The 135,504-nt window shown below is 38.6% G+C and overlaps 6 protein-coding genes and 2 pseudogenes across 6 annotated transcripts in view; 5 read left to right on the top strand and 3 right to left on the bottom strand.

Annotated features, from left to right (window-relative positions):
• LOC105048263 (3-methyl-2-oxobutanoate hydroxymethyltransferase 1, mitochondrial) overlaps window positions 1-2,466 on the bottom strand; it is a 5,588-nt gene extending 3,122 nt beyond the window's left edge. Inside the window, 4 exon segments of the mRNA XM_010927526.3 lie at window positions 1,551-1,697; window positions 1,778-1,984; window positions 2,099-2,121; window positions 2,124-2,466. Coding sequence (XP_010925828.3) covers window positions 1,551-1,697; window positions 1,778-1,984; window positions 2,099-2,121; window positions 2,124-2,466 — 720 coding nt within the window.
• Window positions 2,467-8,894: 6,428 nt separating this feature from the next.
• Window positions 8,895-17,120, top strand: LOC105048262 (uncharacterized). The gene is given in 11 exon segments (XM_010927524.4): window positions 8,895-9,229; window positions 10,428-10,564; window positions 10,661-10,834; window positions 12,982-13,105; window positions 13,108-13,217; window positions 13,304-13,404; window positions 13,494-13,566; window positions 13,773-13,841; window positions 13,970-14,077; window positions 16,181-16,306; window positions 16,696-17,120. Coding segments are annotated over 11 exon segments (1,527 nt in total). The 5' UTR covers window positions 8,895-8,919; the 3' UTR covers window positions 16,891-17,120.
• A 3,508-nt stretch (window positions 17,121-20,628) lies between these two features.
• LOC140859376 (uncharacterized) lies at window positions 20,629-21,225 on the bottom strand. Its single transcript, XM_073261023.1, has one exon. The coding sequence runs from the start codon at window positions 21,223-21,225 to the stop codon at window positions 20,629-20,631; it is 597 nt and encodes a 198-aa protein (XP_073117124.1).
• Window positions 21,226-33,571: 12,346 nt separating this feature from the next.
• LOC105048261 (protein SGT1 homolog) lies at window positions 33,572-46,050 on the top strand. Its single transcript, XM_010927522.3, has 10 exons — window positions 33,572-33,923; window positions 36,460-36,529; window positions 38,246-38,370; window positions 38,744-38,900; window positions 40,976-41,072; window positions 41,197-41,262; window positions 42,902-43,040; window positions 44,426-44,508; window positions 44,711-44,815; window positions 45,720-46,050. The coding sequence occupies exons 1-10, from the start codon at window positions 33,764-33,766 to the stop codon at window positions 45,825-45,827; spliced, it is 1,110 nt and encodes a 369-aa protein (XP_010925824.2). The 5' UTR covers window positions 33,572-33,763; the 3' UTR covers window positions 45,828-46,050.
• Window positions 46,051-61,432: 15,382 nt separating this feature from the next.
• On the top strand, window positions 61,433-63,271 carry LOC105048260 (uncharacterized). Its single transcript, XM_010927521.3, is given in 4 exon segments — window positions 61,433-61,693; window positions 61,696-62,692; window positions 62,695-62,910; window positions 62,913-63,271. Coding segments are annotated over 4 exon segments (1,527 nt in total). The 5' UTR covers window positions 61,433-61,561; the 3' UTR covers window positions 63,095-63,271.
• A 7,580-nt stretch (window positions 63,272-70,851) lies between these two features.
• Window positions 70,852-89,809, bottom strand: LOC105048387 (serine/threonine-protein phosphatase PP1-like; annotated as a pseudogene).
• Window positions 89,810-93,566: 3,757 nt separating this feature from the next.
• On the top strand, window positions 93,567-100,399 carry LOC140859061 (uncharacterized; annotated as a pseudogene).
• A 1,485-nt stretch (window positions 100,400-101,884) lies between these two features.
• Window positions 101,885-114,433, top strand: LOC140859060 (uncharacterized). The gene is given in 8 exon segments (XM_073260360.1): window positions 101,885-103,020; window positions 104,411-104,752; window positions 104,896-105,051; window positions 108,758-109,074; window positions 109,158-109,986; window positions 113,678-113,770; window positions 113,773-114,036; window positions 114,039-114,433. Coding segments are annotated over 8 exon segments (2,346 nt in total). The 5' UTR covers window positions 101,885-102,854; the 3' UTR covers window positions 114,218-114,433.
• Window positions 114,434-135,504: the final 21,071 nt, after the last annotated feature.

The following is a 135,504-nucleotide window of genomic DNA, read 5'->3' on the forward strand; positions in this document are numbered from 1 at the left end:
ACCCTCCCCTATAAATACACCCTTTAGCAATCCAGCAACAGACTAGCCCTTTTTTTATTCTTTAAGATTCTTCCCTGCTAGAACTACTTGAACATATCTATCATACGCTGCATATGGCAAAATAATCAAGCAAGCTCCTCATTAATGTTGCAACTCTTACATGACTTTAACATACTCATTTCCCAGGAAAATATTATACTGATTTCATCAAGCAGCCATCCAAAAATATTTTGACTAAGCAGCACTACCATAGTCAAGTTTTCTTCTCTCTTTTAATTAAAAAAAAGTATCTAATCAAATGCTTCAAGCTATGTAACACCGATTACTAGCCTTACAATAGCTGTTCTCCATACAATGATGATCTAGGAGGGTTATCAAACTCGATATAGACCATTTTGACTATTATAAAAAGGGTTGAACAGGATTTAGGAGTAAGATTTGCCACATTAGAAAGTTGAATTGCGAGCCAAACATCCGCATGCCATAACTTATTCATACAACATCTAATTAAGAAGTTTTTTTTTTTAGAAAAACAATTGGATAACTTTTGAAGATCTAGCATGTGACTCCATCCTTTAAATAGGGTCGCGCAATTAGCAATTAGATCTAAATTATATCATTTAACCTCCAAAATGGGCCAAAAATTTTCTTTTCAAGAAAAACTTTAATCAAACATATCTCTCAATCTAGAAAATTACATAGAGTAACAAATGGAAAAGTTTGATGTAGGAGTCAAAATCTACCTCAAGTAGAATATTAGCTTTTTGGTATTTATTTCTACCAATCTTGTCTATTTCTGAAAAGGTAGTCCTATTCGAAATAGGAGAGTAATCCAACTCAAATTATGCAATAGCAGACCTTACTATTATAGGTAGGAGCTATGTACCTTAGTTTTTGAGAATCATTAATGAAATAAAAGGGGGTGCAAATCCTATTTTTGTCAATCTTTTTCACTTTTCCATAATTCTTGAGAGATTCAAGTTAAACAGGTTAAGAGAATTCTTTCTTCTTCTCGATTAGATCAAACTATTAGACAACTCTTTTATTAGATCTCAATTTTTCTCTGCCTTGACCAGGCTGCACTTTTACTGGAAACTTCCTCGCTAATAATTCCTAATTCTCTTTGTCCCTAGTCAAATAAACATGACAATTTTTGACTCCCTGGCACCACAGGCAATACAACTTTAATACCACTTAGTTAATGGAAAATATCGAACAGAAAAAGCATAATTGTCTTTCGCATTCATCAAATGGATTAGGCAAGTCTTATCAAGCCATTCCACAAGCAACTAAAGAATCTATACTTAACAAAAGGAAATATCAGGATCCATCACTGGATTCTAAACATCTGGATCTTACAACATCATAAATATATAACAGTGCCCCAGTCGTAACATGCTTGATTGTTTTGGACTTATCAATGTTGAGAAGCCATAAAGGGATAAATGCTTCTCCTGTTCTTTTGCTTAATTTGGTATATACGGAACAAAATTAAAAGGATTTCTTGTAACACCGAAGGTGAGAAACTTGGGGGCTGCAGATGAACAAACCTGACCACCGCAGAAAGGCCCGGCCCCGATGCCAATGGTTGGAATCTGGAGGGCAGAAGTAGTTGCCGCCGCCACCGGTGCTGGCACACACTCCAAGACAACCGAGAAGCATCCGGCCTCCTGTAAGGCGAGCGCAGTCTCCACAACCTGCGCCACAGCCTTCCAGTTACCTATCAAATCCAACAAAGATAGACCATTTAACCATCAAAATGGCAAAAAGGAGAGACCTTGACGGCACTGGCCACCGTCTTGCCCTGGGGCCTGAAGCCGCCAAGCACGCTGATGGCCTGCGGAGTTAGACCGACGTGCCCCATGACCGCAATCCCAGCCTCGACGATCGCCTTGGCCACCGTGATTCTAGAGGGGGCGCCCCCTTCCAGCTTGATGGCGTCCATCCCCCCTTCCTTGAGGAACCTCACCGCGGTGTCAACCGCCTGCCCTGCCATCAATCTAAGAAAGATTAACAAAAACTGAAATTAAACAAGGGCTTTTTTTTTTTTCTCTCTCTCTTTTTTCGCCCTCTCCGAAAGCGGGGAAGAGGTGAAGACCTGGGAGGGAAAGGACTCATAGAGCCGAAAGGAAGGTCGCCGACGAGGAGTGGGCGGGAGGCCCCGCGGGCGACGGCGCGGCAGTGAACGAGCATCTCGTCGACGGAGATGGGGAGGGTGGTGTCGTGGCCGTGAACGACCATGGCGGCGGAGTCGCCGACGAGGCAGACGTCGATGCCGGCGGAGTCGATGTGGACGGCCGAGGGGTAGTCGTAGGCGGTCACCACGGTGATGGCGTCGCCACGCCGGTGCTTCTGCCGGAGGTGGTTGACCGTCACGCGCTGACTGGGGCTCTGCGGCTTCGGCCCGCCGTACACCGTGTTCTCCGGCATGTTGCTCATCAGCCGCCTCGCCAGCCGCCGCAGCATTTTTTTTCTTCGGACCTCTTTTCTTTTCTTTTTCTTTCTTTTTTTTTTTTTTTTTTTTTTTTTTTTTTTTTTTTTTTTTAATGGTTTTAGCTTGCGCTTCTTCCTCCCCCAACTGCTCTCGCCGGAGACCGCGAAAGTATCTTGTCCTAGCATTTGGCGTGTTGAGACCTCGGACTTTAAAGCAAGGAAAAATTATTGGATAAAACAGTTCTATCACATTTATTTTAGGACGTTTAGAAATAAATTTTCAATTTTATTTTTAATTTAAAAATAAATTTTTAAATAAATTTTATATAAAAATAATTATTTATTTTAATATAAATTAAATAATAATTATTTATTTTAATTAAAATTATTTTATATTTTTTAAAATTTACAATATCACATTATCATAATACAATATTTTTTTACAATAAGATAATATTATGTTATATTAGAACAGTATTCGTTTATAATAATATAGCATTGCTTTATTATATTACATTAGTGTAGTATTCATTTATAATAAAATAATATTATATTATATTAGTATAATATTTTTTTATAATAATATAGTGTTGCTTTATTGTGTTATATTAGTATAGTATTTTTTTACAATAAGATAGTATTATATTATTATAGTATAATATTTTTTTATTATAGTATTACTCTACAATAATGTAGTATTGCTTTATAATAGTGCAGTATTATTTTATAATAATATTGTGTTGTTTTTATTATAGTGCAGCATTGTTTTATAATAATATAGTATTACTTTATAATAATATAGTGTTGCTTTATAACTGCCAGGGTAATTGGATCATTTCATCCCATTTGGGTAGTTGTTTTTGAGTTATGTTTCAAATGGAGAAGATTTTTTACTTGGTAACTACTTTTAAGTTTAAACTGAATGAGATATTTCTCATTAGTTTTACTTTTATCTTATACCATTCAATAACAAATCAATGCATTATCAAAAAATATATATATTTTTCATTCAAAATAGTAAACTTTATCAGCTAGCTAATCATAATTAATACTATATTTTTTTATTTAAAATTTTCAATCAAATTTGATAACAGTGTACCATTTTTCAATAATAAATGATATACTAATTTGTTATTGTATGGTGTAAGATACACAATACAAGAACCATTCTAATCAACAATTTATTTTAAGTAGGGATAGCAATGGGTAGGATTTGAGTCGGATATTGTACTATCCATCTCCAAATCCAAACTTAATATCCTATATTCAAATGCTATCCGATATCCGATCAGATAAGAAAAGAGATACCCATCCTCATACCCAATGGGTTCGGGGATACCCACGGATAATCTATTTTTTCATACCCAACTCATACTTGCCCCATACATATCTCATATCCAAAAAAAATAAATAATCAAAATAATTTTATATATATTATCAATCAAAATAAAATTACTAATTCAATATAGAACATAATTTATAAGTCCAGATTTATAGAAATCAAACATAAAAATAGAATTACAATTCAACATAGAATATATAAATAATCAAAATAATTTTATGCATATTATCAATTAAAATAGAATTATCAAAATAGAATTATAAACATATATATTCGGATATGGGTTCGGGTATTATCCATACCCGTAGGTTCGAGTCGGATTCGGATTCGGTTCGGGTAGAAAATAGCACTACCCATACCCCACCCATCTCCGTGCTACAGTTTTCGGGTTTTACCCAAACCCGAACTCAAACTCGGTTAAACCCTATTTTTTGGGTTTGATCGGGTTAGAAATAGGATTTAACCGAGTTAGGATCGGGTGCATACTTATCGGATCGGATCGATTTTGCCATCCCTAATTTTAAGCAAGAGAGATAGATGAAAAATAAATATTATTTATAAATAATTAGTGCAGAGTAAGTCCAATTTTGAAATAAAAATGAGAATGAACGACTTCTATTTTACTATTTGATCGGAAGAAGATTCATTTCTATTCTGATTTTGAAGAAAATGAAAATGTCTTAACTTCTCAAAATTTAATTTTTACTCTTCTTTAATATTTATCTAATATTTAAATCTTATTTGGATTTTGATTCTAATTACAGTCATGAAATAGATGTTTCGAAGGATATGATCCTTTTGATTCTTATTTCAATCCATTTCGATTTTGATTCTAATCCCAATTCTAATTGCAAACCAAATACAATCTATAATGTCTTATATAAAAAAGTATATCTTTTCTCCTAAACTATCCCTACAATTTTATTCTTATGGATGTCGAATTCTGGTTTGAACATTCCTGACAAAGTCACGCTAAAGTACTTTTCTTGAAAACTCACAGATCTCATGATCCTAATTAGTCTCATTTATCTCTTAAAGATTACAAAATTATATAAGACTATATCATCAAAGTTTCTTATTCTCGATGGCCACATTGGATCTAAAGAATGTCCTCATGGTCTTGTGTGGGCACCTTTTCTCTCTGCTGTCCATGTCATTTGTTATTAGCTTATGCTCGCCAATAACAGACTTCTCACAAACAGAAGTCATATGACCCTCTCTCTCTCACTCTCCCCCTTTCTTGCCACAATCACGCTACAAAGACTCCATTACATTACTCCATCTCACCCTTAATCTCTTTTTTCCACCGTGTATCATGTGCACATATATGATGGATGGCTGCTATTTGATTGGTAGCCAGCACAGAACAATCGTAAGCACATGAAAACTACTCTAGCATCTAACATAAAATCTCGATTACAAGGAAGGGCCCTCTATCTTTGGTGTCCAACATTTTGAGAAAAAAAAACATGATGTGATATGATATGATATATTGTGCCTTAATTTGTATATATTTCTTATTTTATGGATACATATCTATTTTCTTCTGCTAAGTCATATCTTTGTCTTTTATATGTATTGCTAGTTTGCTTATAAATGTGCATGTATCTTAATTAATTTTACCTATGTCTCGAGGTAATGGTACTCTAGGGATTAGTAAAATTTTGGATTTGGCAATTCTAGTAGTCTACGTTCTATGATGTCCTACTGATAGGAGTGTGATTCTCTTGATGGATCTTTGGCACATGTGGAGACTGGAAAAGGAAACAGATCAGAAAACCTGGGTGAAATTTGTTGCAAATGACTTGAGAAACTATATTAACTGAGGACTTCGTAATGTTATGGTCAGCATATGATGCATCATCTCTTTCCATGAGTTTGTTGAGTATTTTAAGTCTCTCAAGTGATGGAGAAGTCTTGAATTAAATAAGTATCAATACTACATTAACGGAAGCGCCAGATGACTAATGTGTTCCAACATTGGGCTTGTTTTAATGAAAACACTTATATTAGTGTTTTTTTTTTGGTCATTAAAACACTTATATTAGTTGTTCTATAGTATTTTTGCTGGTTCTATGCCTGCATTTTACCACTTAATGATAAGATAGTTTCATGATTCAACTTTGTATCTCAAGCAGATTGCTGTTGCTGCTGTTTACCATGGATACATGTAAGCTGACTTCAATCTTGCAGTAGAAACAGCATCTGATATTGTAGGGATCAGGCTTTCAATAACCAACGAATATATCCATTTGAAGCCTGTGATAGTGGGGCTCAAGTTTCTGATGAGTCTAGGGGAATGCTGCAACTAAAGAAATCTTGGCTTTGATTGTGTATCACAATCTTCAGATGACACCTACCATTTTATTTAATAATCACCGTGAAACAAACTGTGGTTCATTTGCAACAAATTTATTCTTGCAGATGTTGTTAGCAAGGGTAGATGTCATCATGTCATGAGGATATTCTGAAATTAGATGGTCATTGACAGCATCTTCCTGGGACCATACCTAGATTCATCAAGATGAGTTTTGTCTTTCAGGTTGTTTGTCAGGGTATATTTAACTAGGCTAAACTGCTATTGTCATCAAAATGCCCATGGCCTGGCCCAGTGGTCTTATTCAGTGTACATGCCTGTGGTTCTTCCTGCTAGCTGAAATATTTGCATGCACATAGGTAACTCTCTAATAACAAGAGGCAAGCTTAGAACCCTAAAAGTTTTACTGATAAGCATTGTAATGAGGCCATTTATCTGGATTGACAAGCAGAAATTCATTGAGTGTACCTAAGAGGAGACTGACAACTCCAACCAATCATGACTGCTCTTTGGAGCAACACTCTGGAATCTATGTATCCTCGACACCCTTAAAATGGCACACTTTTGCAGTGAATTCCTATGAAAGTTTCATTGGTCTTTCTGTACCTCCTAGGGGATAAATAGATCACTGTAACCAAGATGAAACACACACAACAGCCAATACTTTGGAGATATCTGAAGGATTGCCCACATACGGGCAAACCGCATAGAGATGCAATATCAAAAATATTCATGGTATACCAAATCATGTTCACAGGCCAAGATCCCATTGGTGGCATATTTGGATAACTCATTAGTTTATGTTTCCGAAGTAGGACCTATTTCAAAGGATAACATAAAAATATCAGCAGAGTAGAATCAACAACCAGTTCAGCATAGTTTGATATAACCTAAAACAACTTGCAAGTGTTTGAGCATACTCAAAACTTAGAAAGGAGAAATGATCTCCTTATCAGCCATCACAAAATCACCCTTCTGAATCCAAATCTTATTTTAGTGAAATATTTCTGCTTCTATTGGTTCAAACAAGGCAAGCACTTGATATTATAGTTCCCTGAGTGAGGGAGCGAAAACTCTACTTGCAAAATTACCTGGTACAAGTTATTGAGCAAGCATATTCCAAAAAAAATCATTAAGATCACTTCAAGCCTAGGAGGGGTGCAACGACCGGAGCAGTATCCAATTCACACAATATGCATGCATTTAAAAATTTAAATGCTTCTTATTTTCCCTCAATGAACAAAATATAACTGGTGTAAAGGAACAGAAAAGGGTTTGGAGCTTGGATGGTTGGTGATAACCACTTTCCACATTGCTAGTATATCGATCATGAATCCTAGCAAGGTGTCAATAAATCTTGGCCTTTTCTTCCTGACAATATCACACAGAAATCTACAACACAATGGTTTTATTGAAAAGGCAAGTAGACATAAAGAAGTGTATCACAAGAAAAAAAAAATATATGTTCGCAGTCTTTAAGCTAAGTCGGAATTTTTTAAGTAGTCCCTAAACTATAAAATTTCAAACTTAAATCCATCAACTATCTGAATTCCTTTAATGTTGCCTCCGGGTGGATTCCGGCCGTTTTCTCTTACCAAAAATCTGATGTGGTAAAATCCAGTACTGATATAGCAAAATCCGATACAGGCATAATCAAAAATAATATTTTTTTTTTTTTTTATTCTTCTTCTTTTTCTGTCCTCGCCCCCGCCTCCCACCACCGGCCCACCACCCGCACACCCCCCCACCGGCCCACCCCTCCGGCCCCCCTATCTGGCGCCCAAGGCTTTTGCCCCACCCCAGCACACCATCGTCCGCTTCGGCACCGGTGGATTATGCGCTAGCCCCTCCCGACCCAGTCCCGCCCCATCCCGCCTCCAAATCGGCCACCCCTCACCCTCCATCGTCACTCCCCTTTCTCCCTCCCTCACCTCCCGCTGAGCCCCCTTCCCGCCATCGTCAACATCCCCGATCGACAGAGACCCTCCAACCCTCGCCCCCTCGATCGTGCGTCTCTTTTCCCCCCTGCTGCCCATCCCTGCTCTCCTCGCCATCACTTTCCATCGGTCTGTGCTGTCACCTTCCTCTCCATTGTCACTGGCATCGGTCTTCTCCTCCGACTTCTCTTAGACGCTTTCCTTTCATAGATCTCTGAAAACGAAAAAGAAATGAAAAAAAAAAAAGAAAATATCTAACACAAAACCTCAGCGATCGTCTGAGCTTTCCTGTTCCGTCGCTCCAAGCCTCCCATCCCATTGAGCTGGTAGGGGTGGGGGGCGTAGAACCCACCGACAATGACGAGGCAGGATGTGTCGGGGAGTGGAACTGCAGAGGCACACTTGGCGGGGTGGGGTGGGGCGAGGCCGGGGGGCACCAACGCAACCCATCAGCGCAGGGGCGGGTGGGGGTGCGGTAGGAAGGGGTGTGGCATGACAGGCATCGGGGCAGGTAAGGGTTGCGTCGGGGCGAGCGGGGGTGCAGCTGGAGGGATTGGTCGGAAAAAAAGAGAGGGCAGAGAAAGAAAAAAAAATAAAAAAATAAAAAAATAATAAAATATTATTTTTTATCGATTTTGTCCACATCAGCATCGAATTTTATCACATCAAAATTTCGAGGAGAAAAAATGGCAAGAATCCATCCAGAGTCAATATTGAAAAAATTCAGATGGTTGGAGATTTAAATTTGAAATTTTGTAATTGAGGAATCAATTAAAAAAATTAGACTTGATTTAGGACCATCAACGGAAAAACTTATCAATGCCCCAGACCAATAATTCCGCGCAACGTGTCGGTTTCGTTGTGCGCGGTGACAACCGGGTGATATCACGATGCGCGCGCTAGCGACCCAGACGGTCCTTTTCTCGACGGCGCTAGCGAGAACTCCTGCCCTACTACGGTTCCCATTCCGACCGCCGCGCCCTCTCCGTGACCTCAGCCTCCACCGTTCCGCGCCGCCCCGCCGCTGGAGAACGGCCATGGCGGCCGCCACGTCGGAGCTCCACACTGCTGGGGACTGGTACTCGGTGCCGGATCTGAGCCTCCGTGACCATCGCTTCACCGTCCCCCTCGACTACTCCGCCACCGATGCCGCCTCCTCCGCCGCAAAGATCACCGTCTTCGCCCGCGAGGTCGTCGCCGGTGAGAATCTCCGCCCACCATCTCTTTTCTCATCGTGAATTCTACACGGTATCTAGTATTCCGTTTTCAAGAATCGATTGTGTACCTATTCTCTTTAGTTATTTCTTGTGAAATAATCAATGGTGATCGAAGATTGAATTTTTCTTCTCCTTTTATGCATTTATAGACGTTGGAATTGTTCTTGCCTAGCTGTATTAGTGGTACAAATGGAGTAGAGGTCAAGAGAGTCTCGTTTGCCATTCAATTTATTGTCTGCAATTCCTATAATTATGATTTTTTTAAGCTAGTTAGATGGCTATATCAGTTCCAATGAGTTCAAAACGAAGTAGTTGGTGATATGGTGCGTGATATCTTAGATAAATACTTTGCCCATTTGCTAGAAATTGAGAGACCAACATCAATTGGTGTGATCTCGTCTCTTAATGTAGTGTGAACTGTTAACTAAGAGTTGGTTTAAGTCAATTGTAGGAGGGGTTTTGGGAGAGGAAACGTTCTTGGAAAGTGGAATGCTTGATCCACTCAGCGTTTGAGGGTGAGAGTGTTTACCTCTTTCTTGCCTGGTTGCCGTGTAATGCCAATTTATGGTGAGGCCTGCATGGAGTAGTAGTTGTCCTAGACATGATTCAGATGGAGGATGTACGACATTTGTTTGACATCATGGTTTTGTTTCCTCATTGCAGGACAGGTACTTGTGCATATTAGAGAGATTGCCTCTCTCAGAGATGGAAATGGTGAAATTTTCTCTAAAATGGTGTATTCAGAAGTATTTCTGGATATTGCACTTATTGGCTATGCACATGATATGATAAATTTTTTTTGAGTGATGTATCTCCATGGTTTTCATAAAAGCAAGGGTTTGATTCTTTTTGTGAGTGGAGGGGGTTTACAATCACCAATGAAAACTGTATTTAAAAATCCATGAATATTTCAAAGCTTATCTGGTTCCTGTAATTATCTTTTGCCAAAGTAATTTGATTTTTCCTAAAGGTATGCAGTTGTTGCTATGTTCAAAAGGAACTTACCTGGATTGTCCAAAGAAGTGTCTGATTAATAATTTTCCACTGCTAATATTTCTCATAAGATGTGTTAATTATATTCACTTATGCCCTGGTCCAACTTAAAAATATTCAGTATCAGAAAAAGTACATAATTTACTGGCTTCATCATTCGTTTAATCTTTTGATTATACTTGTCATAGTTGGGAAGGAAGCACATCCATTGCCTTATTTGTTATACCTACAAGGTGGGCCTGGATTTGAGAGCCCTCGCCCAATAGATGCTAGTGGATGGCTGAAGAAAGCATGTGAAGAATATCGAGTTATCTTGCTAGATCAGGCATGATCTAGACTTCCAGAATGATTGTTTGTTAGAATATGCAGTTTGATTAACTCATCTCAATTTATTCATTCTTAAAAAGTTTCTGTTTGACAGCGGGGAACAGGTTTATCAACTCCTTTAACAGTCTCATCTCTTTCACAAGTGACTTCTGCGGTGAAGCTGGTTGACTGCTTGAAACATTTTCGAGCAGATAATATAGTGAATGATGCTGAGCTTATCCGCAAGCATCTTGTCCCAGATTCTGGACCTTGGACAGTTTTAGGGCAGGTATTAGTTCTTGCATGGTCTTTATTTTGAAATGTGAATGTGATGAGTCTTAATGATCGGCATATGACAACAGACTTTATATGTCACATGGTGGGGTATGATGATGATATCAGAGACTATTCATTGTTTGGACTGGTAGCGGATATGACAGGATATTCTTGGACAGAGGAAAGCTTATTTTCAAACAAAATTAATGTTTATGGAAATAAAATTCTGAGATGAACAATGTATTTAGCTTGTAATCAGGACTTGCAAATGCATACAAGCAGTGTTCAGCTCTTTTATTAAATTGTTGACTACATCCTTTTTTTTATTAATGAGAATAGGAAGGAGTAAGCCCCCTGCCCACCCAAAAAAAAAAAGATGTTGACACATCAACATCTACGACATTGCATTTTGTTTATTCTGCAATCCAATGTTGTTAGGTAGATATGAAATGGAGTTTCTCCTACTAATCCTGTCATTACTTTGTTGTGGTGCTTCTTTTCATTGGTAATCTGGGGTCATTTTAGTCACCTTAGTTTTGGTTAAATTTTTGTACCTGCACTTTTTTTAAGGCTGGGGTGGTTTTTGTTCTGTTTGATGTTTGGGGTGACCAGGGGGTGGTAGAAATGTTCTATGCCTGCCTCCTTTGACAGTGCTGATATAGTTTGAACTTTGAACCATGATTATGCGATGATTAGCTGAAGAGACTCTGGAGAAAACCACCTTGATGTATGGAGAATTTTAGCATCTGGAGAAATTAAGGGGTATCATCATGGAAATCCATGAAGGGTTACAAGGATAAAGAAGAAAGCTCAAATAATGGAAGGAGATGGACATTGAAGTTGTTGAAACTACAACTTAAAAGAGGATTTCACCAAATTAATGAGGAGTCTGTTGCTTCCTTAGGCTCTGACAGGCTTTTGGGTAAAAACAAAAGCAAAGGTATGATAATATAGACATTACTTCCATTTAAATTGTGGGAGCCATTGCAATTGTGGAAATTCTCTGGTCAATTTATTTTGACTCCAGTTATCGCTTGAAATATAAGTTTCCCATTTGCTGCCCCTTTTTGTTGGTTTCTTGTCTCTATAGTTTCCCTAAGTTAGTAGTGCTATGAAGATTAAAGACTTCATTTGCCCTATTTCGCTTATAGTCATGTAATGAGTCTTTGAATTTAGAGCAAGAATAGGGGGTAGTTATTGTGATCATGCAGTATATATGGTTTCTCAGTAACTCTAGAAAAATCCATTGGCATATAACCTTCTAAAAAACCAATTTGACTTTACCACATTGATATTTTTGAGCATCTTTACTGTCCTAGTAATTATTGGTTTCTTTTGTGAAAATGACTCTTAGCAGCTGATCCAATGATACTTAGATGAGCCATAACCAAAGAGTTACATTAACAGTAGAGATTGTTAGCTAGTGATTTGGCACATTACACAAAGCCTTTGAAAGTGGGGCAGCTAAAAGGCTGACAATGAATAGAATTGTCTAGCTGTAACATAGGATAAATATAACATGCAATTGCAAAGGGAAGGTGGTAAAGAATCATTCTCATCTTAACATTATACTATTATGTAGAATTCCGAAGTGTAATCGTGCGCATATCTCTGTTCAGTGAAGACTTGAGGCTTACAACATAGCTGGTGATATTTTAGAATTGCTGAATTTGGTAGATATCTATGAAGAGCTGAAGCCTGATATTTTTTTTCAGTTGAATCAGGTCTATCAATGATCATTTAAATTGTATACAGGGAGAAAGAAAGGTGCTTTATGTGAACCATAGTGTAGAACACCAGCTTAAGGAATCAACCACCATTTATCATATGAAATGTGATGAATGTTAAGCCTGTGAAACAATTTACCCCGAAGGGGAGTTTTCCAAAGAATGAAGTGGTTGTCAAATAATGTATTGACCTTTTTAACTTCTCATGTCTGATGTGTTATTCTGACCTACAACCTGTATGACCCTTTTAACTGAAATTTTAAGTATTTCTAGTCACAATACATCTTTTATTTTAAAAAATAAATATGCTTACACAGCCGGATATCACATTTCTGCAGGAATAATATGTTCTCAGCTTCCTTTGTATGCTGTGCTTTGTCATGCCTGTTAAATACTTCTGCAAAGTTACTCTAGTATTCTTTTTCTGGTGCAGAGCTACGGTGGATTTTGTGCAGTTACCTATTTGAGTTTTGCTCCAGAAGGCCTGAAGTCTGTTCTGTTAACTGGTGGGATTCCGCCAATTGGAAAAGGCTGCACTGCAGATACTGTATATAGAGCTTGCTTGAACAGGTTATTCATCAAAATGACAAGTACTACAGGAGGTTTCCTCAGGACATTGCAATTGTTGGTGAAGTTGTAAAGTATTTGATTGAAGTTGAAGGTGGAGGGGTAAGTCATTTCTGTTTATCTTGGACTTCTGCATTTTTTTATTGTGCGTGAACTGTAACATCTAGCAATATGTATTATCTGCACAGGTGCCACTTCCATCTGGTGGTATTTTGACACCAAAAGGGTTGCAAACTCTTGGATTAGCAGGTTTAGGTTCTGGGGGTGGTTTTGAACGTTTGCACTATCTGTAAGGGGATATTATCTTTGAGAAAATTTTCCTTTTTTTTTTTGCGTCTTACCTTTTTTCGGCAATGACCTAATGGTATGTTACCACAGGTTTGAAAGAGTCTGGGATCCTCCACTAGTTCCTGGTGCACGGAAGTGTATAAGTTACTACTTCTTGAAGGCTGTAAGTACCATTCTTTTCCTTTCATCATAATAGGCTCATTTCACTGCATTCAGTGCACAATCTTATGTATTGATAGGTGTACACATGGGTATGAGCCATTGAATGCTGCTGTCCTATATGGTCTCCCATGATTCAATTTTATATTATGAGCATTATTTGGTTTTCTCCCCCATTTTCCTCTTAGTGATTTCAATTTTGTTGTCCAGTTTGAGAGCTGGATAGAGTTTGATACGAATCCACTTTATGCTCTTATGCATGAATCAATATACTGTCAGGTAATCATTCTTCCTCTATGTCTAGTTTCTCTTGTAAGTGTTTATGCAAACAAATGTATTAACTAAATGATGCTGTTTGTTCCATCATCATCATCATCATCTAACTAATGTGCTGCTTTGGACTGAAGGGTGCTTCTTCTCGATGGTCAGCTCATAAAATAAGGGGTGAATATGAGAGCATGTTTGATCCTATCAAAGCTGCTAAAGAAGGCCACCCTGTATATTTTACTGGAGAGGTAAGTTTAGGCATACAAAAATGGAAAAACAGTAATAAGCTTATACTAGACAAATGTAATCTGGCTCTTTTTATACATAAATACTGCAATTCGTGTCAGCAGAGTCAAGTTTGTCTGGCATATAAACAATTTCCAGGATAGATTTGGTTGAGTAGTTATCCACATCATACAGACCATAGGCAGAAAACATTTCTAACCTGTGGAACTTGCAAGGCACCTTATTTTGAACTTTGAAGTGATCCGCAGTAGACAAGTACCAAGCATACTCAACATGCATGAACTTATGCATGCATGTTCTTGCTACTGCTCCCATCTATTTTTCTACCTCATGCAACTAAGAGACCATGGTAACAAACTGAGGAAGCCAAGTAACATCAATGAATACCAATGACTAATTTTGGAACTAGCAATGCCTATTTTTCATCATGCTTGGCAGATGGAACTTCTTTATGTATGGATTGAGTTGGATTTTGGAATTCTTGTTAATGCATTGGATGTCAAGCATTTTCTCCAACCATGCTTAACACAATATCTAAATATTGTCGTCTGACCAAGCTTAATGCAAAATCTAGGGATCTTGAAATTGTCTCACTTCACAAAACCCTCGTTTCCCATGTATGGAGGTTAACTAACAAAGTAGATTGGTCTGCACGACAGCTGGAGACACCTGTCCGTGTGTGCCTGTGTAAGTTATTATTGTTGGTTCATTCCTTAATAAGTGCAGTTTCATTAAGGCTTATCCAGAAAAAATAGCAACACTTTCAATAATTTTATCAAATAATCTATTCAAGTCATTGTATTGTAAGTTTACAAGATCTAATATTTACAATAAATGGTAGGAGTTACGCCTGAATCCAACTCCCCACTGTCCAATGTGTGTGTGCGCTTGCCCACAGCATATCTATAGAAAAGGGAGGTTCTAATTCTGTGTGTCAAGTTTGGGCCTCATAAGCGAATGTTTTCAGAGAAGCACACAGTAACAGAAGTTCAGATATAGCTTTTATAAGAATTCAAACTTTCCCAGTTTGGTTTTGGATGGCTTACGAGGGGAGGATAACCTTAATCATCAGTATCCACCACGTAACCAGTTAACCATGGCACTGAAAAATTGTCATTTAGTTGCGGCTCACTTGATGGACCATTTTTGCTGACGTGTAAGAATATTGTTTGGTTGAAAAAGGTATGGGTTAGCTGGTTAAGTGCCACTTATTGGGTTACATGGAAAAAAAAAAGGCAACATTAAAGGAAGGTAAAAGGTGAGGGAAGAATGGTGAAATGGAGAGAAAAATGATAGTAGGGGACTTAACTGGGTGGTTGAAGTTTTTTCTCCTTTCCCCGTGAAATGTCTTTAACCAAGTTAAGTGGGCAAGTGGATGTTGACTGGTGAACGTGGTGGTGTTAGGCAGGTTAACTGAATAACCATCAGCTAACTGGGAGTTATCCAATAACCAAACTGGACCTTTATGAACCTTGGCTGAATACAATGTGGTGGTAAACAGATGGTAAACTAGTTAAGTATGTTGATAAGCATATCAAGCTTCTAAAATGGAAGGAATGTTTTGTTCTTATCATGATTGGTAAATATAATAGTTCCTTCCCTTCTTTAAATTACAGGAAGGGGAAACAGATTTACCTGGTACTTAGTTTCCATGATATGGGTAGCCATCTGAGTTAATGGGCTCTACCTGCATCTGTATAATTTTTTCTTGGCCTTTGGAAGTGTCATAATTTCTGGGCACCTTGTATCTAGACTGGTGAACTATTTTCTTGCCTGCCTGTTTAAGAATCTCTCCTATGAAGAAATACTTCTGCTATGTTAGCCTTGTATCTTAGTCTGATTACATCTCTTTTGTTCTTATGAGTTAGTTTAATTGGAATGTGTCATGTATGATATATATAATTATGAGACATCTAATTCGTCAAATGAAATTGGCAGAACTTCAAACTGTTAAGTAACTAGTTTGTCAAAGCAATTCTGGGTGTATGTTATGGCCATGGTTTATATTTTTTATTTGTAGTCCCCGATCGAGGTCTTTGATCACAAGTTTTCCTGTGCTTTGTATCAGAAAGCTCTTAACATCTGCATTCATTTTGGTCATATAGATGATATTTCCATGGATGTTCGATGAGATTCATGCTCTAAGACAGTTTAAGGAAGCTGCTCATTTGTTGGCTGAGAAGGATGACTGGCCTTCATTATATGATGTGACTAGACTAAATAATAATCAGGTGTGCTACCTTTTACATGCTTGAATTTCATAGCATATTTTTATCAATTACTCCATGGTTATTCTCTTTTCATTTCTTGTGTGATGGTCATGGGATATCATGATGCATTACTATAAAGGTGTTCATGTGCCGAAGTATGTGGGTACTCCTTGAGTAATGAGTGAGGCCTTACTAGGTAAATAAGCACCAAAACTACATTGATGAATGCACAGCATGGCTATGCATGTGCTATTATTGTTAATTGCACAGCTCTTCTATACTGGGCCTTTGCTTGCTTTGGTGAAAACAATTAAAATTAGCTCCTATCTAGTTTCTGTTGCTTGTTTTATCTTGCAATTTGCCACCTAATCTCGGGATGGTTTCATGATTCAACTTCAAACCTCATGCAGGTTCCAGTTGCTGCTGCTGTTTACTACGAAGACATGTATGTTAACTTCAATCTTGCAATGGAAACCGCTTCTGAGATTGCAGGGATAAGACTATGGGTAACTAATGAATATATGCATTCTGGGCTCCGTGATGGTGGCTCACAAGTCTTTGATCAGTTGATGGGAATGCTGCAAGGAAAAAAGCCTTGGTTTTGATTGTCGATCCCAACCTACTGGTGATGTCAATCATTTTATTTGCCAATGACCAAATGATCTCTTCTTGTTCATATTCCAAACTGAAATCTTATACGTGGTGCTAATGCGCATAGATTTCATTTGCATAATGGTGATAATTTCAGATTGGAATGATCTTAGGCTGCAACTTTGATGTATCATACCTAGATCCATGGAGCTGGCTGTAATAAATCTGAGCTACCTTGTCTGGATCTGGACTATTACTAATATCTGCTGATGATGGTTGGTAACCTTTTCTTCTTGCCTTTACCTTCCACCCCAACCCAACCGAACAATCATTTTTGTATCCTTTTTCACAACTTTTATTCAGGTTTTTGTGCAATTTCTCTTTTGATGTAATCAAACTCCTCTCCCTGCAGTCGCAATGTCCCCTTCAACTTTCCCTGCACGTGTGTACCCTGAGTTTTTAATGTGCGTAGTTTAAATATGCTTCTGTCACGCTTATGAAAGTTGACATCCAAAAATTTTTGCGAAATATTCTACAGATTTAAAACGTCTGTTTTATGACATGATATGTCACAAGCCCTCAGGCGCGCAGACAAAAGGACATCATATATGCGAACGGCGTGGAGACGCCATATCAAAGTATTCGCAGTTAAATTCTATTCACAGTTCAGAATCCTATCAGTAGTCACACATCTAGAATACAAAGCAGCATTTGCAAACGAGAACCTATTTTAAACCTTCTTATTGAAATAAAACAAGGGTCTAAAATAAAAATTTCAGCGGTGTATTCAGTCTACTGATATTTCAGCTGTAAGTGTTCCAAATTTTTAGCTTTCAGTTTTAGGTTGTGTTTGATATCGTCAGATAATTTTAGAAGATAATTTAAATTATTTTAAAAATAAATTATTATTATTAAATTATCAATAATATTGATTATTATGTTTGATATATATAGATAATGTTATAGTAAAATATTAAAAATTTATAATAAAATATTAAAAATTTTGATTGACATATTTAGTATGACAATCAGATTATCGATAATATAAAATTAAATTTTTAATTTTTTTAATTTTATAATAATAATAATAATAATAATAATAATAATAATAAATAATAATAGTAGTAGTATAATATAATATATTATTATATATAATGATATTTATATATAATATATTATACTATATTATTAAATATAATAATATTATATTATATATTATGTTATATTAATAAAAGATATTATTATAATATATTATAATATTAATATATTACAATATATTATAATATAATAGTATAAAAATATAATTAATATATTATTATATAGAATAAAATTTATATAATATATATTACAATATATTAATATAATATATAATATTATATGATAACATAATAATAAATTATTATAATATAATATACTATATTATTATATATAATAATATTATATTATATACTATATTATATTATTATAAGATTTTTAATATAATATTATATACTATTATAATATATTATAATAATATATAATAATATATAGTAATATAATATATAATAATATAATATAATAATATAATATAATTTATTATTATATAATAGGATTTATATAACATATATTATAATATATTATCATATACTATATTATTATAATTTAATATAGTTATTGTAAAAATATAATAATGATATAATAATAGTATATTATATTATAATATATTATATCATATTATTATATATAATAAGGGGAGAGTGAGAGCCGTCGAGGGAGGGGGACAGAGAAATGGGTTTTGTCATTTTATGTGATTTATTTTTGAGGGATAATTTTGTCCAAATTTTTTTTTGCAATATTATCAAATAAGTGATAATCTGGATAGCCACCTCTCCCCAAAGCAATCCAGATTACCTCTTGAGAGATAATTTGGATTGCCAAGACAATCTGGATTGCCATCCAAAAAACATACCAAATACAGTAATCTGGTGGTCCACTTTAAATTGCCAACAATCTGAATAGATTACTAGCTACCAAATGCAACCTCAGTGCATGTCAGGTTGGGGTGTGTTGGATCCTGAAATGGAAATAAGAATGAGCTGTTTGATAGTGTTTGATAGGGATGAATTTTATTTTTGTTCCGATTCTAGGAAGAAATAGGGATGTCCTAATCATCTAGAATTCAATCTTTATTCTTTTTGTGGTATTCAAATCCCATTTTGATTTCAATTTTAGCCATAAACCAAATATGTTGGAGGATAGATTAGTTTGTTTCAATCCATTTCAATTTCGAGCGCAAATCAAACAAACTCTTAACAAAGCCGCCCTCCCCTGCGCTCACCTCCATGAAAAATCTAGATTTTTCATTTTTTCGTAAAAGTTGAAGCTTTATTGCAAGAAAGAAAGCATACATAGCAGGTGTTGTTCTTCCAAAACACCATATGAACGGATTACAGACAACACGTGGAAGATCAAAACCAGAAAATAAAGTACAGGCAAGTAAATATACATGAATACAAACAGTAGCGTTTGGATATGTTGGAGCTTGGACATATGTTGAAGGCAAACATAATACACAAGAAAGCTGATCCGCTGGATTAGGATGATGTAGTTGAAGGTAATCAGGAACACTGAAAAGAAGTGAACTACAGTTGATGTAGCATCAGTGTAGAATCTAAGGACTGCACCCCCTATGGTAACTGTCATGGGGCAATTTTCAGCTTCCAAAATTGCTTCCGTGACGGCGCTAACTCCCTTAGCCAGCCAACACCCCAAGGTATGAGACACAAGTGTTTACAGAGAAAAATCCCCTACCTTTTTTTACTTTTCTTCTCAAAAGTACAAAGGACACACCTGCCTCATGCAAGAGGTCTCTCACTCTCTCACCTTGATGTACAAAGCACTCAAAACCCTCCCAGGTTACACAGAATGCTTTCTCACAGCCTATGAAAACACCCTTCCTTGGCTGATTTTCCCTCTCTTGGCTGCCTCCTTCAGCCTGGGCCGACAGGCCTATATAGCATCTCTGGCCGTGGGCCACTCGTCCACTTTTCCTGGCAGCGCGCGCCCACTCCTTGGTAGCGCACCCACTTTGCTGGGTAGTTGGCCGAACCGCCCAACCACCAGCAACTATGAGTCCCGGTCAGCCACGCCCCGAAATTGCAAGGAACCGCCAGCAACCGCAGCCTGGCATGCGCGCATGCCGACCGCGCGCACTTCCGACTTGCGGGCGCACGCCTCCGCTTTCTGCGCGCGCACGTCTCCTGCGCACGTCGCCCGCACCGTGCCGCAGCTGGACTCCGCTATTTTCGCGCGCACTCCTCCGCTTTCTGCGCGCATGGCTCCTACGCACGTGCCCCCACGCTGAGCTGTGCCCTGCCCGAGCAATCACATCCGCGTCTGCGTCCATGCAGTGCCGCGCCTGTGCCCGAGCTGTGCCACGCCCATGCCCGAGCTGTACTGCGCCCATGCCCGCAGACAGAGCCGAGTCCTTCTGGCCGAACCCAGGCCGAGGTGCGCCTAGCCTGCGCGCCCGTGCCGCGCATCATCACCATGTTGTGCGCTCCTTCGGTGTGCCGTCCCGAAGATGTGCGCCCTCCCTACGCACAATGCTGCGCCGAGCCCCCCTGCGCAGCAAGGCATGGCACGGTGCCGCCTGCGCCCGTGCCAAGCCCGTGTCCAAGACTTCAGCCCTGTGACAAACCTCCCCCACTTGATGAAGCCAACATCCCTGTTGGCCGGGAAGCTAAAAACTCATGTACCTACTGCTCGAATTGTCAGAGGGAAGTCTCCTTCTCCCAGTTGGTTTCATTGTCTGGAACTCCGCTCCACTTCACCAAGTACTCCACCCTCCTGTTCTTCTTGCTTTGCCCTAAGACCCGGCGATCAAGTATTTTCTCCATTTTGCGTGTGTACTCCGTTCTGACTGTCGGAGGGGCACGCTTCATCTGTCGCCGTGAAGGCACTCCTTCACCACCGTCTTGGTAAAATGGCTTCAAGAAGCTCACATGGAAAGTCGGATGGATCTTTAATCTGGCGGGCAGCTGTAACCGGTATGCCACTGCACCAACCTTCTTGACGATCTCAAATGGCCCATCGTACTTGGGAACTAGACCCCGATGCATCATCTTGCTACTGATTTTCTTCCAAATCTGGGGAGTCAGCTTCAGCAATACCTGATCCCCAACCTGGAACTCCCGACCACGCCTTCCTCGATCCGCATATTTCTTCATGCGCCGAGTTGCCTTGTGAAGACTGTCTTGCGCTGCTTCGAAAAGCTCCTGCTTCGATTGCGCATATCGGTAGGCTGCTGGGCACCTACCCTGTGATCGGCTCCTGGCAACTTCATGAGGAGTTAAGGGCTGATGCCCCATTGCTAACTCAAAAGGACTCATACCTGTGGCCGAAGATTTGTGCAGGTTGTAGCAAAACTACGCCGAGTCCATCAATTCCAGCCAATTCTTTTGGTTGGCTGTGACAAAGTGCCGCAGATACTCCTCAAGTAGGCCGTTGACCCTCTCCGTCTGGCCATCCGTTTGAGGATGATTGGCGGTGGAAAACTTCAGATTGGTCCCCATCAAGCTGAAGAGTGCCGTCCAAAATCGCCCTGTGAAGCACGCATCACGGTCGCTCACAATGTCCTCCGACAAGCCGAAGTACTTGACCACCTGTTTGTAGAAGAGCTCTGCAGCCACCTCTGCTGAGCATGCTTTTGGGGCTGGGATGAACACCCCATATTTGGAGAATCGGTCCACCACAACCATGACCGATGCCATTCCATCCACCAAAGGAAAACCGCTGATGAAGTCCATACTGACTGACACCCACGGCTTCTCTGGAACGGGCAGTGGCTGAAGCAATCCTGCTGCACGCCGCCTCTCCACCTTGTCTTGTTGGCACACAAGACATGTCTTGACATATGCCTCGACATCCTGCTCCATGTGCGGCCAATAATAACTGCGCTCCACCAAAGCCAGCATCCGTTCGCGACCCGGATGACCAGCCCACTTGCTGTCGTGGCATTCCTTCAAGATTTCCTCCCGTAATCCTGCACCAAGAGGGACATATAATCTGTTACTTCTAGAGTGCAGCAGATCTGATTCCAACCAATAACGCCGCACCAAGCCATCCCGGACTTGCTGTACCAAGCATTGATATTCTAGATCAGATGGCGCTTGCTCCTTGACTCGCTGCAGTAGATCTCCCTGGATCTGCACCATTGCTGCAGCAGTCACCTCTTCGGTTTGGCGTTGACTCAATGCATCGGCCACCTGGTTTTGCCTACCAGACCGATGCTCCCAAGCAAAGTCATACTCCGCCAGCAGCTCTTGCCAGCGCACCTGCCTGGCAGAAAGTTTGCGTTGCGTCTGGAAGAAAGTGTTGGCGACATTGTCGGTCTTCACGATGAAGTGGCTGCCCAGCAGGTACACTCGCCATACCCGCAAGCAATGGACAACCGCCAGCATTTCCTTCTCGTGTCCAGAGTATCTTCCTTCAGCTTCTTTGAGTTTTCTGCTCTCAAAGGCCACTGGATGTCCATCTTGGATTAGCACTCCTCCTAGTGCTCGGTCACTTGCATCCGTGACTACTTCGAAGGGCTTCTCGAAGTTAGGCAGCAACAAAATTGGGTCGGACGACATAGCCTTCTTCACTTTGTCAAAGGCTTTTTGGCATGCATGCGTCCATGCCCAAGGCCTATCCTTCTTCAATAGATCTGTCAAAGGGGCTGTCTTCTTGGCATATCCCTACACAAATTTGCGATAATAGTTAGCCAAACTAAGGAAGGACCTTAGTTCGGTTGCCTTGGTAGGTGCCGGCCACTCCACAACCGTACGCACCTTGGCCTCATCCATGCGCACTTGACCATGTCCAATCTTGTGCCCAAGGAAGCTTATCTCTTGCTTGGCAAACTCGCACTTCTCACGTTTGACATAGAGTTGGTGCTGTCTCAACCGTGAAAGTGCCTTCTCCAAGTGAATCAAATGATCCTCCAATGACTCACTGTAAATGACAATATCGTCAAGATAAACGACCACAAACTCATCAAGGTACTCATAAAAAATCTCATTCATAAGGTTGCAGAAAGTGGCTGGCGCATTCGTCAGTCCGAAGGACATTACAAGGAACTCAAAAGCTCCATAACGAGTTACACAGGTGGTCTTCCCTTCATCTCCTTCCGTGATGCGAACCTGCCAATATCCGGAGCACAGGTCCAGCTTGGTGACGAATGTTGCCTTGGCCAATCTGTCAAAGAGGTCAGCCACAAGGAGAATTGGGTACTTATTCTTCACCGTTACCTTGTTCAGGGCCCTGTAATCTATGCACATGCGTAGCGAACCATCCTTCTTCCTTTGAAACAGCACCGGGGCTCCATAAGGTGCTTTGGAAGGCTGGATCATGCCGGCATCCAGCAGCTCAGTCAATTGCTTGCGCAGCTCCCCCAGCTCCAAGGGACTCATGCGATAGGGCGCTTGGGCTGGTGCCTTCGCTCCCGGCACCAACTCAATCTTATGGTCAGTTGTTCTCCTTGGTGGAAGTTCCTTTGGCAGTTTGGCTGGCATGAGGTCCGCATACTTCTGCAGCAGGTCAGCCACTTCATTGGGAACTTCCGCCATGACTCCTTCCTTCATTTTCACCAAGGCCACCAGGAAGGTAGCTTCACCTCGTCTCAGCCCATGCTTTACCTGCAAGGCTGACAACATCGCACCAGATGTTCCTCCATTCTTTGCTGGAGGGTTATCCACACTCGAGATGAAGCAAGGGTATTCTTCGTGCAACAACATGAGCCCACCCAGATGCGGCAGCAAAGCTGCCTTTGCTTGCACAAAGAACTCGAGACCCAGGATGATATCAAAATCATCCAATGTAACAATGGTGAAACCGAGGATACCAGTCCAAGACCCAAGGGATACCTGGACGCCAGCAGCTATCCCAGCAACATCACGAGCCGCAGAGTTCACAGCTTTGATCTTGCTGCTGCTCTTGGTCACCTTCAGCCCGAGTACATGTGCAGTCTGCTCGATCATGAAGTTGTGTGTTGCGCCTGTGTCCGCCATGGCCAACATCTCCTTTCCGCCCAGCCTGACCTTCATGTACATCAGGCCGGATGGTATGCTCCTCTCTGCTCGCATGGCGTTGACGAGTTGGAGTGGATTGACACGTGAGGGGCTGGCTTCATCACCTCGGCCACCCTCCTCTACCACGGCATTGAGTCTTTCCTTCTTCGGGCAGTCCTTTGCCCTGTGCGGTCCACTACATATGAAACAACCAGAGAGAGTACTGGTTTTACCTTTTTCTTGTGCGCTAGCCTTGCCAACGCTTTGGCCATTCTCTCGGCCTTTGGATTTCTTCTGGGCAGCTGGCTTCCTGCCTTTGGACTTGGGCTTGCTAGTCCCTTCTGCACCCTCTACAGGCCGACTGATGCGAAAATCAACCAAGCCATCCGCTGCAGCCATGGCCAAGGGCAAGTCTTTCACGCCTTGCCTCCGGAGTTCCATCTGCGCCTACAGTTGCAAGTCGGACAGGAAATTAAATAGCCTGTCCTCGTCCGACATGTTGCGGATGTTCAGCATCAACGAGCTGAATTCTTTGACATAGCCCCTCACCGAGCCCACGTGTCGCAGCTTTTTCAAGGATTCCCGTGCCAACCATGAAGTATTGCAGGGTAGGAACTGGTCCTTCAGTTCTTTCTTAAGGGTCTCCCAAGCCTCGATCCTCGGTCTGCCCGCACTAGCATCATCGTCTAACCTGGTGCGCCACCATAACTTTGCATCTTTAGTTAGATACATGCTAGTAAGAGTTACCTTCTCTTTATCAGGGACTCTTGCAGCGACGAAGTACTGCTCCATGTCCCATAGAAAATTCTCGATGGCCTTAGCATCGCGCTCCCCCTCGAAGGCCTTTGGCTTCGGCACCTTCATTGAGCGGGATGGTTCTGCAGCAATGGCACCCGGGCTGTAGAACGCTGTCTTGAGCACTCCCATTTCGCTCTCTACAATGCTAACACGAGAGGCTAGAACGGCACTTACTTCTTCAAACCGAGATTGAAGTGCGCTCAGCCTTTCCTCGAGCTCATCCAATTTGGATATCACCGGGCGTTCCAACTCCTTTGGGACTTCACCGAGTACCTGCTCGATGATTGTTACCCGCTCTCGAATAGCATCCAAACCGGATCCACCAGCCATTGTTCAGGCAACCTGCTCTGATACCAACTGTCACGGGGCAATTTTCAGCTTCCAAAATTGCTTCCGTGATGGCGCTAACTCCCTTAGCCAGCCAACACCCCAAGGTATGAGACACAAGTGTTTACAGAAAAAAACCCCCAACCTTTTCTTACTTTTCTTCTCAAAAGTACAAAGGACACACCTGCCTCATGCAAGAGTCTCTCACCCTCTCACCTTGGTGTACAAAGCACTCAAAACCCTCCCAGATTACACAGAATGCTCTCTCACAGCCTATGGAAACACCCTTCCTTGGCTGATTTTCCCTCTCTCGGCTGCCTCCCTCAGCCTTGGCCGACAGGCCTATATAGTATCTCTGGCCGTGGGCCACTCGCCCACTTTTCCTGGCAGCGCGCGCCCACTCCCTGGTAGCGCGCCCACTTTGCTGGGTAGTTGGCCGAACCGCCCAACCACCAACAACTGCGAGTCCCGGTCAGCCACGCCCCGGAATTGCAAGGAACCGCCAGCAACCGCAGCCTGGCGTGCGCGCGTGCCGACCGCGCGCACCTCCGACTTGCGGGCGCACGTCTCCGCTTTCTGCGCGCGCACGTCTCCTGCGCACGTCGCCAGCGCCGTGCCGCAGCTGGACTCCGCTATTTCCGCACGCACTCCTCCGCTTTCTGCGCACATGGCTCCTGCGCACGTGCCCCTGCGCTGAGCTGTGCCCTGCCCGAGCAATCACATCCGCGCCCGCAAGCAGTGCCGCGCCTGCGTCCATGCAGTGCCGTGCCTGTGCCCGAGCTGTGCCACGCCCATGCCCGAGCTGTGCTGCGCCCATGCCCGCAGACAGAGCCGAGTCCTTCTGGCCGAACCCAGGCCGAGGTGCGCCTAGCCTGCGTGCTCGTGTCGCACCCCCCCCCCGCAGCAAGGCATGGCACGGTGCCGCCTGCGCCCGTGTCCAAGGCTTCAGCCCTGTGACAGTAACCACATAGATTGCAGCACTGGCCTCTGTAATAATTGATATAAACCTTCGACCATATATTGTCTGAATAACATCTGAATTGAGCATAATGATAAGCAACTGAATCTCTATCACATAGCTGTCAGTTAACATCAAAGAAAAGGAAGAAGGTGCCGTTGACTGTATCAGCAGAATATGAGGTCCATGAACAAAGACTTGCTCCATAATTAGAAAGAGTGTCCAAATGAAGTATGGAGAAGGAACCAATAAACCACGGTCACCACGTCCATCCTCCCAGTAATGAAACGTTGGATACTTGGCATTAGTAACCCTCAGATAATATGTAAAGTATAACCACTTCTGACTAACTAGTAACTGCTGCATCCATGAAGAAGATACATAAGAAAGAAGAAATATTTGGATTAGTATACGAATGATCTTTCTCATAATCCTACAAAACAAGAAATAACCCATGTAAGTAAAATAATATTTTTCTTTCTTTTTTGACTTTTTTTCTGCTTTTGTTTCCTTTTTTTCCTTTCTTTCTGATATTGCTATTTCTATACTTCTTTTTCCATCTGTTACCCTTTTGCTTTTGTTTTTCCCTCAATATGATACATATGGGAGATATCTGATAAATGTGAAATAGTATACCCACACATAACACCATTAGATCCAATTGCAAAAGTTGCCCTATATGAACCATGACTTTATAACATGTAGAATAAGTATAGAATATTGTCAGCCTCCAATAGAAATGCGAATGAGCATGTTTAGTCAGTGAAACATCAGCAAAGTAGTTCTCCCAGGAAAAATCCATTGTATTTTTGAACCTTTGGTATGTGGTAAAGCATTGAAGACTCTCACTTTGTGCCAATTTGTGCATCCATGCCCAAAATATCATTATGCAGACCTCAATATGAATAGAGTGGTCCTTTGATACTATGTGCTATAAGCAAATGAATGTAACAAAATGTTGTAGAAGCTTAAGTAAATGTAGTATCTTTTTCTGAACCCTGCACATCAAAAGAAAACCAATGCTAGTAAAATAACTTTTTTTCTTTTTTTTTGCTCTTTTTTTTTTTTTGTTTTTTCTTATTTTTCCTTTCTTTATGTTTTTGCTTTTTCATTTTTTTTTCAAATTTTTTTTTTGTTTTGTTTTGTTTTTCCAGCAATATGATACATTTGTCAGATAGCTGCACTCCACTCGAGGCAAAAGCGGAATATATCCTATCTGACCCACTAAGTCATAGGAGCCAACTATATCATGGTATACCTTCCACCGCCAACAGAAGGAGTTATAAGTTCTAGTGAGTAAGACACCAGAATAGGACCGATGATACTGCTGTTGAACCCTGACAATAATGCATCTTGTGAAGTTTACATTAATTATAAACAACCGAGTTGACCAGGTGACTGTAGAAGCTTTATGAAGATTGTCATAAAAAATCATATGGAGGTATTTGGTTGGAAGAAGTGGTGGTCTGGAATCGGAATGGGTGACTCTCATCTCCCAGTCTCATTCTGATTCTGATTCCAGGATGGAATGGAAATGGCTCAATATATATAGAACTCAATCCCTACTCTTCTCTATGGATTCAAATTTTCATTCCAATTTCGATTCCGATTTCGATTCCGGTCACGAACCAAACGCTTCGGAGGATTTGACCATTCCGATTTCGATTCCAAGTCATTCCGATTTTCATTCCCATTTCGATTTTGATTACGAATCAAACCCCCCTATATGACAACTGCTGTTCCTTCTTCGGATAAACTCCCTTCTGCGGACATCAAAGAGGCGTTTGATTGGGGAGAGTGAGGGTCTAGAATCGAAATTGGAATGGATAACTCCCATTCCAACTATTTAGTTAGAAGAAGTCTTATTCCGATTCCGATTTCGATTCCGGAGTGGAATGGGAATGGCTCAATCTATATAGAACTCAATCCCTACTCTTCTATATAGATTCAAATTTTCATTCCGATTTCGATTTTGATTTCGGTCATGAACCAAACGCTTAGAAGGATTTAACCATTCTGATTCTGATTCTAAGCCATTTCGATTCCCATTCACATTCTGATTTCGGTTGCGAACTAAACACTCCCCAAATACATTTGAGCCAATAGACAATCAAAGTTGATAATATCAGGTCCATCTCTTATTCTTTGAATAAGTTGACCAAATAATTCTCTTGTTTAACATGATGCTCCCCATGTGTATTTTTCCTTTGCTTTTTTTTTCCCCACTAATTCTTTCAGCTCTCTTATTTTTATTGATGATTATACAAAATCCTCTCCATCCATTGATAATCCACCACAAGAATGCAGCGTACGTAGGATTACGAAAACTACTAGCAACTGGTGATGTAAGAATGTGGCACCCCAAGACTTTGTTGATGTTCCTGCACAACCAGTAAATTAGTATCAACAAAGTATACCCACCCAACTTAAAAGCTATCAAATTAATGTTCCATGGAGGAGGGAATTTGTGTAGTATTATATGCATATCCTCCAGCTGCTTTGCAATTTCACCCTGAGCGTTGATGAAGAACTCCATAGCTATCTACATTAAGAAGATATAAACAATGTAAGTTGACCTCATTCAGATCATTCCATTGAAAATCATCCAATCTGGCCTAGTAGCCAAATAGTCTGCCACTTGATTTTCTTCCCTATATTTGTGCGCTAGTCGAAACTCAAGTAAAAATCCCCAAAGTGCTAAGGTTGGTGGTGCTCCTCATATGGATAATTCAGGATGGTCAATGCCGAAGAAGCCTGCCAGGAGATCCCCTACACGGGATCAAGGATTGGCTACTACTAACATATCCTTAACTTCATCCAAATTTACTCTACTGATGAATCAAAATTCTGAGAAGCCTGGAAAACATCAACTTATGGAAGATGTACAGCCGATGAGTTTTGTAGCCCAGCCCATGGGTGATGACGATAAAAAAGGTAAAAGGAAGAGATCCCCTACAAAGCCAAAGTATTCTCTACCTTCTCCAGCTTCCAGCTCTCCACCAAAGGCCAAAATATTAGTTGAACTTTCGGCATCCTCGCCAAACTCAAACTTGGGGAGTCCATCAGTTATTCATCCTAAATAAAAAATTTAGACTATTAAAGTATGGAAATTGGTGGATACTCGTACAAACAAATTTGAGACTGCAAATACTACTGTAGGTGGGCATAATGTTGATTTGCAGGTACCTGAGATGCATAATCAAAAATATGGAGAGGTGGTTCAGCAGCTTCAACTGACTCTTCTTTCGCATCATGATGCATCTTTGACAGAGGACGGTAAGCAAAATTTGAATGTTAAGGGATATGTGGGGATGGGAACGGAGGGTTTAGATAGGTCTTCTCCTTCTAATCCTTTGCAATGAAGATAATTGTATGGAATTGTAGAGGAGCTGCAAAGCCTTCCTTTGCAAATCATATTAAAATGCTCCTTAGAATGGAAAGACCCGATATTATATGTTCTCTTTAAATCCGTTTACAGAGTGATGCTTTTTCAAGAATAAGTAGATTTTTGGGTCAACAATGGGGTGTTTACTTGATTCCAGCTGTTGGTTTGTCGGGGGTATAGTGGTAGCTTGGCATAAGTCCTTAGGAGAATTTTTTTTTATGCATGTTGAAAGACAGATTATTTTTGGTGTCATTCCTCTCCCCAACGAGTCAACCTGGATTTTAGGGTTAGTCTATACTAATACTTCGTATATTGAGCATCGGAGTTTGTGGAATTAGGTTCAGTCTATGGTATCTATGGGAGTTCCTTTGTTATTAGTCGATGATTTTAATTATATTTTAAACTTAGAGGATAAAAGGAGTGGTCGACATTTTAAGGTTGATTGTGAAGTCAGGGAATTTAGAGCTTATTTGCGTCAAATTGGGCTAATCGATTTAGCATTCAAAGGTCCTAAACATACTTGGTGTAATAATCGTTTGGGTTTAGCCAGGGTCTGGAAAAAGATAGATAGAGCTTTTGTATCTTCAAAATGGTTGAATTTGTATGCTGAATCTACCGTCACACATCTTACTAAGTTTGCTTCTGATCATTGCTCTCCATCTATTATGGTGTCTAATTTTATCAGGAGAGGCCCTACGCCTTTTAGATTTGAAAAGTTTTGATTATTTTATAACTCTTTGACTGACATTGTATAGCAAGCTTGGCAGTATGATAAAACCACTACTCCAGATGTGCGACTCAATAAACTTCTATAGAATGTTCGTGTAGCCTTAAGAATTGAAAAATAAGGTTAGATAATTTATTTCGAAAAGGTAAGTTTCTGTATTCACAGATTTATGATTTGCAAATAATGGAAGCTAATTTGGGGGGTTTTTCTCCCATACTTCATCATCGTTTGCTTAAGTTGCTGGCGGATTATAATGCTAATTTGAATCATCAAGAACTTCTTTGGAGGCAAAAGTCTAGGCAAACTTGGTTGCAAGAAGGTAATGCAAATACTCAATATTTTTATTTATCCACTATTATGCGAAGGAGGAAAAATAGAATCACGAATCTAATAGATCTTCATGGTAATTATGTAACTAAGCAGGAGGGCATTAATAGGTTGTTACTTGATCATTTCATGCGACATTGGCAACAAGATGACAATATCTCGCAATTAGATTATCCTTTACTAACTCCTGTAATTTCTTCTGCATAGAACATGACTTTAACTAGACAGGTGTCCGATGCAGAGATTGAAGAGGCTATTCACAATATGCAATTTGATAAAGTTCCAGGACTAGATAGATTTTCTGTGTTATTCTATCAGCATTTTTGGTCAGTAATAAAAAATGATGTAACATTAGCAGTCAAACATTTTTTCGACACAGATATGTTGTCATTTTCATGGATTCAAATGCTTATTGTTTTTTTGCCAAAAAAAATCTAATCTTCAAACATCAAATGATTATAGGCCAATTAATTTATGCAATACTATATATAAAATATTGACAAAAATTTTGGTCAATCATCTTAGGTCTATACTTCCTTCTTTGATATCTAAGGAGTAAGGAGCTTTTATTCCTGGTAGAAATATTTTTATCAATATTCTCATTGCCCAGGAGTTAGTGTATTCTTTAAATAGCGCTTCCAGATCATGTGGACAAATGATGATTAAATTGGATATAGAAAAGACGTATGATAGAGTAAATTGGAGCTTTTTGTTTCTAATCATGCACATGTGTGGATTTCACCAAAATTTCACTTCTTGGATCAAAGCTCGCATACAATTCTCTCATTTTGCTTTGCTCATTAATAGATCACCAACACAATGGTTTGTCGGCACTCGAGGTATTAGACAAGGAGGCCCTCTTTCTCCTTATCTTTTTATCATTGTGGCTCAAATTTTTTCCAATCTTTTAACTATGGTAGTCCAGAATCAATTATTACATGTTTATCAGCCTAGAGGTGGACTGCATCTTTCTTATATTTTTTTATGCTAATGATTGTTTGCTTTGTGCTTAGGCAACGACTAAAAATACTATTGTTCTTGCTGCTATCATTAATGTCTATTGTCAATTTTCTGATCAATGAGTTAATCATAATAAATCCTTCATTTGTTTTTCACCATTTGTTTCCTCTGCTGCGAACGATTTCATTTTATATCTTTTGCATTTCTTTGTTCGTCCTTTGCCTTGGACTTATTTAGGTGTCCCTCAGTCCCCAAAGGCCTTAAGAATCTCTCAATGTAAATATTTTGTTAATAAGGTATCCTCAAAAATTATTGCTTGGAAATGGCGCACGTTATTCTTTGTTGGTAGAGCTACGCTTGTTCAATCTGTGTTATTAGCTTTGCCAACTTATGCTCTAAGTGCTGTGCATCTTCTATTTACAATGTTAAATCAAATGAAAAAAGAATTTAGAGATTTTTTATGGGGACATTCAACCGACTCTAGAGGATTTCACCGTATTGCTAGGGACAAGATATGTTTGCCAAAATCACATGGAGGGCTTGGTTTTACATCTTTATTTCATTGCAAAAAATAATATATTAGGAAGTTGGCTGCTTATCTTACCTTATATTCTAATTCACTGTGGACAAGACTAATTAAGGCTAAATCTCATTTTTCTGGTTCTTGGATAACATATTGTCTATCAAAATCTAGTTCAGTTATCTGAAAAAAAAATTATACGGAAGGGATCAACGTCCAATTCTATCTGGGCATAATATTAATGTTTACATGGATCTTTGGATTTTTAGTTGTCCTTTACAATGGTGGTCAATATTAGTTAACATAGACGTTGAAATTTATCAGAAAAAGCTTTCAGATTGTTGTGGCCAATCTCCTCGTTATCCGATCATCGATATCGCACACCTGCAAGAAAAATCCTCACTGACCGAAGATACCTTCGGTGGAGATCCTCCGACGATCAAGTCAGAGAAGAGACTAGACAACAGTGAAAAATCAAGGACTCAGTGGGAGAGAGAGAAAGAGAGCTCAAGAGCTTAGAGGCGCTTCTCGAAACTTAGGTCTTAAAACTTACCAATACTGTTGCCTTATCCCGTTTTATAATAGAATGCGGTATGGTCCCATCATTAATGATGTAGACAATCGGAGAGTTGTCAAATCGCTGAGGCTGTCAAATCGCCGTGGACTGTCAAGTCACCGTGGGCTGTCAAGTCACTGAGATCAATCCATGTCCTTTGCAGGACAATGCCCCAGGACGGCCATGCCGCATGTTCTTGACAGGATAACTGCCCATAGCGGTCGTACGGTGTTTGGATAGGCTGGCCGACTATATGTCGGTATTCAGTTGTCGGGACATCGGGTGATGATCCGGAGACACCGTCGGTTGGTCTGGTACCTTGCGAAAGTCGGACGTCGGCTGCCACCCCCGACAGTGAGTCGGTGATTTGAGTTCGGCCGCTTGACTAGTTAGGAACAGTATGGATCTGTTCGGCCGACATACCTTCGGTCGGATATTGTCGGCAGCTATTGTCGGCGGTCATTGTCGGAGTCGTCGGTTGGTAGAGTCATCGGTCGGTAGAGTCGAGCATCGGTCGGACAGATCCGAGAGTAAGTCGGCGTACAGAGATCGATCGATATATTCCAACATAAATTATATTGGCTACTTTCGTTGGTGGTTAAATAAAAATTTGCCTCAAATTTTTTCCACTGATCTTGCACAGCAGATTTTTTAGTCATTCTAGATTTTTACTTGAGTAGATTACTTCTGCCCAATGCAAATAGTGGAAAGAGAAGCACCGGCAGAAGGAACATTCGAAGTGGAGAACATGAAGCACATGACGGAAAGGAGGAGATAGAAAACGAATAATATATATATATATACACTGACCTTTATGACACAATTCAATTGTAGAATAGATTAATGATGTGACCGATTAATACTCAGAATAGGACCATTTTCTCCGATCCCACCCATGTTGGCCTGCCATCAACCCGAGCCAAATAGTAATCCCACCCATGCGAGACCCCGTCAAGTCCTGCTCCGACCACGGTCGGCATGATCCCACCCACCCGCACCAACATCGGAAAGAAATGTCGGGCCTCGCCCGCCTTATCCAAGCCTTCGACCCTTCTCGTGTCCGGTCGATCCTTTTTAAACCATGAGCTCCAAGCGGCAATGGGTCCCGACTCCATAGCCGTCGGTTCGGAAGAGAAGCGTCTAGAACCCTGTAGCCCCCGCGATCCTTCCCTCTCTTTTCTTCCCCGACTTTTCTCCGGTGTTCGTCTCCTCCTCGCCTTTTGGGTCTCCTTTTACTTGTTCCCTCGTTGTTTCTCCCCCTCTTTCTCTCGTTCCGGTGCTTCTCTCTTCCTCCTCGAATGGCGACGGATCTCGAGGCGAGGGCGAAGGAAGCCTTCGTCGACGATAACTTCGATCTAGCCGTCGATCTCTACACACAGGCCCTCGACATGGACCCCAAGAACGCCGATCTCTACGCCGACCGCGCCCAGGCCAATATCAAGCTCGAAAACTTCACTGGTAGGCATTCGCTGATAAAAAATCCTCTTATCCATTTGTACTGGTAAATCTTTCTAGGTTTTCAGCTTTTATTTGCTCTTTCATGGGAGTCCATTTGCCTGATTTGTTGTTACCTGGGGTGAAAACTTTGTGTGGTTCATGATTCTTTGTTGCCGTGGATTTATGTATAAGTTGTAGCACGTTAATTGACTGATTTATTGATGAGTACTCTTTTCTTTATTTTGCGATCCCTTGTTTTTCTTATTTTCTCTTTTCCATAGCTCGTTTAGATCGCTGATTCGATTTGTTAGACTTGTCATATTTATTATGGTTTTTCTCGCACATTTTGAAATATTGCGGCTTCCTGGGACCAGTCCTTGTGTAATAGCGAGTTATAATTAGGCATATAATGACTTTTTACGGGAGTTCCCCTTGCAAAAGATTTTCAGTGCTAAACGTGGAGTGATATTACTTCTCTTGTTTTCAGTATACTATTTTTCAGTATATTGATTTATTAAGGGTGCGTTTGGTTAGCCATTAAATAAGTACTTTTTTTGCTTTTTGATTTTTAAAAAGCAAAAATCAAAAAGCAATGTTTGGTAACATCTTGAAAAGCAAAAAAGCAAAAATCAAAAAAATCAAAATAATTGCTTTTATATGCAAAGCAAAAATTTTTTGCTCTCCAAAACTTACGTTTCTATTTTTTTTTTTTTTTTTTTTTTTTTTGCTTCCCCACGTCTAAAATGCCAAATCAAGAAGTAAAAAGCCCGAATCCTTCTCCCTCGTCGAGCTCTTCACCTCTCCATCCCCTTTTCCCTCTCTTCCTGAACCCTTCTCCCTCGTTGAGCTCTTCAACTGCCATCTGCCATCCTCAAACGTTGCTTTTTGCTTTATAGCAATATAGTTACCAAAAATACTTTTTGCTTTTTTTTTGCTTTTACTCAATAGCAAAAATAAAAAAATAAAAAATATTTTTTAAAAAACAAAAATCAAAAAGTATTACCAAACGCACCCTAAGATTGTTGTGACAACAAATCAAGCGGTTTAATTACATTAGTAATCCATAACGAGGAGATATGGATAAGAAATAAAAGGGTATACTAACACAACGGCGTACCACCATTGCTACGGCTGGCAACTGGTCATTCTCGATTTACGTTATTGGCTGTCCAGGAGTAGTTGCTTATTCATACTGCATATGTTTGTTTTTATGCCACTTCCTCTAAGTAACTATATTCAAAAAGAAAAAAAATCATTTAAGTTAATAATGATGCAAGAGTAACTTAGACTGAAATTTCACAGCATGGTCTTTTATATATTCTGTATTTTCAGACTGAATGTCATTCAGCAACTGTAAGTATACTTGTGGAATTCGAAGCCGCCCTTCTTCTTAGAGAAGTGAAGGATCCGTTTGGTTGGGGTATTCTAGATTACGGGTTATTTCAACAATTCTTAGGAATCATTTATCTGAGAAAATGATTACAAAGAAAAGTAACTTTTATTATATTTAGTTGATGGAAAAATTACTTCGAAAAATGATATTGGAAAAAGATTACTGTGTTTGGTTGGAGGTAATCTTATATGAAAATGTGGTAAAATTTATCAATATACTCTCCAACATTAAATATTTTTTTAATACTACAATAGCGTTATCATCTCCATCAGTTTTAATATAAGAATTATCATTATATAGCCCTTTGCATAATGCCATCCCCATCTTAATTTTTTTGCAAAAACTCTCTATTGAATGAATTTAGAAAGACATCAAACAAATTTAATAATTACATAGCAATTTTATTGGGATTATTTTTGTTAAGTATGGATTACCATCACTCGGGAATTTACCAAATACCAACCCCCCCATGGTATTTGTTTTACCTTCTCTCTCAGAAAAATAAGCATGGGATCCATCATTTTTTTACCATCTCTCTCTTCCCTTTTTCATACCAAACATGGTAATCTGACATGGGATACATTTTCCATGCCAGATTACCCCCAACCAAATGGGCTCAAAGAAAAATCTGAAAAATACTGTGAGTCAGTAGGTTGTTGAGATCTACTCACATGGGTTAGAGCTTTAGGGGCCCAACTGTAGTTCATGAACATAATGGAATGGAATCATACAGCTTCTGATTAGATGCTTCAATAGTCTCGTTGGTCCTTGCTGATTGTGGGTCAAACGCTTACCCAAGTCTACCTTTATGAACCTTTGCTATTTCTCACTGATTTCCTTTTATGTATGTCTAAATGTGAGATAAGAGCCTTATCAAGCATCCTTTTATTTCATGTTTTTCCTCCTAAATTTTTTATAGCATAATGATTACAAAAACTACTGCATTCTTAAAATACTATACAATCGCAATGGGATCCCAACTTTCCTTTATTCCAATGATGTGTTTGCTGCAGATTCTAGTCTGAGTCTGTTGTTTTATTGCTCTTTTTTTTTTTTCAGTTCTTTTTCATTGTCATCTAATCCATAGATCATTGCCCTCCTTGATATCTTTCCATCATAGGTACATGTTGTGACTTTTATGTTAATTTTTTATTTATTTTGCAGAAGCTGTTGCAGATGCAAATAAAGCAATTGAGTTAGATCCTTCGATAGTGAAAGCTTACTTGCGAAAGGGGTTGGTTTAATTTTCCCGTAACATTATGTTGTTATGTTCTATTTGTAATTTTATATAGTTGACTTTGTTGCATACCTTGTACATTGATGCTGCATTTTAATTATTAAGGTCTAATAGTATTGTAATTGAGCCTTTAGTATGGGCATGACCCTTTGATTCTCATTCATTGGACTGAGTGTTTCGAAATAAGGCTTGGGCCTAAAAGTCTGTAACTGTCATCCTTGATTGTTGTATAAATGAAATACAAACCAGAACATTTTTTGCTTGATGAAATTAATATCATCACTTTTAAATCTTATTTTTAAGGCCATATACATATGTGTATATGCATGTATGTATGTTAGCTTTGTTAACTTGAATATTTAACTTTATCCAAGTGCCTTTGAAAAAAAAAAAAGAGCACACTACATGAGTGCTATCATATGCAGGTCCTGGTTATTTTAGATACTGTTGGAGAACTTAGTAAAAGGTATTCTTTCTTTTTTTTTTTTTTCCCTCTCTCTCTGAGCTCTGTGTCTTGTCAATATGCACTAAATCATATACAGAAATAATAATTTGCATTTGGTTTAAAACTGTGCCTGAAGGCTGCCTTTGGAAGCAAAATAAACAATCTAGAGTAGCCAGGTAAATGGAGCAATTTTGAGGGGAAAAGAGTGGGTTCAATTATTCCATATTTTATAGGAGTAAGTTAATCTTGGGTTAAGTGGGGTAAGTAGGTTAGGAGAAAAAGTGGAGCATTTATGATGTACCAATTTTTCTGAAAATCCAATTCTGCTTTTCTGAAAAGGTGATTTAGTCCATATGCTCAAACGACTGTTTCACTGAAAGAGGTGGAATAAATCGGTTAGGTAACTCTTATTCCTCCTTATTCCACTTCAAAAAGCAGCCTAAGAAACTGATGGTTACAACTTGTAAACAGACTTTGTTTATTTGAAAAAAAAAAAAAAAAACCCTAAATTCTTCTAAAAGTTATCGAGAAGATTTCTTGAGCAACTTTCGAAAGCATGTCATTTAACACATGGAATGCTAGTGGGGGACTTACGAGGTCCTGTTGTTTTGAAGCCCATACTTTTCTTTAGGCATCTATTTATTGGATTCGGTTGCTGATTATTACTATTATTAGTTTAAGAGTCTACTTTGCAACACTAATTAGCTGTTTTGGCATATACTTATAGACATTTTTCCCAATACCTGTATTTATGTGAAGAAAGTGCATGCACTCATTTTGAGATAGTATTGCACAACAGTTCTATAAATGTACTACCTTTGAGCTTGTGCTTTTATGACCAGTTAGTCTCTCTTGAGGTTGGCCATCATGGTGTACGGTGTCAATAGGGTGGGTAGGGGGTCAATTTGGTGTATGGACACTAGGTATACCTTCCGTGCTGCGTATCATCTCAGTATTGGTATGGTATTCCTGGTCTACCAACAATACGGACTGGTATGGCATACCATATCTCTCCCTTCTAGTTATATAGGTGCCATTTGCTTAGCTCATAGTTCAGTCATTTCAGGGGGCCTGGAATATGCCATTTGATTTACATGATCAATTTACTATGCACTGCTTAGGTAGATGTCATCTACTATAGCAGTTTTGACATTTCATGTGGCTTGTTAGTATATTGAGGATTCTGTGCTGTCCATTTATTTTTAAAATTTTCAATTGCCTTTATAAATTTTCTGTCAAATTTAAATAGTGTAAAATGCTGCTGATAGGACTGCTTGTATGAAGCTTGAAGAATATCAGACTGCTAAGACAAGTCTTGAAACAGGTGCCTGTTTGGCACCTGGAGATTCGAGATTCACACGGTTGATCAAAGAATGTGATGAGCGCATTGCAGGTATAAACTCAATTTGAACATCATGCTTTCTTCACACTAGATACAACAACAGTTCTGTTTAAATGCCATGCATGGATGAACCCATGATGAATAGGTCATTGATTGTATTTAAAGCCTATTTTTACATCAGTATTCATGATTCTTATCAATAAACTCCACTAAAAACTAAGTAATTGTTGTGTACACATGGTAATGTTTACTGCTGGAGATAGAATCTGGGCACTAAGTAATTATTATTATTATTGTCACCACTAAATTGAGTCTTAGATGTAGACCTGCAAGCATTTTTTTTTTTTTTTAATTCTTTCATCTTTGTAAATCTGAAATAGTTCGTATGAGATTTTCTTCATGTTCATGCTTGCCTTGTGTGCAGAGGAAACCATTGACTTGCCCAAAAAAGTGATGCTGAATGTTCCACCGAGTACCATGTCTTCTTCATCAAATATAAGTACTGAAATCGCAAAGGATTCTGACTCCTCGAAAGATGCATCTTGTCAGTCTACAGCGATGCCAAGCAAACTAAAATACAGGTGATTCATGACCTTCTAATCATGACTGACCTTCTAATCATGACTGACCTTCTAACTTTGTTTCATTTGTGATACTCATAAATCTTTTATGGCCCTGTGCATGTTCTAGTGTTTAGTAGAACTGCTCTCATATCAGATCTATTTGAAATAAGAGCACATGATAATGTCTTTGGTAGGGGTGGCAAGTGGTTGGATCGGGTTTGGGTTGGGTCAAGTAAAGATATAGCATGCAAAACCTTAACCCATACCTGGCCTAACCTGAGATCAGGTCAAGACCTCTAGACCCATACCCACCTATGGGTCAACTTGGTTCACCCATCTGACCCTAATATAATCATTTTGCAAGTCAATCCCAAATTAATGTAGTCTAACCTATCAAATCCAGTTCTTATAATTCTTATTGACTAAGTTTTTAAATAGATTTAAAGAACTACTGCTAAAAAAAAGACCAACCATTGAACCATTCAAAAAATTCTTATCCAAAATCATGATTAAATTCCACTTAAATTGTTTTGACCAAACAGAACCTTATCCTCATGACATGAGTCGGGACAAAGCATTGATCACACTGGAATCTTTTAAAGTTCGTGTCAGAAAATTTAAGCCATACCCTACCCTAACTAAAAAGATCCTTTACCTAGACCCAGCCCAAATATTTCAGGAAAGTCGGCTCAAATTTTGCCACCTACTTGAAGCCTTTTGCTATTTTCTGTTATCTCTTCATGTAATGTTTTGGTGTTTCTGATGCACATTGGAAGCTGATATATAGAAGTTGTCCCATTTGTCATGTTGTATTATTGTTTTCTTTAAGGAGTATTTATTTGCCGCACCGAGGGTTTGAAGTATTGTAATATGGGGGTATGCTGGTCATCTGTCAGTACAGTATCTACTGTAGTACACCCCCTTCTCTAGTCATGATTTACTAATTCGTGTCCCTATGGCATGCTGTATGGAGTGGTATGGCACATGGTGCAGGCGGGTATGTGCTGCACTATGGTTTGCTTTTCAGACCTTGGCGGCCCCATTAACCATCACGGAGCTTGAGTTGTCAGTGCAACTGTACAAGAAGAGTTTAATGCTTCTATCACTTTTTTTATTTTAGGGTAAGATTTTAGAAGTTGTTACTGTGAAAAGTAAAGTGGCCCTATAGCTTAATTTCTAGTGGTCTATGTGATGGTGTTATTTTTTCTGATTTCTTATTTGCAGAAGGTTTCAAATTAATTTAAGGTGAAACTTCTGGCAATTCAGATGGTTTAATAATTAATGGTCAAAAGAGTTAGAATATATTTGCTTAATTATTTTATTCAAGTAGAAGATTCTCTTTTGGATGATAGGCAGTGAGGCAGGGGAAGAAAAGTTGTTGGTGCAGTTGCTTCTGTGGAAATGTTAGGTTATCGTGCTTTTGTCACTATCTAGGTATTAGAGCAAATTAGCTGGTTTTAAGTTGTGGTAGCTCATTTAAATCAAAAGTGAAGCAGAGAATTTCAGGTTAAAACTGAGGACCCATTCCACCTAAGTGAATATGCCATAATGGGAAAGGGCACTTATTTTTGAGGAAAATTTTGAGGCCTATTTTAGGCTTTGTGAGATGCTTTCTAATGGTGAAATTTGCTCCATTGTGTCAGAGTCAGATCAGACATGTACAGGCCAATTCCTTGACTGACTTCTGCATTATACATTTTGTTTTTTGTTTTTGTTTTCATTCTATTTGATTTTATACATGCCCATTGTCTTGGTGGATGCTTCCATTATGTTGAAACTTATTATTTATAAAATATATGGAATTTGTATCTGTTTTGCAGTTTCAAGTAAAACTCATTAAAATAAAGTATATGCGCTATTAACAAAAATGTGTTCATATATTTTTATGTCCTGTGTTTAGTGGATGGGTCGAGTTACCATGTTTCATTTCTGTTTGTTGATTTGCTATTTTGTTCGCATAATGTACTGTAGTGAAGCATTAACTATTAATAAATAAATGTTGGTTGGTTTATGTAGTATTTCTGCTTCTTTCCGGTACTACATGCAGGATCATTTTTGCAATCAATGTTTGTGGTTTTGTCTTTGCAATACAGGCATGACTACTATAATTCTTCTACAGAAGTGGTTTTGACCATTTTTGCAAAGGGTATCCCAGCGAAAAATGTGTCTGTTGAGTTTGGTGAACAGATGGTATGCTTTTCCATGTGCTCTTTATCCCTTTTCCTTTTCCGATGATTTACTACTTTTACCAGAATCCAGGGAACATGATCTGTTTTGTGCCAATACTGAATGATAGTTATCTTCATCTTTTCAGTTGAGTGTTATAATTGATATCCCTGGGGAGGAAAAATATCATTTTCAACCCCGTTTATTTGGAAAGGTATGCACTTGTTCTGAGATTTTGTGTGTGTAGATAATATCCATCATCATGATACAGGAATGGATTGAGCGATGCTTTTATTCACCTTTAATGTATGCTGATCCTTCTCTTCTCCTTTCATGCTCCCTCATAGATTGGCACTGTTCTGTCCAGGGTCATTTGGTATGTTGAATCTGTTGTTTTATGAGTCAACAAATCATCTGTTTGATGTGAAACATCCTTTGTACAGAGTGAAATTTTTGCAAGTGATGATTCTACTAGAACATAAATTGTGTACTGCACGTGAAGATAAACAAACCAACACACCGGGTGAGGCTCAAAGGAGGTTGTGCTTGTGAGATAAACACATCATCCTTTTCTTTAAAAAATGAAGTTTGGATGCAGGGTCTAGAGAAAATGCAGAAGGCTTTGGAGCCCAAACGTGCATCTGGACTCAGTCTTTTGGTTATTGATTTGTCTGTTAAACAATCTCTGTAACCGGAACTTGCAATTTTACTCATAGATTAAGAAAAGAGATTTGAAGGGTGTAAAAGCCAATAACTAATGTGCTTTAGATGCAATGCACTCTAGGCAGAAGCTTTCAGAGCTGCACTTTCCATATCAACAGTTTTTCTGAAACTGACTGCATGTGGACGAATTAGATGTCTGTTCTGACTTCTGAGGGAAATTCTGCTTAGCATTCCTAGTATTGGCTGCTTTAATAGGTTGTATGGATATGGGTATCAGTGCCTGGTTTATCTATGCTTTCCTTGTTATGAATTCATATGCAAGTGTTGCTGTCAAAACAATGCCTATATATGTGTCAGGTGCAGATTTTGTAACATAGCCATCCGAACGGATATGCAAATATTGAACTGTTGGGTGCATATTTGTAGCATCCACATTACCAACTTCTAAGTGGCACTCTTGCCAAATCAGCATGATTCAAGCAGTCATTCTTCTCAATTTATGTCTTTTTTTCTCAGTGCTAATTATAATGTACATTAGGAGGCAATTTGTAGAAGATTGTATTATAAGAAATTAAGAAGGGTGTTTTCTGAAGCTTATTTCTTCTATAAGAAGTTGGCATCTTTGTCTATTATCCTCTCCTTTGAGAAAAGTGGGCCAATCTGCTAAACTTTCTAAATTTTCTTGATTAATATGGATAGCTAACTGCAGTTTCCTTTCTCTAGTCTGGGACATTCGTAGTGGAACATAAGCTTCCAAGACATGCCTTCACCTACATGTGTGAATTTTTGTTAAGTGATGTTACTGCTTATTCATATGCTTTTTTATTCTAAATTCTAATTTGGCACAATCAATCGTTGTTGTCTGAGCTCTCTAAGTTTCCATGATTGTTAACAGATGAACCTTGTGGTACATTGTCCTGTATTTTTTCACAGGAGATTAGCTGATTAGCTGCGCTTTTAGGTTTCATCATGATTAAGATTTTGTTTTATGCATTTGTCATGTTTAGGCTTCTTCATTACTTTTTTTAGAAGTTAGTCTGGCTGGTTTCTAGACTGAGTTAGCAAAACATTGTGTTGCAGATGCATTTCTAGACTTCTTTTCAAGTACCTAGTTTTATTTCTGTTTTTTGTTGCATTTCTAATTCTTTTTTTTTTCCTTGCTTTTCTGATGTTGGTCGGGCAACAAGCAGATTATACCCAAAAGTTGCAGATATGAAGTCATGTCTTCCAAAATTGAAATCCGTCTTTCAAAAGCCGAACCTATTACATGGACATCTTTGGAATTTAGCAACAAGAGAATAATTCCTCAGAAGATAAACACATCATCAGGTAGTTCACTTTCTTGTTTTGTTTTTGGTACATGTTCGTTTTCTTGACATTCTTGTTTAATATGGTGTTTTGTCCACATGGCCTTTTGCCACAAAAGAAGAGGGAAAAACAACTATTATGCCATTTGATTATTCTTAAATATGACAATTGCTACCAGAAGATCACTTGATAACTAGGTTTTCTTATCTGCCCATAAGTTATGCAATGTACATCTTTGATCATGTGTTGGAGCATGTGCTCACCTGTTGCAATGCAATTCAATATATCTGCCATTTAGTTACCTGCTTCTTGTTGACATCTGCACCACCTTTGCTTGAGAGTTGAGACTCTTTTAGTTGACAACTTTAATCTGATTTTTCTATAGTTACATTTTGCATGTTTTGTCTAACAAAAGTAAAAGAAACATTTCAATAAAATATAATGGAATTTAAAGGTGGTTTTGTCATTGCTGCTTGCAACCATGCAGTTGTCTCGGTAGCCATGCTACACATTTTAAGCAGTCCTATTCCCAAAATGATATTGATAATCTTATAAATAAAATGGTCCTTCCATTAGTTTTTTACAGAAGAATAAAATTTAATACTCTTACTATAAAATTGTGTCGTTTTCACACATGTACTGTTGTTTGTTTGGTTTTGGTGCATTTGTAGGCTGTTAATGGGCTTGAACTTGTCCATTTATAAGTAATGAGTCCTATATTTTTGTTTCCTAGTGCCACTAGATGGATCGTCCATTGTCTTGTTGCAAATTGCTTGTCGGTCAGAAGTGGATATCGTCTTTAACTGGTAGCAAAAACCAAATCTCAACAAAATATTCTTCCTTTATCTTGGGCCCACAAGATTTGCTTTATAGTTTCTTCAGTCCAGCAACTAAACTGTGCCTCGAATTTTCCATCCTTTTATTGACATAAGAAAGCATGCCTTTAGGAACAAATATTTTGTGAGTCCTGTTATTTTTTGGCATTCCTTTAGTGCCTTAGTGCTTTCTCTTTTGTTACTCAAATCCTTTTTCTAACTTGTCTGGGTGACTACATACCTTCCTGATGATTGCCTGAGACCAGTCTGGTTCTTTTCTCTCTGGTATTTGTTACTTCCGTCTGTATAAGTTTTTGGTTAAGTTGATTCAAATGTTGTGGATGTGCTCCTGAACTGGGTTGTGGTGCCATCAATCAGCTTTGAAGCACTATAACTGGCTTAGGAATATTACTTAAGAAGTTATGCTAATTTGGTTCACTAATGGGACTAAGAATAGTAATGGGAGGAAGATATTTGGAATGGTTTTTTAATTGAATCTCAGTGATCAGGATATTCTGGGCACTGAAAACACTCATATTAGTAATTCAGATATATTATATACTGATTATTTCATTCATTCTGAATTTGCAGCGCCGGTATCCCAGAGACCATCTTACCCCTCATCAAAAGCTAAAATTGATTGGGATAAGCTGGAAGCCCAAGTAAAAAAGGAGGTAAGTCAAATGACTTAAAAGTGAAGAATATGTGAAGAGCTTACGGTGGGAGTATTATTCTTGTGCACATATCCATTGATGCCTTTATTGAGCCTATTGTGTTTTCTGTATTTTCTTTTTCTTTTAAGTTTTCTCAATTTAAGGAATACCTCCAAGATCAACATATCATTTGCTTTCTTTATTTTCGGTTGCTTTCTGTCAGGAGAAAGAGGAGAAGCTGGATGGTGATGCAGCATTGAACAAATTGTTCCAGGATATATATCGAGATGCTGATGAGGACACAAGACGAGCAATGAGCAAATCCTTTGTAAGACATTTTTTTTCTTACTTATTCACTACATTTTTTTATACAAATGTAATTGATGGTTCTGATATTTATTGCCCTTTATAGACATTCATGTCATAGGACGTTAGCCTCCTATATTATATTATGATGATTATATAATTCTCTGTCCTTGTTAGGATTGCTTCATGGCAACTATTAGTAGGTAAGGATGTCAAAGGGGATGGATACACGACTTTTACCTGGAACTGCGTGGGATGGTTTTAACCGAAATTAAATGGGGATGGTTTTAGTGATGGTTTTAAAATTCAAAAATTGTTTGGTTTGCATTTTGGTAAATTGCAAATGACTAAATGGACAAATCCTGAAGGCTAGAGAGGTGGTTTTTTCTTCCCTCGGGTTTTTTCTTGATTATTGTGTTTGTTGGACTTGTTTTTAATTTGGATCATTGTGTTTTGTTGGATTGTTGCATTATTTTTGAATTATTTAGTTTGTTAGATGGTTGTGTTATTTTTTTTTTTAATTATTTTGTTAGATGGTTGTGTTATTATTTTTGGGCATATTTATTAATTGAGTTGCTATGAATTTTGTAAAAATTATAAATGATATCTTTAATTTGGATATATATATATATATATATATTGAAATGAATAAAAAAAAGAATGGTTTTTGGTTTTGGTTGTGGAGGGTTTTTTTTCAATGGTGGATATGGTTTTGCATTTCAAAAATCATTTGGTTTCGATTTCAGTTTCGGGGAATGATAGTGGATTTTGGGTTTGGGTTTGGTTTTGGTTTTGGTTTTTTCACTGGTCACAGTGAATCCACTCTGTTGATGTCCCTACTTGTAGGAAGGAAAGATTTATCTGTGAGGTGCCATCATCAAATTGTTTCTATTGATCGGATCTAATATGGTTATCATTTTTTATAGATTGAATCGAATGGCACGGTGCTGTCTACAAATTGGAAAGAAGTGGGTTCAAAGAAGGTAGGGGGAAGTCCGCCAGAAGGGATGGAGCTGAAGAAATGGGAGTACTGATCTTGTTGCTGATTCGATCGTGGTGCAGTTTTGATTGGTAACATGGCTGTGCATTTCAGTTCAAATTGTAGAATTAAGATTGTACAATTTCAATATGGATCAGTTTTTTCATTACAGAGTGGCCAATATGTCGTGTCTTTAAATGTCGATACAGCTCACTGGGTTTATATGAAAACATTGTATTTTTTAGGTTATATTTGCTGAAGTTATGTTGTTCGGTGCATCTCTGGCTCGTGAAGTTTCATCTTCCATTTCTTTTCTTTGTTTATACCTGTGGTAATTGGTCAACTTATTCCGATATCTGCGTAAGGAAAGCCGGAGATCACACGTGGTCTCGCTATTTGTGCAGCCCCATCTGCTCTTCTATTGAGACATGTTTGCCTATGATTAACGGTTAAGTCAGGAGATGTGCTGTGAGGCCGGAGGTGAGCTTGCTTGATAATCATGGCTGGCCGAGTAGGTGTTGCTGCAACGCTTCGGGTCAAGGAGTAGCAGTTGAGATTGGTGGTGATCCGAGGAGGATGAAGGTGGTGGTGGTGATCCGAAGAAGATTTGGATATTTGGAATGTATAAAAAGTTAGGTCATTGGTAATTTTTTAATGGAGAATAGAGTTTGATGCTTAAGTTAGTTGGCGTTTTGGAAACAGAAAGAGAGAAGGAGGAAGTAGAAATTTTTTATTTTAAGTAAAATTTATCGGAGAATTCTCTGTGGTCTCTTTTTGTAGAGGAGAGGAGAGATATATTATTTTAATTGTCGGTAATCATCTGAAGAATTGTGGTTCACAGTCTGCTGTAATGGGCGGTTAAAAAGTTAAGATGTGCATCACTTTTGGCCGTAATTGTCGAGAGTTTCACTATAACTGTTTGACATTTAAGAGATGTGGAGTGGGTTCATGTTCTTATAATAGCTCTATGTCCTGGGATCTTTGAGAATTGTCGGTTGTGGTCATCGGATTGAGTTCGACTATGAGGTCGGAAGTTGCACGACATAGTCCTTGACCGGTGGTCGAGGATATGAGTGGAGTTCAATCACAAGGTCGACGATCGAATGATGTTATCCTTGGAATGTAATGGAGGATGACATCTTTAAGTGGAGTGTGGTGTGGTCGTCCACTTCTTTTTGGCTCATGGGGGGATCGAGCTGGTGCTACAGTGATGAAGGTTCTTTCGGAGAAAGAGCAGGATATCTAAATGACGTAGAATAATGAGATGATGCTCGCAACTGAGATCAATAGACATGCCTCGGTATTCGTCTGATAATCATGTTTGATAAGAACTTTTTAGGAAATGTAACATCAAGTAGTAATATCGAGGATGCATCCTAAGGACAACAATCGAGGTGGTATAACTCCGTAACATTTGTCCTCCACTTCTTAGCTCGAGGCAGTTGCTTTGAAGAGGAAAGTAGTAGTTATCAGAATAAGTTCTTGGTACATATGTGGGTCGGCAAATCCGAAATGTGGAGTTCAGATGAACTATCGTGTCGCTTCATACTTCATCAATCTGAATTGACACGTCACTTCATACTTTGCAGAGCCAAATCGACAGGTTTCTTCATAAATTTTGGCATCGATTTGATAAGTCACTTTGCGAATCGCACTTTAATTATTGGAGAGATTCGATGGTTCATCGATTCTGATGTATTTATGAGGGATGGATCGTCGAGGTGGATCATTATTTCATCTTTGAGAATCGTGAATCGACGATTTCGGATGAGCCAGTCGGAGGTTGCCATCTATCCGATGTCGATTGGCCCGATGTCGTTTCATGCAGATTGGTTTGCATGGCCGAATCAGAGTAGCGGTGCATCGAAGAGTTGCTGATCGGGTGGCCTTGATCTGAGACACATGGACAACATTTGATGGCCCGAGATTTCTGTCTAGGCCATTGACGGGCAGTATATATAGGTCTGTCCTCCTTCAATTTCTATTCTTTCTATTGCCAATTCTTTTTTGCTACATTTGCGTCCATTCTGCTGGAGAGTTCTTACTGCTGCTTGTGCTGCTTTCTTCTTCAGCTTCGGTAGTTGTTTTCCAATCAAGCCTCTATTTTTTTATTCCATCTTCGAGTCTGTTTCTAGTTTGTTCCTCTTCCTTCTCCTTATTTTTCTTTTATCTATTTTCTTCTTTATTCCTTTTCAGTCTTCTTTTCCTTTGAAATGTCTTTCGATAGAAAGGATCGGGACAAAAGTCGTCGAGGTGGCTAAGGTTCTTGGCTGCTTCCTCCCAGTCCGAGTCTGAGGAAGGTCCTCGGATCACTACCAAGGTCACTTCATCATCCGAGCATCAGGATCCCGAACCATACAAGCTGGAGAGTCCTATGTGGGAATTCGAAGACTTTCTCAACCCCGGGAATGAAGAGTCATCCATCACCAAGGCTGACCTTCAAAGATTTTGATCTCAATACTCTATCCCTTTCGAGCTAGGAAGACCAAGTCTCTAGTGTTTCGAAGGGTCGAGTCGCCTTGTATGAGAAGACTATCCAAGCTAGTCTTCGATTATCTTTCCATCCCTTTATCTCTAATATTCTCGACTTCTTAGAAATTCTTCTGATGTAAATCACTCCAAACTCTATTTGGGTGATTGTTATGTTCATCATCATGTGCAATTGACTTCGTATTCAACTCAGGACTTCACTCTTTAGAGCATTTGTTCACTCTAAAGAAGCACTCCCATGAGAAAAGGTGGTGGTACTTTAGTCCTTGGCATGGGTGTAAGTTTATCTCGGACCTTCCTTCTTCTGTTCATGATAGAAAAGGCTAATTTTTCTTTGTTTCTTCAAATATTCCTTCGGACTTCAATTGGATCTGGAGTGATCCTTGGCTCTCTCCAAACAAGGAGTCGGTCCTACCTAGAGATGAGGAGGACTACCATAAGTTGCTTGACGTCGAGGTACCAAAGTTGAATGAACTCGTGGCCGAACACATGCTTGATGATGCCAGCCTTAACCCGGCTCTTTCTCGAGATTTGCCTTAGTCCTTTTGCTTCGTTGGTTACTTGATCTTTTTTAGTTTTTTGTACTAACTTTATGTCTTCGGTCTTGCAATGATAAGGCCTATATTGGAATCGATCAAGTCAGCCTTTTTGAAGAAGAGGCTGAGCTCTACCTTGAGGGAGGGTTTGTTGAGGAAGAAGATGAAGCCGATGACTTCTTCGGCTCCGGCTCCACCAGCTCTATCCGCCCCCAGTAGATTGATCGGAACCTCCAGCACGGATCCATTGAGATCGATGACATGTAGGAGGTCATCGTCGTGCTGCCCTTGAGGGCTGCTCTCCTGGCCATACTAGAGTCTGTCCGAGCAGTGACTCCACTGTTTTTCCCTAAGCTTCATCTCCGACCTGATCTGACTCATTTGTGATGTTCCCAGTGGCTCCAACTCTTGCAACTCGACAAGGAGCAGAGCCCTCCTCATTAGCAACAGAGATGATTTGGCTCTCCACAACTAGCAGCTCGCCTAGAAGATGATCAAGATGATGCTGCTGCCATCCGGCTGGGCTGAGACAAAAGGTAGACCTCTGGACAAGGCATTGTCCTCTTCGTTCGGAGATCTCCTGAAGGTAAACTCTTGACTTAGTCGATTTTTCTTCTTGCTTTTGAAGTTTCTGACTTCGATTTTTCTTTTGCAGCTAATCTATGATGTTGCCCACCTCGACGAGGTGGTCATTGACCTTAATCGAGTTAAAAGAAAGCTCAAAGGAGATCTCTAGGAAGCAAAGGCTTGGAAGAAGGCTTCGGAGGAAGACTCGTCTCGGGCAAGGTCCGAGCTTTTGGCTACGAAGGAGCGGATCATGCAGCTCGAGGGTTTTCTAGCCATGGAGGATGGGCTCGCGGAGTCGTGTCAGCTAAGGATCGCTAAGCTCGAGGTGAGTTTGTAGCTCGAGGATGCGGTGGTGAAGGTCGTTGAAGATAAAATAAAGTTGATGGAGACTCAATCGGAGACCGACAAGGTGAATGCAATCGTTGAGGCTAAGTTGAAGGCCGTCGAGGAGTATAAGGCCTCATCGAAATTTGAGGCCGAGATTATTGAAGGTTCTTTAGTAGCTTATGGGTACGGTTTCGAGACTTGCAAGGCTTTAGTGGTATACTTTTTTTCTCGAGATCAATGTTAGTTGACTTGACCTGGATGTGGAAATTGGGAGAGAAGATCAACCACCGGCCAAGGAGCCAGTCGAGCCCACTGTTGAGGCTGCTGCAACTGAACCTTCTACCGACGAACTGGCTACAGCTGAAGAGCAGGGCATCCAAATGACATGGAATATCAAGATGATGCTCGTGACCGAGGTCAACAGATAGGCCTTGTTATCCAGCCAACGACTGTCTGATAAGAACCTTCTAGAAAATATAATGTCAAATAGCAATGTTCGAGGATGCATCCCGAGGACAGCGTTCGAGATGGTATAACTCTGTAACAGTGGACATTTTGTGGTTTTGGAATTCTTAAAGGAAAAGGTAACCCCAGTATCCTTTTGAAGGGTGGTGATGTTTTCAGCATTAGATAGTGTAAGCTAATGCACAGCAGATATGGACATGGTCCTCAAGCTGACGTATGGGATTCCAGTAACCAGTGAGATGGATTATGTTTGTCGGTGGAGAACCAGTGGAAACTACAATTGCAACACAAAAAGAAAAGGGGTTATCTAACATGCATGTTTAGGTTTGTTGCCTTGGCTTGTTAAGCTTATTGATCAAATGACAAAAACATATGACTTTATCAGGAAATTTTCACAGTCCATTGAATAGAACTAACCAATCTAGGTTTTCTCATAATTGTTACATGGGTCAGAAGTTCTTACATGTTTCACAAATTGCAAGCAAATCTACTGTACATTGTGCTTGTTTTAGCATCGATATCATTGAGACATGGTTTGTATTTTGAAGCATGCGGGCTTGAGATTCAATATGGATTTTGAGACTGAGATGTTCTAGACTCAACTAAATCTTGATTTCAAATTAGTTGAGGTTGATTACATAAATCCTTTTCCTACATTTTATGTATTTGTGATCAATCTCTGCATCTTTTTCTTTATATATTTATCAAATTACTCATTCATACTAGTGTATCCCTTGGTCTATGTTTTATGTGACCAATTCTAATATCAGATGTGCTACTAAAAAAGGAAATCCATGAGCAATTGTTGGAAACGTGCATATATTTAAAGAAAAAGGAAAAAAGAGCATAAAATCACAGAGTCGATGCGGAAAATCTCTGTTGCTAGATGAAATCATAGAGCCGATGCTGATAATTCCTTGTCACTGGATGAAATTGTATTTTCGTCAATTAGTATAGTGTGATCCACATGCGTTATAAGATCTGGCTTGCTTTCAACTTCCGTCTTCCTATGGCCTCTTTCGTGGGTTTGCCTTCTCTTTTTCTGTGTTGGTATATGGGCTCGCCATTTCTAAAGCGGGCGATGAATCTAAGCTGTATCGGTGCAATTCTATTTGGTGTTAGCTTGAGAACAAGGGAATGTGAGAACTACACCCCAATTCTGTACACTTGGTCCATCCACATTGGTGTGCTTAGATTTTTCTTTTTTAAAGTTTATTACAACTGGAATGCTTCAAACTTTTCGCCTATTTAAGCTTGATCAAAAATCTAAATTGACAGTGTTAGCTGTCATCATCTTAAGCATCAGGGCACGGTGGTGTGCCAGATTTTTTTTTTTTGGGTAGAAGGTGTGCCAGATTGTTAAAATCGCTTTGCTGAGCATCAAACCCAATCCACCTCCATTAACATGTATCATGAGATGCTTGATCACATACATACTCGGATAGAGACAAATATTTTTTTTTGTCAAATATAAATATCAAATATTTTGATAAGAGCAGCAAATTAACTCTTTCAACAGATCTCCTAGAGAAACTAGATAGATAGAGTGTTGAGTGAGAAAAAGTTAGAGAGAGAAGCTCCAGCCATAGCCCTCTTTTGCTTCTTCATCATTTTAGGGTTAGGGTTTGGCCAATTGTCTCTAATCGGTGGGCTTCATACATCCATGGACTGTGATCCATCTAGATCGATCCCACCTATGCTCTCAACTGTGAAGGGAGGCTCTCCTACTAGCAAAGGAGAGCAGTCGAATGCTCATCGGAGCTTTGACAATCAAGACAAAGATGGTGATCTTGCCTCCGTGAAGGCAAAGGATATTCAGAAGGGGAAAGAAAAGGTTGATACTGATGTTTACATGACTGCATATTCTCAAAGAGAGATTCAACAAGCAGGGTGGTGACTCTTCAGGCGATCTCTTCTGCTATGACTGGGGAAGGCGCTCCTCGATGGGGAGTAGCTTCTTCACCTCCAAGGACTGCTACTATACCGGTGCGCAAGAGGCCTGATACTGCATCACTACCGACGAATCCTTCGGTTGATCCTATCCAATGATGGTCTTATGTGGTTTAGGAACAAAGAAAATTTTGATAGAAGATGACAAAGACCACGGAGGCTCAAATCGAACAACTGGAGCAGAGATTCTCGAAGGTTATCTTGTTCTCAGAAGATGAAATCAAATAGGCTTCACAACGGCATAATACGGCTCTGATAGGTCAGTTTTTTTGATAGAGGATTTTTATTGAATATATGGACAAAGAAATACGGATACATTGGAATTTACAGGAAGAATTTTATATATCTGCAATGTCTGAGGGGCTGTTGTTGTTCCAATGCCCTTTGGAGGAGGCAAAAAGTCAGATTCTGGCCAAAAGCCCTTGGTCCCTGGCTGGGCAACTACTTGCCCTGGAGCCATGAAGATCAAAATTCAGATTAGGAAGAGATACGGTAAATCAGCTTCAAGTGTGGCTCCATCTCCCAGATCTTCCTCTGAAGCTATGGGAAGAAAGCAAAATTCTTAAAATTGCTTCCCAAGCCGGTGTTCCCATGTTTCTGGATGAATGGACTTTAAATTCCTCTAGACTGGATTATGCAAGGGTGTGTGTTTTGTTAAATGCTTCACGACCTATTTGCTCAGGACCTAGAATCAAGATACATGATGAGGTGATTTGGTAGCAGTTCTCTTATGAAGAGCTGTCGGACATATATTATAACTGTGGACAAATTGGGATAACTTTGGATGCCTGTGACTATTCATCTATGGATAAAAATGAAGATAGCATATTTGGACCTTGGATCAAAATAGTGCGGGTGCCAGTTACCTCAATACCTTAACTCAACTCCAAAAGTGACACTCCAAATGCTGCTACTGCTAGAAAAAATCTATCCCTAAATAGCTTCAACCTAAGAAGCCTGTGAGGCGAGCCCATGTGCCAGAGGAAGATATAGCACCAATGAAAATCCAAACTTTGTCTAAGTTTTCCCCATTATGGGCACAATGGGGAAACACAAAAGATCCCCAAAAAAAGCAACACACTCGATCATCATCCTCATCTCCACCGCAAGCAAAAATCCTAGTTAACAATTCAAATGAAGGTGATAAGATAGCTGGAGGGGCCTCTAGTTTGATGACACTTAAAAACAAATCTACCATTGTCAAAGTATGGAAACCAATTTTTGATTTTACTATAAAACCATCTAAGGATCAAAAGATAGTGGAGGAAGGTCAGTTGGAAGTGCACAAAATGGAGAATAGGCTAACACCACCTTGCGAACAGTAGACTACGTCTTCCAATGAGGGAGTATGTCAAGATCTTCAATCAGCCCTTCATAGTAATATAGTCTCTAGTTTCTTGTTGATGTTCCGATGGTTATAGGGGAAATAGCAAACCCTGTGGTAAAATACGAGGCTGATTCTTATGTGGAGGATCAGCAGTGCAAACCTTTAGAATGAAGATGGTGGTATGGAACTGTAGGGGTGCAGCTAAGCCCTTTTTTGCTAATTATGTTAAAACTCTATTAAGACAACATAATGTAGATATGATGTGTTTTTTGAAAACTCGTTTAGAAGAGTCAGCTGTTAACTGGATTCGTAGGTTTCTTGGTTAGGTATGGAATATTTTCATGATTCCTGTGGTTGGGTTACCAGGGGGTATTGTCATTGTTTGGAAGAAGGTTTTAGGAGTTATCGACTTTTATCATCTTGATAGGCAAGTTGCTTTGGGCATTATCTCTCTAAATCAAGGCCCTTCATGGATTTTAGGAGTGGTGTATGCCAGCACTAATGTCTTCCAAAGATGGATCATTTGTTCTCAAGTCTAGGATGTGTTAATGCTTCAAGTTCCTTTGCTTTTAGTGAGAGATTTTAATTATATTATTAATGCTTTTGATAAAAAAAGAGAAAAAGCTTTTCTTGTTAACTGGGATGTTAAAGAGTTTCTACTTTTTTTCAGTCCACGGGCCTTGTTGATCTTGGATTTTCTGATCCATCCTATACCTGGTGCAATAATCGTTTAGGTGTTGCTAGGGTTTGGGAGCAGATTGATCGAGCCTTTGCCTCTAACTCTTGGTTAAATTTATATTTGAAATCCTCTATCACTCATTTGGCTCAATTTGCTTCAAATCATTGTCCCCTTCTTCTTCATATTATTGATAAAATCAATAGGAGGCCTCGCATTTTTTGCCTCAAAAAATTCTGGTTGACCTACCTAGAGGTTGCGGATGTGGTTCACCGTGGTTGGACTGGCTTTGATAATTATTCTCCTATTGAAAGGATTTCATTGCTCCTAAAAAAGATTCATCATGCTTTAAATTCTTGGAAATACTCTATCGGCAATTTGAACACCTGTGTTCGGCAGTTATACAATAGTATCTATGACTTGCAATTTCAGGAATCTCAAATTGGTTGCCTACCTTCCAATCTTCATCATACCTTGTTATCCAACCTTCAGGATTATAACCAGATTTTGCATCGCATCAAGATCATGTGGCGTCAAAATCTCGGGTCACCTAGCTTAAAGAGAGAGATTCTAATACGAAATTTTTCATTATTCCACCATTCTTCGTAGAAGGAAAAATCAGATGCATGTTTTATATTCCCCTCAAGGAGAAACTATTATCGATCCCTCGATCATTCAAGAGATATTGCTTGATCATTTTCGTAATTGATGGAAGGTAGATGACGAGGTCGCTAAGATGGACATTCCTATTGTTACATCAACCCTATCTCTCCTATTCAAAGCTCTTCATTAATCCAGCCAGTCACTGAAGATGAAATTGAATCTACCATAATGAGCATTGATCCGAACAAGGCCTAGGGCCTTGATGGTTTTTCTGCTTGCTTCTTTCATAAATTTTGGACTACTCTCAAAGCTGACATAATGAATACTGTTCATTTTTTCTTTGCTTCTACTACTCTACCTGTCTCTTGGACAAAAACTTATATCACTCTAATTTCAAAAAAAGATAATCCTCTGGTTTCAAATGATTATCGCCCTATCAGCCTTTGCAACATGGTATACAAGATTATTACAAAAATGTTGTTTGAAAGACTAAAACTTATTTTATCGGACATTATTTCAAAGGAACAAGGAGCCTTTGTTTCAAATCAAAATATCACAAAAAATCTTTTTCTTGGACAGAAAATTATGCATTCTTTTACTATGACTGCTCCATCGAAAAAGCTCATGATGATCAAATTAGATATGAAAAAAGCCTATGATAGGGTTCACTGGGCATTTCTCTTTACAATCTTAAACCAGATGGGTATTTCTATGCAGTTTGTTTCTTGGATCCAGAGCTGCATCTGCAATCCCCAATTCATTTTACTTTTTAATAGATCTGAGATCACTCCTTTTACGGCTACTAGAGATATTAAACAAAGATGTCCGCTATCACCATACCTTTTTATTATTTATTCATAAATTTTTTCAAATTTTCTTCACACAGTGATTCAAATGCATCTCCTTCATGGGTACAAAGTTTGGGGGGGTCCTAAAATATCCCATATTTTTTATGTGGACGACTATTTACTAGTGGCCTATGCTTCCCTAAGAGATATGATTTTACTGTTAGCTATATTAAATACTTATACTACTTATTTTGATCAATATATTAATAATACTAATTTTATATTATATTTTTGCCATGTACGAATCATGTGGTCAAACATCAGATAAGAGAGTTACTCCATATTATGGAAAAAAGAATGAACTGGTAATATTTAGAAGTTTTATTGCTGGGTAAGATATCTACTGCTGATTATCAATTTTTTTTATAAAAATCTCAAATAAGATGGCTGCATGGAAATGGCAAGTGCTATCGTTTGTGGAAAGGATCTGTTTGATACAATTACTTTTGTATGCTCTTCTTCTTTATGCTCTTTCTTCAACTCATATTCCTTTATCAATTCTTCGACGAATTGAGAAGGAGATTAGAGCATTTTTTTGGGAACATTCCAAGAATAGATGAGCTTTTCATCCTATTGCTTGGGAGAATGTTTGCATGCCTAAATCAGAAAGAGGTATTGGACTCCAACCATTAACTCATTGTAAGTTGCTGTGTTTATGTAAATTAACTGCTCAGGTGACCTTGCACCCCTCTTTCTTGTGGGCTCAACTTGTTACTGTAAAATATCATTTTCATGGAACCTGATTTGATTACAAATGTCGTAGTGGCTCTTCCATTATTTGGAGGAAAATCTTGAAGGCTGTATCTCACATTAAATTTTAGTTTCAATAGTTGGTTGGAATAGGTAATTCAATTAATATTTACAAAGAGCCTTGGATTACAAATATTCCCATCATATTTTGGCCAACTTACATAAATATAGATAATATAAATCTCAACTACAGGTATCTCATTTTATTACGGCTTATAGATGTTGGGATTTATAGTATCTCTCTTTATTTTTTTCAACTGATCTAATCAATCTAATTGGTAATATTCCTTTGACCTAGGGTGCATGGCTGGATAAACTCATGTGAGCTTCATCTAAATGCTTGCAGGTATCTCTACAAGATATAAAAGGTTTGATCATTCTTGACTACTATCATCCAGTGTAGGTGGACTCCGGGTGGATTTGGGCATTGAAGGTGCCTTCAAAAGTTAAAACATTTCTCTGGAAGCTTGTGTGGGATAGACTTCAGTACAGAGCTTTACTGGCACACTATACTATTATTACTGCAAATACTCAATTTTGTGATCTATGCCTGGATCCAATTGAGGATTGTGCGCATGTGATCATCCATTGTGACTTTGCACGATCTTTTTGGCAACGGATAAGTTGCATGCATCTGGTCAATTTCTATTTCAATTTCTTGTTGGTATGGAGCGAACAACTTTTCAATATCATGATAGGGAATGAACAGAAAGCACTAATGGTGTATGCAGCTTGGCTGCTGTGGTGGGCTCAAAATGATTGGATCTTTAATAATTCTTATATGTTTACATCGCAGCTTTTACGTAAACTCTGAATTTTCTCTAAGGCAAATGTAAGTTTATTCACAAATAACTTGCAATCTTCATGTCGGTACTGGAGTAGCCAATTATAGAAGGAATCATCCTTCTGTCATTCTCGACTGGTGTCATGGCTACCTCCTTCCGAAGAAGTCATAAAAATAAACTTTGACACATAGATTAATGCAAGCAACCTGGTGACCGGATTTGTCATTCGAAATCATGAGGCAATCATTTTATGTGTTGGAGGTAAGCATTTCTCTCCTTGCTCAGTTTCCATGACGGAGCTTCAGGCGGCATGGTATGGGGTTAAGATTGCAATATCAAAATTACATGCATCTAAAATTTGGTTGGAGAGGGATTCAGCTACAGTGATATCTTGGTTAAATAGTCATACCTGTGGGAAGATTTATCATAAATCTCAAGTAAAAGATTTATACCAATGGAAAAGCTCGGGACTATTTCATAAAATTTCACATACTTTTAGAGAAGCCAACCAAGTTGCGGATTTTTTTGGCAAATAAAAGCTTTGTAGGGGGATTTTCTTGGGCCCTTTGAGTTCGTTGAAGATTTTAGGTACTGATACCTGATTCAAGCAAATGCGTACGGTATTCAGTATACAAGAGAAGTTTAGAGGATTGAAACAGCATACCTATCGCTATCTTTTTTGGAGATGGGTTCTTCGTTATAGAACTTGTCATAGCACCTCACTGTGGAATATATTGCTGCATTTCTCTCTATCAGACTGGCTTTTATGTTTCCTTTTCATGGGTAATTTAACTATTAATTTTTTTAATTCTAAACTCATTTTAATGCAGCATGCAATAAGGTGGATGTAGGATCAAATAAGGTACAAAGTATGGCGAAAGAATAAAAAAAAGACTTGGCACAGCATACTTCAAGAACGGCATAATAATGCAAGGACAGGGATTAACAGACATAAAAATTTCAACATTCAAATTCTAACTTTGTCTATAACTTTGTGTATGCAGGTTTGTAATGTTATAATGGTAGTTGATCCAACCTCAGATATTGGCGCAAAATAGACGATCGATTATTTACTTAATTTTTGCTGTCATGGGTGCCAAGGAGACTACTGTGCTATGTCATATGACTGGTTCACCTTTTCTTGTTACCCCACTCATTACTATCAAAATGGATAAGGTATGGATGAAAACTGTTTGTATAATGGAAAAATAGGAAGGAGAAAAAGAAAAATGAGAATGGGTAGAGTGAGGAAGAGTGTAGGTCGAGGTGGTAAAGAGAGAAAAACAAAAATAGGAAAGAAAAAGGAAAAAAACAATGAGAGTGACATGATCACAAAATATAAAAATCAGATGGGGGAGTGTTTAAAATTGAAAGGTATGAGTGGGAAGGTAGGCATACCCTTGCACAGAAAGTAAAAAAAAAAGACTTCTTTTGCTCACCCACTATATCTGCTGGGAGCTGCGGAATGTCACTTGCCTTATTTCATAAATGATGAATTGTATGGGCTCTTGAGAAATCATGATGATTTGCTAATATTCCATTCATCTTTCAACACTGAATATTGTTCTCTCCTTGAAGAAGATATGTACACAATGGTGGTCATGCATGAGTTCTATGCTGCTATATTTTATGATCTCCATATGACGGTTGTGCCTCAATATGGTCCTAATTCTATGGAGTGTGATTTGTCAGTAGATGATCCCTATCGCCTATGTAAATCCACATCTCAGAAATTGTTCTGCACCAAAGTTAGAGGGCCATCTTCATATGACCGTCTGAGAATGATACCTTCACTGATACACTCTGCTGTACAGCATATGGATATGAAAGAACTTTATTGGTGGAAGAAAATAGAGGGAAAAAAAAAAGAAAAAAAATCCAAAAAGAAAAAACAAAAAAAGGAAAGATTGTTGCTAACCCTGTTTGCTCTTGGCTGCAGGTTTCGGGCTTATTCTCTTCTGTGTCCTCTCTAGTTATTATATCATCTATCTTGTTATTTCCTCAGCATGGTCAGAAACAAATCTATACTTGGTCACATGTTATTCTCTCAACAACAATGCTATGCTATTCATTTCTTTACTTACAGGCTGTTGACAAGATGTTCTGGATGGCTTCAGTACTTTTCAGATATCTTTATTCGGAGCATATCAACATACAATGTTATGTGGATATTCTGCTTTCCACATCATTATCTAAGCAATTGCTAAATATTTTGATGCTATTCTTCTATCTCTTTTACTTTGGTTTAACTGAATATCTTCAATCTTATCTTCTTCATATGTGCCGGATTGGAAGCATTTGCAGGCAAAGGTTTATATGTTATTTCAGACACGGCATAGTTTGTTGCTCCGTCATCTACATTCTCTTTGCCATCTTCAACTGTTGCTCTCATATTACCATCTAATATACCACTATTCCACATTACACAAGTGCCTTTGCATATGAAGTTCCCTGTTGCTACATTATTCTACTATTGATTCACTTTCATAATGGGATTTTCTTCTTAAATCATGTATTGTGGAGCTATGATTTGTTTCACTGTTGTAATAGTTTACCATCTCCAACTTTCATCTGCAATCAGATGATCAGTTACCTGAAAAATAGTATCACACATACTTCTTTAGACTAGTTGCATTTCGATTTCAGCTTGTTCAAAAATTGTTCACTCCATCCTATGCTTTGGGGAATCATTTGCTATACTTATATGTGCCTTCTGTTGGGTGTTTTTCAGTAGATTTTGGGTGTTATGTTCTATATGAAGTGGTTCCTTCAGTATGTTGTATTTAATATCTGCTGGTTTGGGCCTACTTTGTGTATAATGGCTCTTTGTTTCAGTTTAGTTTAATATAACTCCTTTCTTTCTATCAAAAAAAAATTGGTCTCTAATCTTTTCCTTCATTCGTACCAACATGATTTTAGACCGGACATTCCGGCCATGCTCGGTACGAGCCAATTTTTTACTTCTGGAAATGACTCCACGGTGTACGTACACGTTACCTTATAGTAGGGCAGGAAGTGGGCTAGGTCGGGCTGGTTATAACCTCACCCGAGCCTGATCCAAATTTTTTTCAGGCTTCGGATCGGCTTAGATTGAAATTTTCTAAAAGATCCAGACCCGAGCTTGACCTGAGCCCGGACCGAACCTGATTGTGCCAGCCCACAACCCATGCCATCCTTAGAAAATTTTTTAAAAAAATCCTAAGCCTAACTTATTCCAGCGGACACCATCCCTTTGTTTTTTTTTTTTTTTTTTTTTTTTTTTTGCTTCAAACACTTCCAAAGCCGTATGGAACCTTCTAACCTCTGCAGACACTACCTCTTCCCCCCTCTCCTTGCTACCATCTCCCACCATCTCCACCGTAGCTTCCTCCCTATCGTTATCGGCATCAGCCTTCCCCTTAGATCTCCCTCAGGTGCTTTCCTTTCCATCGATTTCCAAAAAAGAGAAAGAAATCCTGCTCTCCTCGCCGCCACTCCCGTTGGTTACCGCCGTCGCATCGCCATCGCCGTTGCCTTCCTCCCCATCATCATCGGCATAGCCTTCCATCATGTGCTTTTCTTCAATATATTTTTAAAAAAGAGAAAGAAATAAAAGAAAAAAAAAAAGATAAAGACTTGCCTTTTGATTTTTCCATCTTACCTTTGTTTTCATTGATTTTCTCCTTAGGGGCCTCCTCGCCTGGTCCTTCTACTGCTCATCGACGGAGAGGGAAGTGGTGATGAGGGTGATAGTCGTGATGACTTCGTCCCCAGTGGTGAGGATCTCGATGGGAGCTCGAAGAAATCTTGGAGAAAGAGTCAGGTAGGTATGGTGGTCGAGGAAGAAGACCTTAGAGCCACCAGAGAAGATGAAGACGGCGATGGCCTAAATCCAGCTAGCATTGTCGGAAAAAATGAAGACGACGATGGCCTAAACCTAGCTAGCATCGTCGGAAAAGATGAAGACAGCGATGGTCGATAGATGAATAAGGACCATGATCCACGTCAGGGGGCTAAGTCGGAACTATCAAACACAAACAGATGCTCGAAAAGGATGGCATGGAACGGGCTCGGCTGACTCATAAAAATAAATGGCTAACTTTGAATTGGTTCGGACCGAAAATAAATGACTGAATTTCTGACTGAATCCGAGCGGGCCAAATATCTGTCCAACCGATTGCAAGCAAAATAGATTCTATTTTTTGATCCGAGCCGATCTCGATAAAATTCAAAATTCGATCTAAAATTCTGATCTGATGCGCCTCAAATCGGTTCGGGCCCACTTCCAGCCGTATCCTACACGCATCCGCGTAGCGCTCGAACTGTGAATCGCTCTCCGCGTCGAAATCCTTGTCCCCCTCTCTGCAAATCCCCTCTCTCTCCATATATCTCCAACCCAGTCCCGAAACACCCCGACCTATTCTCCATCTTGATCTAAATCAAAATCTAATAATCTCTGATCCTCTCCATCTCCTATCCATCGACAATGCTTCTCTCTCCGGGCCACTCCCCTCGCCAAATCTCTTCGCCCCCCGCCTCCGAGAAAACCCTAACCCTAGATCCCTCTACGCCGGCATCCTCCTCCTCCGCCGCCGCTTCCCAGCCTCCGGGAAACCCCGGAAGCGCCGCCCCTCCGTCCTCGACGAGGACACCTACGTGGCCGCGATCGAGAAGATCATCGAGCGCGACTTCTTCCCCGACATCCCCAAGCTCCGCGACCGCCTCGACTGGCTCGAGGCCGTTCGCAGCGGCGATCCCGTCCTCATCCGCGACGCCCAGCTCAAGATCCTCGAGCGGCGGGCCGCCGCCACCGCCGGCAAGACCCCCTCCGTCGCCCCAGACAGCACGGCCACCGGCAACCGCTCCCGGACCCCCGGTTCCACCTTCTTTCCCGTCCCTTCCGCAACCCCCTTCGGCTCCGACCAGACTCCGGCAGTCCCTCTCGCCCCCACGGATCCGGCCACGTCCGATGACCCTGCCGCCGACGTCGATGTCTCCCTCACGCTCGATGAATTCTTCCGCAGGTACACAAGCGAGGACAACGACAGCTTCTCGAAGATCATGGAGAAGGTCAATAGGAAGAAGAGGGAGAGGTACGCCTATCTGTTGGAGGGCGAGAGGGAGACAGTGAAAACCCTAGAGGATGAGAAGAGGGATCGGATCACCGATGGGTACGGCACGTCCGGTCAGCCAGCGAGCACGCTGGAAGGATGGAAGTACACGGCCAAGAATCTCTTGATGTACGATCCGGCCGATCGAGGGGAGGTAGCATTGACGGAGGAGGAGAGGGCTGTGAGGCTTAAGGGCTTGACAAAGGAGATCAGCCATTCCAGCACTCGGTTCCATGGCAAATTGGTGACGGATTCGAAGCCCACGAAGGAGGAAGAGGCCGTAGCAATCCTTTACACCCCAGTCCCTGGCACCACTCCAGCCGGTGCCGCTTGGCCTTTTGCAGATAGAGAAGCAGAGAGGTGGAAAAAATATGACTTGGAGGATCTGAGGAAGACCCCGAATCCGTTCTATGTGGAATCCATCAAGAAATCGGAGAACGGGTATAGTTTTGTCAGGACACCGTCTCCTGCCCCGGGTGTGGACGAATCACCATTCATGACATGGGGGAAATAGATGGGACACCACTGAGATTGGATCCTGAGGAGACACCAGTCGGCATTGGTGGGAGCAGTGAGGGACCCCACTATAGGATTCCACAGCCACCTTCTCGGGATGTGAAAGCCCATTCACTGTCAAGGGAAGCGGCACGAAAGCTGAGGGAGAGATCTAAGATGTTTCAGAAGCCTCCCTTGCCATCACCAGCTAGAGGGGGCAGCGCCAGCCCAGTGTGAGGACATTGTCACCAGCTGCACAGAAGTTTGTGAGGAATGCAATTGCGAAGTCTTCACGCTCTGTGGATGAGTCACTTCGTGCAAGTTATCGTGGTTCGAGCCCGCTCATGAGCACTCCAAAGGAAAGGTCAAGGTTCTCAAGAGATGCTAGTTTGGATCAAGATCTCCTTCAGTAAGACAGGGTTCCACTCCTCCCTGGTGATGAAAACTTGCTTATACTGTTTTTAAGCTTTAGACCTTAAGAATGAGTCGTGTTTTCGTGGCATCTATGCAAGTGTATATTTAAGTGTTTTTACTGGTTCTTGGTGTTTAAAGTTGCTGATTTATAATTTAGGTATACTTTTAGCTTTAAAGGGTGATGCCTTCTTCATAGTGTATTATATATTGGATAAAACGTAATCTGCATAAGGTGATGGTGACAATTAGACCATGTTTTGTGATTGAAGGTTATAGTTTGAGAGGCACAAGGAAATGCTAATGTTCATGGAGAAGGATACAATTAGGGCAATGCAGGGTCCAGGAATGTTTGATTCAGAAAGTTGTAGCATCTTCTTCCTAATGTAGGGTATTTAATCTCGTTCAAGTCAGATCTCTTGTTGAATTTTGGATAAACCTTTGAGAATTGCCACTTTAACCAAAGTCATCGACAGGCCTAAGCCCATTCTGAGTTGGCTTTTTGAACTCTTTATTGGCTAGTGTTTTTAATCTTAGGCTAGATCTTCTCCTCATGCAAGTATTTTCCTAAAGTTAAATGAGAATGAAAACTAGATGTGACAATAAAACTTCCTTTGCTTTGGCTTTTCTCCTAAGCATATCTGGATCTCCATTTCTTTTTCCTAGATATTATGCTTCTCTTTAACTACTTTATTGCATATACATTACTCATGAAAACATAAAGTAGGAGAGAATAGTACTTCATTTTTCACCTTGTCAGTTGTGAAACGTAAGTCTGAATCCTTGTTTGGTTTTACTGTTTGTAGCAGAGCTTTTACAAAAAAACTATTTGTTGTTTTATAATCACATTTCTAAAGTGCTGTAGAACTTTTAACATTTGTTCAGTAACGAAACTGAGAAAGAGCTTTTGATGTGACAAAATAATCAGAACATTGCATAGTATTGTATTGTATAGTATAATATTAGTATAATATTACATATTATTTACATATTAAAATATTATTACATAGTATAATATTATTATAATGTAATATAATGTGATATAATATTATGATGTAATATAATATTATTGTAATATACTGTAATATAGTATATAATATTATTATAATATAATAGCATATTTTATAGTATAATAATATAATATGAAATGATATGATATAGTAATGTATTATTATATTATTATAATAATATAATATGGTTATGTGATTTGTGCATGGGCATTTTGGTTGCTAAAAAAAAATAATTAAAACAAGAACAGCTTCCTGACATCAACCAAGAAGAGTTTTGGGGAGAAGCTCTAAATTGGAGCTTTCCCTAAGTAGAACTTTTTCAGCATTTTGGTGAATCAGAAAGTACTTCTTAATATTTTACCAAACACCCTCATATCTCTTGAAAGTGCTTCCCTCCCTCCAAAATGCACTTTCTAGCCCTCCACAAGCTCTCCCAAACAGGGCCTAAGATAAATCTGAGGTTTTTGAAGCTTAAATCTGAGGATTTAAGATGGAAGAGCTCAAGATTCCAAGCTCCCGACATCCTCTCTCCCCCTCCATGCGTTTTCTGTGCATTGAAAGATAGAATGATAAGAAAAGAATAGAAGACAAAAAGGTCCCAAGTGGTTTCCCTGGATACCAACCCTAAACCAGTTACCTGAAGCGACAGTGGTTCAGGTTGAACCGTTGGATCTGCAACTAGTTCGAGTAGCTCGGGTGTAGTTCATCTCTGGTCCACCCTTGAACCAGCATTGTGCAAACTGATTCCACCTCAGATCGGTTTGGATTGTGCGTTTTGTATGAAACTGGGAGTTTTTTATATTCTTGGTACCATTTTCATGGTCAACTTGCTTTTCGATGGTTTAAACCATTCATCGTCATTAAGTTGTCTTCCTTGCTATGATTTGTTCAGCGAACTAAAATCTGACACCCATGTGATGTAGCATAGACATCTATCATTGGGTGCTCATGTTCATGACTCGGTGTTCAGAACAGTGTATACAAAATTAATAAATGTTGTTCATCAGAAGCTTTTGTAGGAATGTTTTCATCAGTTAATGTGATCTTCTAGAACTTTTACAGTCCTCGAGCATTAGGGTGCTTTCAATTTGGAATCACACTGGGGTTAGGTTCTGCTTGATCTGATTTCATTGTACTTCTTGTTTTTAAGATATTTCTGTGTTCTGGATAGCAATTGCTTGTGACTTAGTTTTGCATGCATGGGTCCTTGCATGAGAGATGCCAGGATTTAAAATGTCAGCTGTTTGGCTGTTGCATGCCTCCTGGTACTTTGCATCCATGTTCATCTTTGATACTTCAAGAAGTTTAATAAGTTGAATGAGTTTAATAGTGTTGGTTAGTTTGCGTTATTAGGCCAGCTACTTTTATGCTCTCCAACCGCCAACGGACCCTAGGTATCAGCATGCTCAAGTAACATGATCTCTTGGACGACACAAAAAACAAACGATACTTTTAATTTGTTGGCATAAATCTCTCAAGATTGGTTGTGCCACTCACTCATAAATCTAGAAATAGCCTGCTATGCAATTTAAGATATTTTCTAATAAATTAGAGGGAATAGGGGTATTTGTGAGCTTGAAGCGTCTTATTGCAAAGCCAATAAACAATAGTCTGTTCTTTTTTTTGGTATATGATTGTCACTAATTCTTTATGCATCAAGGTTTTCTGCTGCACCCACCTCCTCTATTCCATTTTTTCTGAGAGAAGGGTATTTATTCTTAGAAATGGAAGAGAATAATTTTGTTAGCTTTGAAACATTACTAGGACGACTTTAGGTAGCCTTGAAGGTTGAATGAACCCAATCTTTGGTTACTACTTCTACCACCATATTTTTTGTAGTTTCTTTTTAATTACACGAGAGGCTGACCAAAAGTTTTCCCTCTTTATTAAATAGCAATAGAGGAGCTACTTTGCAGGTTCTAAGTTGCATGCAGAGGTGGAGAGCAACCTATTTTATCTCCCAACATAACGATTTGAAAAACCGTTTCATTTGATGCTGAAATGCTTCTAACAACTTCCATGCTCATTAATTGACAAATATTGGCAAACTTCGTCAATAAAATGAATATCAATTCATTGAAATGGTCAGAAGATCACATTGAAAATTCTTTTTCTGCAACATGCACCAACCTCTCATGTTTTGCATAACTCCTGTATTATGAATTTTGTCACGGAGTTGCATGCTTTTATCCTAGTTGTCCTTCCCACCAGGGTCGCGCCATCAGTCGGTAGTGTGTGCTCACATCAAGCATATTATATGTTGAACCTCTGTACAACCCTCTTTTTTATGCTAGTTTTCATCCACTACGTAGATTGTTAGCACCTTGGTTGGAACATTCTAGACTACTGTTTTCATACAAGATATTTACAAGAAAAATCAAGCTGCTAGAAATATATACGAAAGTTTGGAAAACCTTCTAGAATATCTGGAATGGTAAAGGATTATAGAGAATTCTATTATCACCTTGCTCTGAGAGTCCCTCAAAGTTTGTGTGATATCAGGACTCAAATTTGTGAGTGTGCCGAGAGGCTGAGGATCACCTTCTTCTTTCATTATTAGGAGCTATCTAGATGCTGGAAAATTTTAGGAAATGAAAATGTGAATGCCATTGGGTTGCTTACGTGACCCTTTTTTTTTTTTTTGTATAGATCATTGTCTGTGTATACCGTATAGATGATTGTCTTTGTATTGCAAAAGAAGTAGGCTGCAAGCCAAGTGGGGAGAATGTTCAAGCGAGTGTGCATTTTGTGTTCACGTTTGCAAAAAGTGGCTGCACTTGTTATTTATTTTTTGTATAAAAGGTTAGAGATAAAAGTGATATAGATAATATCTGTGTGGATCCGTTTTCGTATTTGAATCAATTCGAATATGAATAGAAATATAAAAATTTAATTAAATTTTATATCCACATCTATATTTATAAAAAAAATAGATATAGATGGATAGACAATTATCCGATCTGTATCTAAATATTTAAATTTATTTATAATTATATATAATTTTATATAATTTTATATAATATTTATTAATTTTTAAAAAATATATAATTTTATAAATATATTATTAATTTGATATATTATCTGTTTAATAATATTTTTGATTCTATAATCATAAAGTTTAATTATCTAGTTTATATATGTAATTATATTCATATTTTCAATATCCGAATTATATCTATGTCTGTTAAAAATAAATATGGATATAAATTTTTACATTCGAATTATATTAATATTCATATTTATATTTATTAGATAAAATAAATATAAATAAAAATATATTGGTATCTAGAGATTTATTGATATCCATGTATATTTGATCAGATTTCAATCTTACAAGTGATCCAATGTCATTGGACCATTATGATTATTTTTCTTGTGACCCTCACATCAGCTTATATTATTGTGCATCTGTTTCTAATGCATGTCCATGGAGTAAGATAAATGCTAATTTAAAGATGGTCCATTAAAGTCTACGTGGATTGTTTTTGTATTATAAATATATTTTTTTAATATTGCACATTATTATATTAAAATAATATGATCGTCTGTTTGTATTCAAAAAAAAAAAAAAAAAAAAAAAAAAAATCATTGCATCCCGCTGACTTCATTACAAATAATAGCGTGCGCTTGTTTTTTAGCTATCCCCCCTAATTCACCAAGGTGCCTCCAGACATAGGTGCTGGTACCTCCACCCTGTTCCACGAGAGCAACTATGACGAAAAAACATTTTCCAAGATAACAAGAACGAATTCAATAATATAAACATCACAGGGGAATCTAAATTCATCGAATATGTACAGTTCCCGTCCTGTGACAGGACGCTCTAATGTTAACGCACGCCCTTCCTGAATGATAGAACTAATTTAATCACCTAACAAACCCCTAGAGCGCATAATTTGGAAGAAAAACTTGACAATAGATCATGATGTGCGCTATCTGCTACCTCGTTAAACTTCTCCATAAATGTTCGTGTTATTCTTTTGTGCCCAAACCTCCCGGTTGATTGCCCTCCCTCTGTCTCACGTTAGCTCGCTGGGTTAAGGTTCCAAGGGCACCGGTTTTGTCGGCAAGTAACAACGAGAGTCTATTTGAATTAGATCAATATAATTAGAAAAAATGAGCTTAAGTTAGGCTTATTTTCAGCAATATCCAAGAGTCTACGGTGGACCAGTCCGAATCCAAGAAAAAAAAAAAAAATCTACTGAGATCTTTTTTCCTCTCTCTAAGACATTCGGACTGGTCCACTCTAAAAATCTTTGAATATTTGTGAATATAAATCTAATTCAGATTGATTTTTTTCAGCTAAGTTAGTACAACCCATATATTCTATGGGAATTTGAGACCAACTATCCAAATAGATCCTAGAAGACGATCAGCTGTAGATATAAAAGATCCAAATAGGACTTAAAAGACGATCAGCTGTAGATATAAAAGCTGTGGTGGCTGGTGGTTGAACTTACACTGACCGTGTAGGAGGAATCAAATATTGGCTTAGGGCAACAACACCATATGTTAGGCTTCCCCTTATCTATCCTATGGGAGACCAATTCAGTTTGGATGACGGCTCTGGCAAGTCATCATGTCTTGCACATGATAACTTATACTTGCAAGTTGTTCAAACTCAATTCATATTTAAGTTTGACTCAACTCAGCTATTATCTGAATCTTGAATAGCTCAAATAATTTTTTAAATTATACTCAAAAAGTCAAATATTTGATCCGAAAACTCGCAAATCTAATAGAATATATATAATTTAATATTCAAATATAATATTATATTATATTTTATTTTAATCAAATATTTTAACTATGATCGAGACTCAAACTCCAGCTTAAATATAGCTTGATTGATATATGAATCGATTTCAATTATTTTTATTGTTGTTGTTTTTGTTGTTATTGATGATGATGAAACTAAATTTAAACTAAAATAGAGACCAAGGCTCAACCAATCTTAAGTTGAATTTCGAATCTGTATATTTTGAAATAAATCAAACTCATTCCTCTAACTACTCCACTTGACTCAGCTTGATTACATCCCATCGCTAACACGAGCAACAAAACACGAAACACACGTGTCAGCAAGAATTACTTGCCATTGAAATGAACACCATGCATACCGGACTCAAGAAAACTACCAAACCTCCACCCAGAACACCTGTGATTAAATAACCAAAGCTTGATAAAGGTATTCATGGGTGTTGCTATCAATTTCCTCATCGTCTGATTGTCGGCAATGAGCGCCTGCAAAAGAAAGTCCGCACTGATCGGAGGTGGCTCCGACGGGGATCCTCCGATGGTAAAATCAGAGAGGAGACTAAGCAACAGTGAAAAGAAAACAGAGAACTCAGCGAGAGAGAACGAGAGCTAGAGAGGAGGGGTTCAGGGGTTTCGAATGGACCTCCTCCAGCACTGTTGCCTTCTCCATTTTATAGTAGAGCGCGGCATGGCGCCGTCATTAATGACGCAGACAATGATAGGAGTTGTCAAATCGCCGAAGGCTGTCAGAGTCGCTATGGACTGTCAAATCATCGCGGGTTGTCAGAATCAACCCATGTCCTTGGCAGGACAATGTTTTAGGGTGGTCACACAGTACGTCCTTGACAGGACAGTAGCCCATAGCGGTCGTACGGCATTTGGGAGGGCTGACCGATCATACATCGGTATTCGGCTGTCGGGACGTCAGGTGATGATCCGGCGGCACCGTCGGCTGGTCTGGTGTCTTGCTTAAGTCGGACGTCGGCTGCCACCCCTGACAGTGAGTCGGTAATATGGGTTTGGCTGCTCGGTCGGTCGGAAACAGCATGGGTCGATTCGGCCGACACACCTTCAATTTATCCGACACACCTTCGGTCGGATATTGTCGGCAGCCGTCTGTCGGGGTCGTCCGTCGGTCGTCGGTTAGGGTCGTCCGTCGGGATCGGTCCGTCGGAGTCGTCCGTCGGTCGTTGGTCGGGGTCGTCCGTCGGAGTCGTCCGTTAGGATCGTCCGTCGGAGTCGTCCGTCGGGATCGGTCCGTCGGAGTCGTCTGTCGGTCGGTCAGGGTCGTCCATCGGAGTCGTCCGTCGGAGTCGTCTGTCGGTCGTCCGTCGGAGTCGTCCGTCGGTTCGGCCGACACACCTTCGGTTGGATATCGTCCGTCGGAGTCGTCCGTCGGGATCGGTCCATCGGAGTCATCCGTCGGTCATCTGTCGGGGTCGTCCGACGGTTGTCAGTCGGGGTCGATATATCCCAACAATGGGGGCTGCATGATGGAGAGAGAACCAAGTATGGCTCCTACCACAGCCTGTTTAACTCAAACCGCTCTGCCTACCATACCGCAATACATGGACATAACGATGTTCTTGGTCTAGAACATGTCATAAAGAGGCTGCCAATTTAATAAAAAATCTTACAAAATGCATAGAAGACGTTGGCTCAGCTGCCAGCTTCACAGACAACGATTTGATGTTGTTGCCTATCAGGGGTTGAACCCATAAATTCGACCATTAAAGTACAGTTGATGATAATCAAAGTCGAGCTTCTGGATAACTCTACACATTTAGGCCTTTGCTTACTCTCTCAGCTTTTGTTCTTGAGCCCCAATGCCAGGGCTTGCTGGTAAACTAGGGGGAAACCGAGCCTGGTTTCACGACAACCTTCCAGAAGTCCACAACATGATAGCATCAACTTCGGATAGCACCTGTTAACCTTTTCCACCCTGATAAGCCAAACATCAATTCATATCATTATGAGCTTCAACAGGTCTGTTGTTGCCATGTGTTACGATCAACTAAATAATTTATCAGCAAGGGCATGAAAAGGACTATACCTTTTATTTCTTTTTTAAGTGGGAGGTTGGGTTTACATTATGTCGAAAAAAAAAAAAAGAGCAAAGCAGGCAATAGGGGAGGGGGGGAAAGAAACAACAGAAGATTGATGCAGTACACACCCCCTTACCTATTTTAAAGTATATGATTTAGACATAAGAAGAAACACAGGAGCTGAATTAAAGATATAGTGGTGGAAAACAGAAAGTGATGGTCTAGGAACGTATGCACCTGAATTGAGGAGGCCCCTGTACAAGAAGTAGTTTGCATTTGTACCAACGGTCAGAAAAAAGATTTGACTGGCCCACCCCAGTAGCATGTACAGGAGCTGGGCAGAAGATCCGGAAAAAGGTGGTAGCAGAATGCATAGCTATCAATGAGAACTAATGATAAAGTATTTATGAAGCCAGCACAAAATAGGTAAAAAAGAGGATCAGATTTGGAATTTTCCAATCACAAGTCATTTAAAAGTGCCAAATAGATCATTTTAGTTTCCCAGGGAGGATAGCTGAAATTATTATTTCCTTGTCTTAGGGTTTACAAAAAAATATATCCACCTGGCCTCTCAAGAATTTAGTATCAAGGACTCCCATACAAGTGGAGTAGATCCATGATAAGAGCAGTGGTCTGAAAAAAGTGGAATCAACAGCATCGAGATAGTTTATATGTATAAATAGACTGCAAGTTAGCTGAAATATTTAAGGCCTGAAGCATGATTTGGAGCTAATCAGAGTAATAAATAGACTGAAACAACCCCAACAGAAGTGGGAAGGCGAAATCCAAATTTTAAAAACTCAATAGAAATAGAAGAAAGCAACTAAAAGGCCAGAGAGTGAGCAACAACTTAGCTTTATAATTAGTGTATTCCAAAACAAAGTAGTAGAAAGAATGAGAGGGTTTTTTCTTCTGAAAGAAGAACATTGAATTGCAATTGAGCTCTTTTTTGATGAAAGTACAGGATTATATTTTCTAAAAAAAAATAAAGTAGCAATATTTATTTTCATGAAATAAAACTAGTCCAGGTTACTCATGGGTTGGTACTCACTATAGCGCGCACACACAAGCTTATAAGTTATAACAAATGTCTTGCTGATGCAGTGTATAATTCATTACCTTTCTAGGAGGTGTTCCAGGTTTCAATAAATTGTTCCCTAAGCTGTTCTTCCCTTTCTTATCAGATGGTTTAAGAATCAGAAATGAACATGTCAGAGAATCATCCACGCGCACCAGTATTATCAAACTCCCCACAATAGTTTGGGGCTGAAAATATGGTCACCAGCTGGCGCTTTGCAAAGAATTCATAGCCATCTTCCACAACCTGCCCAAATTGATAGATTAGATAAATGCACTAGGAAAAAGGCAATCAGCTGACTTAAGAGGCCCAACTTTGGAAGAAAGTGGTCAGATACAGTAGGGAGGAGATAGTTTTGTTGAGTCTATTTGCCTAGTAGGAAACAACGAATATTAGTTTGTTAACAGGGTTTATGATACGCAGCAGAAGATGAATCCAGTGGTTTATTATTTGCTCCCTTTGGCCTTCACCTCAAAGCAAAAGAAATGGGCAAGCCAGCAGCATGAATTCTCTCAATCAATTCTTACAAGCAATGTTATCAAGGTGTAAAAACTAAAGGCCACGTCAATCAATTAGTTAATAAATAAATGCTCTGATAGATTTTTCTAGATATCATCACTTGCCTGATGGGCTCGGCAAATGAGATCTAGGTCATGCTTCTGAAGGAACTCAGCCTTGTCAGGCCCAAAAGTATAAGAGACTCCTTGGTCATTTTCCCCCCAGCCTTCAATATCTTTGACAGGGTCTGACCATAACAAGTCACAAAGGAGACCTTGTTCTGGTACATCCACTGGACGAGCAATATTTTGGATCTCATCCAAGTTCTTTAAGTCAGGAGATAAGCCCCCATGCATACAGAGGATCTTATCATCAATAAGGGCTGCCACAGGAAGGCAGTTAAAACAATCAGAAAAATCCTTCCACAAACGAACATTAAACCTCCTCTTGCATTCATCATAAAACCCATATATGCGATTAATGGAAGCACACTCATGGTTTCCCCGCAGAAGGAAGAAGTTTTCTGGGTACTTTATTTTGTAAGCAAGGAGGAGGCATATGGTCTCTATGCTCTGTTTACCCCGATCCACATAGTCCCCAAGGAACAAATAATTTGCCCCTGGTGGGAACCCACCATATTCGAATAGCCGAAGAAGATCAGAATACTGACCATGAATGTCTCCTGTCAGTGAGAAATGAGCAGTTTGAAGATCCAACTTAATAATTTTAGATTGATTTTGACTAGAACCCAGATAAACATCATATAGGCACGTAATCATAAAGATGTGTCCATGTTAAGGAAATTAATGTTGCCGAGTGTTACAAGGAAAAGAAAGAGTTAGTAAGTAGATAATTGACAGAATCAATGAGAACAAATAATCAGTTGTTGTTCCTTTAGATATTGTTCAACACCTAAAGTACCATTCAGCCTAATCACCATGATATAATGGTTAAGCATAAATCCAACCTCATTAACCACTCACCACCAGGAAAAGATAAGCAAAAACATCATTTGCATAACTCCAATTTGATCAGTAGAGCTTGTTCATTGTAACAATACAGAAAATATTGTTTTAATTTTCAAATACCTACCAGAAACGACATCTTCAAATGTAAAAATATACAAAACATCAAAATAAATTTCTCATAAGTAGAGAATCCAATGCCAAGCAATTCATTTTTGATGTCCTAAATGGGTGAGATCATTCATTTGTTATTTTCATAATGGACGAGCATATTTATACAAAATGAGAAAAGCATGAGATATTGAGCTATAAGACTGCCAGGTTGCCATCCAGAAACTAAATGGATGACTTTTAAGGAGACTTGCATCAATCATTTACGCTCCAGAGGATACAGTCATATTCACTTCTTTTAGTCAAACTACTCTGCCTAATCTCTACCAAGCTCAGGCCAAAAATTTCTTTTGTTATATAATGCATGTTTAGCCCACTCCCAAGCATGGCATTTTTTAAATTTAAAAAAAAAGTTAAAAAAAAAAGAACCTACCAGTTACCATCTTCATTAAGTTTATTGTCCGAAGATGAGAATAGTAATGATAATTGTACTTAAGACTGCTGATTATTCCAACAGCCCTTGAACAGTTAGGATCAAAGTTCGTGGACTCAGTACCGAAGCCCGTGCTGGCTGGCCGATGGTACGAATTGATACGCATCCATACCAGACCGGACCAGCGTGAACAGACACAAGCAAAGGAAGGGAACTAGGAAGAGGAAAAGAGAGAAAGAGAAAGAAATAAAGAGGGGGGGGGGAGAAAAAAAAGCAGGGAGGGGAAGGAGTTGGAAGAGCCGTCAGACGGCGCAGGCTTGAAACAAGGGCGATGCCCCTATATCGCAGTTTTTTAAAAAAATTGAAACTTAAGTGAAACTGATAAACTATTTGCTGGCTTCACTGTTTTTATTTTTTTAAAAAAAATTCAAAAAAATGAAGCCAGCAATTTTGTTGCCAACTTCACTGTTTTGAAATTTTTTAAAACAAGCTCTTAAAAGTGAAGCCAACAAATGATTTGCCGGCTTCATTATTCATCTCTGTTTTTAAAAAAGGTTTCAGCAGCCCATCCTCTCTTTCTCTCGCCTCTGTTCTGTGGCCGCAACTCCACCTGCACTGTTTCCGCCACCCACTGGCCACGGCGGCCACCCAAAAACCTTGGCAACTCCTCCACCATCCCATCCTCCCTCCGGTAAGTCACCCCCCCTCTCTCTCTCTTTTCTCTCATTTAACAGCCCTATCGAGTGAATCGAGCCGCATAGGCTTCCGTGGCCCTCTGACGGCTGCAGCGGGCCACCCCGGCCTCCGACGGCATCCACCTCTCTCTCTCTTCTTCTCTTTCCCTCTTTTTCTCCCTCGGCACCGGCATGTGCCACTTTCTAAGCCAAAACCGTCCCGATTCCCCGTCGGTCCGGTTCAGCATGCCCCAAACTATCCGATTCAGGACAGTTTTGAAAACCTTGGTTAGGATATACACAAAAGCATACTATAGGTTTCAATGCAATGAATTTGAAACTCAAACAATTACAAATGGGTTCCTAAATTATTGATGATTATAAAAGTTTGCAACTTTATGCCACGTCTGAGCAGAAGCAATAGCAAATACATGGCATAACATTTTCCCTCAATCCACAATAACATCAAATATCAAAGATGTCAAGTATTTATCAAGGTTGCACCCACATAAGCCAAAAGAAAAAAGGAAATAGTGCCAAACTTGCAGCTCAACAAATCCATCCAGCAACATTTCAATTATAACATGAACTCTGAAGTTCATTAGTCAAAACATAAGTTAACCATGAGTATACACTACCAGCAAAGGTAGCTAAGGTGTCACTAGTCCCCCACTATATATCCAACAAATCAACAACACAAGAAACAAAACAATTAGAACCAGAAGCAGTCCCAATAAATATATAAGAAAAGATTGTGATTCTTTTCCTTAATCATTTTATTAAGAATCTGCTCCTGGGAGCATCAAACAAAACAATTAAAACCAGAAGCAGTCCCAATCAATATATAAGAACAGATTGTAATTCTTTTCCTTAATCATTTTTTATTAAGTTAAAGGAAATAGTTCATCCACAAATTTTCTCACCACTGAACTAAGTTTGGAGGGCTTCGGGTTGCCCAAAAAGCATCCTACAGATCTCAACAGGAGCACATATTCACTGCAGGGTTGATACATGTCTATGTGCAAACATTTGTCACTACTCTTCCAAATGTTAATTTCATGTATCAAGAAAATAATATGTTAATGCAATTCATATAGGCAGGGCTGCATCAACATAACCTGACAAGTCCACAACAGAAGATACCGCAACCCATCTCTAGTTTCTTTCTTTCTCTCTTTCTTTCTTCTTTTTTATTCCATTTTTTTGCTTCTGTTGGGTTGGGAGGATTATAATCACAGACTAATAGAAATGAAAATTTGATAACAAAAAATGGTGCATGACGGTGCAAGGAAGAGGATATTAAATGGTTTAGTTGCATTTTCTGCCACCAAGAACAAAAGTAAAGCTCGGAGTTCTCTACGTAAAACTGAAACTTCTCTCAAGTTGAATCTGTCACGCCCCGAACCCAACACCCGGATCGAATACGTGATGGCCGCACACTCCTTAGAGTAAGCCCTAAAGAATATGCAAGGCCAAAATAAATCATTACAACCTTATCAACCATAATATTTAATTTCAATAATAATTCATAAAATCTTGCATAATTACAATTTAAATTTCTTCAATTCTCTGATCAGATACTATGACACTCTATTTATCCTTCTGCTCATCCGTAAATCCAAGCCATAGCCAATCATAAGCATTCTGTAACTCTGAGAAGAAAAAGAAAGATGAAGAGGTGTGAGCCTTACAGCCCAGTAAGAATTCCCATATCACACTGATATAGTAATATAGTCTGAAAATAAAGATAAGCAATAAAATATAAAATCTTATGTTCAATATCCAGAATAATGCAAATATTCATAAATTTTCTGTCTTGTTAAAATAAATACATCATCATATGTTAACAAGTGAAACACTTTTGTTCAACAATTATTTCATGTCTTATCTTTCATTTCTCTTTTCATAATCACATGATTTTTAACCTTTTCTTTCTAGCTCTGGACTATCCAAGTCTATACCTCAGTCATCATCCGAATCAATTTTCACATAAAAAAGCCTTTCAAGGCTGTCCCAGGATGAGCTCCTGGTCGGCTGTCCCACGTACGAAAGCCCGTGAGAGACTGTCCCAGGCATAAGCTCCTGACGGACTGTCCCAGGCATGAGCTCCTGGCCGGCTGATCCACCTGTAAGCCAGTGGGAGCTGTCCCAGGCATAAGCTCCTGACCTTCTGTTCCACATGACAAGACTAGTCTATACTATATATCTCTTTCTTTTCATTTAATCATTATGTGTTGATTTCATCAAATCAATTCTGTCTTGCATTATGATCAATTCAGATATGTCATATCCATATAATTATGCCATCAATCTCTGATACATATATATTGACATAACATACTCATGCTCAAAATCAAATAACAGTATCTCAGATATAATAAATTCATCGATCTCAAATCCGACGATGCAAAACCAACGATGCAAGACCTATAGTAAAATAGCATATATATAATAGTGATCATGTACAGGGATTCTTACCTTTATCGGTAACTGATCTAAGCACAGAAATCAATGTTCTTCTTTGATTTATGAATTTCTCTAACAAAATATTCCACTCGATATCTTATGCAGACAATCGTATCTCTTCATAACCCTGATCAAATATAAAAATCATATATGAAAAAAATTATCGATAATCGATCCTAATAACACAAATCTAGGACTTCTCTTAGAATTAACCAAAATTAGGATTTGTCTAAGTATCTGGATCCTCCACTGATCCATAAGACTTCTAGAGAGAGAAAATCCATGAAGATAGAGAAAATTTTAGAGAGAGAAAGTAGAGAGAGAAAATGAAGAGAGAAAATAGAGAGAAAAATTTTTTGTATCCTTTAGACAAGACAATCATGATCGAGATCATCAAAGATTATATCAGGATGACTCAATATGGATTAACCATGATTGATGTTATCAATTTCGAATAAAGATCGGATCGGTATCTAATCTACTGCACAAATTTCAAAACAATCTCAAATCATCATATTTTTATTTCAAATTTATCCTAGGATCTGTGATGCAGTTAGAGAGAGAAAGAGAAAGATTCTAGAGAGACAAAATTCATAAAGAGAGAGAAAGGTCTAGAGAGAGAATCTGGAGAGAGAAAATATAAAGAGAAGGGAGAGAGAGGAGAGAGGAAAGAGAGAAAAAGGAGAGCGAGGAGAGAGAGAAAATTTCTCTCTCTCTCTCTTTTTCTATTTTTGTTTTCTTTATTTTTATTTTTTTCTTTCTTCTTTTTCTTTTTCTCTTTTTCTTTTTCTTTTTCTTTTTCTTTTTCTCTTTTTCCTTTTCTTTTTCTTTTCCTTCTTCTTCCCACGGCCTCCCTTGGGTCGAACAGGGGACAGACGAGGGGTTCCAGCTTGGCTCCGGCGAGGGATGGCAGCATGGCCAAATGTCCGACAGCAGGTGGAGACGGTGGTGGAGCCAAGGATGGCCGGCGATGAGGTTCGGCCGGCAGGAGATTTAAAGAATTTGAAAAACAGGGGATCCACCCCTTTTCTTTTTATTTTCCGATCATTGACCAGTCATCGGCGGTCAAGACCTTCAGGGAAGAGGGATAGAGAGATGAGGATCCGGTCTCGGAGATGATACGTCGCAACCGGCAGCGCCGGTGGCCGGAAAAGAGAGGAAAGGGCCCGATCGAAACAGAGTAAAACAGGATTCACCCTTTTTCATGGATTTTCCGACGATCCCGAAGGCCGACGAGGGTGCACGAAGCCATGGAAAGGAGGGGAAAGAAGAGAGGAAAGAGGAGAAGGGCTTACCTCCGACTCTGGTGAGGTCTCCGATGAGTATTTGAGATGAACATGATGATGACATCCACGGCTTCAACGAAAAAATTCGAGAAAAATAAAAGGAGAAATCCGGTGCTCGTCATGGCCAACCTTAGAGGAAAGGAGAAGGGGTTTTTATAGGGTGGAGGGGAGGTCGAATCCCTCTCGGATTCAGCTTCTCTTCCGATGTATTTGAGCGGAAGAAGACTCCCAGCGGGACTCTTCTTTATTGCCTCCCCTTTTTTTTTGTATGGGATGTGGGCTGATTCTGGGCCCAATTGAGCCGGGTGTTACATTCTCCCCCCTTCAAATAATTTCATCATCGAAATTAACTTATGTTGTTTGAGATATATTCTAAATATATATATATATATATACATGTATCATGTCATTCTCACACTTTCAATAATATTTTACATATTATTTATTTCTCATGATCTTGTTATAACAAAAATTATTTGAAGTCTCAAACTCATCCCTTCTTATTGATTTCTCAACTTTTTGAAGAACTGTAATATTTTGAACTTGTATTAATATACCACCATTATTTATCTAATACATTTCACTAGAAATTCATAATTATCTCAGACTACCCTTGATAGAAAAATAAATAAAGGCCAAATATCGGGCACTCTTCACAATCATCGATTTCTTTCTTCTCTTGACTTTCTAACAAATTTTATATGTAGACTCTCATCTTAAGAAAATCTCAATCTTCTATATTAGTCCAAGTAACAATATTAATTTTTTTTTTAAAAAAAATATGAGATCTATGTCAGGATATTCTAAGTTTGAACTAATATCAGAACTATCAAGCTGTTAATAAACTTGAGATATCTAGAATTTCTTGGTATTATCTACAATGAAGCAACCTACTGACAAAAATTATCCGGCTATGATCAGATTAAATCAAAATTTATAGCATCCTTTCATTATCAATAAAATCCTTCCTTATTTGCAACTAATGTATTCCACCATAATATCTTTTGATTTAAAAGATTAATATTTCTAATCAATTTAATCCATCACGCTTTTGCTGCGTACTCTGATCTTAATTTATCAAATTATATAAGTCTATCAAAGATAAAAATATCCATATATGTTAGATCAATGCAGGATAGATCCAACCTTTAAATTTCATATAAGACTTAGGGCAAAATTTTAAGTTTCTTTATCTTTACTACCTTTGGGTATAGCATATAAAAATTAAATTTTGATCTACTTCCTATATTTGAAATTATTGCATAAGTTTCATCACTCTTCAAGAATCCAATATGTTTAAAATTAATTTGAGTTAACCTTCGATTTACCTTACAATCATTTAGACAACTTCCAAACCAATCTTAAATCCAACTTGAAGAAGCTAGAAGAACTCAAGTCAGCATTTTTGTAAGCAGAATCAACTTGATTATTTCTTGTAGAGCTCTATTCTTCACAACCCTTAATATTAATCGATAAATCCATACCAAATCTTGTCCTTTGTATAAGTCATTCAAAATTTAACACTAGCAAGATATCTTAGTTCAATTTTAAGAAAAATCTAAACTTTGATTTGAATAATTAATACACTTCACCATCTTTAACAATCTCAAGAAAAATTAAAAAAAATCTAATCCAAAGATAGTAATATAAATTATTAAAGATTTCATCATAACCTATATATCATACTCTGACAAAATAATTTTTTTTTTAAATTTAACAACAATATCAAAATACTTTTGATCCACTTAGAAAAATAAACTTTTGACTTGAAATTCAATACAACTTGAAAGATCAAGGAATCATATTAAGAATATGATATTTTGAGTAACCAAAAATTTTACCAAGATGTGTATCTCATATTCTCATAATAAAATTCAAGTATATTTTTTATCTAAAATTGAGTTTCATATATGATCCTCTTATAGGTTCAATGCTCAAAAATATTTCTCTCTCATATGATGTAATTTCTTCTTAGACTATATTCTAATTAACTTTCTTTTGATAAGTCCAAAATTCATAATGCTCAAGCAATTATCATTGAAATTAGAAAAAGTATCATGATCTTCAATCATATAAGTTTAACATTCCAAAATCATCTAGTATACTCAACATAATATATCAATACCTCCCGCTTCTTTCCAGGATCAACTCTTCTTATATTCAGGCTACCCTACTAATTGAAATCCAAGATATAACTCGTCAATTCTATTATAGATATCACATGCCACTTATGCATAAATTTTATCTTAATATCTATTGATTCGAAATCTAATTACTGAATCATTTATTTTATGTCTATCATATTCCTTATGATCATAACCTAAGTTTAAATATCACTAAAGTCATAATTTCAAATAATTATAATCTTAAGCTCAAATACCACTTAAATCATATTCTCTAATGATCATAATCTAAACTATAATATCATTCTATTACATCCTTAATGATTATAACCTTAAACTCTGATATTATCTATCATACTCAATTGATTATAATCTCAAAGTTTTGATATCACTTATATGACAATCCCTAGTGACCTTAAATCTGAGCTCTAATACTGTTCTATTATATTCTCTGATATCACTCTGTCACATCCTATTGATCATGCATAAAATTTTGATATCACTTCATAATCCCTAGTGACTTAAACTTAAGCTCTAATATCATTTTATCAAATCCCAATCACTAATATCAAAATCCCCAATGATCATAACCTAAACTCTGTTATTACTCTATAATATTTAAATCACTTATATTATAATCCTTAATGATCATAACCTGAGCTCTGTTATTACTTTGTCACATCCTATTGATCTTACATAAAGTTTTAATATTTCTTCATAATCTCTGGTGATCTTAAACCTAAGCTCTGATACCATTCTGTCACGCTCCGAACCCAACATCCGGGTCGGATACGTGATGGCCGCACACTCCTTAGAGCAAGTCCTAAAGAATATGCAAGGCCAAAATAAATCATTACAACCTTATCAACCATAATATTTAATTTCAATAATAATTCATAAAATCTTACGTAATTACAATTTAAATTTTTTCAATTCTCTGATCAGATATTATGACACTCTATTTATCCTTCTGCTCACCCATAAATTCAAGCCATAACCAATCATAAGCATCCTGTAACTCTGAGAAGAAAAAGAAAGATGAAGGGATGTGAGCTTTACAGCCCAGTAAGAATTTTCATATCACACTGATATAGTAATATAGTCTGAAAATAAGGATAAGCAATAAAATATAAAATCTTATGTTCAATGTCCAGAATAATGCAAACATTCATAAATTTTCTGTCTTGTTAAAATAAATGCATCATCATATGTTAACAGGTAAAATACTTTTGTTCAACAATTATTTCATGTCTTATCTTTCATTTCTCTTTTCATAATCACATGATTTTTAATCTTTTCTTTCTGACTCTGGACTATCCAAGTCTATACCTCAGTCATCATCCGAATCAATTTTCACATAAAAAAATCTTTCAAGGCTGTCCCAGGATGAGCTCCTGGCCGGTTGTCCCACGTACGAAAGCCCGTGAGAGGCTGTCCCAGGCATAAGCTCCTGACGGGCTATTCCAGACATGAGCTCCTGGCCAACTGATCCACTTGTAAGCCAGTGGGGGCTGTCCCAGGCATAAACTCCTGGCAGGCTGTTCCAGGCATAAGCTCCTGACCAACTGTTCCACATGACAAGGCTAGTCCATACCATATATCTCTTTCTTTTCATTTAATCATTATGTATTGATTTTATCAAATCAATTCTGTCTTGCATTATGATCAATTCAGATATGTCATATCCATATAATCATGCCATCAATCTCTGATACATATATATTGATATAACATACTCAAGCTCAAAATCAAATAATAGTATCTCAGATATAATAAATTCATCGATCTCAAATCCGACGATGCAAAACCAACGATGCAAGACCAACAGTAAAATAGCATATATATAATAGTGATCATGTACAGAGATTCTTACTTTTACCGGTAACTGATCTAAGCATAGAAATCAATATTTTTCTTTGATTTATGAATTTCTCTAATAAAATATTCTACTCGATATCTTATGCAGACAATCGTATCTCTTCATAACCCTGATCAAATATAAAAATCATATATGAAAAAAATTATCGATAATCGATCCTAATAACACAAATCTAGGACCTCTCTTAGAATTAACCAAAATTAAGATTTGTCTAAGTATCTGGATCCTCCAATGATCCATAAGACTTCTAGAAAGAGAAAATCCATGAAGAGAGAGAAAATTTTAGAGAGAGAAAATAGAGAGAGAAAATTTTTATATCCTTCAAACGAGGCAATCATGATTGAGATCATCAAAGATCATATCAGGATGACTCAATATGGATTAACCATGATTGATGTTATTAATTTCGAATAAAGATCGGATCAGTATCTAATCTACTGCACGAATTTGGGAGTAATCTCAAATCATCATATTTTTATTTCAAATTTATCCTAGGATCTGTGATGCAGTTAAAGAGAGAAAGAGAAAGATTCTAGAGAGATAAAATTCATAAAGAGAGAGAAAGGTCTAGAGAGAGAATCTAGAGAGAGAAAATATAGAGAGAAGGTAGAGAGAGGAGAGAGGAAAGAGAGAAAAATGAGAGTGAGGAGAGAGAGAAAATTTCTCTCCCTCTTTTTTTTCTATTTTTGTTTTCTTTATTTTTATTATTTTTATTATTTTTCTCTTTTTCCTTTTCTTTTTTTTTCTTTTTCTTTTTCTCTTTTTTCTTTTCTTTTTCTTTTTCTTTTCCTTCTTCTTCCCACGGCCTCCCTTGGGCCGAACAGGGGACGAACGAGGGGGCTCCAGCTTGGCTCCGGCGAGGGATGGCAGCATGGCCGAATGTCCGGCAGCAGGTGGAGACGGTGGTGGAGCCAAGGATGGCCGACAATGAGGTTCGGCCGGCAGGAGATTTAAAGAATTTGAAAAACAGAGGATCCGCCCCTTTTCTTTTTATTTTTCGGTCATTGGCCGGTCACCGACGGCCAAGACCTTCAGGGAAGAGGGATAGAGAGATGAGGGTCTGATCTCGGGAATGAGACGCCGCAACCGGCGGCGCCGGTGGCCGGAAAAGAGAGGAAATGATCCGGCCGAAACAGAGCAAAACAGGATTCACCCTTTTTCATAGATTTTTCGGCGATCCCGAAGGCCGACGAGGGTGCACGAAGCCATGGAAAGGAGGGGTAGGAAGAGAGGAAAGAGGAGAAAGACTTACCTCCGACTCTGGTGAGGTCTCCGACGAGTATTTGAGATGAACATGATGATGACATCCACGGCTTCAACGGAAAAATTCGAAAAAAATAAAAGGAGAAATCCGATGCTCGTCGTGGCCAACCTTAGAGGAAAGGAGAGGGGGTTTTTATAGGGTGGAGGGAAGGTCGAATCCCCCTCAGATTTAGCTTCTCTTCCGATGTATTTGAGCAGAAGAAGACTCTCAACGAGACTCTTCTTCGTTGCCTCCCCTGTTTTTTTTTTTTGTATGGGATGTGGGCTGATTCTGGGCCCAATTGGGCCGGGTGTTACAGAATCAAAAAGGATATGATCTTGACATCACATCAGCATGGAAGATAGGGCTTTACCTAAGGCCTGAGGATCTGAGATTGTATTAGGTGGTAATAATGATATAGAAATCAACTGAAATCACCAATTTGTTGTAATTTATGCCAGCAAGCTTGTCTTGATTCTAATTAAAAATCAGCAAACTTAACAAAAGAAAGCAGGAGGGATGGATAACAAAACACTACCAATTTTACCTAATTGCATTATCCAACTTGAAATGCAAACTGCCTGCACACATCCCTGCAGTCTGGGGGTTCCTTGCAGCTTTAAGAATATATAATATAGAAGATCACTCCTCCTCGTAAGGCAGTATGTAACGTCTCCTAATATGAGTCAGTTGTCGGATTTCCTTCCCCTAAAGAACCTCTTTAATATATTGTAAAATATACTAATAAAGGAAAAAAAGGACAAAATTTGAATCCCCATGGAACCCATGCAGAAAGATCACCCTTAAGGCTTCCCTAAACTAAACTATAAAATAGTCTACTCAAAATAATATTTAGAATAAATCTACATGTTATAGTTAAATTGAAAATAAATCTCATAACAATTCATGATTCTACTTAAATTAAATAAGGGAAACTGCAATAAGCCCATGAAAAGATCTCACATCAAAATGACTCACAAATGTCGAAACAGATATGCAACAATCCAAAAAAAAGCAACTAGAGATGGTGATTCTAATGATTAATCCAAAATTACATGTTCCCTTTCTGTTGATCTCACATAAACTATTCAAAAAATGTTTAAGTACTTCACAATGTTATAAAAATGTTTGTGTGTCAACAATTTTTTGTGAGAATAAAACTTTGAGATTCAATATGCAAAATTGAAAATAGGAAAATAAGTTCCAACATAGAAAATTCAAGAAAATACAAAATCAAAGAACAAGAATTTGAAAATGCAATAAAAGCAGGAGGAAAATACAAAAATTAGTGGCCACACACCACTGAGAAATTTGGGCTTCGCACCTAAGTTTGAAAGTCTTACACCCCTGCAATGTAGAATCACACCACAAGAGAATGAAAAACATTCTTTAAATTATCCTCTCTTTTTTTTTTCAAGCAATACCCAGGATTTAAACCTTGGACGTCCTCCAAGGGCAAGTCCTTAGAGGAGAGGTGCCAATCAAGACATTCTTTAAGTTATCATTCTTCATCAATCAACGTTCCAATTGGACTATGTAAAAACCTAAAATTCCTATTTATTAAAAAAAAAAAACTCTAATTTTTTTACTCCTGAGATTTAGCTCTGGAAGGCATGGTTACTTTTCATGCAACTATGAACAGTAATGCCACAGAAATTAAGCCAATAAAGGTGTAAAACAAGACCTAGATCTCTCAATCTCAGCCTTTGACTCAAAACAACCCACTTAAAAATTAAAACGAACATAAATAAAAGGAAATACAATAAATTGACAACCAAAATTCAATCTCAATGAAACCCCAAACACTGACATGCCTCCAATGCATCATGAGATAATCTTGGATCTCGAGCAGATTTACGAGCTTCATGAGCTTCATGATCAAACAAATGTAGACAATGCAGAATTTGTTTATGCTGGAAAATTTGTTGAACTGACTTCCATATTTGATGAACAATTGAGAGGAGACAACAAAAGGGAATCTATCCACATCTGAATTAGCATTTGAGCACAAATTTGAAAACATAATATCCTGAAAAAAGACCAATCTAACATAAAATTCGTCTACAATAAATGCAATCGAATTTTAAAAATACAGTGTTCAAAGTACTATTCACAATTAAGACATATACTGGATGCTCAAGGCATATTCTGTATGCTCCAGACAATTAATGGAGAAAAAGAATTTGAAACATTTTCGTCGTTAATTAAAGGTTTGAAAAACTTTAAAAAGCATTCAAACATGATGATTTAATTACAAATATTAGGATTTTGCCCAAATACAGATTCCTTAGATTGCAGCTTTTTCGCGTGAGCTCCCTTATAAAACACAATAGTTACTATTGGAAAAGGAATGCGAGAAAAAGGAATGAAAACAGAGACAATCAGGAAGACCCATAAAGGATTTAGTAATACAGCTTTGGGAATCAGGACACGAGTCAAAACCAAGGCTTTTAGTTTTCATGAGTCGTTTTCACATTTGTGATCAAAGACTAACTTCTGAAAGAGAAATGCTTAGAAGACGAATGAACAAGAGTCCGTGAAGCATAATGAAAGGGGAGATGAAAATGATTCAAACAACAGGGAGAAGAAGAAGAAAGATTGGAAGCATAAGGAAAAGGAAATGGAAAAAGAGTGCAAGCAAAAGAATAGAAAGGGGAAAAGGGACAAGATGTGGCACTCGCTTCTGGTGCAGCTGTCCTTGGCTTCTTCAAATTGAGAAACGGGAAGAAATATCCAGAGAAAGAAGATGTACAGGATGCAAGATTTCTTCTTCAGGTCTCCACTGAGTCCATTCAACATACTTGGAAAAATTCAAAACAGGTGATTTTACAAGTTATAACAATCCACACACATCCATACAACTCTAGTTAAGAGAATCCTTCACTCACTGGGCCCTTCTTCGTGCAAAAGTAAATTGAAGAGTACCTCTCGTAGTCTCATTACTTGAAGAATACAAAATATTTGTTCAATCCTTACACTAGCTTGTTGCACCCTTACTAAACTATATAAAAAACACAGAATAACTTCATAACGATAAATAACATGCTTTACCCCTACAATCAACAGCCAGGTTAGAAATACATCTTTGCGAATCATTCTTGTTGAGGGCTTCAACAACAGCTGCCACTTTCCAAGATTTTTGTCTGTAAGACTATTTCTTTACATTCTCTTCTGTCCGTGGTATCTTACATTTTAACCTCTCCCCACCAAGTCCACCTACAACTACAAGGTGTAAATATAGGAACATTAAAAATTTCACTTTAGAGATTGAAAGCACCTAAGTAATCATGTTAGTTCTATTCACTTAAAAGTGAGCCCCGAGTAAGCAATGTGGACGTTCAATTTTGCCCTCCCTCACCTGTCGACACATGCCTTACATATCCCCACCCAAAAAACATTTTCTTAATGTGACTCAAGGACATACCTTTAGACATCTTGCCAGCTTAAAGCATCTAACGGAGTGCCAAATGATACTCCCACCAATAAAGTTCTGCAATAAATGAAAGTATAATTGTCATTTGTAAGGTAAGAGATGGAGTTTGGTACCATGCACTAATGTTTTTGTAGGTAGCAACCAAGTTCATTTTACTTAGCTTAGAGTGACAAACAACAAGATATGGAACTAGAGGGAATGAACCAAAAATTTTTGGCCAAGGCCTCTAAATCTTGTAATACATTCCCTTCAACTTTCAAGGCTCCAGAAGTTGACACAATAGAACACCTTATAGTCTTTTGGTGCTCAAATACTGCTGAAAGCTCAAAACCTTGCTTAAACCTTCAGCAGTAAGCCTTTATCCTGTACATAGAGGACCACTCTAAAGATCCAAACACCAAAGTATGACCCATTGAACTTTGAGAACATTATATCGATGGAAGCATTTTACAGAGTGAAGCAACTTTGGGTAGGCCTACCATGAACTTGGGTGAGGAAGGAAAACCTGTGGCCCTGCAGCTGATAAGCAACCTTCCAAGTCATCTCAAAAGATACAGGAATTTAAGGTAGGTCTATGGCATAACTATAAGCCAAATAGTCGCACTGAAACACAACCCATACAGCTCCTAGAAATATATGTTCCAGGAATAGATGTTGGAATTCTTCAAATCGTCCAAGAAAATCCAAGCATTCTAAAATATATGCCTCTTTTCCTCTTCTTTGTGATGTAAAAGGAACCATGCACAGTTAGCCTCTGCCTATGAGGATAATACAAACCGAATCTGCATGAAAGTAATAAATTGCACCACGAATCAAGATTTGCCATTTTGGTACCGGCCCTATACCAGTACCATGTGGTACAATGTTGGGACAAGCGGTATGAGGGTCGGTTTGGTGTACCAAGACTCGATATGCCCCTCATACCGTGTCTCGGCTCAATATTGATATGGTAGGGTATTGCCGGGTATGGAATGACATGCACTGCTACAATGAACCATGCCATAAATTTAAAAAAAAAATCGATTTTAAAGCTTACATATTTAACATTGAAAATGTCCAACAATACACACAGCCATTTGGCAATCTCAAGTAATTTTGGCTGCACCATGCATCATCCGTCCCTTGTAAATTCAACCAAAGTGTACATCTGATTGATGACCGCTGCCAATACCATATCAGCACTCAAAAGACTGTTTACACAATAAACCAGATTTTCCCCACTTACCGAATGTAATAATAAAGCGAAAGCTGACAAAACTTTGATTCCGGAAGTGTATGCCGATAACGTCATTCCAAAATAACAAATATAATCCCTGGATAGATCCCAACAATAAATTTATACAGAAAATCAGTGACTGATCACGAAGGAAAAAAAGTAACTAATAACCACTCACTAGCCCTGATCCAGACTCCAGAGTGCCAAAAAATCTGAATTGGTTTTATGAATGTCAGACAAATATCATCTGTCATAAACTCCATGAACAGTCGATTTTCTGGAGCACAAGCGAAGCATCGCCAATAATAAAAGGTAAATACGATTAAAATATGCATGTATATTAGGTAAAGAATAAAATTTCACCACAAAATCTGTGAAATGGAGTATCAAATCGCTCGTTAAGGTACTAAAAGCAAACCTACGTATGCTTTGAGACACAAGGTATTCACTTATACAAAGTTTATCGATTTATGATCAAACTTAAAACTCACAATAAGTTGAACAAAGCACATAACATTAACAGATCATAGAACAACACTAACTACTATAAGCTCTGTGATACTTCCAGGTATTCAGCAAGCTAAATTTTGTTCTTCTCTCTCTATAATTCCATTTCTTTTGAGGTTTTTATCATCAAGATTGACTCTTTTTCCCTAGTAATATAACTGATCTATCTTGAAATCCGTGACACATCATTCCAAAGTGAAAAGCTGCTCCACAACGAACTTGGCACGCAATTATAATTCCTAAAATTAGGACAGGGGCCCGATAGAGGGGAGTCATAGAGCTAATTTTTTCAATCTTTTTAATCTAGAAACCATTTCTTGCACTCAGAAAACTAGAAAGAACCAAAAAGATTGAAGCTTTGTCTATTTTTACCACAAAACTTGATCGGGGCCTCGAGCTCCAAGAGGTTAGGCTGGCTGACAAAGATTTCCTGCGAAGCGAGACACAGCTGCCGGATCTCCGCCTCTTTCAGCAGGACCTGCCGCACAGTCCGCCCGTTCCTCGCGTCCAGGAGCCGCCGTATGATGTCGTCCAGCAACGCCTCATCCATCGGCATCTCCGTCCCCGTCCTCCAACCTCGCCTCCCCTCCTCTCGAAACCGTAGACCTGTCACTGCTCTCCTCCGATCGATCAAAGGGAAGGAAGAAAAGAAACAAGAAGCCCAGTAAGGGAGCGTTGGACTTGGATTTTTCTATGGCCGTGACTTTCTCCTTCACTCGCTTTCGTCTTTCGATAAGCTTTCACCTAACCTTCTTGAAGATATGGTGCGCGGGGAACTGGCGGTGGTCAAAGGGGAGAAGAAGGGAGCAGTAGGCGTGGAGGCGACGCTCTCGTTTGTATGGCTTCCCGCCTGGAAAGGGAAGCCTGCCTAATCTTTAAAAAAAAAAAAAAACGGGTTAATCATGTTTGCAGTACTCAAATTATATCAATCGTGGGGGCATGGCGGCGGGGGAGGGGAAGGCTAGGGGCTGTGGCGAAGAGGGTGGCAGGGGGGCTACAGCGAAGAAGGGCGGTGGCATGGTCGCGGGAGGGAAGGGGGGTCGTGAGAGGGAAGGAGGGTGGCACGGGATGGGGGGTAGCCGAAGGGGGCTGCAGCGGTAGTCAGCAGTGGTGCAGTTGTGGAAGGGAAGGGGGTGGCACGGGGTGGGGAGGGTCGTGAGGGAGAGAGGGTAGCAATTTTTTTTTTTTTAAACTTCTAATGCAATGTAAACATTAGATTTTGCCACATAAATACTGAATTTTGTCATGTCAACATCGAAGGATGCCACATCAGCCTTCCAGTGAGAGAAAACGACCTGAATCCACCCCACAGGCAACATTAAAATAGTTTAAAAAGTTAGGAGACTAAAGTTTAGATTTTTGTAGTTTAAACGTTATTTAAAAAAATCCGATTTAGTTCAGAGACTACAAACATAATTTATCCAAAAAAATCATATAGGGTGGACACTATATGCCATCGTATAGGACGGGTCTAGTTTCATGCCCCCGCACCTTTTTTTTTTCTGCATTTTAAAAAGAAAATCTAAAAATCAATTAGAAGTTAGATTTCTCCTACTAACAGAGCTCATTAATTTCATAATTGATATTAAAAAAAATACATACCTAAAAAGAGACCCTTTATGACTGTTCATATTCTCTTTTTTCTTTATCAAATTTTCTATCCATTATATTCCTCATCAAGTTATTTCTCCCATCCGTAGAATATTTCTCCGAAGTTTCTTTCTCTTCTTCTAAACCCCACCCGCCATTTCTCCTATCCAAGAAATCTTTCTAGAATTTTTTTTTCTCTTTCAAATCTCTCTTCTTTTTTAAGATCTTTGTATCTAAAAGTTCATAAAAATTGTATATCATTTTACCTAAATATGTGTATTGAGATATCAGATGAATATTTTACTAAATATGTATCAATCGATTATATATTATGTACTAATGGATACTAAGCTCAGTAAACTATGTATCAATTTATTTGCAGATGTGTATTAGATTATTGTTGGATGTATATCAAAAAAATTTATAGTATATATCAGTAAGCCATCTAGTATGTATCATTTGCTCATATGCTGTGTACCGATGAGTGCATTATTCTGAAAACTGTATATCATTTTATCTAGAGATATGTATTGAGATGTTAGAAAATATTTTGTTAAATGTGTATCAGCTAGTCATATACTATGTATTATGGATACTAAGTTTGATAAACTATATATCAATTTAGCTGTATATGTGTATTAGATTATTACTAGATGTGTATAAAAAAATCTTATAGTATATATCATCTGGCTATATATTTAGTATGTATCATATAGTTGTATAGTATATATCGTTAAAAAATATATGTCAAAAATGAAGAAAAAAAAGAATGCCTTAATCAAGAGACTAATAATCCCATTAATAGAAAAAATCTTTGACTTTTAGACTGATTCTTTAAGATTGATATTAAGATAAATGTAACAAATTATGAAGCCTGCCCTATATGATATTTTATAGTGCTCGCTCCATACGATTTTTGTTCCCGAATCTATATGCCTGTGTGTATATTCTTATGTAACCAAAAAAAATCTTTATCTATATTCTTTCCTATCCGGATGGCAGCTCTGGTTGCCTCTTTGTTTCACCCATCACCCATGCCGTTCGATAGGTTCGAGTTGTATCTTTCACACAAATGAATAATTCTCCTTTTTCGTGTCATCAACTGTTGGATTGGAGCAATATTCACTTCACGATATGTGAGACAGATGGAAGAATGAAATAAGAGCTTTGAAAGCTGTGCAAGATGAGATCCAATGATGGATGCCACAAAATCATTCTTTAATGAGAAAGATACAACCCGAACACACTATTAAAACGAGCTGATATAAATAGCAATGCACGGAATAGGAATCCTATACAAGATGTTCCAATCAGGACCATCGGCTCGACAGCTCTAGTTGTTGATTCTGTAAATTATATTTTGGTCCCCTCAACTTTAAGCCATTTACATAGGTAGACCTTGTGCCTTAAAATGTTTTAGTTAATCTCTTTAGCTTTTAATTTGAGTCAATATTAACTTTTCCTTGACTAGCACTATGACACCACTTATGAAATGACCAAAATGCCCTCCAGCATAATAAGGCCAAGGGCGAAGGAAATTAGGGGATATCATGACCATCCTAATCCACCTCTTGTCGAAGAGCTAGTTGTGATATGAGGGAGGAGTCACACCGGGTGGCAATGATAAGTGTACCCTTGCATTGCCATTGCCAGCATCTCCCTTCCCTTCATCATATGGACATTGATAGCTCCTTCATCCTCTATGCCACCATGGCTAAAGGCATAGGTGAAGCCTCTCCATCATGACATTCTTGGTGTATGCCCACATTGTTGTTAAGCTCAACTCCTCACCATGAAGCTTGGCTACATGGCCATGTCCATTTTCACCATCAATAATGTTGCCATCGGAACCTCCTTGCCCTCGCCATTGCCCTTCCAAATATTGACTCCATGGTCATCTTCATATGGGCCCTCTTTTTGGGCACCGCCTTGTTTGTAATTGCCACCCTCTTTTGCCTAACCTCACTTGGGTGGCCCATCACTCCCTCAAGAGCGAGCCTGTCGAGGGACTCTATATCTTCACTATCCTTATCTTTATGCTTGCCTATATGTTCATCATTGACACCATCAACATCCACATCCTTTTTGGAGCCTTAGAGATGAGGATCGTGGTCCTTAAGGAGGGGAGATGCTTATTGAGTAGGTGGAGGACCTCATCTTAGAGCACTTTTCCTCATGCTCTACTTTATATCCAATGGCCTCAAAACCAAGGTGGCTATCATCAAGGGGGCAGCCTTGAGGCCTCCCCTTTTCTTGGCCTAAGGACAATTAGGAGATGGGTCATGGGTGGGGGATGAGGGAGTTTGTCCTACTATGGAGGGTGAGGTGGATGGGATGACACGATCACAAAGGGTGTAATGAAGATAGGCATAATGAAATGCTAACAAGTATAGTTTAGGAATAAAATTATAAAAATATGAACATGTCATAGTTAATACTAACTTACAACATCGGCCAGATGGATGGGAGGGTGACATTTATTTAAATTAAAAGTTAAAGGAGCTAATTGAAGCTTATTAAAGGAGAGAGGGTATCTATGTAAATAGCTAAATTTGAGGAAGCCAAAATATTTTTTATATTTTTTTAAGATTGGTAAATTTTAAGCATGTACCACATACGTGCCAACATGCTAATAAATTTTAAAATAAAAATAAAATTTTAAATTATCATAAATCTATAATTTACATTGTGTGGGGCTAATTCAAACTTGACATGGATCTTTTCTACGTTGTGTCCATGAAACATATGAATACACTCGTGTCTTATCGGGCTCATGTGTAGAAGTTACCTTAATTTTTGCCAATACCGATTCGAATGTCAAGATGCGCGATGCACATTGAATATTGATATTTATCATATCTTGTTTATATAAAAATATTAATATCAGGTGTCTCAGCATGACATCAGTTGCTATATCTATCATTTTTTTTTTCAATATAAAGAAAATCAAGAAGAAGGTATCAGTCTATTAAGCCAGCAAAGATTTGACAACTTTTTTGGAATAATCTGAAATTGAATCTCGCCTTCACCAAGATTTAGGAGGAACTGTCGTGTAGCCCATCGTATACGGGTTTCATAACTCAAATGTAACCTTTTGTATGTCTGATAAACTTAGACACAACAATTTGTTTTTTTCTCGGGATTTACTTGTAAAAGTACAAGTCGGCACTGCTAATGAACCTTGGCGCACAAGTTTCCCATCGTTCTCGGCAGAAAGACCCGAGCAAGAAGTTCCGAGATCTACTGCTGCCGCCTTCTGGGAGCAGAGATAAGGAGGAGGGCGGCGCAGATAAGGGATGCAATTCTTTGGAGGGTCGTCGGCGGTGGAGATCGCCCCATCCCCGGCGGCGCCGCTGGGGACGGCGACGGGGCTGGAGGGTAACAACGCGAACGTGCTGTACATCTTCAACCGGAGCGGGGCGTGCCTGCTGTACAGGGAGTGGCACCGCCCGCTTCACACCCTCGACGCCCAGCAGGACGAGAAACTCATGTTCGGCCTCCTCTTCTCCCTCCGCTCCTTCACCGCCAAGATGGACCCAACCAGGTTTCTTCCCCCGATCCCGCACCTCCGTCGCCCCATCTTCCCCTTTCTCTCTCTTTCGATTCGAGCCCTAATAAACCGTCTTTTCTTTGGAGCAGCGTCGACAAAGGAAATCTTGGGGTGCCTTTGCTCCCGGGACAGGGCTGCTCCTTCCACAGCTTCCGCACCAACACCTACAAGCTTAGCCTACTGGAATTCCCTTCGGGCATCAAGGTCACTTGTTCTATAACTTCATTTTTGTTCAATCTAATTGAAATTATTCGAGAAGATTGGAAATCTTTTGTTTAGCCTGCTCTAGAACGTTCGAATTTGAGGAAATTGCATATGATCTTAGTTGCCATGGTGTGAAACCACTGGATTTGATCACTTTGGTCTTTTATGCGTTCTACAAGATTCAAGTGCAATAAGAGTAAATACGCTAGAGTGCATGGATCATTGAGCGTAAAGCAATGCATGCGTGAAGGAGTAGGTGACCATTTGGTCCAGCAAGACATAAAGGCCGTTTTGTATTGTTAAATTTGAGGAATGATTTTGCATACCAGACCATAATTACTTGATGATTGATGCAGTGAAGTTTCAAGAGGTAGAGTTTGCAGCTATGTGTTGTAAGATGTTCATCCAGCTCATCTGTGCATGTACATTTCCATTCCATCTTCACAGCTTCCTCTGTAATCTGTATGCTAGGAAGTACGGAAGTTTCTTTCTTTGGAATAATGGGGTTAATTAGAGCGACTATCAGGGATGGTATAGGATTTTTGTGATTCTATCTCATAATCTGGGCCATGTTTGGAAAAAAGAGAAGTGGAGGAATGTGGAATATTGTAATTCCCAATATATGAATATGGCCCCTAGTGAGCAATAGCATCAAAGTAAGATTAGTCTCTTGAGCTATTGAGAGTTGAATGTTGGAAAATAAATATTTGTGGATTAAATGAATGCTTGGAACTTGATACATAACTTATTAGTTTTCCACGAGCTTTTAGAAGGGAAACAAAATTGTTAGTTCTTCTCAACCATGAATTTGAAACTAGGCACAACAAAAATGGCACATTCTGGATGTCCAGGTAGTTCAAACATAAGAAGGTTTAGTGGATCTTTTTAATTTTGGCAGGCTTGTTCCTTATATCGTTTTCATGGATGGGGTGTCTATGGGTGACTTCAAGAAGAAAGATACTTGATTTTGGTTATATAGGTATAAACTTTGCTAATATCATGGTTCTGTTTATCGTTGAACTCATATACTCAAGTGATGGTTTCATGTAGTGTTGTATATGGAATAATATCAAAATCTTAAGAAGTTGCTGCCTCATAAGTCATATCCAAGCCTCATCATTTCCATGATAAATCCCCCTGAACACTGTAGCTTATAGAAAGGTGCTTTTCATTTAATCTTAAGATATCTTGCTGCTCTTTCACTGAACTCTGCATGTCTTCCTTGCTATTTTGTATCCATATCTGTTGATATCTTACTACTTCACTAGACTGACTGGACTATTCATCTAATTGGACTATAAACATGTTACTAAATGCAGGAGTAGTTAAATATTTTCCAATCATTTTTACGATTTATGAAGCTATTGAATTAGAGTTAATGTAATTGTGAACTCACAGATACATTTCATTCTTTATAACCTGTTGGTTTAGATGCTGCACATTGGTAACCTTTTTGTTTCATATGAGTAATCACTTCTCTAGTTGTAAGGTTATGGACTTGATGTTTACCTCTTTTTGATGGTAAATTTCTTTGCTAGTAGCTTCATAACGTCCATAGCTGGCATTCTTCTCTTGTTGCAAGGTTATGGTAGTATTTTACCGCTTTTGGCTATTAAATTATTTTGCTAGTAGCTTCATAATGCATACTGTAGCGGGCATTTACCTACTCCTCTGATGCAGGTTATTTTAATCACTCATCCTAAGACTGGCGACATGCGGGAACCACTGAGATATATTTACAGCATTTATGTGGAGTATGTCATAAAGAATCCGCTCTATGTACCTGGGACTCCAATCAAGTATGGTTGCTACCATTTATTATGTTAGATATGCTATTATTTAATGTACAAATACCTTGAATCAAATTGACTTGTAGCTGAGCATACTTGTTATAGGTTTATGACTGAAGCAATGGCATTGGTTTTCCATCTAAATATACAAGGGTCCATTTTCTTGACCACAGATTGCATGCCTTGTGCACCGTTAACAAGTCATACTGTTATCATTTGTCAATGGTTGCTTAATCTAGATGCTATCATGCCTTTGGACCTGGAAGGTTGTAAGCCTTCCTGGACAGATGAAAGCAAGTTCATGTGGATCTGCAAATATATAAAATTAGTTCTACCTTCTAATTCCTAACAGCTAGGTTCTAGGCAACATGCCTAGGTTCCAACATAATTTTGTAATAATGAATATTAGGGTTCGTAAGTGCTGATGAAAGATTTCTTGTCTCTGCAAATTATATAATTGTGAACTATGAAATATGAACTGAACCAGTCCGGTAATGGAAGGAACAAGTCAGACTGTTGAAAAGTGCTCTCTGAGGATGCATAATCTAAAGATATGGCTGTATATGGCAAGGTGGCTGTCTGGTTAAACTTCAAAACAAGCTAATGTTGCTGCTGATCTTTGGAAAATATCGTACTATAAAATTTGGTCTGAATCCAGCATGGTAATCAAAAGGGAGAATACCAAATATCAGATATTTATATTTTTGTACAATTTCAAAGCATAACAAAATCCCTTTTTTTTTTTGAGGAGAATATGTTAACCATGAAATTTGAGCCAAATATGTCCAATGACATGAAAGGGATGATTCAGACTAGCATTTGTATACTGCGTGTAACTTGCTGACTCAGATGTTGATGTGGCTGCAGTATGATGGATATGGTCAGGGGTAAGTACATCAATAACTATTATGAACTACAGTTATCAAGGGAAGTGGCAGAGAATTGAGTTACCAACTAAGATTGCAAAAGCTAGACCTTTGTAAAGATTAGGGGCTCATCTTAGACAAGGGATTTTGAAATGGAAGATAAGAACTTAGAGAATCCTGGGGATATGCATATGTATGCACACACACTTAAAGTCATCTGCATTTCTGAATTTTGTTTCAATGCAGCATGCTGTTTCATGCCACATGTCTTTGAACTATGTGGTGGAGAAATGAGTGATCCACAAAGTCCATTCTTTTTACAGAATGAGGCAAGTTTTGATATTACTCATTCTCATATTGCAAAACCTATATTCTTTATTTCTACCAATCGATTCTCAGGTTGTGAGCCTGCTTTTGGAAGATATAATGGCTTATCTAGTATTAACTTCTTCTTTTTAATAGCTACCATTTACCAATCCTTTTACAGAATCAGGGAAGTTTTGATATTACTCATTCTCATATTGCAAAACCTATATTCTCTATTTCTACCAATTGATTCTCAGGTTGTGAGCCTGGTTTTGGAAGATATAATGGCTTATCTAGTTTTAACTTCTTCTTTTTAATAGCTACCATTTATTCTCTATTTTGAAACCTTTTAGCAAAAACATTCAAAATTTAAGTTGTACTATCTCCACTTATCTCATCTTAACCTTTCATCCTTATCCTTAAATTATATGAAGCAGCTTAATTTCCCAATTTTTCAATATCAAAAATAACCCTAATTAAATTTCTTGTTTAAAAGGCTAAAAGCATGCTAGAATTCTATTGAATAAGGGACTCAAAAAGCTTCTAAAAAGGTCATGTTCTTATGAACTTTCAAGAGATGAGAAAGAGATATTTCTGAACCTAGAGATAATGAATTATTTTCAGATATTTTAGAATTTAGGTCTTACTTACATATATCAAATCTAAAATATTTAGTGGCCGCATGCATCTGCATGTTTTTTAAAACCAGTACACTGAATAAATGCCTCATTTTCAACATTCCTTTCTTCCCCATTTGATTCTTCCCATTTGGGAAGAGTTTGTGTTCATGGTTACAGGGTTGCTTGATGGCTATATTAGGAAACCCAATTAAGATATCAATTATCAGAAAAGGGATTCCTGTCTTTCCTTCTTACAATCGCACACTCAGGCTGCTTTTTTTTTTTTTTTTTTTGGGTCTTGGCATCATATCACTGCTACACCTACAGAACATATTAGATTTAGAGCAGCAGTTCATCACTCCTCAAACCACAATACAGCCTATAATTATTTCTATTCTAATACTCTTGCTTAATATATGAAGGTACATTCATGTTCCATGTGCTGTTGGATGGGTTTTGATCATTTTTCACTTAGCATTATTTCTAACATACATGCAATACTTGCACACATACATAGAATGAACATGTTTTCTTTCTTTCAGAATATTGTGGAGATGTTGGTACGTATGTATGCATGCATGCATGTGTGTGTATATATATCTGGGGACATACATGTGTCCTCAGAGGCAGACATATGCCAATGGTACGTACATTGGATCTGCACATGCATTTCCTTGGATTTGTACTTTCAATCTGTCCATAACTCATGCATACAATGGACGTGGGCATGAAAGCATTGCATTAATATAGTGAATAAAATTGATGCATGCATGAAAGCAATGCATCAGTACATGTGCTGAGCACATGCTTTGTGGTTTCTATAAAAGAAGGAACACTTGGTAGTTGGCTGTGAACCCACCAATCATGGTGGTTTGGTGTAGATTTGATAAAATTACTTCCTGTTTTGATTTATGAATGTCTTTCTCTTTCTTGGTTATATTAGAGAGTAAATCTGGAGGGGTGTACTTAGAAAAGATTCTATATAGAAGGGAGGCAGGATGCATGGCCTTGCTTTAATTGCTTGGCCTTGGTGCAAATATCGAGCCACTTGGTGCATTTTTGTTATATGTGGCAGGGAGTATGCTCATCCATTTATCCAAATAACTATATGTGCACACATAATTACGCCCTTATATTTCAAGCTTCCAGTCATGAATACATGAATTTATGCATACATGTGTATGTAAATGCATCAGCCAATATTCATTTATATGTTAATGCATCAAGCAACCTACATGTACAAATTGTATGTTGAAATCTTGATATTTTATGACTTGCCTGATTGCGAGTCCCCTTTATTCAAATAACCAATAGCTCATTCAAATTAAATATTTTTCCCTTTTATGTTACCATTTGTAGTTTCGATCTGTTCTGCTAGAGATTGCTCTTAATCTGTGACTCAACCAAGCACGTAGATTAGCCATCTATTTTCTGTTGCATTGTTCAACAGTGGTGTGCAGTTCAGATGTTCATCCAACTCACTGTGCTGTTTCCTGCCAAGAAAAGTAGTGATTTCGAGTGTAAATGCACTGCCTAAGCTGGGTGGCCATTGCTTTAATTTATCTATACAAACTCCTAACCAAAAATTAGTTGTGCCAGACTCATGCATGTAACTTCATAGCATTTCAATTTAATTATGCAAACTTCATTTATAATTAATTTTCAACTTCACAACAAAACAATAGGAGTAATATGTTGCACTTTACATGCTGTGTGTGTGTGTGTGTGTGTGTTAATTGTGTTCTCGCTTTGAAGATATGGATATGCGTGATGCCTGATTACTGTTTATCCTTTTTGTAGATGTGAGCTCTTCAATACAAATCTTGACCAATATGTGAAGACTTTGATATAGCTTACTGAATGCTGAGGTAATTTCCCAATACATCATGATCTTTTTAGATAAATCTGTTGGCTGGTTATGATTTTACATGTTTCTAAGCATGGGGTAGCAACTATCGCATTCTTTTTCCACATGAAACAGTTATGAAACCCCTTGCTTGATGGACAGTTGGGTATTTGTCTTCTTCTTCTTCTTCTAACTCGTCTATCTTCATTCATTCAGTCAATTTTGTATTCTCATTTATATGTATAAAATCAATTGTTGTTGTTTGCATATATTGTACAACCTTAATGTTTGACTAGCGCATGCTAAACTTGTGCTAGCCATCGGAATATTCTAGTCATTTATGAGTTCTCATATCTTCAGTGTTTGCTGTCAGAACTGCTATCATCTAGGAAAGATCCTTTACGGCAACCGGAGAACCACAGCTTATATAAGTTTCTGTACGTACCTATGACTCTGGATATCCTGAAAGCCTGGACGTGGAGAGGCTTTCATTCTTGGCTGCACATATTGTACCTGATAATATCCAGATGTGCTTCACTCTAATATCTTTCTTGTTGCTTGGCTTCTGAATGCTATATTCAGGAGTTTGAGCTCGTAATTTGCTCTAATTGTGCAAAGTGTAGCATGTTTAGATAGAGTAAAAGCCATTGGCTTGTCCGAGATGGAAGAATTTGGATAGATGACTTATCTGAGTGTTTTGTTTTATTTTATTCTATTTTATTTTTATTGAATAAGACAGGACCAATTCTTAGTTCTTCATACCTTTATGTTGGAATTCTTCTTCTTGTTTTTTTTTTTTTTTTTTGGATACCATTCCGTTATGTTTGAGTTGTTACAGAAAACTATTATGTTAATTTGTTGTTTATAGATTTTTTTGGTCATTGAGGTTGTTTTCTTTCCTTAAATTTCACTGATCTTCTAAATATCTTGCAAGTCCAGCTACTTCTTGTCCTCGTGAAGTGATCACTTGAAGGTCATTACTAATCTCATATGTCCGAGATTTGGTAAAATTGCATATTCAGCAACTGCTGTCAAAAATAACTGATCCTAGGTTTTTCTACACTGCTCTGGGAAATGAAGGCCTGTTCTGATTATATATATATAAGTTTTTGGCCAATGATTGCCTTTCTTTTTCTTTTTTATTTTATAGTCATCCAAAAACAGGAGGCCAGGACTGTGAACACGCTGTTGCGTTTGTTCATAACAGAACAGATTTAAGCCACCCCGGCTATACAATTCCCCAAGAAGGAGACCATGTTCATTAATAATTAATGATGCAATGTGGGTGTTCTGTTCATGGTGCCATGAATCTACATTTCCACTAGTAACAAATTATTGAAACTTGATATCACCAATCTATAACCATGATCATAATTGACAATCTCTTTTTAGCTATCTGAGCTCCCAGCACTGGTCCCGGAAATGAAGATCGAACATCTTCATCCGCCCTCTAGTCCATAAGTCCTTAAATCAAGTTTTGAATTTTGTGAATTTTTACAATTTGCTCATGGTCAACTCTACACAGTTTCTAGATTCTGATCATTATACTTTTTTTGCTTTTGGCTGCTACATGTACACAAATGCTTTTCTCTATTAAATGTACCCTCTCTCATCCTGTTTGTTGTGCTTGAACTTGCTAAATAGCTTAGAAAGTCTTACAACATACTGAAAAGAAAGAGGGTGGTGCCAACCGTTGAACACTTGCCACGGTTATCACAAGCTACTGCGGCCACCAAGGCGGGAGAGGTTGGCAATTTTTACGATATATTCTCTCCTATGAGATGGTACATGTGTATTACTGTCCAGTGCAGATTCACATGTAATTCACTCAAGTCCAACATACAAAGTAGCATACTTTTCTCTTTTAACTTCTAATTTTGTTGCTTGATGTCTCGAAAGCTTACTAGATACCTTTATGTTCATTGATACACCACTTTCTTTTTGCTGGGAAAATACCATTCTTTCATTCTTTGAGATGCCAGAGAGAGCGAATTAACATTGGCATGTACACGGCTAGAAACAAAAAATCAGGATTTGATACCGTCGAGAATGAAATACGGTGATCCTTTCAATCCATTCTAAATTGCTTACACTTAATCAAGGCATTACATCCATTTACATGATTAGTATTATTATGAAAATTCATTATCATGCTGCTAATATTTGATGGTTTCCGTGTGCTCATGTCCACTTGTTCAAGTAGCCATCTGGTATTTAAATAAGTACATATTTTTTATTTCTAATTTCTTTTAATTTTGCTTGGACACTACAGTATTTTGCCATCATACCAATATAACGTTTTTCAAAAAGTAACACAATTCAACGAAGGAATGAAGGCATGCAAAGGTCAAAAAATATCTGGTAGGGTGTACGAATCAACAATTCTGAGATTTACCAAATGCTAAAAATTATAAATTGAGAAGCTTTCACTGTTCGAAATTTACCAGGATAGAAATTGGAAATCCATGACCATTCACGTTGCTGGTATATCTCTTCTCCCTAGAAATCTAAACGAATACATAAAAACGTTATCCATATTACCATTTAAATCCAATCCGAGCCACTCATACTCGATCAAATTATTGATTTAGACATTCTCGATCAAGTTCCATCTGCCTACTCTGGACGGCTCTGGACCGAAGTGTCCACACAAAAATAGATAACTGGGAAATAAGATCACAACGTTACCCTTATTTTTAAGAGACGCCAAATATTGGCACCTGGGATTACTGGGAGGTGAGGACACGTGTAACAGCCTCGCCCATGCCAACACGGCCATCAGCGGAAGTACAAATCCCATGCGCCTGGGGTACACGACATCTCCTCGCTACCCCTCCTCCCAACTCCCGACTCCTGACCTGCCGGAATATTCTGTCGTGACGGCAATCTCTTGGATTTTCCGAAAACTATATATACCTTTCTCCTCTCCTCCTCCTTGCCCTAAAATACGCAGCCCCCTTCTTTCCCCACCTCTCCCCACCCTACGCCTCTTTCCTCCGCCGACCTATCGCCTTCCCACCTTTTCTTTCTCCCGCTCGCTCATCTCTTCTCTCGCGTCCGCCGTCTCTTTCTCGCTCGCTCGCTCGCTCGATCCCTTACCCCTCTTTCTCTCTTTCCATGTGCTTGTTCTTCCTGGCGTGGAGATCGATGCGCGGTGGAAGCCTTCGAAGGGGATCCGCCGGCTGAGCGAGGAGAAGTGCTTCGGATCGGGAAAGATAGGGACTTTCTTGGTTATCTAGGGCGCAGAGTGCTCTTTCTGTGGTGGATGGACGCAGTGGAGTTGCCCCTGCCAGCGAATGTGGTTGTATCGAAGCTCTTGGCCACCGAGGGTTTCGGGAGGGTTGGAGAGCCGGAGGGTAGGGGATCTGACGGCGCCGATGCTCCTGTTTTCGGAAGTCACAATCTTTCTGGTTGCAGCCCTTATCGTAGCGGTACCATTTTTGCCATTTGATATGATAAAAAATTCGATTTTAACAGCTTAGAAGGGATAGATATCGGCTTTTTAGACTATATAAGGGATAAATATTCGCCTTTTTACATGAATTGAGGGTTTTTGTTTTTTTTGCTGATTTGCTGCTTCTTGGAGGGGTCGATGGATACACGGGAGGACGGTAGCTCGCATTTTAGGTGTCTTGATAAATGGATGCTGTACCCATGTAATAAAGTTGTTCCTCAAAGATAGGGTTTTGGTTGTCAGGAATTGAGAGCCCATATATTCTTGCTTTTTATGCATGTAAGTTATTTTATTCTAGAAAACTGGGTGTGATTACCTACTTAGAGATTGATTAAACAATCTTCTGGTGGAAATTTTTTGAAGGCCATGGGGTTCATCTTTTCTTGCTTTTGTTTGTTGTTACTTTTTGGTTCTGGAGAAGAGGGTGTAATTACCTTGTTAGGGATCTACTACTTCTGGTGCAATTTCTTGGAAATCCATGGAGTGGCTTCTTTTAAGCCAAGGGGTGTCGGTATGCATATCATGTTGTCAGTTTGATTGGAAGAAAACTTTTTGTCAGATCTGCTGCTTAACAGCTACTTTGACATCGGTCCCTTGCTATTTCCTCATGGTTCTTGCGGTGATGTCTGTTATTGTCATATTTGTATGCAGTAAAAGTTCGCATTACTGCATGTATGTTTGCACAGATTTATATTTATACATGTTTATGTTCTTGGTCCTTCATTTTACTTCACATCTATAAGTCTATGGAAGCCCGGGAGGAGAAAGAAAAATGGTCACTTGGTGACATGACATCTTTTCTCATTTTGATCCTTGTCTCATTGCTTTCCTTGTTTGGTTTTACATTATTATTCTGAACATTATCATGATACAGCAATGAAGTTTATCAAGCTATATAGTTTCGGAGTTTTCTTCCTAATGACCTACCAAGCAGGATTTTTTAAGAATTACGGCTGATATTCAGTAATCATAATTGGGCAACTTTTCACAATATCTTTACATGCTGCTGTGCTCTTCAGATATCCAGAAGATATACTTTCAACATATTTACTTTTGCATTGCCATCTGCCTATATAATTAAAGGTTCTACTTTTTGTTTGTTTGAATCTTGATATCTATATTTAGGTTAGGAAGTATTGGTATTGGATAAGTTATTGATGCTCAAGAGCATAATTTTTTTAATTATTTTCTGGCAGTTCTTTAAACGTGAGCATATGATGTTTTTACTTCTTTTATTTTACAAATCTTCTTTTCCGGTAGTATAAGTCTTTATATTGGGACAATGATGTATTTATATGTTGTTTTTTAAGCACAAGAATATCTTAATTTTTTGTTAACTAATTTTGAACCCATTATATCCACGCCAGATGCCAAACTTCAACATCTAATTCCTGAATGCACTTCAGTTTCAAGAAACAAAAAGCTTGACTCGGAGCTTTGTATGCATGAAAACATGCATCCTAGTTCCAAATGTGAAGGTAATGGTAAAAGGCATCACCTTGGGGAGGCAGATGTACCTGTCCCATCACTACCCAAGTATGAGGGCAGATCGTTGAACAAGAAATCTGTAAAAAGGTTGAATACTTTCCCTTGTTCTAAGCGACCAAGAATAGATCAACCTGAAAATTCTGTGACAAATTCTGGAGTTGGTGACCGGAATAATATGTCAAGGACAATTGGGTCTGACAGCATACGATGCACTTCCTCTGGTAAAAAGGAAACCACTTTTGGTTTTACCTTCCTTATGGTGTCTGCCTCTGCATTTCTTAGTGTTATTAGATAATCTAAAGAACAAGATGATGTTTGTCATGGCTGACAGTGTTGAGTCTTGATTTTTCATTTGATTATGCAGATAAATACCGGATGGTCAAGCAGAAGCGTGGTCAGGATGGAAAGAAAATGGATAAAAAGAGTTTTAGAGGTTGTTTGAAAAGTAAATATGATTGTTTTACAACAAAGGCTGGGTTAACCAACTGTGATTCTACCTGTGGAGGAAACAACATTCTTGGTATGCAATAACCATGTGGAATTACCTTTTTTTCTTTCTGATGTTTTTTTTATGTATGTTTTCCATTAGCATGTGCATGCGTCTACTTGTGCATGCGTGCGTGCATGCATCTACTCAGAAATGCCCACTCCCATGCATGCACACATGTATATATGTATAGGTATATATGTATATGTATATAAATTAAATATTTTTCTTTTAGAGAACTTGCTGGAAAAGTTACTCATTTTGTTGTCTCATATGGTGTATACATGCACACATGTATCAAGTGCTTTTTCACATGGAAGGAAGCAAAATCATATGAGTCTTTAAAATTTTAAGTCTGAAGATATGTGTATTTCTGGATGCATATGATGGTTGAATTGCTTTATTTTCAATAATTGATAAGCAGGCAAAAAATTTCTTGCAACATCTTTCAAAAATGAGTTTCTTTCAATCTCCAAGTTTCCTTTCTTGAAAGTTGTTTGTAGCCCATGATGGGCTTCAAAGAGATTTAGCTGTTCTGACATAAATCTTATTTTGCTGAAGAAGTTACTTTGCTCTCTATTATATTTTATAAGGGTGTCAATGGGCGGGGTTGGGCCTAGGCCCAAAGCAAGCTGAAGGTTTGAACCCTAGGCTCGCGAGCCCATCTCAACCCAGATCTGGCCCAAAAGTATGAGGCCTGAGCTTGACCCAACTCAATATATGCTTTGAAGCTAGGCCGGGCTCAGAACCAGCTGTATGTAATTTTTAGCATTATCTTCGACCGAAGCCTACCCCAAAAATTGACCAGGCCTCATTTTGAGGCCAAGCTTGGCTCATGACCCTAAAACTTGAGCCCAAGCCCAGTTGCTTTAGGGTTGAGTTGTGGGGCTAGGCCAGCCCATTAGCAGCCCTATGACCATTGCTTTATTTTGTCTTTTGATATCACTCTCATCCCCTTTGTTGCATTCATGTAATGGTAGTCTTCAGTGATAAGGAAACTTACCTGGTATTGAATATAACATGTTGAATAAACGGATGATCAGTTTAAGTTCTGCTACTAAATATTTTTAAGAACTGCAGTATTCATTACCTTTATGGTGTGACCTGGCAGGTGTATCTCCATGTTTTTCTGAATATGGTTGTGTTTCTAAATATGTTTTCATGATATTGAGGTCTAGCTCCTACTAATCTACTACTAACGTTATCATGGTCTTCCCTGCTTCAGTCGAAATCCAGATGTTTTCATTGTCCAGCACTTGGTGATATCACCTTATTCCATTCTACAAATCCTTTGCTTCTAATTATGTACTCATTTTTCACCCTTTTTTTTAAAATAATAAATTTCCTTTGTAGCCTCAAGCATTCAATGATCACAAAATTCTTAGAAGCATCTTTGTATGCCATCCATGTCATCCTTTTTTCATATGATAATCTATCATCACACAAATTATATCAGTTGGGTATTATTTGTAATTTTGCTAAGTTATGAGTTGTTGTCTCCATGAAAATTGTATAGCATATTCTGATTTTTGATTTTACCAATATTTGGCTTGATCCTTCAAAACTTTATCATTTCCATTTGCTGTCACCCATATTCTCGACTCATCCTTTACCCTATACCCTCTGCAAATTGCTTATGCCATGGCATGTACTCTCATTATCAACAAGAAGTTTTTTTTCTAGGAATTTGCTTGCCTTGTGGTATTTACAACACCTGTTGCTCCATTTTGTAGTATGCACATATACATATGTACATATATATGTATGTATGTATGTATATGTGTATATATATGTGTGTGTGTGTGTACGATGGACTCCACCTTCAAGATCTAAAGCATTGAATATGATCTATACCAAGGATCATTATGCCGATATCAGGGCTTGGACTGGTTGCTTGGCGGCACAGTTCGATACACCCTCATACTGTTCCATGCCGGGCATGTACTGGTATAATAGAGAGGGTGGGGGATCGGAAGAATGGGAGAGAGAAAGAGAGAGAGAGGAGGGGAGGAAGGGAGAGGGAGGAAGGGAGGGATAGACAGAGGGAGAAGACTAGTTGAGGATGGCAGAGTGCATCCCGACAAGACAAAGGATGGGGGAGAGGTAGAACAAGGGGGAGAGGGAGAGAAAGAAAGAGAGAGGGGGAATAGGATGGAACAGAGGAGGGTGATAGATGTTCGGTGGAGGCCCACGGAGTATTAGGGAGCTATGCAGAGGTGCTCTGCCTCTAGTTCCTTTGTTTTTCAAATTAAAAAGGGGCCCTCTTTGGGACCCTTGTTTCGAGTGAAATAGGGAAATCATGGGTAAACACCCTCCTCCACCCCTCCACACAGCTCCTTGACCATCCGCCAGCCATCTCCCTCCTTCCCCCTCTCCCTCCCTCCCTCCCACCCTCTCTCTTCTTCTCCTTTTCCTTCTTCCTCTCCTCCTCTTTCACTAGTTTCTCGATTTTATTATTGGAACCTTCTTGGTCTGCCGTTTGTACATCCTAGTATTCCTTGAACCAGGCGGTTTGGGATGATTCCGCCTTCCTTGATCTATACTAAAAAAATGCTTAGAAATCAAAATGTATATGTTTGGTGTTTTCTAACCTAATCAAGTAGGTGTCGAATGGATAATTTTAATAGTATAATGCAATATTTTACTATGATCTAATTATCAAAACCTAGTGAATTTAAATTCATCCATGTCTTAAGATGTGTAGAGCATGGTCCATAATGTGGAGTTTCAATTCATGTTCCTAGTTATGTATTTTATCACAGAAGTGTAATTGTTACCATTCATTTTTGTACCGACTTGATGGATATGCTAGAAACCACCAAATATATATGAATTCTAATTTATAGGCCTTTTTTATAGTGTCTATCATATTCAGTGGTTCGGAACTTCAAATTGGATGATCCATGATTGATTTTACAATTGTTAGCTCCTTTTTCGAGGAGTTAGTGCAAGGTGTGTAGTACAACTATCTATATGTATGTATGTATGCACACACACACACACACACACATACACTACGCATGTATGTATGTAAACACACATATACATGTAATCTTAATAATACCCAATTAACCATGTCGTTTATGGTTGTTGCTCTTATATGATCTTCTGTTGACTCGCTAGTGTGCCACATAAGTTTGATTATGGGAGTTGATCCAATTTTCTGTTTTACATTTATTCATAAATAGCTATCATGATATTCCTTTAATCACATTATGTTATCTCAATTCTTTCTGTTTCATGGATAGACTTTGGCAAAGCTGCTTTCTTCTCTTTTCGAATCTGATGTGTAATATAGGTTCCCTTATATTTAGCCTTAATGGCCTTCTCCCCTCCTCCATTAGCTTTTTTCTTTCTTTTAAAATTTTGGTTATTTTTTCAAAGAAAATCTTCAGACTCTCTCTCTCTCTCTCTCACACGCACACACACACACAGACATATACACGTACATATACTGTCAGAAATCAAACCTAACAGATATTGGTTATCTTTTGATTCTTTGGATTCTATAGTACGAGATGACATAGGATTTTGCATATGAAATAATGGATTTATTATGTGAATTCAAACCCCGTAAAATAATACATCTGGCAGATCAACATTGCTTCAGTTAGTACCTTCCAAGAATCACCAAGGCAATAGCAAGATTTTCTTTGCTGCTATTGATCATTAGGTTTCATAGGCAATCTAGTTTCGTGCTTACACAGATTTATAATTATATCTTACCATTTCAAATCAGGAATATATGGTCTCAAGTCAGATCTCCGTGATGTTACAAAGTGTATGGATGATCTGTCATTGAATGAACTTCTTGACAGCAGTTACAAATACCCTAGCTTATGTCCTGAAAAAGGAAAGAGAGCCTCCAATGTCAATGAAAATATTTTATCCTCAGTTAGAAAGGCTTGCTCTATCCTTCCACTCCAGGGTGCAGTTGATAACAATGGGGATGGAAAAGCTGTTATAGACTTCTTGAAACCTAATTGCTCTTCACTGAACTTGTCTGAATGTGATAAGAAGGATAAGGGCATTGATGAATCAGTACCTTGTAGCAAGGTGAGTCTACAATTTATGTTATTTTCTCATATGAATGTAAATATAAAAGCATTTTTTAATTATTTATTTACACTTCTCACCAGGATCCTTGTCAGTTGAGCTTGAATCTCTCCACTTTATACCAGCCTAAAGACATTTTAAAGCAGTTAGCACTTCCTCCAGCTCAGGAGCTGGATGCTCTTTTGTTGTCTGCTATGCACATGACAGCTTTTCGTCATGCTAGCTTGCCACATTTTCCTTGGTCTTTTTGCCACAGTGGAGCCTGCAAACCCAGTGTAGATGTTGGTAAATTGGCTTCAACAAAGAGCACATCCCAAGGTAAATGGGTTAGAATAGGAAGCAATTCCACTTCCTTTGGAGATGATCAGAGTTGCTTCTCTGAAATGGAATTGATGTCATTTAACCACAATGAAGATCCTTTAATCCAGCAAAAGATTGATGTTCTTCTTCAAGATGCGAACGCCCTGACAAGATCTGTTAAGCCTCCATATAAGGGACCATCCACTACAGTATGCACTATGTCAATTTCTCCAGAAGCTTATAGTTCGAGCAATGTCGATTTGAAGAAAGAACCTGGTGTTTCTGGTTCATTTATTTCTAAAAGGTGTAATTTAATGGAGGAGCACGTCGAATCTTCAGATGGCCATCTGGAATTTGACTATAAAGATATTGTGTTTTTAAAAAGTTCTGAACCTGAAGTCCATGTGAGGTTTAAAGGACTTGAACCAAACTTAGTGGATCCATCACAGTCTACTTTGCAATTTGAGGACAATGAAGTCACCCAAAAAGCACAGGACACAGTAGGCAGACATGGTTGTTCAGAAAATTGCTCTTGCTACTCTTGTAAAAGCACTTATGGTGGATGTGATCAGAGTTCACAGTATTTTGTTACACCAAAGATATCTAAACCAGGTAATATGCTAAAATTCAACATGCATTAGTGGAGGCATTCCATAACTTGAAAAGCATATATCATGTTCTCTTCTCAGGTTATTGGTTCTTTGTTTTCGAAGAAAAGTTGATGCCAATATTTTCCACCTCATCTTTGAACATAATTCGCTAGCATAGTTTATCCATGCAGAATAGATGCTTAATGAGTTAATGTTATTTCATTTTTAGCATGATGAGGTAGTTGAAGCTGATAAATTAGGTGGTAGCATTCATTATGCTTATCCTACTGTATGTGAGAAGGAAAAAATAACGGTTTATTGTTGTCTTTTGGATTTTTCTAGTGAATATTTGTACATTGAGACACGTCATTATCTGTTGAGTAGTTATGTTGTAGAGAATGTGTAGCAGCATAACTGTGGAGTTTGATGTATCTGTTTGAATGAAGTAAAAATTCAATTTGTTGTTCATATATATTAGGCACAAAGAAATGCATGAATCCAGTGTTCAAATAATTTGTATGTGATCTGTGTGATTTGAACATGTGGATTGTGATTTCCTATCTGTGTATACAGAAAATATGGGATTTGCAAAGCCATCATGGAAACAGTTTGTGTTTATTGAAAGTTAATTCTGTCCATCTAGAATGTGATTTCTTTTTCCTCTAGCGGAATATGGAATGATTTTGACATTTTTTTGCTCTGTGATGGAATGCTTTCTGTTTTCAGGTGACCTTTTTAGTTTTTTGTTGTATATACTATTAACATTTTTTTACTGTTCATAAGAGAGAGCTGATAACTGATGCAGTTTTGCCTGCTTCTGTTTCATGGGGGATTTTTAAAGTATCTAAGACAGGTGCCTTGTGTATTCGTTGCAAGACAAAGAAAAAGCATTACAAACATTGGTTTACACTAGAAGCCCACTTTCTATGCATGCCTTCATTCTTTGTGCATGCATGCACTTCCATGTACATGTCAGGTAGTTCCAGATTGCATGGTTGAATGTGGCAATTATCTCATGTTATGAGAGTACCTGAAATATTGACTGGGAGTTTATTTATGTTTACTCAGACATGGAGAATTACTGGTCACTCTCTCAGAAAGGTTAATCAATATATGATCGTTCTTTTTGTTGAGGCAAATCACCTGGTATTCATTTAGAAATGTTTCAAGATTTATTTTTTTTTGGTTTCATAATAGAAGGTCCTAAACTAGAATAATTTTTTGGGACTTTAGAGCTCTTTGGTCGATACAGGACATGAAATCCTAAATTTACTTTCGAGTTAGAGTCAATATAGTATTAGGAAATCTTATGTTAGGCTGTCTTGATAAGTTTAACTTTTGAGATATTAAATTATGCATCAATTGTATTTTTTTTCTTTAATATCAGAGCTGAGGGAAATGGTATCATGAGATGTTATTTGATTATTATGTAGTTGAGTTATTACTGTAGCTCTTTTTTGATAGTTGTAGATCCTCAAAGTATTTCTGAGTTTCCTTTAGACTCACTAATAATGTTGAGCATTGATTTAGAAGCTTAGCAAAATTGTAAAGATGATAGCAATGGTATATGGAATCTTTGGCTTGATTATAAACTGAAGCAGATTTCCTTGACAGAATTTGAATTTCTTAAAACATGACTAATGGAAGTCAAAAATGCATACTTTATCATATGCTGAAGACTTTATGGAGAATCGCATAATGGATCATGAAGTTCAAATACCCATTTATTGTCTAGGAAGTTCTCATATAGATGCTGAAGCATCTGACAACATGATGACAGATGGAATGTGCGAAGAAATAGCGGAGGTCAAATTTTTGCTTCTCAAGCAAATCTTGCAGTTGTTTATCCTGTTTGAGGCCTATTCAAGTGATGAAGAAACCTAAACTGCATTTGATTAGGTTTAGGAGGAGAAGCCTGGTGATTGGGGTGATGAAACTCTGCTAGAAATAGAGAACTCAAAAGAGACATTAAAAAGAAGATTAAGAGGGTTTTCACAACCATGAATAAGCGATGGTGGGAGCTTTATTGCCTCCTGTGATCGACAGTTACTCCTTTCTACGATACAGGCACAACAATTGTGTCTAACTAGGAGGCTACCCTTGCTCATTTGGCTCAGGACATCATTAGAGTTAGGCGCAATCCCTTGGTTGAGATGCAAAGGGGGCCAATGAGATGGCAAACTCCATAGCTTTTGGAGCTTTGTGTGGTGCTGCTGTTTATGTGGTTTTCCTTCTTATCTTCTTCTTTTAGCTGGTAGTATACTGATTTTCAACTGAAATCCCTTGGCTGAGTTTCAAAGGATAGCCAATGAGCTGGCAGGCACCATCCATAGCTTTTGGAGCTTTGAGTGATTCTGATGTTTGTGTGGATTTCCCTCATATTGTCTTCTTCCTTTAAGCTGGTAACATTCTGATCTTAAACAATATACACATAATGGAATGGCATCACCATCTTTTTTCCTTGTGAAGTGTGAGTGACAGTGACAAAATGGACTTGGTTAAGCTAAAAAATACATGTACCTTGAATATATCTGGTGATGTTTTGATCCCTTTTACTACTTGTATAGATAGTGGTTCACATTAGGAAGCATCATGAGTTAAGGAGTTAAAAATGGTTCTCTCTCGGGACTTTCATGGCCCACAATATTCACATATGTATAGAAAGGTAGCTATTTTGTGGATTCAGTACATGATGACTTGATGTATAGCTATGCTCTACTTTCACATGCTACAAGATCTACCTATGGTCAGGTCAATATAACTCTGAAATGTAGGATCTTAATGGCATATATTTTTTTATTCAAAATTAATGTGGCACTAAGCAGGGGAGTTCATGAACAGTGACATTGAGATCCTATAATGTAGCATGGGAGCCCACAAGAACAAACAAGCTGATTTCGTGGAGATTAACAGCTAAGAGGAGAGAGAGAAATAACAGAAGAAAAAGCAAATTCCAGAATTTTTTTGCAGTCCTTTATAGAAGACTCGAATATACACAATATATAGTACAAAATGGTTTATGTTTGCCATGTCAATTAGCTTCATTGAACTTGTGCTTTGAGGGCACCAGAGCAAATGTACAGACAGATTTAGTTTGGATCTATTAATCAGAAATGTCTGGCCATGGCCACCAAAACCACTTTGGCAGAAGCAAAGCTGAAAGAAAATTTTGGGCCAAGTTCTTTTTCGTGCCACTTGTTTTATGACATGCTTGATAAAAATTCTTTTGTAAAGCAATGTCATACAAACCTTGGATTTTGATGGAGATTAGCTCATCTCAAAATTCCACAAAGATCGACTTCATTCAGACGATTGTGAGATATGTTTTATTAATTTCTCAAGTCCCATCTCTAGAACCTGTTGTAAAAAAGGTTTAACCTTAAAGCCTAAGGCAATAAAAAATCATCATCTTCTGGATTAAGCTTGATAATCTATAGCTTCAGTTTTATAATTGGACTACTTGATATTTATGGCCTTTATTAATGCATGGATGTATTGCTTTAGGCTTGTAGCTCACTGAAATTATTTGCTTCTCTTATTCTGTGCTTCTTTTCTTTTCCCATCAGGAGTGCAGCATATGATACTCTTGCCTGCTATTTTTTCTGTCCAGAATCCTCTTTCCTGTTGTTTCTCTGATGAAATTATTTCTACTGTGTTGTGGCAATTCTGTTCTCACCCATTCTGACCTCTACAAATATTTGCTAATTAAATAGGCTACTCACCGAGGGTACTGCTCGCTGCTGAAATACTATGTGAGATGGGACGCTGTTCCAATGCTGTCAAGACTCGAAGCCATAATAGTGGGGGATAAAATGGCCCAAGACACCTTCACAGAAGCCCATGAAAGCACGCAAGTCTTCATTTTCCATGGATAAATCAGAGAGCTCATTTCTCATGGGTAGGCATCATGATCCTGTTGGAAGTACAGGCCTTCCATCTGTGAAACATAAGATGATGAGTGAAGATAAAAATGATCTCACCCACATGAATAATACTGGCAGAGGATCTGTAAGATGGTCTGTTCCTTTGGAAGGTGTTACGTCTCCCAGCAAACTGGAAAAAGACCTAACCGTCGCACGAGGCCATTGCATAGCTATGCCACCAAGCCTTCAACTCTGATGCCATCCCCTGTTCAAGGCGAAAAGGGCTTTGACAATCGTCAGAAGCTTAGGAAAGCGACGGTGACATCATCAGTTACCTTTCGGGGGTCGTATATTAAAGACTGGAACAGGGGAAGGTGCAAGAGAGTGTGACTGTAAATTACTCTTTAACATACGCAATCAATGTCAGAGCTGCTTGTTGAGAGGCTGTGAAATACATAGATGGGGGTCTGGGTTGAGCTTCTCAGCAGGTGACAGGTTAGATATGTAGCCTTACAAAGGTTGACTGGAGGGGAGAAATGTGCCTCAATTGTTAGGTTGGATGGGGGGCTGTGTGAATTAATTGGGCATTTTTGTGGGCCAACTTGTTGTTTGTAATGGTGTACTGGTTGTTTACATTTGCCATATACAGTGCGGTGTCCCCACTTCTCTCTCTCACCCACAAACCCCTTGCTTTAACAGAGTTCTACAGACAGGTCTTTCCTTTTGTCTAAATTTTCTTGGCTGGGTATCTGGGATTACATCTTAGAGGGTTGTCAGGTTGATAGCTGGTCATAAGATCTCTGTGATTCTTTCATTGTGGGATTAGATTTCTTTCTCTATACTGATCCACATTTGATTGGAAAAGATTTGTATGATTGTGAAATTGTTGATATGCTAGCAAAACTGGTTCTTAGCATTCGTTGCAGATGCAAGCATTGTTTCGCTGAGAAAATATAACTGTATCTGAGGGGCAATATTTCCACTTTTCAGCACATGGAAATGGGAAAGGGAAGAGATTTAAGGAGCCGATCATAATGAATGGAGCTACTAGTAGAGTTTTCTCTTCTAATTGGAAGGTTAAATGGACACTTCGATCTTGTCCAAAGGGGAGGGACTTTTAAAAAAAAAAACTTACGGGATTAGAAAGATTAATGCAATGTTATCACGAGGTTTGAATCTTACACTTATCCATAAAAGAACTTCCGAAAGTCCACAAAGCAAGCTCTTGGGAGAGGAGCACAAACGCCCACGAGCATGCACCGTACCATGAAAACTTGAAGCCACCATTTCAGTCTCTTCAAAGTAGATGATTCAAAGTAGATGGAGTTTTTTTTTTCTTTTCTTTTTTTTTTTTTTTTTTTCTAGAAAAGAAGTGGAATAGCGGAAAGCCAATGCGGGTGGCTCCACAACATCTTATTTTTGAGAGAATGGGTGGCCTGACAAAATCTACCAACTCAGCCTTCATCCAGTTGCGGGGTTGATTAACACGACGCCGCCAAAGAGACCCCGCAACCAAAGCGAAACGGACAGCCGCCCTCCCTACAAACAAATGTCTTTGGCGTTTCGTGCTCTCTAAGATAACGATGACGTTTGGAGCTCTCTTACCTAAATCCATCCGGATCAGAGAAAATATTTGGAAAAAATAGCACAAAAGAATCATTCAATTTATAACAATACAAACACAAAACGTCATCCTTGGTGTTAAATCCATCCATAGAAAAGGAAGATTGCGAAGCAACATCTGATCCATGACGGTCATACAAACACAAAAGCGCACGCAATGACCAATCAATAGTAAGTTACTCAAAAAAAGATCAACCAATAACAAGTCACTAAAATGAAACCAAACCCCATATAGATGGCACGGAATCTTCTACAACCACTCTTTCTCTCCTTGTTCACCAACTCCATCAGTGCCTTGCGAGGAGCCCCCCTTCCACCACACTAACCTAGCAGCCACCCCGGCCGCCTGCATCCTCCTCCTCAGCTCCCTACCGCCGTCCGGCGGCCTATGCAAAAGCAGGCATTAGTTGAAACATGAATTCTGAATGCACAAATTCAAAATCCTAAATCCTAAAGTACTGCATGGTAAGAATAGCTTAACTGATCCTTGCAGAGATGGAAAGTGAGTACAAATAATTTTTGTGCAATTGTTATGAAACATCAGAAAAGGTGTTTAAAAGATTTTGTCACAAAATGGTCATGTACTAGACAATAAATGTGTTAGTGATATAATTTAATTATGATGTATGTAGTGCAATTTTTTTGAAAAGCTGCCTATTGGCAATGTTCATTCACGTCCTGACCTGACCTGACCTGATGCAAGTTGATGCAACTCGGATGTGGTTTTGTGCCAAGCATGGGTAGCTTGTACCATGTGTCTAAAACTAAAGTCTCTTGTTGATCAGTTAGGAGCAAGATCTTAGGTAAGAAGTACCCAAGGTTCAGCTCATACAAATGGGCCACTAATCTGGAGTTTGAGCACTGCCCTCCCAAAGGAGGATAAGATCTTAAATAAGATATTTTTGCAGGGAAATTTTTATAATGATGTAATGATGTTGGTTGGTTGGAATTCCTCTGTTCCCACGAACTGCATGAAATTTTTGTTTTTTAATTTTATTAGATGTATTCATACTAAAAATATATAAATTTTTCACCACAATAAAAAAATATATATATGTATATGTGTATGTGCGTGCAGGCCTCTCTCTCTCTCTCTCTATATATATATATAAAGAGATTTTTCGCTCTTGTTTTTTGGATTTTATTGGATGTTCCATCATAAGAAAACAAAAATACAAATATTTTTTTAAATTAAAAATCAATGTCAATATTTTTTTTTATTTTCCTTTGGTACATGAAGTCAATAGATTTTCTGCTCAGGATCTCACAACGAGAATAGCTACGTCTTCGAGTCCACCCTCTCGTGTTGACCCTCCTCTTTCTCTTCATTATTAAGCTGGAGAATACTCAGCGATGTTATATTCTAAAATACTATCGATTCTTTTTTTAGCAATTTGTGGAACGATCATTTTAACAGTACCGGCAACGAATGTTACAAAGTCAAAGGCACACCCTTTGTAACTGTAACGAGGATCGTTGAGTTCTTTTCCTAAATAATATAAAAAAAATATTTATTTAAATAATTTAAATTTTAATTTATTTATAAAATTAATATAAAAATAATAAAACGTCATTTTGAATGACATTTTATCGTTGCCACGTCACCTACAATTTCCACGTAGACATCATCCAAAAAAATAAAAATAAAAAATATCGTTTTAAATGACATTTTTAAAAACACCATTTAAAATGATATTTTTAAAAACGCCATCAAAATGATATTTTTAAAATGTCATTCAAAATGGCATTTTTAAAAACACCATTCAAAATGATATTTTCTATTTTTTCACAAAAAAAGAAAAAAATGAAAAGAATGGAAAAAAATAAAATTTATAATTTTAAATTTATAAATAAATAAAAATTTAAATTTTGAATGAAATTTAAAATATAAAATTTTTAATTTTTAATTCAAATAAAAAAGATAATTTGAAATTATTTTTTTCTTTCCAAATTATTTTTTTTTTAAAAATATCGAAACAAAAATCTTAAAAATTTAAAAAATTAAAAATATCATATAAAAAAAATGAGAAAGAAATGCGAAAAAATAAAAATTATAATTTTGAATTTAAAAAATAAAAATTTTAAATTTAATTCAAAAACATCATTTCAAATTCTTCCCCCATTTCAAATTAATTTTTAAAAAAAATGTTCAAAAAAATTAAAAATTAAAAAACAAAAAGTGCCATTAAAAAGTCAAAAATTTAAAAAAATCAGAAAAAAATAAGAATTATAATTTAAAATTTAAAAGAAATAAAAATTTTAAAATTAATTAAAATAAAAAATATCATTTCAAATTATTTTTTCCATTTCAAATTAATTTATTTAAAAATATTTCAAACAAATAAAAAATAGCATAAAAAATTTCATAAAAATAGAATAAAAATTAAAAATTATATAATTATAATTTTAAATTAAAAAAATTAAATTTTTAATTTGAATTAAATTTTGATAAAAGAAAAATAAATGCCATAAAAAGTAGAAAAAGAGAAAAAATGTGAAAAAAAAGAAATTTATAAATTAAAATTTAAAAAAATAAGAAATTTAACTTTAATTCAAATAAAAAATATCATTTCAAATTACTTTCTCCATTTCAAATTATTTTTAAAAAAAAATATCTGAAGAAAAGAAAAAATGTTGTAAAAAAATAAAAAATATCATAAAAAAAGAAAAAATAGAATTGAAAAAAAATAAGAATTGTAATTCTAATTCAAAAATAAAATTTATAATTTTAAATTTTAAGAAATAAAAATTTTAATTATAATTCAAATAAAAAACATCATTTTAAATAACTAAATTAATTTGAATTTAATTTTAAAAAAAATATTCTAAATAAAGGAAGAAAATACCTAAAAAAATGCCAAAAAGATAAAAAAGGGAAAAAATGAGAAAAAAATATAAATTTAAAATTTAAAATTTAAAAAATAAAAATTTTAATTTTAATTCAAATAAAAAAATAATTTCAAATTATTTTCTCCTTTTAAAATTTTTTCTTAAAAAATATTTCAAAGAAAATCTTAAAAAATTAAAGAAATAAAATATACCATAAAAAAAGAAAAGGTGAGAAAGAAATGGTAAAAAAATATAAGGTATAGTTTTGAATTTAAAAAAAAATAATTTTAATTCAAATAAAAAATATCATTTCAAATTACTTTCCCCATTTAAAATTAAATTTTTTAAAAAAAATATCAAAAAAAATAATAAATTAAAAAAATAAAAAGTACCATAAAGAAGCCATAAATTTTTAAAAAAATAAAAAAAAATTATAATTATAATTTTAAATTTGGAAGAAATAAAATTTTTAATTTTAATTAAAATAAAAAATATAATTCAAATAAGAAACATCATTTCAAATTACTTTCTCTATTTAAAATTAATTAATTTTTTTTCCCATACCACATCGTACGTACCTATTCGTGCTTGTATCAGATCGAGATGTATTAGTACGGTCTGATTCATCTTATAATTAAATTATTCGATATATTATTATTATTTACGTTATAATTTTTATAGTCCTTTTAGCATAACTTTTTCTCTCTTAATGTTCTGAGACACATTCGAGTATGTGTATCCATATGCACAAAGCATAATATCCGATCACTTGAAATTAAATAATATAAAATAAAATTAATATTTAATATTATTAAATATAATAAAAATATCAAACATACAAAAAATAATATAATAAAAATTTAAAAAATACTAAGTACAAATCTAACAAAGACTAAGTCCCATAAGGACGTCGCGGTGCCCGTGGTCACTTGGACCTTCTCAGGAAGGTCCTCGCCGGCTGCTCCTGCTCCTGCTGTGATGGCTCTTCTCCTATATTAGTGGAGGAGATCTGCTGATCATGCTACTCAGGAATAACTGATGCTGTCGGAACATCTACGAACTGAGCGACCCGCTCAACCCTCTCATCTGGATACACGGATGGACCTGAAAAGAAAGTATCATACTCATGTAGCCAACTGGTACCCGATGATGTCATCTGGGGGATGTAGGAAGAAGAAGGTGCTGCCATCTGTGGATCAAAAGGCGGTGGCATCTGTGCAGCATCTAATGATGACATCTGCGGAATATGTGGTGATGGCATATGTGGAATATATAGTGACAGCGTATATCTCATATCTGGCGCCGGGGCTGCTCCATACCAAAGCGCACAGCTATATAGATCAACACCAATCGTCACCAATGTTTCGGAACTTGTTCTCTCTATCTCCCACAGTATTCGAATCCATTCGTCCTCATCAGTCGTAGATAAAGCACGACGAGCGTCCAACACAAGATCCGACATAGAATCAATCTACAAAATAAAAATAAAATAGTCAGTATACTGTAAAATATAAAATAAAAATATAACACAAATAACATAAAGTAATTTTCATAATCTTACCAAAAGATGCACAATAGAACTCTCGCCCTCATATCCGAGAACTGCATACCGAGGCTGTCCAATGACTCGCACCATAATACTAAAAAATCAAGCCATGTAGTCATCGGTATATGAATGGCCTCTTAAAATAGGACCACCATGAACAATGTGATCTCGACGTGCATCCCAAATATCGATATACTCTGCATGTCTGATACGCCAGTCAATACGAGCTCTCCCTCGTCGATCAATACGATGAAGTCTCTGACTGGTATCAAACTACTCTGGGATATCCTAAATCTGACCAAACTGCCACAGGACACGATCGAAAAGATGCCACTCTACCACATCAAAATAAATAAGTGGCACCCTAGCAGTCCATATGTCGTGTCCAACTATACATATCTGCGGCAGTATAGCCAATATCTCATCTGTATATGACTCCCACAAAAACTGATAAAGTTAAAATAAAAAAAATTAGTAAGTTAAAATTTTAATAGATTATGAATACTATAAAATAATATTAATAAAAAATTTAAAATTTATCCATCTATATGTATCAATTAATGTATCTAATTGGGACCTATAAACCCGTGCCACTTATTGGGTGGATGTCTGGTCAGGACACCACCTCCCAAGATCCTTTTAGTATCACGCGATGCAGCAGGAAGAAAGAAGAAACAAAATAAAAAAAAATAATCAAAATATGTGGATCAGCCACAAAAGGGCTCGCCTCCACGGGGTATGCAAACTTCACTATGAAAAAGAAAATTTTACAAGAGGAGACCTTACCCTCAACCCTTGTACACTCAATTCTCTCTCACTAGAAATTTCCCGCACAAAAGCTCTCTCTCTCTTGGAAGATCCCCTGAACCCCTGAAGTGCCTGGCGACCGCTGTCCAGGAGCCCTGCTCCTCTCATAGCAACGCTTCCGCCTCTCTCTTCTTTCGGGTTCCGTATGGCTCGTACAGCGAGAAAACTCGAACCCTTGCTTCACTATTCGTCACAGGGCCCTTTTAAAGGGTTAAACAGAGGTTTAAACCTAATTAGATTAGGTTTAGGAGTCCTTAATCAACCCAATCAAGGGTTTGAACCGTCGGATCAAGAAACAGATCAACCCACGCCCTCCGATTGCGACTGGTCCATGGAATAGTACCGTGGACCGCACGAAACGCGTGGGAAACACCCGCGCGGTCCACAGGCCCAGCCGCGGACCGCCCGGTCCACGGTGGACCGGGGCAAAGGGCCAACAGGCTGCTGGGCCTGGGCCAGCCCGCCCATGCGGGCCTGGGCCACACGCCTGCCTGGGCCGCTCGCCCGCGTGGGTCGTGCGTCCCGCGCGCCGCCGCCTGCGGCCGCGCCGCTGGCGCCCGCCGGCGGTCGCCGGCGGTCCTTCGCTGCCTCGAATCTCATGCCGACTTCAAAAAGTTCGTATCTCCTCCATCTGAGCTCCGTTTCAGGTGATCTTGATCTCGTTGGACTCCATTTTTTGCCGCGAACCTCGCTATGGGCTCAATATGGGCTGAATCTCGAGGCATCAAATCCTAACAATCTCCACCTCGACTCGATATTCGGCCTCCTCCAAACTCCGAGAGCTTCTGGATCTCCTCACCCCCATGCCCTGGAGCAATCGCTTGCTGATCATGGATGGACAAATATGGGAGTCGAGCCAGGCTGCTCGATCCCATCTCCATCGTATGTTGTGCTCCTCCTGACCTGAGACCTGCTCGGGGCATCATCCTGCGGCAATAGGAATCTCACCTTGCGACGTCGCCTCTCGTCCTCCCAAGTCTCCTGTCTCGTGCCCGATCCACCTCCTGGAGCTCCACCTCGCTCTGAGCTCCATCTGGCTCCCGAAGCTTCACCTCGCATTGGGCTCCCCGCCAGATAATAATGTCCTCTGCTCTCCTTCTTCTCCTCCAGCACAATTCTATCACCGCGTAACACCCTCAGGATTCCTCCACTAGCTACCGTCCTGTAGCCTCTCGAATCCAATCTGCTAAGTGAGATAAGATTTTGCCTGAAATCGGGTATGTATCAGACCTCCCCCAATCTCCTCACTGCACCGTCATGTGTCCTCTAGCTGATCGTCCCAATGCCTCTGATCGCACAGCTCGATCCATCCGACAGATATACAGTGCCCTCACTGTTCTCCAGGGAGTCAAACTGCTCCTCTCTGCAACATACATGATAGGGGCATACAGAATCTAATATCCACTGCTGGGAAGAAGTAGATACCTCGTCAGATATCTCCAAAACATCTCCATCTGAATTGCTGCCGGTCATCGCTACAACAGCCACCGTCCGATTTTTAAGTTGAGGGCAATCTCTGGCTAGATGCCCCAACTCCTCGCACCGGTAACACCTGATTTTGCTCAAGTCCCTCCTGGACTTAGACCGCCCTCATTGCGATCTCCTGTCGCTCCGTCTACCACCTCCTGCTTTTCTAGAAGCCACCAAAGCTGAGCTACCGCCACCTGAGCTCGAAGCTGGGTTCTCCCTCCTGAGAACCTCGTTCTGGAGTATCGCCGTGGTGACCTCGTCCATCTTGATAGTGCTCTTCCCCACTAGAAGAGCAGTCACCAAGGACTCGTACGAAGGGGGAAGCGACGCCAGCAAAACCAGTGCCCTGTTCTTCTCCTCAACGTTCTCGCCAACGCTAAGGAGGTCGGTGAGGATCTTCTGGAAGTGGCTCAAATGCTCCTGCACGCTCTGTCCCTCAGTCATCCGCAGTTGGTAAAACTACCTCCAGAGGAAAAGAGTGTTGGTGAGAGACTTCGTCATGTATAACTCCTCGAGCTTCGACCACAGCACCGTCGGGGAAGTCTCGCTCAGCACATGGATCACTACCTCATCCGTCAGGTACATGCGGATGGTACTCACTGCCTGTATCTGTAGCCGTTTCCAATCCCTCACCTCCATGGTGGTCGGCTTCTCATCGCACAAGAGAGCATCGATCAACCCCTGTTGGATGAGCACGTCCTTCACCCTTGCCTGCCACAAGGAGAAATTGCTCTTACCATCAAACTTGTTGATCTCCATCTTGATTGTTCCTGTCTTCTCCATCCTCAGTCTTGCTCACCACCGCTGCAATCTACGTCCTTGTACCGCCTTGCTCTGATACCACTTGTTGGGTGGATGTCTGGCCAGGACACCACCTCTCAAGATCCTTTCAGTACCACACGATGCAGCAGGAAGAAAGAAGAAACAAAACAAAAAGAAAAACAATCAAAATATGTGGATCAGCCACAAAAAGGCTCGCCTCCACGGGGCATGCAAACTTCACTATGAAAAAAAAAATTTTACAAGAGGAGACCTCACCCTCAACCTTTGTATACCCAATTCTCTCTCACTAGAAGTTCTCCTCACAAAAGTTCTCTCTCTTGGAAGACCCCCTGAACCCCTGAAGTGCCTGACGACCGCTGTCCAGGAGCCCTGCTCCTTCTCTCGCAGCAACGCTTCCACCTCTCTCTTCTCTCGAGTTCCATACGGCTCGTACGGCGAGAAAACTCGAACCCCTGCTTCACTGTTCGTCATAGGGCCCTTTTAAAGGGTCAAACAGAGGTTTAAGCCTAATTAGATTAGGTTTACGAGTCCTTAATCAACCCAATCAAGTGTCTGAACCGTTGGATCAAGAAACAGATCAACCTACGCCCTCCGATCGTGATCGGTCCACAGAATAGTACGTGGACCGCACGAAACATGTGGGAAACGCCCGTGCGGTCCACAGGCCCAGCCATGGACCGCCCGGTCCACGGTGGACCGAGGCAAAGGGCCAGCAGGCCGCTGGGCCTGGGCCGGCCCGCCCATTCGGGCCTGCGTGCGGACTGGGCCGTGCGCCCGCCTGGGCCGCCCGCCCGCGTGGGTCACGCATCCCGCGCGGGCCTGGTTCGTGCGTCCCGCGCACCGCCGCCTGCGGCCGCTCCGCTGCCGCCCGCCAGCGGTCCTCCGTCGCCTCGAATCTCATGCCGACTTCAAAAAGCTCGTATCTCCTCCATCCAAGCTCCGTTTCAGGTGATCTTGGTCTCATTGGACTCCATTTTTCACCGCGAACCTCGCTGTAGGCTCAATGTGGGCTGAATCTCGAGGCATCAAATCCTAACACCACTCTCATCGATACGTGATGAACGTTGAATGCAACGTTCTATCTGTTTCACAATCTACTCATGTTAAATAAATTTTATCGAATTTAAAACAGTAAGTTTCAAATAAAAAAGGTAATATTTTTATACTTATATCCCAATGGTTCGTCTAATCTGAATGAAACATCAAGATCCTGCTGCTCTGATGGCATCTCCAGCAACTGTCATCGTAATGGACTGATAGTCGGCATACGCTCCCATACCCAAATCTGTAAATTTCAAAAAAATCATACATGATATACCCAATATCAAATATAATTGAATATTAAAAATAAAAATTTTTAATTCACATACCTGTAATAATATAAGATAACCACTAATCTCACTCTGATCAGCATAAGAACCCCGACACATAGCTCTGTATAGGCAAGCTAGTACTGCACTGCCCCAACTGAATCTACGAGCAAAGTCTAAATCGTCTAATAATGGCAAAAATATCAACTTCATCTTATTCGATGAAGTATCGGGTAACAGGACACCACCTAACAACTGCAGCACCTGACCCCTAACATACTGCTGTACCATCTCCTCTGATGCATCATCCGCAATATGAAAATGTCGATAACGATCATCCAAACACTCAATCCTGAGTCGTAAATGATCGAAAAAGTGTGCGTCGGGCTCAAACCCTAGCAATCGCAAGCACAAAGCCTACCACTCCGGAATGGTAAGCGAGGGATCAACTCCGGTAACTGAATCGTCATCAACTGGTAGTCCAGTAAGGATGCTGACATCCTGTAAAGTGATGGTCGTCTCACCAAATGAAAGATGAAATGTGTGTGTCTTTGGACGTCATCTCTAAAGCAAAGCAGTAATAAGACCAACGTCCATCTGTATACGACCAATCCAATATACTCCATAAAATCTAAGATATCGTAAATAATCTAGCACTCTATGTGGGATATCCTTTGTCCTCCAGAAGTCAGCATCGGATCGTCGTAGACGAAGGTGTCTGGACTCCTGCAATAAAATATAATAATTAGATAATGTATATGATTTTTTTAAAAAAAATTTAAATAGTAAATAAGATTGGAATGCTTACGCTGCCATCTAAAATAGATTGTGATCGATGGTGCTCCTGCAATGTAAGAATACTGCTGTCTCGAAGATCGGGATACCGCGGATCGTAAGCCATAATATGCTAATGAATCTAAAATAACAATATTATCACAGGTGTATTAAAAAATAAGACAATATATTTTAAGAAAAATATATTTTAAACATAATATTGTCACACAATACAACTTAAACATAAAATTCAGTTCATCTCAGGATATTAAACACGTATATTCAAATATAATCTTACAGAAATACCTAAAACAATGACGAAAATAAGTCTTCGAAGCCTTTAATTTCTTTCACTGCTTGAAGTTAAAGTATGTTGAAGTATTCTAGGACAGCGACGGCGGTCATGACCCTGTTCTCTACAAATGCCACAGTGGTTCTTACTTCTTATTTGCCTATCATCCATCTCATTTCGTAGTCTTGTTGACTTTGGTCTACCTTTTTGCTTGGGTCTCAAACGATGATGATTAGGAATACATTTGAACATACGTGTATGCATCCAATAATCTTCATGTGGTAATGGATTAAAGTCACCGCTCCAAGCATTCATATATGCTGTAATTGTATATGCATCATCCACAAAACCACTAAAATGTACAGCAATTTTTTGACACACAGCTAAAACATGTAAACATGAATATTTGGACATGCTCCACTTTCCACAAGAATATTTTCTTTCAACTAAAGTAACAGTATGGAAATTTTTTCCACCTCGTAACCTTGCGCTTGCTCTCCTCGTAAGCACTTCATATATACCTCTTTGAAGGTTGAATGCTATTACTCGGTGCTAATTAGCTTTAACTTGATCTTCAGCAATCTTAATTGCAACATGAGGAGTAAAAAGATTATTTGGATTCTCCTCTATATATCTCAAGGCTTGTGCATGCCTCGTATTGAAGTATTTCACAAGACAATAAAATATCATTTGAACACAAGCTGTAATTGGCACATTTCTAGCTCCTCGTAAAACACTGTTAAAAACCTTCGACAAATTTATAGTTAAGACACCATAGCGCAGGCCATCATCATGTGCTAACATCCACTTCTCCTTTTCTATCTCAGACAACCAGCTCCAAGCCTCTTCATTCACTGTTTTGATCCTACCCATGATAAAGTTGAACTTGCGAACTTGATGAGCGCTTTCTGCTTGCCATACTGTCTTTTCAGCTGCATATTTTTAAAATGAGTATTGAAATTACTGTAGATATGTCTTAAACAGTATCGATGATAGGCACGTGGTGGACTCCATCCAATAGACTCATCTGTGATGGCATTTAATATACCGAGATGTCTGTCAGAAATTAAGCATATTCCATTTCTATCTTTAACGATATGTGTTCTGAGCTGGAAAAGAAACCAACTCTAACTTGCAGTCGTCTTCTTATCTACAATTGTATATGCTAATGGAAATATCACATTCTCTGCATCAATTCCTGTTACAATTAACATCTTACCTTTAAACTTTTCATACAAGTGCGTGCCATCAATGCTGATTACAGGATGGCAGTGCGTAAAACCCTGGATAGATGATTTGAAAGCTCAGAAAAAATAATTTAAAACTCGGACATTGGAATTCATAATTTGAAAAAAATTCCATGAAACAATTGTACCGGGATTTGCATGTTGAAGTGCAGCCATATAATAGGATAATTTAGCATAAGACGGCTCTCCTTCATAAATTTTCTTTTAGATCTAATCTAACATATTCATGATAAATTTTTTAATTAAGTCCTTTCGCTGCTTCATCGGCATGGGATATAATTGCATCGGCACCCCTACCGTCATAGGAGATCCCATCGAATGGGAAGAGAGGGCCTTTAAACCCTACTTTTCTCCTATGACCGGACGGCCATGGCAACCAACCCAATTAGATTACTTGCTACTTGGATCAAGTATATCTAAATATACAAATTTCAAAATTTAAATTTTGAATTTCAAATTTCAAATTTTAAATTTCAAATTTTAAATTTCAAATTTGAGATTTCAACCAAATTTCAAATTTCGAATTTTCAATCTTTGAATTTTAAATTTTGAATTTTGAATTTCAAATTTTAAATTTCGAATTTCAAATTTCAAATTTTAAATTTGAGATTTCAACCAAATTTCAAATTTCAAATTTTGAATTTTGAATTTCAAATTTCGAATTTCAAATTTCAAATTTCAAATTTGAGATTTCAACCAAATTTCAAATTTCAAATTTTGAATTTCAAATTTGAAACTTCTAACAAATTTCAAATTTCAAATTTCAAATCTTTTTGAATTTCAAATTTCGAATTTTGAATTTCAAATTTAAACTTATAGATTACACCATAATCTATGCATGCATATGTATATCATATTCTAGAACCTAGCTCTGATACCAATTGAAATCTAAAATTTTGTACAGGGGCAAAATGGTAATTTTAAAACTTTTTCAAAATTACTATTTTACAGCAGAACTATTAATTAATCTCATTAATTAATACTAATTAACCCTACACTAAAATCTAAATATGATACAACAGCATGCATTTAAATTTGAAATTCAAATTTGAATCAGTAAACGTTTTACAGTACTGTGTTCAGAACACATCACCTTTTACGGGTAGTCGATCACCGCAATCTGATCACCGTCAGAGGGCTCTGATCGTCACATCACAGCCACCCAACTGTCTGGCCTCTGCGGATCGTCCACACGAAGCTCCCGTCTGATCAGCTCCTCACGAATGCTAGTTCGTGATTTCACCCTTTTGATGGCAGATGTTGATCGAACTCCTTCGATCGATGTGTGCCGACTTCTCGGATGCTCCGGATCGTCTGCACAGTTACTTGAGAGGCTGATGGATCTCTCTCTGAAATTTGGTGGACTCACGACACTCGTGGCACACCAATCTCACTTCCCGAACCCTAGGTAGAAACCCTAGGGTACACACCAAAAACCCTGCGCCCAATTTTCTCTCTTTTCTTTCTTTTTCTCTCGGAAGGTTTTGGACCTTCACCTTGCACAGAAGCCTTCCTCATGCCCCAAAGTTTCTCTCCTAATTTTTCTACACACGTCCCACCTTTCTCCTCTTTTTAAAACAACGTCGAACGTGTCTTATCCGCGTGAGAGGATAAAGACAAGAGGTTACACATTTGAATTCAAATCAAATTTGAATTCAAACGAAAACCAACTTATCCCTATCCTTTTGGGTGTGAGAAGAGAAGGGGTGTGGCTCTTTGTGCGTGAAAAAGTTTCATGAGAAACCTTTTCTCGTGTAAGTAATGTGGCGCACAAAATGGATAAGGATGAAAGGGCAAGTGATAAGTTATCCATTCAAATTCAAACATGCTTTGAATTTGAATGGCTAACTAATTAATTTATCCATCCATATGGCGCACAAATGAGGACGTGGGGAAGGGTTTTACCTGAGAAAAATTTCACGAGAAGTTTCTTCTCGTGAATTCAAATGGGTGCAAGGAAGTTGGGTGACGCGGGGAATTTAAAACAAGGTGGTTTGATTCAAATTGAGCCAACCTAGTTTAAAATAGGTTGAGCACAATTAGACCAAATTAAACCCAACATAATTAGGCTTAATTAGGCTTAATAAAATCCTAATCAAATCAGGAATTAACTAAACCTAACCCCTGATCAAATCAGGGACTAAACCACCTTAGCGATTAGGTCAACATTTAACCTAATCGGGTCAATCCAAACTGAATCCAATTCAATTGGACTTGATCCAAAAATAATTACTCAATCAAATTAAGTTAATTAGTGATTAAATTACTAATTAAACCTCTCATAAATATTGAGTCCAAATCCGATGGGCAATCAGGCATCAGAGACCATCGATATGAAACCCTGATCAAAGAGTTCAAATTTCAAATTCAAAATTCAAAATTCAAAATTTTGACCCCGGTACCCAAAATGTGTGGAACTCATGATTAGAGAATCCTAATTCTCAATCATAGAGTTCCAGATAGATAAGACTCATAATCAGCCATCAGATCAGAAAGGAACCTCTAATGTGTGTGACCCCGCAGGTTCGAACCTAAGCCGGTAGCACAGGAACCAATTTCTGTACTAATCGAAGTGACCATCTAGCAATGATACCCGACGACCGGATAGGTCGAATAATCGCAATCGCAACATTCAGAACCTACGTGAATATTGTTACCGTATAATTCATCCCTTTTGACCCCTGTGTTTAGGATGACTCAGAGTTAAACTGTCAACCCTGATGATATCATCCGAATCGTGCTCAACTCAATTAGTCCTGTGACTCCTCAATAGGACTACCCTGGCCAAGGTTTTGCTAAATTGAAACACGACTGTACACAGCTCCTAAACTGGAGTGGTCAATCCCATCTTGACACACGCACCGACAAGTCAAGTACTTGACTACACCCAGCAACCTTCCGTCACTGAATTAGAAATTCAGGTAGTCCAGTGCCTAAGTGCAGTGAGTTGCTTGCAAGTCATCGTGGCGGTCTCAGGTCGGAGGGACATTTATACCCATATCCCATCGGAGCAAATCTTGACAGCAGAAATAGCTCCGGAGTTGGTCACGTTCAGTGCAGATGTACCATTACATCTCACCTGTATGCCATACCAGTGTCTCCACACTCTTTGGTTATGAGGACAACCAACCCATATGGCACACAACGACCTATGCTCGATAAATATTGTCGTCCTTGGTAACAACGTATCATTTGGTCGCGAACATGTTTAAGGACTAAACGACAAATCCTCCTTTGTCGAGTCTAAATAGTCCTAAGGACTTCACCACAACACAGGAGTTCATTAGAAGATGAAACATTTGTGATGAAAAAATACCAAAATAACTTTTATTTATTTATAATTCATGTACTAATACAAAAGGAGCACAACCGTCAACAGGCTGACGATTGGCTTTGGGACACTATTCCCAACAATCTCCCACTTGGCCTAAAGCCTATCGGTGCAGTATCTAATACCCATCTTCGACTTGTAGTCGTTGAACTCCTTCACCGCAATGGCTTTAGTGAATGGGTCGGCCAGGTTCTCCTTCCCGTCGATCTTCTGAAGGTCGACGTCACCTCGATCCACGATCTCCCGGATGAGATGGTAGCGGCACAGAATATGCTTCGTCCACTGGTGTGTCTTTGGTTCCTTCGCCTGAGCAATGGCTCCAGAGCTGTCGCAGTAGAGCAGAACTGGACCAACAAGGGAGGGTGCTACTCCGAGCTCGGTGATGAATTTCCTCAGCCACATCGCTTCTTTGGCAGCATCTGATGCAGCAATATACTCCGCCTCGCATACTGAATCAGCCACAGTGTGCTGCTTGAAACTCTTCCAGCAGACAGCCCCACCATTAAGGGTAAAAATAAATCCTGACACACTCTTGCTATCATCGCGATCAGACTGGAAACTAGAGTCTGTAAACCCTATAAGTCTCAAGTCCGATTCACCATATATAAGCCACTGGTCCTTAGTATTTCTTAAATACTTCAGGATGGTTTTAACAACCTTCCAGTGATTCTCTCCTGGATCAGATTGGTATCTACTCACTACCCATAGTGAGTATGCTACATCTGGTCGTGTACATGTCATGGCGTACATGATAGATCCCACTGTCGAAGCATATGGAATCCTACCCATACGCTCTCTCTCTTGAGGTGTTGTCGGACAATCCCTCTTCGAGAGAGAAATTTCATGGCCTATCGGTAGATAGCCTTTCTTGGAATTTTTCATGCTGAACCTTTTCAGCATAGTATCAATGTACGTGGACTGAGATAAGCAAAGCAACTTGTTGGATCTATCCCTATAGATCCTCATCCCTAGGATGTAGGAAGCTTCTCCCAAATCTTTCATGGAGAACTGTGACGATAGCCAAATCTTTATTCCCTGTAATGCAGGGACATCATTCCCAATTAAGAGAATGTCATCCACATACAATACAAGAAATACTACTGCTGGACCATTAGCCCACTTATAAATGCAGGGTTCTTCTCCGTTCTTAACGAAGCCATACGTTTTGATCGTCCTATCAAAACGTATGTTCCAACTCCGAGATGCCTGCTTAAGTCCATAAATGGACCTCTGTAGCTTGCACACCTTAGACTCATCTGTGGATGTGAACCCTTCAGGTTGTATCATATACACCTCTTCGTCCAGCTCTCCGTTTAGGAAAGCTGTCTTCACATCCATCTGCCAGATTTCATAGCCCAGATGGGCAGCTATCGCAAGCATAATCCGAATGGATTTGAGCATTGCCACAGGAGAAAACGTCTCGTCATAGTCTATACCATAACGTTGACGATATCCCTTGGCAACCAGACGGACTTTATAGGTCTCCACCTTTCCGTCTGCGCCCCTCTTCCTTTTGAAGACCCACTTACACCCTATGGGTTTTACTCCTTCGGGTGGGTCAACCAATGTCCACACATCGTTGACCTTCATGGACTCCATTTCGAATTTCATGGCCTCTAGTCATTTCTCAGAGTCAGGTCTCTGCATTGCATCCATGTAGGTGATCGGATCCTCATCGTTTTCATCAAGTTCGATAGGATCACCATCCCGGACCAAGAAACCATAATATCTGTCCGGTTGATGTGGTACTCTACTAGACCGCCTTAAGGGTGCATAATCAATGGGCTCCGGATCTGATCTAATCAAATCCGGTTCAGGTTCAGTAACATGTGTCGGTTTTTTCACCTGTCGAACTTCGTCAAGTTCGACTTTAGAGGCAACAGTTCCTTCACTAAGGAACTCCTTTTTCTAAAAAGATTGCCTTAAGGCTGACAAACACCTTTTGCTCATCAGCAAGGTAGAAATAATATCCTTTGGTCTCTTTTGGGTACCCTATAAAATTACACTTGTCAGACCTAGGTCCAAGCTTATCTGTAATTAAACGTTTAACATAAGCCGGACACCCCCAAACCCTAAGGTGCGAGAGTACTGGCTTACGTCTTATCCATATCTCATATGACGTTTTGGCTACAGACTTACTCGGAACTCTATTTAGAAGGTAACAAGCCGATTCGAGTGCATATCCCCAGAGGGAGATCGGCAGACCAGCAAACCCCATCATGGATCGAACCATGTCTAACAGGATCCGATTCCTCCTTTCAGACACACCATTATGCTGTGGTGTTCCAGGAGGAGTCCACTGAGAGAGAATCTCATTCTTCCCTAGATACGTCAGAAACTCATTGGAAAGGTATTCACCTCCTCGATCAGATCGAAGAGTTTTAATACACTTCCCAGTTTGTTTTTCTACCTCATTTCGGAATAGTTTGAACATTTCAAATGATTCCGACTTATGCTTCATTAAATAGACATACCCATACCTAGATAGGTCGTCTGTGAAGGTTATGAAGTAGAAAAATCCACCTCTTGCACTTGAGCTCATGGGTCCACATACATCAGAATGTACCAGACCTAAGAGTTCACTGGCTCGCTCACCTTTTCCAGTAAAAGGTGACTTGGTCATCTTTCCAAGAAGACAGGACTCACAGGTTGGAAGTGATTCACAATCACTAACTTCAAGAATTCCTTCTTGAGCCAACCTGTTTATCCTGTTCTTATTGATATGACCTAGCCTACAGTGCCAAAGGTAGACTTCTGACACATTATCTATTCTAGAGCGTTTATCGAATTTTTGAACCACATTAACAGGCTGTGATAGTAAGTAAATTCTATTATTTAATTGTCCAACAAATATTGTAACACCATTCAAAATGATATTGCAAATATTTTCTTTTATTAAAAAATCATAACCGTACATGGCCAAAAGGCCTACAGAAATAATATTTAATAAAAAACTTGGACAATAGTGACATTCACTCAGAATTACATTACGAGAATTGATTACAAGACTCATGATTCCTAAAGCTAGAACTGGAACTTTGCTTCCATCTCCAACATTCAGGAACCTCTCGCCTTCATCAAATCTCCTACTGACCTGCAGACCCTGCATCGAATTACAAATATGATAAGGGCTTTCGGTATCCAATACCCAGGCAGTAGTATCACAAATCGAAAAGTTGCAAGGAGTTATCATATAATTACCTTGCTTCTTCTTTGGCCTGTTCGGATCCAGGGAGGCAATGTATTGAGGACAGTTCCTCTTCCAATGCCCGTGCTTCTTGCAAAAGAAGCACTCCGCCTGGCTCTGGTCATGCTTGCGCTTCTTGGTCTGACCCCGTGCTACTGTCCCAGCATGAGATTGCACCTTCTTATTTTTCTTCTTCTTGTTCTTCTTCCCCTTCCCAAAGGGTTGACGACGAGAAGAAGACCCTCCCACTACATTCACCGACTCCTTATGGAGTTGGTGATCCTTCTCAAAGTTCTGCAGCAACCCCAACAATCCGTGGTAGTTTACTGCAGGCTTTGTCATTCGAAAATGAGTAACGAATGGGAGGAAAGACTTGGGCAAGGAATTAAGGATCGCATCCTTACCGAGCTGCTCGTGCAGAGGAAAGCCCAATTTGCTTAGGCGCTCAATCATCTCGATCATATACAGTACATGATCAGTGACTGAGGCCCCATCCCTCATCCGAGCATTGAAAATAGCACAACTAGTTTTGTGCCTTTCAACGTCGTCAGGCGTGCCAAAGGAGTCGTTCAACATTTGAAGCATCTCCTGTGGCTGGGCGTTCTCAAACCTTCGGCTGAACTCGTCATTCATTGCAGCCAGCATAATACATCGAACGGTGGTGCGGTCATTGAGCCACTTCAAGTAAGTGTCTCGGATCGCTTTACTAGCGTTCGGAGCTGGCTCCTCAGGTGCTGGATCCGTTACTACATAAAGGATCCGTTCATGCTCAAGGACGATTTTCAATTTTCGATACCAGCTATCGAAATTGGGTCCCATGAGCTTGTCATTATCTAATAATGACCGGAGCGACAGGGTAGTGGCCATAGCTGCTTAAAGAAAAACGAGACCTCTATTAGTACATAAATTAATACTAAAGACTTGGACTTTAGTCTAAAGTTTTTTTCAATATTTTTACGAACTGGTAGCCTCATCCTCCAATTCGAGGAATTACTTTAATTTCTTAATGGGTACTAGAATCCACACAGACTACACACGAGCCCAACTTTGGTTGGTCAACCCATGTGCATCTATGGGTAGGTTCTTAACCAGTTATTTCTCTAAACAACTTCTAGTAATTTATTTTGCCCCAGAACCTAATCAGTAGGCTTTGGCCTCCACTGAAAAGATCTGGTTAGGTCCAACCATTAACATGACTTAATTTAGTAAATCGGACCAATAAATGATCAGGCCCGACTTTGGCCGGCCAACCTAACCACCATCAGAAAGACTCAATCAAATTATCATATTATGAATAATAATTCCATTAGCCAATGAGCACCAGGCCTTTGGGCCTCCAATGATCATTGAACTAATGGACTCATTATCATTCACTTAATGGGAGGCTATGACTTAGTTATCATTATAACTTAATCATTTTAGGGACCTAATAATTTTGAGGATTTTATTAAAGAATAGTAGAGAAAAAATTATCCAGCCAATTTCAATCCTCCCACTGACTTCACCAAGTCAGATTAAAAAGGATTTAATTAAAGCTGGCATTAGGAGCACCTAAATCAGTCATACTGATTTACCTAATGACATGGGTGAGCTCTAATCACCAAGTGATCTAATCAAAATCTAACTTACCAGATTGGCCAGGTAAGTGAGATCAGTGGTGGGGATTTGCCATTAACTCGTCAATGATCGAATCAATGCGAGTAGCTCCCGCTTAAGAACCACTGGTCAAAACTGCCGAACTTACCTTAGACACCAACCGGTTCATTAGTTTTAATTTTGATCAACTTAGTAAATAGAGCTCCACCGCGTAGCCATGAATTAAGTCCATCTTGGTCTAGTTAAAGACATGGACCCATTCAACTACAACTATTGAAGTTGAGTCTAGAGTATCCTTGACCTAATCTAATTCAACTTTTGATTAGATTTGACCAATTACTCCAATTCGTCCATTTTTTAAACTAACCTTAGGTCTAACCCAATTATGGACCTAATTTATCTAACCATTGACCCAAAAGTTTATGCAATTGTCTTAGGTCTTAATTCACAATTCTAGACCTACTAGACAACACTTAATTCTTTTAATTAAGTACTTGGGCTGATGGGTCAGGGTTTGGTATTTCGAAAATAATTTTCAAATTTGAAAGATTTTATTTCTGTTCACCAAATGTTTAACTCATTTCACAAACGGGTCAGCACATTTCATAAACAGCAATTCTATTGCTCATTTCATAATAGAAAATAATTCAAAATAAATCATAAATTTTCTTTTAGATCTAATCTAACATATTCATGATAAATTTCTTAATTAAGTCCTTTCGCTGCTTCATCGGCATGGGATATAATTGCATCGGCACCCCTACCGCATAGGAGATCCCATCGAATGGGAAGAGAGGGCCTTTAAACCCTACTTTTCTCCTATGACCGGACGGCCATGGCAACCAACCCAATTAGATTACTTGCTACTTGGATCAAGTATAT

The sequence above is a fragment of the Elaeis guineensis genome, chromosome 7, assembly GCF_000442705.2.
Source record: "Elaeis guineensis isolate ETL-2024a chromosome 7, EG11, whole genome shotgun sequence".
Taxonomy (NCBI): Eukaryota; Viridiplantae; Streptophyta; class Magnoliopsida; order Arecales; family Arecaceae; genus Elaeis; species Elaeis guineensis.

Excerpts from the sequence above, each read along its gene's own strand:
- LOC140859376 (XM_073261023.1), bottom strand. The coding sequence starts at position 21,225 with ATGGGGCATCAGCCCTTAACTCCTCATGAAGTTGCCAGGAGCCGATCA.
- LOC105048261 (XM_010927522.3), top strand. The coding sequence starts at position 33,764 with ATGGCGACGGATCTCGAGGCGAGGGCGAAGGAAGCCTTCGTCGACGAT. Across the intron at positions 33,924-36,459 it reads CAAGCTCGAAAACTTCACTG|AAGCTGTTGCAGATGCAAAT; the intron begins GTAGGCATTCGC and ends TTTATTTTGCAG. Across the intron at positions 43,041-44,425 it reads GAAGATAAACACATCATCAG|CGCCGGTATCCCAGAGACCA; the intron begins GTAGTTCACTTT and ends CTGAATTTGCAG.